Source organism: Strix uralensis, chromosome Z (assembly GCF_047716275.1).
Source record: "Strix uralensis isolate ZFMK-TIS-50842 chromosome Z, bStrUra1, whole genome shotgun sequence".
In the NCBI taxonomy this organism is placed as follows: domain Eukaryota; kingdom Metazoa; phylum Chordata; class Aves; order Strigiformes; family Strigidae; genus Strix; species Strix uralensis.
Genome location: NC_134012.1, coordinates 14589968 through 14734146, shown reverse-complemented (window position 1 = coordinate 14734146; position 144179 = coordinate 14589968). Strand labels below are relative to the sequence as shown.

Genomic DNA, 144179 nt, shown 5'->3' with positions numbered 1-144179 from the left:
ATATTATACAGCATAATTTTCACTCTATAATTCCATGTCCTTGTTCCTAATTAAACTATCATATATTATTCTAGTATACAGATATCAAAAATATATTGTTGGTAAAATATAAATTACACTTCTAGAAGTTCAGATTATTTGACAGTCCCACAAACCTCATGGTTTGTTTCAGTAAAGTCAGTCTGCAATGTAGTCTTAGTAAAGTCAGAGACACTTAAAAATCAGAATAAATTAGCTCACATCATAGGTGTTAACCTAGCCTCTTACTATCAACCAAATGAGCTAGTATGTTTTCCCAAGTATTAAAGTCCTAACACGCCAATAGAGCAAGGCAGTACTTTGAGCCAGCTAACCTCAAGAATTTAAGTTTCTCTCCTCTTTCACATGCATCACATGACTCGCATCTCTCACACAGCAGTCAACTAATTGTGATATTTTTATTGGTGAGTAGTCACTGTGCTCTTCCACAGTTATCCAATTAAAAGTTCTGATACAGACTGTGACCAGAAAATGCAAGCAACAATTTCCTGTCCCAGAAGCCTGCTCAAGTTTCTTCATGTATACTACTAGGCATAAGTTAAAGAAGATGTAATTCTTCTCTGTTAAGATTAAGCTGGTAGGACACATTCACTTAGTCAGTTACCTGTGTCAAAGTCAAGGTGTGGAAGTCACTCAACTGCCAAACTTACTAGTTTGGGCTCTGCATCATGGCTCACATCTGCTGTGAGGTTGGAACATACAGACCTGGGAATTGGACAGGTAAAATTGACTGGGAAGTTTGGAATATCCCTCAGCCCTACTCTCCTGACTCTATGGATGAAGGAACAAAGGTATCAGAAGTGGCAATGAAGGGGAAATATTCAGTGAAGCTGGTGTTTCAGGGAGTCTGGGTTGGGGGAAGACAAAATGGAAGAGGTAGCAGGGCCTTCCAAATAAAAGGCTATGTGTTGTACGGCACCCAGGAAAAGAAGGCAGGTCAGCCTGGTTCCTGTGTAACTAACTGTCTCCAAACTGTTAATGAAAAAATATCTGCAGCAAGATTTGCTACCTAACACAGCTACCCCTTCTCCTAGGACTTACACTCACGTTGCCTAGCTTAACATAAAACTTTTCTTCCTTCTTGCTGCTTACTCATCTCACTCAAATGCTCCTACCTCTCTCTTCAATACCATGCCCTCCCAGATCTGGCCAAAATTTAGCTCTCAGGGCCCTGAGGGTGCTAACAGGCATTAATGATCCTGAACAGCCTCACCTGGGACTTCCACACACACCCCTGCTGATGGGCCCACGAGCCCCATTTCAGGTCAGCTCAGGGCCTTCAGAACCTGTCTAAGCTGGATTGATTGTTGGTGTGCCTGTTTACAGCTCTGTCACAACTATATCCGTGCCTGGCCATGGACCTCATTGATCCAGACCCTGATCCGTGGACTACTTCCCAGCTTGCCCTCAGCCCAGTCTTGTCTCTATAGTCCTGCCTGTTGATCACTGGGCAGTATCTGACCCTGATTACCGTCACAAGACCTGTTCCTGACCTGTGGATCAACTTCTGGGCTTGGCCTTAGCTGCCTGTGCCTCATCCCCACAAGCTTGTCTGGAGATATGGACTGTGGGCTGAGCCCCAGCTGCTGGGCCTGGGCCTGCCCTGCTCCCTCCCTTGTGCCCTGTAGGACGGAGCCCTTCCTGGCTTGGCTTCTGCCCTGGCAGCCTTGTTACCACACTTGGCTCCCTGTCCTGTGGGGAGCAGCTGGCCCGTGCTGCTTGCTGACATTAAGTTGGGAATACTCATCTCTGGCATGGCCTAAAGCCAGGGTAATTACAAAAACTGAGTTGGGTTGTGCTGGCCTTGTACCATTCCCCCACACCAGGAGGCCTGTCAGTCTCTTATTTAATATTACAAACCAGCCTCAGGGTTTAACACCCATGTTTTTTAAAAATGCAAAGTTACAGAGGAAAACATTTTCTGTGGTGACTCACTTGACAATTGGTGACAGCCAGCTAAAGCAAGGGAGCAGGAAATCCAGGATCATGATAGAGAGATCTGATCAATTAAAAGCCCCCACCCAGTAAATACCCCAGTATCTGTTGCTCTGCAAAAAAGAAAGGCTTTTTCTTCTTAATGGCAACCTCACCACTTGGAGGAGACTCACTGACAGAACGCATGTTAAGTCAGTTAAATTGGCTCAGGGAAGATTGTGCAGTGTGTCATACAGTGAGTGATCCAAAACATCCTTTAAGGCTACTGAAACCTGATTTATGCTCCCTTACACCGCAAACAATCAAAAAATTCTAGTAAAGTTGAATTTCTAGCACATCTGCAAAGATTTCCTCCATTACACATGACAAATACAAGTATGGATTTAAGTGGAGGCTAACAATCTTTAAACTTCTTTTGATTTGGGCATTTCCATGTCACCTACAAACAAAACTATTTTAAGGCAGAATAATGACTCACAGAGGGGAAGGAAAGGTGAAGTAGCAGAAAATTCCATCTCTAGTATCATGCACTGTTTTCCTGCCAAAATTGCTTGGACTTAAAGAGATATTTGGAAAAGAAATAATGCTGCAGGGATACGGTCCTATTAAATTCACTATTTTGCTTACTCATTAAAACAGAATCTGTGGGAAAATATAGAGAGCAAGCATATTCAAGCTCCTCAAAGAAAATAAAAATGGTAGACTTAATTTTAGGTCTTTGAAACTTAACTTTGTTTCTTTCAAAATAATACTAAATTTCTTAGCCATTAAGTTTGCAGAAGTACATTACAAACACAGCTGATTTTAAATTGCTTTTGAATCAAAGGCAAATAGTTTAGGTTTGCTCAAAATCAAATCTTAAATATTGTACTAAAAAAATCACACATAACTGCTATTTAATTGCTTAGAATAACAACAGCTGACATTTACTAAATGAAAAATACTACAGTTTCTTTGTTTAAAGTTTTTGAAGCATGTGCAAAAGCTATTACAAACACAAAAATGGCAAAAAGAAGAATATGTTCTCTGAAACAAAATTCTAATTGGAAGCAGATGTCAAGCCCTACCACACATAGTAGCGATAAATGAAGGCATATATTATATCTCTAGGACATTTGTGAAGATTAAATTGTAGAGATTGCAAACATCTGATGCTGAAATATTTAGTGGTGGTATTACTTATCTGCTGAACTATGTAATCTGACTATCTCTTGTTTTTAAAAAAGAAAATCTTCCATCACTACATATATATAAATGGCTGTATATACAGTGGCTGCAAATGTGTGCTTATATACACACACACATATTGTATATATAAACTAAATTCACTATTTTTGCAAACTTTAATTAAACATTCCATTATAAATAGGCTGCAAATCACTTGATCGGACTCAGTATCTGTTAGTTCATGTCAGGGATTATTTATTAGGCATCTGCTTTCTTCCAAAATGGAAACCTCACATAAGGAACAGCTAAAGATTGGTTGAAACTAGTTTGTTCCAGTTCCACAGCAGATGTCAGTTGGGGGATGAGGGGGGAGAGAGAATGTAGAGAGCCTTCTGATATATTTTTCTCTGCTTGTAATGCAATATGAGCCTAAAATATGAACTCTGAATTATACCAGTCATAGTCTGTAGTGGAATGAGGCAAGGCTGAGAAGAAGAATGAATGTTAGCTGAAAGAACATTTATAAGAGATATGTGTTATACAGTATTGATTTCACATACTTAGCCAGAATATTAAACAATATGAGCTTCAAATGTTAATTTTGGCCGAACAGTTAACTACACAAGAGAATTAACTAAATATATTGTCGATTTAATACCTTATTAAATAAATAAAACTTAGGAAAATTTCACAATGGTGCATTCTAATTTTTGCAAATTAACTTTGAAAAGCATTTACTAGAAAACTCTGCCTAATGTCAATTTGATACATAAACCAAAGAAAGATAACTACACTACAAAAATATAAGTAAATTACTACATGTGTGATACTTTATCCATATGATGCAGAGCTAATAGTTAGTAATAATGAGTGGCTAGAAGTTTACGGCCTAAATAAGAAGTCTGATTGCCAAAAGAGCTGTCTTTCCATTACATAATCTTGGATCACTTCCAGACCACTGTATCCATACTGTGTAACAAATGACATATGGATCCTATTAGTAAAAAAGCTTATGATTTTGTAGCTGAATGCTGTCCCATAATTCATGCCTGAAAGCCATGAACTGACAGTCCAAAGGCAATCAAATATTGACGCCTATCATCTTCTAGACTTTGCTGTCTAAGAAAAATTCTTTTAATTTTGTTTCCCTGTTTGTGTGGTTGTTTTCTTTCTAAAAAGCACACTGAACTCTTCTAGTTGTCTTTCTCTCCAAAATGTCATGTGGCACTCATGAACATGCTTAGATCCTCAAGGTGAACTTTTTCAGATGCCTGGTATTTTAGCTAGGCTTATACTAATAGCTGGTGATCACCTATGTATGGGAGGCATAAGATAAGAAAGCACACTTTTCAATGATTTTCCCACTTAGTCTTTACTGAAAGCCTGGAATGATCTAACACAGGGCTGTCTACATCCCAGACACTGAAAAAAGGCCACCCAGAGAGGCCACTCCTCTCATGAGTTCAGCCCTTTTATCCCATTCCCTCCAAATTTCTTTCTATCCCAGTCTTTTCTGTTCCCCATCCCTGCTTGTCCCATACCTGCTCTTCTTTTCCACTGTCTCAAACTCTACTTTTCTTACTCATCCTTACATCCTTCTTCAGCTATTTTGTCTCTGTGTGCAATTCAGTCTTCCTTGCTTGTCAAATCCTGTCCCACCTGCCTTCACTTCCTTCCAATCTATGCCCATCTACCTCTCCCTTGCTACTCCACCAGTCTTTCATGCTCAGACAGCTCAGGCAGTCTCAGTTTTCCAGTCTCAGTTTCACACACCACCATTCCTCAAGTATACTTCCTAATCTTTTTGTCCAAAAAGCTCCAGCTCCAGTTTCCTTAACGAAACATGTAGATCCCTTTCCACTACCCCTCTCCATGATGACATTCCCACTGTTGTCATCCCCACAGTCCCTCCCAGTTTGAGCTTCCTTGTTCAGCAAGTCGTCTAGCACACAAGTGTTCCACTTGCTGCCCACTGCCCAACTACTAACCATCTCCAGGCACCTTTCCCAAGCATTTCACTCTCCCAGTCTACTGCCCTTCCAGTACAACTCACTCATAATTTCAGTTGTAAGCCATGGTTATTCTACCCACTAACAAGAAGAGACCCTGTCTCACTCAACTTCTTCATTTTTTCTGCTTTGCACTAGAAATAGATGATTTCTTCTTTTCCACTGCACAGATGTAGAAAGGAATTATAAAGACATACCCTTGCTCTCTCTCTGTTCACTTGTCCCATCTGAGCGAGAAAGTCATCTTGAGACATCATAGCTTCTTACTAAGCCTGATTATTCACTGAGATGGGATGTATGAAAGACTCTAAATGCCTTAGAAATGCAGACAGGATTCAGTTTGAGACAGAGTCTGAAAAAATTTCATCCAAATGGTAAATATTCAGCATGTTTTCAAACAACTGAAAACAGAAAGTCTTCTACTATGATGTAGAAGGCACGCTTCGCAATAGGAGGTGCCAACAGTTTCACCAATAATATATTTTTCTATAACTTGCATGAAGCAGCATAAAAATAAGTGAAGTTTAGATGAATACAGGTTTTTAGATGTATCCACTTGTTTAGAAAACAAACACAAATCCAAAGGACTCTTACCCGAAAGCTCTTTGAAGCACAAACATCAGTTTGGTTTCCCTAACACAATGAAGAATAAAAATTGCATACGTAAATACAAGCTCCTTTGAGTTAGGTAATTTTTATTACATGAAAAAATGTATTGTTAAGCCAAGTGCATGTTTAAAATACTACTCAAAGGGCAACAAAAATCTTCTGTTTCAAGGATATGCAGATAGAGTTAAATCTTAGAGAAAGATAATACCGAAACAGGTAGGGTTATCTTACTTGCTGCAAATCCTCAGTCTCTTTGAAAAACTAGTGAAGACATTTCTACTTCATTTGTACATTCCATCTCCATTCATAAGTAGCTTTCATAAGATTTTAGAGGACAATATGTACAGACAGTAGCTCTTCTACACAACGACCAGTAAAGGTCTCTTCTGCTACTAAAATCTAACAACACAGTCTGACTAGTAACTGCTGGAGACAAATCAGAAAGAAATAATTTTAATGCCTAGTCAAGGACAACTAACATAAGAGCTAAATTTTCACAATATTGTAAAGTAGTATGTGCAAAGTACATTTTACCACAAACCAAGTGAGTGTTCAAAAACGTGTATTACTTATTCCTGTAATACACACAATTCAGCACAGATGCTCCATGTCAGCTAGTTTGCAAATCTGAAGAGTATACAAATGCTTATGTTAAATCCTACCTGCAGTATTCACAATTCTGTTTGCTTGAATTAGTCCAAGTGGAGTTTCAACTTCCCATGTCCCATCCAATCGGGAGTTCAGATTAGTCACCTGGACAGGGTAATTTAACTGGGCACCATATTTTCTGGCTCCTGCAGCCAAGGCCATAGTGAGAGAATAGGGATCAATATGACCATCTCCAGGGTTATACAGGCCAGCTAAAACCTAAGTGAAGGTAAAATCCCAAAAAATGAAAGAAATTAAAATTTATCAAAATTAACTAATTTTTTGAATGCAATAAACACTAAGAAGTCAAATCAAAACAAATTTTTAAAACATATAGTAATATCAGGACTACAGCTATCCAACTTAACAATGGTCTAAGTGAAGTTTCTCAGTGCTCTCATGCAATAAAAGGTTGCAATGATTTAATATTATAATACTATACATATTAGAATTAATACTATGCACACTGGCATACAGTATGTACTAAAATGCATGTGAGTGATTTGAGTTTATAATGCTTTTTTTCCCACTGAAAACCAAGAATTTTTTGTACAATTTGTATAAAGAAAACAGATCTTATGTCTACATATCTGATAGACTGATATTTAATTGCAATGGAAGTTATTTTTCATAAAATTAGGTTCTTTACCATATCCATGTTCAATAAGGGAAATAGCTCTTGTACTTTCTCAGGCGTGATTAGGTACTGCTCTGTTGGGTGCCAACCAGCACGAGTCATTTGGTATTTGAATTCATCCACCCTAGTAGGGGTTGAAGCAATTCTGATGCTGCCAGGCTGGTGAAACCCCACAGCCTAAAACAAAGAGCAAAAGTGAATTACTGGAAGAACCTTTACTTATCTCCATAAATACATATTCCTATGCTATGGGAAGTCTAAAGGAAATATTCCACTAACATCACTGAAAAGAGATTCAAATAAGTTAGGTGCCCTTGAAGGAACAGGACTTAGATGTAAACTCCTAGAGAAAATAAATTTTTTTAAGAAGGTATCATATTAACTTCCTATCTTAATAGATACTATCTTCAAAACAGTTGTAAAAAGCTTTTATTGAATGTCATAATACTGTTATTTTTACTAAGATTTAATAAATATTTGGATTTATGCACTCATACACTTCCAAAAATAGAATCAGATACATCTCAAAAATAAATATATAATAGTTTATATTAAAGTCTATCACCTGCATAATTTTCTATCAAGATGCTGCAGAATGAATTTAACTGACTAAGCACCTTTATTGACACAATGAATAACCATCTGTCTTCCTTTGTCTTTTCAATAAAGTAGAAAACCTTATATAGCTGGACACTGAATGCTCACTTTCTGGTATACACTATTTATTTTGCCTTTTCTATGTTAATTCACAGGACTGAATAAGTCTTTTAGTGGAAGTCATAATGATAATCTGCTGTAGTATCTTATCTAGCTGAGCAGTAGAAAGAAGAAAAAGGCATTTTATTACAATTATCAAGTTTATAGACTACTACAGTGAGGATCATGCGATTTCTGCTGCAGTCTGAAGCAAGTGTGAGTTTAGTAAATGAAATCTGTATGGCTGAGTGATGCCAGATGAAAAAGATGACTCCTGTGTTTTTCTGCATACCCATTCCTTAAGTCACTAAATAAAAACACATCTCTGAAAGGGATGGGAAGAATTGCAGCAATCTTCTCAAGTACAGACAGCATCATATCATATGAATTTTTAAGTGGACATGTTTAAACCAGGAATGTATCATAATCAATCCATTCATTCCAGATCCTTGATACTATTTTAACTCCTATATCAAGCTAAAGTTGTAGACTCTCAGTCTGCTAAGCTTCTGACATGTTTTCTGAAAACCATTTTGTTAAACTTTAGAGGGATCTGGGAAACCATCTAAAACATGTAGTGACTAAGCCCAACTATAGCACATATATGCAGGCAGGAGAATATATTTCAGTAAAAAGGGAGCCTTATGGTAGTCAGGAAGACACACATATTCAACTTGCCAACTTCAAACTTTTTGGTAAGACTATTAGTAAAGTTAGTATCAATCTGAATTAAGACTTTTAAAAGTTAAGGAGATTACCTGTCCAGTCTCTTCTTCCAGCTTTTCATAGAGTTTGATACTATAAGAATGGATTTTCTTCAGGTTTATTCCAGGATGGAAATAAGTAGTTAAACCAGCCTCAAATAAGAAATAGGAACAACAACACAGAGATATGATTAGAAATGCAGTGTTTTCCTTCCGTCCTTCCAACTGTCATTCAAAAAAGAACTGTCAAGATACTGTAAAGAAAAGCAACACATGGATGGAGGCAACTGCTACAAAAATAAAAATAAAATCCTTTCCTTACTTATGGCATTCTTGTTCTCTGCACACATGTTTTTCCACCTGTCTTTCTGTCAACTCATGATACTGTTGCAGTTGTTCTCTCCTATGGTTTCCTTCTTCAAATTATTCAGTTGTCTGTTTCAAATCTTTTGGAAGAGACACACAACTGATTAAATGCGCTGTACTAGGATCTTCTCCTTCTTGCACATGGAGATGGGAGAGAAGCAAAACCTTCACAAAGGCCAGATCTTAACAAGAGTTATTACTTTCCTGGGGTGTGAACAGCAGTGCAGTGGAAGTCAATATTCTCAATGGTTGTCTCATGTGGCAGTTAAAGAGCAATTGCTGCATTTCAGAAGTAGTTTAAGAAATTACTATATGTATTTTGCACATCATTTTACCAGGTCTGACTTTAGAAAGCTGTCAAGCCCTTTTGGGCTGATGCAAAGGTAAAATCAAGAAGTTACTACAGCCTATTTATAATTAAGGAAATTGTTCACCTGCCTACAATAGAGACAGCTGCATCAATCTAATTACATTCATAACTGCAGAAATTTAGCACTTAAAAAAATACAGAAAATACAGAAATAAAGTGTTACTGAAGTTAAGCATATGTCTTTGTATCTCCCGAATTTGACATCTCACTAAAACCCTTTCAAGCAACACAACAGAAATGCAAAATTACCTTAGATTTTCAAGATAAATAACTACACTGATTTAAATACTTTATATATATATAATGCATATTTTGCTAACTAAAATAGAGCTTTTTCGTACATTAAGGTTGCTTCAGTTAAGGGAGCTAGACACCAGAGTCCACCTTTGAGTTCACTGCCAGTCTGAGAAAAAAAGAGCAGGAAATATAAAGGTGAAAAGTAACACATATAGTAGAGTTTTGATAGTTTTAAGTTTCCTAATATGCATATACATAAACTACTCTTGATTTTAACTTGTTAACTGTTCTGTGCTACATATTTTAGGGCTTTAACTTTTAAAGCCAGTGGAGTAACTGTATACATATGAATAACAAAAGCAAGATGTAGTGGTATTTAAAGATATATTTTAATTCAAACTAATTTAATTATGCTAAGCACCTATTAAATGTTACAGTTCTTTGCAATTAATATCAACAAATATTGCATGAATTAGATCACACACCTTTCTACTTTTAAACCATGGCCTCTTCTGACCCATCTTTCTTGGTGCAGCTTCAGATTTAAGGCTGGATATTTTTCTTCAGAAACAATTAGCTTCAAATTGCTCTTTGCAAATAGCTTACACTCAGACACCATTTCTGTCAAAAACCATAAATCATACTCACTGCCTGAGATGACAGGTACTCAGTATCTTCAGAGCAAGAGTATGATAACTGTCTGGCATTACTGATTGTATGTCTTTAGGCTAGCCACGGTGTTAAAAAGTTTTTCCTACCTTTCTTTGTGAAGGCTTTATCTTTCTGGTATCTTAAAAGTTTATATACAATATCATAGTCTACTATGTGACTGAAATGCCAAAATAAACCAATAAAGTGCAAAATTAATCATTTACAGGTAGTATATTTTTCAGTTGCATTTTATTAATAAATTTGGCTCTAGTTCCCTAAGTATGTTTAGCATTGTTCATTACCCCAACAATCTGAGTTTAAAAAGTGATCACACAAATCTGTAAGAGGGAAATAAATCTACTAAAGACCACATTAAACACAAAGCATGTTGGATTCAGAAAGTCCCTGGGCTAAATTAATAGTCTGGAAAAATATTGCTTGTCCTTTTCTTACTATCATATCAGATCATCATCATACTGAACACTGCTGGAGACCAGATATTTGACTAAATGCATTTTTTATCTCATTTGATACATGTGCTTTTATGTTGTTGTGAACACTGTTTTAATTACCTCAGACTAAAACCCAGGGCTGTTGCACTGCAGAACTTGTAATTAAAACTTGTTTATTAAAAAATAAGTCCTAAGGCCTTTTTTTTTCTGTGTATACAGAATAAAGAAATAAATTAGGCATTGAAATGTTTACATTTCTTTAGCCATGTACAATAACCTATGAATAATTAACTTGTACCTGCAAATGTTGTCATCTCATATTATTTTTACTGTCTTATTTATGTAAACATTTTCTAGTCTTCTGCTATTTTTTCCAAATGTAGTAATATATTTTCCAGATGTAGCGAAATTCCATTTTAGTGGTCACTGTTAGTAAAGTCATTTTGAACCAAATGAACCATAAATCACTTATGAGTTAGCTATAAAACCATATATATTCAAGAGCATTTAATTGCAGGAATTAAAACATCTCTCTGACATTTTTAACGGAAGAAAAGAATTTTAAACACATTTGATGGCTTTTGGCTTCAGATAACGAATGTTTCTGATTTCAGGAGAGCAGCTTGGAGACAACTATAACCTGACTGGACTTTATAAAAATTAAGATCATAGAATCACAAAATAATGATAATAAACAGATTGAACGGGACCTCAGGAGGTCTCTACCCAACCTCATACTGAAAGCAGGGTCAGCTGTAAGATCAGATCAGATCGCTCAAGATTTTCTCCAGCTTGGTCTTTAAAATCTCCAAGGACAGAGACTGCAGTACTTCCCAGCACAAGTATGGAACTTTGCATTTGTCTTTGTTAAATTTCATAAAGTTCCTGTCCTTCCATCCTTCCATCCTGTCTAGGTCCCTCAGCATGGCAACCCTGCCCTTGAGTGCACTGACTGGTCCTCCCAGTTTGGTGTTAACTGCAAACTTGATGAGCGTGTGCTTCATCACCTACTCCAGATCAGTGAAAAAGATATTAAACAGAACGGGTCCCAAGACAGGCCCATGCAATACTCCACTGCCAGGCTTTGGGTAGAGTATGACCCATTAACCACTACCTTCTGAGCCCCACCATCCAGTCTTTTAACTATCTAGTTGTGCAGCCATACAGACCATAAAATCTTCAGTTGAATACATTATGGGAGACAGTGTCTAAAGTCTTGCTAAAATCTAGGTAAGTGACATCAACTGCTCTCCCCTCATCTACAAGTTCAGTCATTTTATCACAGAATGAAATCAGGTTTGGTCAGACATGATTTACACTTGGTAAATCTATGCTGACTGTCCCCAATCACCTTTTTTCTCCTCTATGGGCCCAGACCTGAGACTCGCTCCATGACTTTCCCAAGAACCAAAGTATGGTTAGCTGGCCTTTAGCTCCTCTGCTCATCCCTCTGGCTTTTTTTTAAAGATGCATACATATGCCCTTCTCCAAATATTAGGCACCTCCACCAATCTCCACAGTCTCTCAAAGGTGATAAATCTGCAGCCTTGCAATGCCATCAGCAGCACTCTTGGATGCAGCCCGTCTGGTCCAATGTATGTGCATGAGTCAAGTTCTCCAGTAATCCCTGGCTTGGTCCTCATCCACTGTTGATAGTTCCTCTTCTCCTTGAACCCTGCTCAGAGCACAGAGGCCTGAGAAACCTTGCCAGTGAAAACTCAGGCAAAGAAGGCATTGAGTACTTCAGCCTTATTAGTGTACACTGTGACTAAATTACCCATCTCATTCTGCAACAGTCCCACATTTTCCTTGTTCAGCCTTTTACTACTAACGCAGCAGTAGAATGCCTTTAATGTTCCTTACAAGTCTTCACTCTAGTGGAGCTTTGGCTTTCCTAACATCCCCTTCACATGCCTAGGCAATTTTTCTAAATAGGCTCTTTGCAGCCTCTTCCTGCTTTTACCTCCTGTATACTGCATTTTTGTGCTGAAACTCAGTCATGAGCTCCCTATCTGGCCCAGTTGGTCTTCCAATGTGTGTCCTTGTTTTCCTGAGTTTCAGGGTGAACCATTCTTGAATTTGAAGATTTGCTCTAGGTTTTGCTCTGTTTTTGTAAGACAGAGATGTTAATGTAGGTGAACATGATCTGGGAAGATAACTTTAAGAATGGGCACTTTGCTATGAAAATTGACACAAGAAATTTTAAAGCATTTTTACAGCTGAAATTTTTATGTGTTGAAATGTTCATGTATCAGTTTTGTTCTGTTTCAGATTTTATAATAATGCCATTATTAAATTAGCATTCTGGAAGAAAATGTTATTAACACTGTTACACCTTATATTCTTGCTCTTGCAAGTTTGACCAAGTCATAACAAGTTTTTATTTGTCTTGTTCTGTTCTTTATTGTCAGCAGAAAAATCAATTGCATGTTGCAAGAAAAAGTATCACATAACAGAATGATATGCTAAACATTTTCTTAGGAAAGACCTTTTAAAAAAGTAACAACACAAAAAATCTATTTGCTGAATGAGTTATATATGCCTTGTTCAGTCCCTAGGGCTTCAGTGAGATTGCAAACGATCTAACCTGCAGAATAGTACAACTTAAAGAGTTCTTCAAGCCTAAGTCTTGACCTAATTTACACACATGTAACAACCACTACTTTGTCATGGTTATAAAAATGAGCAGCACTTGCTCTGTCATTTATATCTTCTTATTACTGGTAATATAAAAATGTGCACTCTTTCTGTGGTGTTTTAATAACACACATGAAAGTCAGCCAAATTTATCTCAGACCTGGGAAGTGGAAGAAAGTTTTGGCAGCAACACTAGCAGGAATATGATCTGTATGAAACATGACCCTGAGTTCTGGCAGGACTTACTGGATGGTGAAGGAGGGAAAGTGTGGTACAGTACAGCAACATCTGAACCAGACTTTCAACAAGAACAAAGGAAATATTTAGTAACAACCCTCTCCACTCACGATTTTGGCCTCTTATTCAATTAGGGGATTTTTATAATTTTTTACACACATACTGTTCTGTATATGCATTGGGTAAATAGAATTCAGTCTGTGCCTCACTCATGTACTTAAGTATTTCTTTGAGCATTTCATAGTTACGATTCAACACACAAGATGCATGATCTGACGCTATGCATGGTGTTGCTGTGTTTGCTGAACTGCATCGCTTGGTATGACTTTCTAAAAGAGACACAATTACCTTTTTCTTTTTTTTCCTAACCCTATACAATGCGTTTTCTTTTGCTTTGTTTGTTGAAAAGCAAGTACAATTAAGTATAAACCTACGTATACATTTCAGGCAGTGACTTTTTTACATTTAATTTTTTAGTATTGTTCTCTCATAACACCAAAACATCTGCACTAAGATGAAGCATTTCAAACTTCAGACTTCTCCCATGGGAGAAGTATGAGAATACAAATCAAATATAATCCACCTGAGTCATCCTCCTTAATTTGCTCCGGAAAGGCACTCAGATACTACAGTTGTAAGTATTGCATAAATGCTCTATGGCATTAACATAGTACTTCTAGAGACAACAAACTGTTGCGTTTTTACTCTTTTGTATTGCTACACACAGGAGTAACATTCTCCCAATTTCAGCTAGCATAGCTGGAAATGAATGGGAAAAGCATCTATTATTGTGGCAAGCTTTATTTCATTTAGTTACACTACCTACTCCAAACACTGCCATAGAAATTATGTAATTACATACATGCATGTTGTGCACCAGTATGTCCATGAGATTAGCATTATTACAGGAGGCATCCCCACCCTGTCATTATTACATGTATGTCTTTTCAGTTCTCTTCCTTAGAGTACAGGCAAACATTCCACCTTAAAAAACCCCACAGTGCACAGTTGTTAGCTTTGCTCCTCTCAAGATTTTGTGCAAAGTCAATGGTGGCAGGAAATAAAGCTCTTGTCTCTAGTAAGAATCAGTTTCTGGGACAGTGATATTCTCTGGACACTGATGCTGTTTCTTGATCACCTCTTTTTCAGGATGGCACATATATAAAAATAATTACACATACAATAATGCCAGATTTCACATTTCTGGTTTATGCATGCCAGTGCAACCACTTCCAATGATAAAGTCTGCAGTATAAAGCAGATTACCTTAGAAATAAAACCTTAAATTTTAAAAGTCCAAGTTAAAATAAAGTTTAATGTCTAAACCCAGTTAACGGCCAAAAATGTGTAATGAGACTAACAGTTACCTTCCAGTAATTTCAAAATACAGTATTTGTGCCAATTTTTACAAATGAGAAAAGCGTACTATGGATAGCTGAACCAACTTTTCAACACTCATACAGCCAATCTATAAAGAACTCAGTGCTAAAGTTTGTATCTATAAAATAACCAAGATAGTTAATCTCTGGAAAGTCAGGGATATTAGGTAATGAAACTTACACCACCATTAGATATACAAACTGTTGTTAATCTGAGAGATTAACAAAACACATCTTACTGCATGCCAAGTAGATCCTGCAGTGAGCTCAGATTTTTCTAGCAGAACAACATCCTTCAAGCCAGCCCTAGCCAAGTGATAGGCTAGACTCACACCAACACAGCCACCTCCGATGATCACTGTGTCTGCTCTGTCTTTCCCCAAGGAAGGAGATGGGGTTTCTTTCCTGGGGGAGAAAAAAATTACAGACAGTTAGAAAAAGACAATTACACTTTTGCTCATCTCTTTTGTTTACTGCTCATAATATAACTTGGTGCCTGATAGGGAGTCTAGACACACCTGACTTAAAAACCTATGCTGTTCACTCTTACCTTCTTCTAAAGTAAATGCTCTTAAAGAGTCATATACATAAACAGTAGTAATACAAAAAACAAAGCAAGTTTGCTCCCACTCACAATTTTAAATCTGTTATCTGTCCGATATACCCTTATGTGTAGATCCTGTTTCTAAATAAGAAACTGTACCCCTCAAATGACAGTGTCAAAACCTGACTTTTCAAAAGTGCTATAGTACATGCAACACAAAATCTTTAAAAAATGTCTACTTAGGCTCCTTATTAAATTTCTAAAGCCAGTGTCAGCAGACTACATAAGTGTATATGTTCATCAACGATGAAATTTAACATGTATTTTCAAGTTCTATTTTGACATGTTCTACTTTGCTGAAGTCAAAACATTATAGACAGGTTTTTGTCAATGGCTCACAGCTGCTACTATACCACACTGCATTTTCACAACCACTTTAAACCAGCATAAACCAGAACTGCTGCCATAGACAGCCCCGTTCTCCTCCATCTCATCTGATCCTCCTCTCTACTGCCCCATCCACAGACAGCCAAATAGCAAGTCTGATCAGGAAACTTATCCCAGTTACTAAAAAGCCAATTTTTTTGGATGTGAGACTGCTCTTAGTACAGCAGCAGTACAGACTACTCTGAAACGCCCAGGGAGGTGGTGGAGTCCCTATTCCTGGAGGTGCTTAAGAGTAGGTCAACATAGCGCTTAGGGATATGGTGTAGTTGGGAACTGTCAGTGTTGGGTCAATGGTTGGACTGGATGATCTTCAAGGTCTTTTCCAACCTAGACGATTCTGTGGTTCTGTGAAACCACAGTATCTCCCTGTTCAGGACAGTTAATCAATACTCAATTTTATCTCCCCCCTCCTTGTACATCTGCTTTTGCAACTTCTCTGGCATAAGGCTTTCTAATGTGTAACTAGTCTTCCACCCATCCTCCACTCAGAAATCACAGCTAGTAGTTGTATGTATTACAAATAGAGATCTTATAAAATAAGATGACATCTTAAACACAAATGCAGGAGGAATACGCACCATGCTTAGTCACTATGTGGCAATGAATGAGAAGTAAAATAAATGGGAGCACTGGACACCACATGTTTTCTGTATTTGGTGCACCACACACCTGCACGTGTTCTTGTTTGAGATTACATATTAATTTTTGCAAGTTAACAGTAAAGCGTTTAACAGCTAGATGTGAGAGACTTGGACCAGCTTCTCTACTGAACTTTGAGGTACGTGGCAAACAAGGTCAACCGTAGAGGCTTTTCTCATGCTTTTCTCATTCCACATAGTGAATTTGAGCTTCCCTCACCCCATTTTCAGCTCTTTACAAACCTTTTCTTTCAAACCCAGGAGCCTGGTAAGAATCCAGGGGGTACCTTCCCCCGGGTGAACTACAAGGTTCACCCCGACGTTTGCTCGTGCCAGTTAAAACAGGTCATTTTTGCTCATCGACGTGGCCTAAGGGACACCAGGAGGGATCTCTCCACACCAGGTCGGCGCCTCACCCCGCGCTGGGTCTGGGCTTTGATGCAGAAATGCGAGGCGCCGGGGGAAGAGGCACCTACTGCCCACGGGGAGAGGTCTCGGCGGCCCGGTGACCCCGACCGGCAGCTGCAGCACCGCGGGCGGGCAGAAGGAGCCCGTTCCCCGCACCACCGTCCCCTCACGGCCCTCGACAGGCGGCTTCGCCCTCGGGGGCCGCGCCCTGAGGCGGCGCGGAGGCCACGCGCTGACAGCCGCGACCGTACACGGCTCCTCTGTCCGCGCCGCCCTCCCGCTCACCCGCCCGCCCGCCCGGGCCACGGGCCCGCACTCACCGCCCCTGGGCGCCCGCGCTGCCACCGAGGGGCCGCAGGGCAGCTGCGGCGAGGGCGTCGGGCCGGCCGCCGCGGCGGGGGGGCCGCAGCCGCCGCAGGGTTTCCCGCAGCACCGCGCTCATCCCGCACGCAGCCCGCCGGCAGCAAGGATGGAGAGCGCTGGCTCCGCGCCTCTCCCGACGGCGGCCCGTCCCTGCCCGCGCCGAGGCCACCCCTCGCGGAGGAGGGGGCCGGCCCGCCCCTTGAGGGGGCAGCCCGGGGGGGAACAACCGGCCGCCTCCCGACCTCGAGCCGGGCGGGGGCGGCGGCAGCGGCGGCGGCAGCGGCAGGGCGCGAAGCAGCCCCGGGCCGTGCCAGGGCGCCCCGCGGGGTCGGGGGCCGGGCCGGGCCGTGCGGGGCGGGGCGGGGGTGTCGCCCGCAGCGCTGCCCACCGCGGACCGCCTCCTCCCGGGCTATAAAAGCGCGGCCTGAGCGCTTGGGGCATCTGGAGTTTCGTGCCGAGCTGCGGGGGTGGACTGTGGCAGCCAGCGTGTCCGGGCGAGGAAGATGCTGCCGATTGGGAAGACCACGAAACAGGGCAAAAGGGTAATTCCCCCACCTCTCTCCCCGGCTCAGCCCCGGCCCCCTGCTCCCCGTGGGCCCCGTCCCGCGCCGCGGTCTGGCGTGGGGCCTGCGACGGGCGCCGGGAGAGGTGCCCCCTTCGCCGTCCGCCGCGGAGCGGGCACTGCCCCGGTGAGGCCGGGTGGTACGGGAGAGGCAGCCCCTCACCGGTGCGGCGGGAAGCGGCGGCAGCCCCGCAGCGGCACCGGGCGGAGCTCGGCTCTGGGCCGGGCCGCGACCCCGCTGCGCCCGGCCGCCGCCTCTCCCGCCGCCTCGGGGTCCTGCCCGGAGGCTCTCCTGGGGACCCGCTGCGGAACTGACACAACCCGCCAACTGCGCGTTAACCTCCCAGTAAGGTAGGCGGTATTTCTGCAGGTAAGGTCCTATTGTGAAAAGCTAAAGTAAAACCTTAATAATAACTATATCTACTCAGCATCGAGCCATTAAAGATATTTGGACACCGTTATGAGGTAGATGATTAGGCTGGTCTTAATGCTGTAACAGCTCACAGAATTTTTATTTCTCTGAGCACACAGGCTGGAGCCACCAAAGTTCAAACCCATTTTGCTTAATATTTTTTGATGTGCAAACTAAGCTGTGCTCGCAACACACTAAAACTGTAAATATTTTAATCATAAACCATCAGTGGATGGGATTTCTGTCTCCAGCATCCTGCCAACTCTATTTAAAAGCCCCAAATTGCTCTTGTCTTGATTTATATGACTGAATACCAACAGTGTTTGTAATATGAGCACAGCCTCCAATATATGCATGCCCTTTGCACCCTCATTTAGCTAAAGAACTAAGCCAGTATAAAAAGTTACCCAGGCACCAGCCATTCTGACCATTAAGGCAAACATACAGGCAATGTCTAAATCAAACTCTCTTGACATATACCGGTACTGCTACCCTGCACTGCTACTTGGGATGGTCAGTGAAATCATGTATTCTCTCTACTGTTCAGGACACTGTTATCATTAATAGGATGCTTCTTACTCAGAACTGGTTTTACTTGTTTTATGTGTAGCATATAAGTCTAGAATAAGAGAACAGAAGGATATGGGAAGAAGTCTCTGAGCTCTAGACCTTTCAGGTAGATCGGTAATAAAGGAAACAGGTGGAAAGGTATTTGCTCTTTTTTGGCACATACTCATGCTGTGACTGTAAAAGCCAGCAGAGGAGCTCTCTAAGACTCATTTTGGAGTGTCAGAAAGCAGCATTCTTTATTGCAGCGCTGAGCACACATGTGAATGGCTTCACAAAGGTGAGCGACACCTGTCAGTGCTAGGTTAACGGTTGGACTAGATGATCTTCAAGGTTCTTTCCAACCTAGATGATTCTGTGATTCTGTGACACCCGGATCTATAAGCAGCATCTTATACAGTGAGATTATGCATATTCATAACTTGTCTGAGAAATGAGATACATATGCATTAGATTTCCTGGAACTAATTACAATATCTGCATCCTAATTACGCATGCACTTTCTTGCTGGGTGGTGGTCTCAAGGGGTCCCTGGGGGTCATTGGTAGTCTTCCTCACCGTGTCTGCTGGTTGACCTCCGTGCTCATGCATGCTCACAAAGGTCTGTTTAGGAGGTGTTGTGCAGCTGTATTGTGTCTGGAGCTGGTTTGTTTTAATTTGTCCCATCCTTGTTCCTGTCATCTTCAAGAATAGGCCCCAGCTGTCACAGAATCACAGAATTGTCTAGGTTGGAAAAGACCTTGAAGATCATCCAGTCCAACCATCAACCCAACATTAACAGTTCCCAACTACACCATATCCCTCAGTGCTGGGTCAACCCAACTCTTAAACACCTCCAGGGATGGGGACTCCACCACCTCCCTGGGCAGCCCATTCCAACACCTAATAACCTGTTCTGTAAAGAAATGCTTCCTAATATCCAGTCTAAACCTTCCCTGGTGCAACTTGAGGCCATTCCCTCTTGTCCTATCGCTTGTTACTTGGTTAAAGAGACTCATCCCCAGCTCTCTGCAACCTCCTTTCAGGTAGTTGTAGAGGGCGATGAGGTCTCCCCTCAGCCTCCTCTTCTCCAGACTAAACAACCCCAGTTCCCTCAGCTGCTCCTCATAAGACCTGTGCTCCAGACCCTTCACCAGCTTCGTTGCTCTTCTTTGGACACGTTCGAGTAATTCAATGTCCATTTTGTAGTGAGGGGCCCAAAACTGAACACAGTCATCGAGGTGCGGCCTCACCAGTGCCGAGTACAGGGGCAAGATCACTTCCCTGTCCCAGCTGGACACGCTATTTCTGACACAGGCCACAATGCCATTGGCCTTGGCCACCTGGGCACACTGCTGGCTCATGTTCAGCCGGCTGTCAATCAACACCCCCAGGTCCCTCTCTGACTGGCAGCTCTCCAGCCACTCCTCCCCAAGCCTGTAGCGCTGCTGGGGGTTGTTGTGGCCCAAGTGCAGCACCCGGCATTTGGCCTTATTGAAACTCCTACAGTTGGCCTCAGCCCATCGCTCCAGCCTGTCCAGGTCTCTCTGCAGAGCCTCCCTACCCTCGAGCAGATCAACACTCCCACCCAACTTGGTGTCGTCTGCAAACTTACTGAGGGTGCACTCGATCCCCTCGTCCAGATCATCAATAAAGATGTTAAACAGGAGTGGCCCCAAAACCGAGCCCTGGGGGACACCACTCGTGACCGGCCGCCAACTGGATTTAACTCCGTTCACCACAACTCTCTGGGCCCGGCCATCCAGCCAGTTTTTCACCCAGCAAAGCGTGTGCCCATCCAAGCCACGAGCAACCAGTTTCACCAGGAGAATGCTGTGGGAAATGGTGTCAAAGGCGTTACTAAAGTCAAGGTAAACAACACCCACAGCCTTTCCCTCATCCAATAAGCAGGTCACCCTGTCATAGAAGGAGATCAGGTTTGTCAAGCAGCACCTGCCTTTCATAAACCCATGCTGACTGGGCTTGATCATCTGGTTGTCCCGCATGTGTTGTGTAATGGTACTCAGGATGAGCTGCTCCATCAGCTTCCCAAGCACCGAAGTCAAGCTGACAGGCCTGTAATTTCCTGGATCATCCTTCCGACCCTTCTTATGTATGGGTGTCACATTGGCCAGTTTCCAATCTGTCGGGACCTCCCCGGTCAGCCAGGACTGCTGGTAAATGATGGAAAGTGGCTTGGCGAGCACCCCAGCCAGCTCCTTCAGCACCCTCAGGTGTATCCTGTCAGGTCCCATAGACTTATGTATTCAAACCATTTTCTTCTTCACAAAAGCACCAACCTTCAGCTTTGTCCGCACATTGCAGAAGCTACATTGACATTCATCTACTTTATTCTCAGTAAAAAAAAGTCTTTAGCAAGACGAAAAAGAAAAATGTTAGCAAAGTGTTTTGATTTACAATACCACCTAACTTCAGACACCTCGCAGAAGGCAATTGCCATAAGTTCCCCCTAGAGGGAAGGGACAGAGATAGGCTTTCTCTTGAGAGCTCACTTAAGATCTGAATAGTTGTTTTGAGATTTTCTTTTTTCTCTCCACTGATGGAAAGGTAGGATATAGGTAGACCAAGTAGGCTTTTCGCTTACATGGTTCAGTAACATTCCTAACAGTGGTTGAGGAAATATCTTCGTACAGATATCTGTGCTCTTTCCATGGATAGATGTATGGACTATCTGGTGCAACTTCATTCATGGTAGCAAAAGTAAAGCAGTGAAAATATGTCTCAAAAAAACCTTGGTTAGCTTTTTACAGGTACTATTTCTTGTTATTTAATACCAGATATGTGTATTACACGTCACCTGACAGTACAATTTTGATCTGGATTAGACATGAGCACACAGCTCTAGGTCTCTGGAGCAGAACAAAACAATGTTGATGCTGAACTTAGGATACCTATATGATGGTTGAACCAATGGTATTTTACCCAGTACAGATAAAGTAAAAATGGTTTGAAGGAATGATATCGGACTTCTAATAAAGTTTGCAAAAAAAGTTATTTCCATTTTAAGTCAATCTGACCTGAAAAGTAAGTTTATATTAAGCACTTTGTGCTTTATAGTTATGTCACCTGCTATTACATGCCCTGATGCTAGGTTTAATATATCATAATATATTAAGATGCTGTGGTCTATTCAGTCATGGCTTATGCTGCTTCTGTGTATCAAAAGTGAAGATTATTTTAAAATGCAGCTTAAAAAAGCTGGAACTGTGAAGGAAAACTGCTGTTAAATGCTAGAAATGACTTGTTAAAAGAAAAAAATCTTTGTTGGCTGTGGTGCATTTAAATATAATATCTGTAGATGATGTCAACATGTATCTATTACTTAATGTTCAGTTAATAAGCAATGACTGAGGCTGCTTATGTGTTAAAGATTTTTTTTCTTCTGTGCTCCTGTTCTCTGCATATTAAACTTCTGAAGCAGGCTCTGTCTTGTCACAGATGAGTGGAATGTACCCCACTCAAAAGAGAGAAGCAGGAATATATTTTATTGAGGTAAAATAATAATTTGACAGAGTTCAATAAATTCAATGGAATTTAACAAAGTTTAACAGTGGTTTACCAAGGTTCAGTAAGTTTGATGGCAAGGTTCACCTTATTCATTATTGCGTGGAAGAAAAATGCAAAAGAAAATTGAGTTAGAATCGAGTTAGAATGATTCACACAGAGACTGGAGATGCAAAGGGTAAGGAAGACCCACCTGTTGAGTCATGAAGTTCGGAGTGGACCTTCTTGCCTTCTAAACTACTTAGGGAGCCTAGGTGCAGCCAGGTCCGATCTTAGTCTCAGACTTGGAAAATGGCTTATGTCTAATGGAATTACCTATACAAAGTTTATAATAATTAATATTGAGTAACTACATGGATTAGTAATGTTTTGTTAGTATTACTTCAGCATGCTATCAGTCACGCTGAGGGTCTGTTGCAAGTAAGGGGTTTCTCCACCTTGTGCAAGGCTCTCTTAATGTCAGGTAAGGAATCTCAAACTTTGAGAGTCATCCCTCCTCAAGAGGGGAGAGTTATCTGGTGTGCAGTTCAGTTGCAGTTCAGGGAGGACTCAAACTGGGGTCATGCAAAGATCTGTCAGTAAAAGGTCTCTCTGCCTCGAGGACCAATTTAGAGAGGCGTCCCAGCCAAGGGGAGATCACTGCCATGCAGCCATGCTGCCTATCAGGGAGAGCTCAAAGGTGACTCACTTAGGCTGTCGTATTTATGGAATAAAGTGATTGGCTCAGTCAAATTGCATACAATGGGAAAAGTATGCACAAGAATCCTTATACTCAGTCCTTATCCGTTGTTCCTTGATAAATGAGTCTTGGGAAATCCACCTGCATTCATGCATTAATTGCATGATACATGTTCCAAACTCATATGCATGGATGCTCACTGTGTCACTCTGTTCTTTTGTGGGGGGCAGGCAGAGGAATCTGGGACTCAACTAGTGATCTCTTGGGTGCCTTTCCCTGGCCCTGTTTGAGGCATTCTGTTACAACTGCAAATTAGTTATTTGCAAACACAGTCTTTACAAAGCCTCTTGACATCTACACTTAGAACAGAATTGCTGTAATAGGCTTGACTAGTAAACTCACTGAAAATTCTGAGTGTATGAGATTGAGTATTGCTGATTGAGTTTTGTCCTCGTCCTGCCAAAATAAAGCAAAAAGCTTGCACACTTTATTAAAGTCATGAAGTTAATCGGGTCAATATTTTGGCAAGCTCACAATGTGCAATGGAATATGATGCAGGGATTTGCAAGCCAAAACTTGGCCAAGCTCATGTATGTGCACAGCAGCACTGTACAGAGGAGTCCTGCCACCTTGCTGCCATGTCAGTGCCTGAAGCCAAAAATGCCAACCCTCTCAGCCAGGCTTCATAGCCTCCAAGTAGCCTTACAGTGCTGTGCTTGGTACTAGAACTGGCATAGTTGGCACAGTGCTGCTTCTTGTTGGAAAGGCATACTCTCATCCCACCTAAAGGGCTGTGCTGAGACGTCACAAGTGTTTGCCTTTCCTGGATGTATGGTGTGAGATAATTGAATTAATGAAGGAGAAATTATCAAGAAAGATAGTCTACTAAAGGTTGGAGGTTAAAATCCCCTTCCTCTCTGCATGAAAACCACACTCAACTCTGTGTCCACACGGCTTTTGTTTTTCCTACTCCCTCAGATTTCATCTGCTGAAATGCTAGGGTGCCAGGAAGAAAAGATAACCCTGGAGGGAAATTTCAGTCTTGCCTTTGATTAATTCTTTTCCTGTACCCACTACCTTTGTTAATGTAGTGGGTCTGCATTCATCCACCTTTTAAAGTAAATGGAATTATGGTTGTAATCTAATTGCAGAAATTAGTCCTATTTAGTGTAGTATCAAGGTACTTTTTTGAAAATTTGAAGAAGCCAATGAAGCAATTAAAGGAATACAAAAAATAATATGTATTAGGTGCACCATTATATGTTGTTCTCATGTTTCTCAATTTTATTAAAAAAAAAAAAAGTTACCACATTCCTTGTATTAGCATGGAGTTCAAGACAGAAGCAAAGTTAATCACAGGGTGCTGTAAGGTTTGCAATTTGTCATCTTAAAACATTTCAGGGCTGTGCAAAACAAGCAGAATTTTCTTTCATTTTGTAAGTCTAGGTAAGCAAACCCAGGCCAGTAAAAAGTCTGTCAGAAAGTGGAGGCCAGCATGTTGAGATGTGTCTTACTTGGTAGGAAAATGTTACATGCTTACTTTTCTATGATGGCTGTTTTGCCATCTTGTGTCACAAGCTACGTGTGCTGAGGCTCTGTCAAGATGACATTTGTAGCTAGAGAGGAAATGAGCTAATACAGAGGTCAGTGATAATAGTGTTTCATTTTAAGAATTGATTTCTCATCTATTTCAGGGAATTTGAGACACTGTTTTACTTTCACAGGAATGGAATTGGACCATTGACTTCTAGTTCTGGGGACTATACCTCTGGAAGACAACAAAAATGACTAATGAAAAGTCTTACATAATATATATGCACATAATATATATGCACATATATAAGCCTTATGTTGCAAAACAGACCATGTACTATTCTTTAAAGAGAATTTCAAGAAGAAAATTTATTACTTTGTATTATTATGGCAAAGATGTTTCTGGTAGCCCACAAATATTAGTCCACTTTGCAAATACAGAAGATTGCAACAAAGGCAAAAGAAGCCCACAAAACTGAAGAACTGTAATTGTTAACCTTTCATCCTGTTTTTTTCAGGGTATTCTAGAGCGCTTAGATGCTGGAGAAATTGTGATTGGAGATGGAGGATTTGTCTTTGCTCTTGAAAAGAGGGGATATGTAAAAGCTGGGCCTTGGACTCCTGAAGCAACAGTAGAACACCCAGAAGCAGGTCAGTTTTACTGGGAAATGGTAATCCTGTAATGAATGTAAACATGGTTGGCTAAATAATAAATATATAGGAACTTGTAGTAGTTTTTTAAATAGAAGTGTTCCTTGACTCTTCAGAATGACGCCATTAAGAACAGTCTAAGGCCGTGCAGACCAAATGCTCATCTTACCCCTTCTTCTGGCTCTAATACTGGCCAAAAGCAGTTGGCTGGGTAAGAACATGAGTAGTGCATATAGTGACACCTCTCCAGAATGTGCTCTCAGTCTTTAGTTATTTGAGCACAGGGATTTTTTGACCCAGATATGGTATCTTTGTATTTAATAACAATCAGTGATGTCTCTCTCATGGATTTGTCAGTCTGTCCTTCAGCTGATATAAAGCTGATTATTTAAAACAATGTGAAAAAGAATTCTGCAGTTAACTATCTGTGTTGTTGTGTTCTAATCATTCTGTGACTTTTATATTGTTATAAATTAATATAGCTTGTTTATTAATTCTTTCAGGAAAATAGCTTTTAATAAACAATGGAATGGAAGAGGAGTATTTAACATATTTGGCTCCACTGTGAAATGGGGAATGATAAACCTCATAAGAGTCTAAGAATTGCAATAAACATTTAATGGAGTAATTCTCTTAAAGAGGACAGAGACAAAATGAGCAATCATTCCATGTCTTCCAGCATAAAGATTATAGTGTTTAGCATAAATAGTGCAAAAGCAGATGGTATTATCTATTCATGTATGCTTCATTACAAGAAAGCATTTGCCCTAGTAATATCATGCGCACTAATCCCACAAGCCAATTCAGAATATCCTTGGGAAAAAAAAAAATTCTTTGTTCTAAGTGTTTGCCTTCCAAATTAGTCGCTTTCCTCTATACAGGGGAAGAAGGAATAGGAGAGGGAGATCTTAGCCCTCTCTATTACATTGCTTTGTACATTTGCTCGCCTGTTTATTCACCCTAATCCTTCTCAGCCTTCAAGTGTCACTTCAAGTGTAGCATGCTAACTTAGGGTCATGGAGATCCTTGGATAATGCAGAGCTCCAGCAAAGGTTTAAAGGGTGATGACCTAATTTGTTGGCTCTTGTCTCCCAAAAAGACATCCCATCACCACTCTCCCTGTTTCTCTCCACCTCTACCTTTGTCTGCCCTACACATTCCATCTTACAAATCATAGCACTTATCCCTCGCTCTTTATTTCCCCTTTGCTTACTTATTTTGCACATCAGAAGCCCTTGACCACATGTCCTTTTGGGAAGTGCAGGTCTCAGTCCATGGAGAATGCAAGACATTGCCTTACATAGGGGTAATTGCAGATGGCTTAAATTGGCACACAGATTTGCTTTAAATAAGTGATCAGTGGTCATAGATTAGAATCCAGCTTTCTAAGAATTGCTACTGATTTGCTAGAACATATTGCTCATGGCCGTAACATAGAAAATTTTATAAGCTTATAGGCTATTTATAAATACAGACTTCACTGGAAATGTGTTAATTTCTTTTCATGCAGTGTGCTGCCTCCCCTCTATTACTGCTTTTTTCTTCTGCATGCTCAAGGGTCATGTTACTTTGAAAGCAGGTGTAAAGAACAGAAGGAGCAACTGGCTGAGCCAGCTGGTGTAAGAACCATACAACTACCAGACGTTCTTGTCTTTGTAAGGAAGGAGGGAAAAGGAAGGAGGTTCTGAGAATGCAGCAAGGACGGGAGAGGGGAAAGAGTGAGTTGAAGGCCGTTATCTCCATTACAAGAGAGGAGAAGTTTTGCCAGGCTGACAAGTTTAGAAATGAGATCTAAATATTTCTTCAGAGCCAGATCAGGTTTTGCTCTGTAGTGAGCAATATGCATAGGCACTTATTGCCCCTAGCTCCAGTTATCTTAAGTCTGTGTCTTTTGTGAAATATCCAACTCATGGCGGATTGAAATGAAAACTCGGTATTATATATCTGACTCCTAAAATGCATCGAACTGTTAGTAATTGTTTAGCCTCATATGTGGCTGTTATCCCCATTTCTCAAATGCTGAAGAAACCACAGCTTCAGTAACATACTGAAAGCTACACAAGAAGAAAATAACAGAGTGGTTTGCATTTTTGGTAGTGCAGACTGCTGTGGGCTTGATAATAGTAGCGGTTTATTCTACTGGTTAAAAACATTTTGCCTGGGATTGAATGAGATTCAGGATGATACTTACAACACTATTCTTTCCCTCAAAATGTAGACCCATTCAAGTCTCCTGTTCACATACCTGATAGCTTGGGATATAAAGTTCCTTATTCATATGTGTTAATGTTTCATTTGCCTACCTATGTCACCATCCTTATTCACATAAATCCCAGGCATTCTTCTAGGAATGCAAGAACCATATTTAAAGAGCACTAACCATGGGAGTAAACAAATCTGGTTTATTATGGAAATGTCATAGAGCATTTGTGAAAATATTTGTGGATTCTTTTTTCCCTTTCCCATTTCCTGACTAGTTTTCATCAATGATTTCTCACTGATGAAAACTAGTCAGGATGATTTCTCATTTCTTCCCACAGAACACTAGAAACATAGAGAGACAGCCCTTTTAGTTGGAATTAATAGACTATTTTAACGCTGTAGGGAAAAGAATACTCACTGTACTAGGAATGTTTAGACTCTGCATAAAGATGGTAAGACTGAAATTTGATCCTGGTAGTTCAGGCAGATTCCAGGGACTTTTAGAACTCGTAGCTACAGTTGTAATCTATGTTCCTGGATAGGTCTTAGTGACTGCTCAGAAAAGAAGCATTGTGTTAAATCACAGTGTGGTTACCCAAGGCTGTAATTAGAAATGAATTACTGTACTAGTAGAGAAAAACAAGGGACACTACACTGTTCCTTCAATGAAAGCAGACGTGCTTGCATGTATGCAGATTGACTCTTGCTACTCAAACTGCTGTTTGAGCTTCTCTGGCATAGAAGGCTGTGTTTGTTGCAGCTGAAGGGAGTAATCTTATTCTCATGACAGATTCACACATTTCAGTAATGACACAAGTCGCCTTGTAGACAATGAGGTATGATAAAGCAGGACTTCAGGAAAACTTTTCCAAACATCTGCCACAGAAACTGCAGTGTTCTTATGTCTGTGTACGGTATCTATTATAATAAATTCCTGTATTTGCTATAAGCTGTTGAGCATTTCAACACTGTTTAACATGACCGGTAGTGTTCTAGAAATTATTATAATTATTGTTCTGTGGGTAGACGTATAAAAGCAATTGACCACTCCTCTTCTGTTCCTGCTGTGATGATTACAGTGTACTGCTTACAGCGATGAAGGCAGAACTACCATTACAGAGCCTGCTCACAAAGTCTTAATGTAGGAAACCTGCCCATTAAAAGTAATGCCAACCTTTCCTTCAAAAGAAGTGTTGGCTCTGTAGTAAAACCATCATGTGCTGACTTATGAAAAGAATTAAGTGTGTGTTGAGTCACTTTTCCGGAGCAACAAATAATCTTTTAATTAAAGGTCTATTTAGCAAAGTAGAGCTTTGGTTTTGACTGACTAGACTCAGCTAGAGTTTTGTAGGGGGAGAAAACTAGAAAATACAAAATAGAGGTAATGGAACACCATATTCTTCCATACAAATATCATCTTGCCCCTTAATTTGTTACCACGATACTTTCTTCTGTCTTCTTTTTGTAGTCTAGAAGCTAAGAAAATATGGCTTTTTCATTTGCTGATTTTCTTGTCTGGTATTCCTTGTTATGCTTTCATGTTCTTTTGTCAGATGTCTTCTTTCCCTTCCTAAACCACTGTGCAGTTCTATAAAATGAAATTGGGAGGTCTGAAGGACTGCAGAAAGCAGAGGATAGGCAAGGTGGCATGCAAAACTGAATCTGCTGATAAATTCAATAGAAATCGTCAGTAATTCTTAGAAGATAATAACTAAGGAGAAAGTTTTCTACCTAATGTAGAAAAGAAAGAAATTCTATGCAGACTGGAGTACTGCTTCTACTCTCTTGTAATGGGTCTTCTAGTAAACACAGTATCACTTATTTTACAGTAACATTACTTCAATAAACATTTAATTTGGGGATAACAACAGTAGTAACTATACCAAACATCTCTTCTTTGTCTCTCTTAATTCTTTGCAGTTCGTCAGCTTCACCGGGAATTCCTCAGAGCTGGATCCAATGTTCTGCAGACATTCACCTTTTATGCCAGTGAGGACAAACTAGAGAACAGGGGCAATTATGTAGCTGAGAAAATAAGTGTAAGTAAAACTCTGTTTTGATGGAGATGTGAAATAAATGGATCAATTTCAGAAGGTTTAGTAGAGAGATTATTGAGTACTTTCACATTTTGTCATAATAGTTTTGGCTGTATTTGAGGACCAAAGAATGAGATGATGCCATTTCAGGGTTTGGAATAGCAAGAAAGACAAGGTTAAAGGACGCCCACATCATATTTTTCTCATCTGAAGAGATTAGTTTACTGGAGTTTTGATACAAAGAATATAGAGAGGACTAAATGCACAGAGAGCAAAATCAGTGAAAAAAAGGAAATGCTTTAACATCCAGAGAAACAGATCAACTGCAAAAATGATGAAGAATCCTAGGGAATAATGAGTGGCTAATGAGAATGGAGTGTTTTTTAGAACCATGTCTTCAATAAAATAACAACTAAAAAATCCAAGGTATACACTGTGGCCAATATTCCCCTTCTCATATGTAAAGGCAACTGTTACAGCAACAGAAGTACCGTGTTGGTGTTTTCTTACCTCTTACACAAAGGAGTTGTAGGATGTTGGGTGTGTTCACTAGATGCAGGCCCCAGCTCCACTGGGACTTCTGGCACAAACATTTTTACGTAGCTCCTTTGAGACTAGGAGGTTTGCCATTGAGTGTTTTTCTTTGATCCTTTTCCCTTTGGTCCTATTTCCTATTTCAACCTCTGCAAAATAGAGAAGATTCGATAGGGGGCAGGGAGGAAGGAATATCTGTGTGTCTGTGAGGATATTCCAAGTCAGAAATTTGAACGATCTGGACACTAGGGAAACACTGGAGTCTTAATTAAGAGGTCTTATCAAAATGTCATATGAACAAATTTATCTGAAATGCTGTATCTTTACATTCAGTAGATTCGACATTGAAATGTCTGAAGTGGTAGTCCCAGAAACACAGTGCCTCTGGAACAAGGCATGCTGCAACTCTTGCTGCTATGCAAAATTACAAGAAGGGCTGGGAGAGCACCTGGTATTGGGAATGCATTGCAGAAAAGCTTTCAAGATTTATTCGCTGCCAGTTCTAGAAGCAGGTTCCCCCAGGCTTAAAGTGGTTTATGGCTCCACCTCCCAGAGTTCCCAAACATCTACCTGAGTACAAGCGCTAATAGAAGACAATCTGTCAGCGATAGCCTTAAAAATCAGCTGGGTCTTTTGACGTAGCCGTGTAAAACTTCAGCTGAGAGAAACCTGTGCAGATTCTAAGTAGTCCATGGGCTGCAGAGAAACCTGCTCTAATCAGTACTTGTTATCTATCCCAAATAATGATTCTTTCAAAGTCTTTTTTTTCTAGCTTAACCTCTTTTTTCACAAGCTATTCTAGTCATCCTGATTTAGGTATAGAGGGAATGTGTCTTTCAGTCTAGGTGCTTAATTAATCATGTACAGTGATAAGTTTTTCTTTACTATTCTTAAATTGGTAACTTTAACATCAGATAATTAATGATATACTTTTAATGCCTTAAATAACTCTGTATGATTATTATATCTTAAATTTTGAAAATTATCAAAATACTAAAATATGTTTAAACATTTTTTAAAATTAAAATTACTACATATTTTGTTTTCCATGCTCAAAATGTCAGAATAAAAGCATACACCTAAGTGTAACTAACTCATTTCCTAATAGGCAAAGAAAACTACTTCACACCAAATACTTGCTTTTTATAGACTATTTGTGTAAGGTGTACTAAAGGTAATATGTTTTTGTAGTATTTGATAATACGATAACTTAGAGGTGGCAAGAAATTTTTTTCCTAATATTTGATATATTTTTGAAGAATACTGATCTTCCTAATGGATATTATTTAAAAAATCCATTTAAATTATAAAAGAATATGAAGAAGACATTATGGCTTTTGACTCTTTTTGTCCTTCTTGTGCTCTGAAATTATATGCATATCTCTGACCTCATAAAACTGACATAATCTATATTTGCATAGTGCCAGAAAGTGAATGAAGCAGCTTGTGACATTGCAAGAGAAGTGGCTAGTGAAGGTGATGCTTTAGTGGCTGGAGGAGTCAGTCAAACACCATCATACTTAAGCTGCAAGGATAAAGCAGAAGTTAAAGCAGCCTTTCGAAAGCAACTAGATGTCTTTATGAAGAAGAATGTGGACTTCCTAATTGCAGAGGTAAATCTGTAGAAAAAGTACATGCCTTCAGCTGGCACAGTGTTAACTTTAAGATGTTTAGTCTACTTTAGGGAGTACAAGTATATGTTGCTTCCTCCTTTAAGTTTTTCTGTTATGCTTTTATGCCAGTAGTATTGTGTATTTTTCTACATGCCCAGCAGCATCTGCAGGCATCCTAGAATAGGACCTTGAAACCTAAATTTCTACCTCAGTCAAATCAAATTCTTCACTGGTAGAAAGAAGGTAGATAAATGTGATCTTGACTGGTTCCTATTTCCTCCCACACACTGTAAGCAATCAACCTAAGATAACTTTTCTAGATTAAAATAGTTCTTTGGGGATAAATCCCCAATTAACATCCTGTATGGACATTCTTATTCTGAAACAAGAGTATCATTATTTTGTATTTAGTTTTACTTACTAACTTTTTAAAATCCTTTTTTAACTGTGCGGTCAGTGAACTCAATTGAATTCTGTTAGTGTAAATCAGAAAAGAATCAAGTCATTGTATTGCTGGTGAATTTGGGGTTTGGATCAATGTGTTTATGCTTCATCTCCAAGAAACAAAAGTGGTCTAGTTTTAATTTATTTCAGTATTTTGAACATGTTGAAGAGGCTGTCTGGGCAGTTGAAGTTCTGAAAGAATCTGGAAAGCCAGTTGCAGCTACAATGTGCATTGGTCCAGAAGGAGACATGCATGGTGTGCCCCCTGGACAGTGTGCTGTCCAACTGGTGAAGGCTGGTAAGAATCTGTTTTAATATGCCCTTTAAAAGTATGGAACAAAGTAAAGTCCTTAGGTATTGAGATAATCTCAAGTAGGCAGCTTCCCAGTTATATCTAATAAAAGTTTTGACCCTGTAGAAATTTTTTTTGTGTGCTTTACTAGAGAGGTCTTGTAAAAAACATATGAAAATGCAGCTATAAAATCCTTGTTTACCAGGATGGTATTGGGAGCAATAGCCACAGGCAGCTGATACTGAATAGAGCAAAATCCTAAATCTACTCAAATTTGGTTACAGAGCCAACCCCAAATTCTGAAAACATAAGCAGAATCCAATCCTTTGATTCTCTGCTCGTGTTCTTAGAAATGTATGGAGCACAGTTCAAACCCAGAATGAGAGAATAACAGGATGAAAAAATTAATCTTTTTGCCTATCAAAGGCTGTGTTTTCTGCAGGACAAGGGGAAGGACAGAAGAAATTAATCAGGGGCGTAATGAATGATGGTACAGGGGTTTATCTTACCTGTTCTGAACTACTCTTTTCCTTTGGAGTTAGAGTTGAAATCCAAACGCAGAATCTGTGTTAGGAATCTGCTAGCTATTTGCATATGTGGCTGTACATAATTAGTCTTCACTGATGAAGCACTGATAAGAAAAACAACTGTATGAAGGTGAGAGGTGTGATTCATCATCAGGAAGGTAAAGAGGAGTGCAACTGAGATGTAAATGGAATGATCAACCTCAGGAGAGTTGAGGCTGGCTTCAGCCCAACCATAATGCTGGTGTAAAGATGAACTGCTCTGCTTCTTGAGTGCTGTGGCTAAAAACTTGCACCTCCTGCTTCCTGGGGAGATGTGACTTAAAGTTATTTTCCTCCTCCTAGGTGCTTCTATTGTTGGAGTCAACTGCCATTTTGATCCAGATATTTCCCTGGAAACTGTGAAACTGATGAAAGAGGGCTTGCAGGCTGCTAAACTGAAAGCCCACCTGATGTCCCAGCCACTTGCTTTCCATACACCTGATTGTGGAAAGCAGGGTTTTATTGATCTTCCGGAATTTCCCTTTGGTAAGACAAGGATATCTCTGTTTATTTTTTTTTATAATTGTCTGTTCCTTTTTCCCCAGCTTTTAGTAAAGCTGAAGCTGCAATGTGTCCTTCTATACAATAGGATGGGTCCCAGTTATCCTGTCTGGAATTTTCCATTGGGGGATTGCAGTGTAATATTAGATTAAAAATCATCTACATAGAGTACTTCAGTAGTATCACAGCATGTGACAGAAAGTGAAATTATGATGAAAAGTGCCACAACCTAAACTTAGTTAAAAAACTTAGTTCTTCCTCATGCTATAGAACCGTGTGCAGGACAGATATAAACAGTCCAAAGAATTGAACAAGAGCAAATACACTAAAAAATCCCCAGTGTTTTGGGTTGACATCTATCCCACAAGCCCTATAATGTTTACCTGCATAGGGATTTAATGTACAATGCACATGCAGAACTGGATATAGGTGCATGATTATTGCACTAATAATGGTTCAGTCTTGCAAGTGTAACTGACTAATATAAGTGAGATTAGAGAGAAACCAGAAGAGGGAATATGTTCTTTGATGTTGCTAACAAATGGATTGGCAGTTTGGAGATGGATTCATCATATGTATGCTCAGGAGAAATTCTACAAAGACTGAAAGATTTATCCACTTTATGTGTATATAAGGCTTGTGTATTTAGGGCTTATTTCCACCTGGGATGTAGAAGATCACATCCCTTTAAAATAAGAGGACAAAATCAGCCTAAACATTTTAAAATTGATTAGAAAAATGCTTTCATTTTTGGGCATCATACACTCTTCTTTTCAAGATCAGATTATAAAATAAAGTATTAAAACATTTTAAACTTGACTTTTTAGCAAAAACTTTGAGAGATGTGATTTTCCGAAATATTTTTTTAATTCCTCTCTTTACATAAACGGATGGTAGAGAATAAAGCATGAGCCTGAGGCATTCATTAAATAATAATAACATGTCTGAGTTCTGAAGATATTCTGGGACATTTAAAAGTGTTAAGAACTCATTTATCCTATTCATTCCTTTGTATAACTCCTCTGATTGCAAGCAAAAAAAGATAGAATGGATGCAGTAAGTAATCAAGTGAATTGAAAGACTCGCTCTTTGGTTTGTTATGGTTCTTGGCTTGTATGTTATAAGCAATCTGTATGAGATTTCAGCTTTCAGAAATTTTATGAGTCAGTTGGAGCAGTCTGGTTCTGTGAATGTTTTCAATACTCAGGAGTGACTGATCACTTGATGGCAGATAAGCAGTTTGGTAAATCATTGTTAAACTGACCCAGTTAACTCTTTTCTTGTGGAAGGCAATATGCACAAAGAGGTTTTTAGGTATTTGAAGTGTACATAACCTCTGTACAGGCCAACAAGATCTCAGTTTCTAGGAAAGTGCTTATTTTTTATTGGCAAACTCCAGCATCTAGATGCCAGCAGTATTTATTTCTCTGTAGAACTTTTTCCAGTTTTCTGTGTTTTCCCTATGTGTTACTGCAACTGCTCTGAATTCTCATAAGTTAAGCAAGGACAATGTTTTAGAAAGAAATGTCCTGGTCAGTCAAAGCATACCTAATTATCTCAAGAGTAGATATATAGAGGGGCTAAATCTAGGAGCAGGTTACAATCTTCTCATCAAAAATTGATGAAAACTTCAATCTCTCATTTTATTGTAAGTGTTAACAAACTGTTAAGCTATAGATATTTCATTCTGAATAAAACCAAGAAAAGAAATGCATTGACAGGCATGGAAAATAGAATATTAATTAGTTTTGAGAAGGGGAAAATCCCACAAAACATGATCTATGTAGCAACTTATTTTCATAGAATACTTTTTCTTTTCAATCAAAATGTTTCACCACATTTGTGGCTGGTTCTTATGGCGGGGTCTATCCCTGTTTCTTTAGAGAGGTTATGTTGTTGCCTTCTTTAGACTCCTGAAGCACAAGGACTGATTCATAGACTCATAGAATGGTTTAGGTTGGAAAGGACCTTAAAGATCACCTACCAGCCCCCCTGCCATGGGCAGGGACACCTTCCACTAGACCAGGTTGCTCAAAGCTCCGTCCAACCTGGCCTTGAACACCTCCAGGGAGGGAGCATCCACAACTTCTCTGAGCAACCTCTTCCAGGGTCTCACCACCCTCACAGGAAAGAATTTATTCCTTACATCTAATCTAAATCTACCCTCTTTCAGTTTGGAACTGTTACCCCTCATCCTATCACTACACTCCCTGATAAAATAGTCCCTCCCTGTCTTTCCTGTAGGCCCCCCTTCAGTACTGGAAGGCCACTATAAGGTCTCCCCGGAGCCTTCTCTTTGCCAGGCTGACAACCCCAACTCTCTCAGGGGAGGTGCTCCAGCCCCCTGATCATCTTTGTGCTCTCCTCTGGACTCACTCCAACAAGGCCCATGTCTTTCTTATGCTGGGGGCCCCAGAGCTGGATGCAGTGCTCCAGGCAGGGTTTCATGAGAGTGGACTTGAGGGACAGAATCACACTTCTTTTGATGCAGCCCAGGATACAGTTGGCTTTCTGGGCTCTGAGTGTACGTCACTGACTCATATTCAGTTTTCCATCCACTAGTACCCCCAAGTCCTTCTCCGCAGGGCTGCTCTCAATCCACTCATCGACCAGCCTGTATTTGTGGTTGGGATTGCCTCAATGCACATGCAGGACCTTGCACTTGGCCTTGCTGAACTTCATGAGGTTTGCACAGGCCCACCTCCCAAGCCTGTCCAGGTCCCTCTGGATGCCATCCCTTCCCTCCAGCGTGTCGACTGCACCACACAGCTTGGTGTCATTGGCAAACTTGGTGAGGGTGCACTCAATCTCACTCTCGGTATCCCCAACAATGAAGTTAAATAATATTGTTCCCAGTATGGGCCCCTGAGGGATACCACTTGTCCACTGGTCTGCACCTGGACATCGAGCTGTTGACAGCAATTCTTGGTGACCATCAAACCAATTCCTTATCCACCAAGTGGTCCTCCCATCAAATTCATGTCTCTCCATTTTAGAAACAAGGATATTGTGCAGGACAGTGTCAAATGCTTTGCACAAGTCCAGGTAGATGATGTCAGTTGCTCTTCCCTTATCCACCAATGCTGTAATTGCATTGTAGAAGGCCACCAAATTTGTCAGGCACGATTTGTCCTTAGTGAAGCCGTGTTGGCTGTCACCAGTCACCTGGTTTTCCATGTGCCCTAGTGTAGTTTCCAGAGGATTTGCTCCATGATCTTGCTGGGAATAGAGGTGAGACTGACTGGCCTGTAGTTCCCTGGGTCTTCCTTTGTTCCCTTTTTAAAAATTAGGGTTATGTTTCCCCTTTTCCAGTCACTTGGAACTTCACCAGTTTGCCAAGACTTCAAATATGGTGGAGAGTAGCTTAGCAACTTCATCTGCCAGTTTCCTCAGGACCCTCGGATGCATCTCATCAGGTCCCATGGATTGTGACAGGGTGGGTGATGGAGAAGATGAGGAGACAGTCTATACTATTCCCCTGGAGTTTAGTTGCTTATACAATACAAGTTGCTTATACAAGTTGCTTCTACATGCTTATACATGCTGCATTCTTGCTGTTGCTCATTTTGTATCAATTTTGCATTAGCTTTTTAATGAAACATGAGAGACAGGGAAATAATGAATTTTGCTTCTGATGCGTTCTCTCACATCTGCAGGACTGTACACAAGCTTACTTTTATTTAAACAGCCTTCTAAGATAGCTTCATCTGGTTTTCCTTCTGATATTAGATCATCTACTTTTCCTTTTCCAGTCTTTCCCTCTGAGTCCAATAATTTTCTGTTTAAGAACATTTAATTTTTTTTCTTCTGCATTTTATTTCCTGAACCTGTCTCTTAACTGCCCATTGGATTTAGAGTAGATCTGCTTTGTATCACCTTCTTGCACATTAGGCATTTCTGGGTAAGGACATAGGGAGAAGAATCCTACCTTTCTGCTGTGTTGCTGGAGCCTTACCTACCTCACCACGACTGCTTTGCCCAGAGGAGTGTTCAGTGCACAGACATCATGCTGCACTCACCTGATAACCCTGCTGGTTCGTGTCCTGAAGATGTGCATAAAGAAGTGAGAGGATTTTTATTCCTTTATCCCTGTATTTTTATTGCTTAAAATTTCTTCTTCAGTCCCTGGTCTTTTCAGTTCTGCCACTCTTGTGCCTCCTTCCATTTGAGGTGTACTTTTCTTTGTTCTTTTCACTTCCTATTCCTTCCCTTCCACAAGTACTTCCTCTCAGCTCTGTTATCCCTTCACTCTGCTCACAACCTGTAACAGGGAGAAGGGTTCAGAATAAAGATTACATCCTAACTTATCTACACACAGAACTTTCCACAAGGAACCAATGGTTTGAGGCAGCAAACTGCTTATGGCTGGGATTCTAAGTAAGGGATGGGCTAAGAAATCACTACAGATCCCAGTTGTCAGTGAAACAACTGGCTGCCACTAGCTAATCATGGAAAAAAAAGTTTAGTAAGCATTTCTGAGGAATAATGAGCAGGCTTATTTCTGTTGCAGGTAGGCTGATACCTTCTCCTTTCACAGATTAGAGTACTGTAATCAGATTTCTGAGATACTGATTGTTTATTAGGAACTCTTTGGAAATGTGGACGTAACATGGAAAGTACCCCAATACTCCAGCTAAGAACTCTGGCAGAATGGCAAGCATGTGACTTACGGCTTGATCAGTCTCAGCAGATATTAGGTGCTGTTTTGCAAGGCCGAAAAAGCTTACAACAAGCATATCTCAGCAGAGCACAGCAGAATCTGAAAGCTAGACTTCTGAAAGTTTGCATCATTAATTCTAGCTCAGGCAGTTCAAACATGTACATGTACATCTACAACCAATTTTGCAAACAGTGTGCAAGTGTTTTCACTACGTGATTTCTTACTAAAAAATGTGCTGAATTTGAATATGGTGGAAGCTTAAAATATGAATGTCTTTGCAGGTCTGGAGCCAAGAATTGTAACCAGATGGGATATTCAAAAATATGCAAGAAAGGCCTATGATTTAGGAATTCGTTACATTGGAGGCTGCTGTGGATTTGAGCCATATCATATCCGAGCAATAGCTGAGGAGCTGGCTCCTGAAAGAGGATTTTTGCCAGAAGCTTCTGAGAAACATGGTAGCTGGGGCAATAGCCTGAGCATGCATACCAAACCCTGGGTCAGAGCAAGGTATGTATATCTGACCTGGAAGGCACACCAACATGCTCCTTGCAAAGGCTTCTTTGGTCACAGAATCATAGAATCACAGAATCATCTAGGTTGGAAAAGACCTTGGAGGTCATCTAGCCCAACCATTAACCTAACACTGACAGTTCCCAACTACACCATATCCCTCAGTGATGGGTCAACCCAACTCTTAAACACCTCCAGGGATGGGGACTCCACCACCTCCCTGGGCAGCCCATTCCAATGCCTAACGACCTGTTCTGTAAAGAAATGCTTCCTAATATCCAGTCTAAACCTTCCCTGGCACTACTTGAGGCCATTACCTCTTGTTCTGTCACTCATTACTTGGTTAAAGAGACTCATCCCCAGCTCTCTGCAACCTCCTTTCAGGTAGTTGTAGAGGGCGATGAGGTCTCCCCTCAGCCTCCTCTTCTCCAGACTAAACACCCCCAGTTCCCTCAGCTGCTCCTCATAAGACCTGTCCTTCAGACCCTTCACCAGCTTCGTTGCCCTTCTCTGGACACATTCGAGTAATTCAATGTCCATTTTGTAGTGAGGGGCCCAAAACTGAACACAGTCATTGAGGTGCGGCCTCACCAGTGCCGAGTACAGGGGCAAGATCACTTCCCTGTCCCAGCTGGCCACGCTATTTCTGATGCAAGCCAGGATGCCATTGGCCTTCTTGGCCACCTGGGCACACTGCTGGCTCATGTTCAGCCGGCTGTCAATCAACACCCCCAGGTCCCTCTCTGACTGGCAGCTCTCCAGCCACTCCTCCCCAAGCCTGTAGCGCTGCTGGGGGTTGTTGTGGCCCAAGTGCAGCACCCGGCATTTGGCCTTATTGAAACTCCTACAGTTGGCCTCAGCCCATCGCTCCAGCCTGTCCAGGTCTCTCTGCAGAGCCTCCCTACCCTCGAGCAGATCAACACTCCCACCCAACTTGGTGTCATCTGCAAATTTACTGAGGGTGCACTCGATCCCCTCGTCCAGATCATCAGTAAAGATGTTAAACAGGAGTGGCCCCAAAACCGAGCCCTGGGGGACACCACTCGTGACCGGCCGCCAACTGGATTTAACTCCGTTCACCACAACTCTTTGGGCCCGGCCATCCAGCCAGTTTTTCACCCAGCAAAGCGTGTGCCCATCCAAGCCACGAGCAACCAGTTTCACCAGGAGAATGCTGTGGGAAACGGTGTCAAAGGCGTTACTAAAGTCAAGGTAGACAACACCCACAGCCTTTCCCTCATCCAATAAGGAGGTCACCCTGTCATAGAAGGAGATCAGGTTTGTCAAGCAGCACCTGCCTTTCATAAACCCATGCTGACTGGGTCTGATCATCTGGTTGTCCCGCATGTGTTGTGTGATGGTACTCAGGATGAGCTGCTCCATCAGCTTCCTGGGCACCAATGTCAGGCTGACAGGCCTGTAATTTCCCAGATCATCCTTCCGACCCTTCTTATGTATGGGTGTTACATTGGCCAATTTCCAATCTGTCAGGACCTCCCCGGTCAGCCAGGACTGCTGGTAAATGATGGAAAGCAGCTTGGCAAGCACCCCAGCCAGCTCCTTCAGCACCCTCGGGTGTATCCCATCTGGTCCCATAGACTTGTGTGTGTCTATGTGATGCAGTAGGTCACTGACTGTCTCCTCCTGGAATGTGGGGGGGGTCGTTGTCCCAGGCTCTGTCTTCTGGCTGAGGAGGCTGGATTCCCTCAATACAACTAGTCTTGTTATTAAAGACTGAGGCAAAGAAGGCATTAAGCACCTCAGCCTTTTCCTCATCACTTGTTACCATGTTTCCCCCTGCGTCTAACAGGGGATGGAGACTCTCCCTGGTCTTTCTTTTGCTGTTGACATACTTACAGAAACATTTCTTGTTATCTTTGACTGCTGAAGCCTGATTAATTTCTAGCTGGGCTTTAGACCTCCTGATTTCCACCCTGCATAGCCTCACAGCATCTTTGTAATCACTGTGAGTGGCTAGCCCCTTCTTCCAGAGGCTATAAACTCTCCTTTTCTCCTTGAGTTGCAGCCAAAGCTCCCTGTTCAGTCAGGGTGTTCTTCTCTGTCGCCGGCTTCTCTTACAGCACCTGGGGACCACCTGCTCCTGAGCCATTAACACTTCCTTCTTAAAGAATGTCCAGCCTTCCTGGACCCCTATACCCTTCAGGACCATCTCCCAAGGGATTCTGTCAAGCAGTTGCCTAAACAAGTCAAAATCAGCCCTTTGGAAGTCCAGGATGTCAGTTCTTCTGCCCCCTCTCCTGGCCTCTCTAAGAATAGAGAACTCTATTATTTCATGATCGCTGTGCCCTAGTCGTCCTCCAACCGCCACATCATCCACCAGTCTTTCTCTGTTCACAAAGAGGAGATCCAGCAGGGCACCTTCTCTGGTTGGTTCTCTCACCAGCTGTGTCAGGAAGTTGTCTCCCACACATTCCAGGAATCTCCAGGACTGATCCCACTCTGCTGTGTTGTATTTCTAGCAGATGTCTGGGAAGTTAAAGTCTCCCACAAGAATAAGGGCAAGCAATCATGAAATTTCTCAGAAGTGCCTGTAGAATATTTCATCCACCTCTCTGTCCTGGTTGGGTGGCCTGTAATAGACTCCCACTACAACATCTGCCCTGTTGGCCTTCCCCCTGATTCAAGCGCAAAGACACTCCACCCTGTCTTCACTACAGTTGTACTCAAAGCAATCGTAACAGTCCCTAACATACAGCGCCACCCCACCACCTCTCCTTCCTTGTCTATCCCTCCTGAAGAGCTCGTAGCCATCAACGGGCGCACTCCAGTCATGGGAGACATCCCACCATGTTTCTGTGATAGCCACTACATCATAATTTTCCTGTTTCATCATGGCTTCGAGCTCCTCCTGTTTGTTACCTGTGCTGTGTGCATTGGTATACGTGCACTTCAGATGGGCTGATGTTCCCAGCACCTTTTTGCATTTAGAGGTCCTAAGTCCAGCCTGACCTTTCACAGGTGTTACCACAGTTACCAATCCTTCAATATCCCTTGCATCTTTGTTGTGCTGCATGTCTCCATCCCTTGCCTCTACCGAGACAGCAGGGTGAGGGTCGTCGCTGGCACAACAGCCCGCAAACTCTGGTAATCTACCCTGGGGCTTACATCTGGGAGTTCCAGTTTTGTCCCATTCCCCCTTCAAGTCTAGTTTAAAGCTCTGTCAATGAGCCCATATAACTCCTGCCCCAAGATCCTTTTCCCTCTCTGGGACAGGTGCATCCCATCTGATGCCAAAAGGTCTGGCGTCCTGTATACTAACCCGTGATTGAAAAATCCAAAGCCCTGCCAATAACACCAGTCTCAGAGCCACAAGTTCATCTGTTGAGTTATCCTGTAATCTTCCTCATCCATCCCTGCAACTGAAGGGATGGAGAACACTATTTGTGCCCCTGACCCCTTAACCAGTTTCCCCAAGGCCCTGAAATCTCTTTTCATTGATTTTGGGCTACTCCTGGTAATATTATTGCTACCTACCTGAAAAACCAAGAGAGGGTAGTAATCCTTAGGTCTCACTAGAAAGGGAAGTTTTATCGTGAGGTCCTTCACTTGGGCCCCAGGAGGGCAGCGGACTTCCCTATGAAGTGGGTCTGGTCTGCATATTGGGCCTTCGACACCCCTCAGAATGGAGTCACCCACTACAATGACCTTTCTGGGGTTCTTTTTAGAATTGGTTTTAATACATGGTCTAGAACAACCTGGCCTTGATGGATCTTCATCTTCCTCCTTACTTTACTTATTTTCTTCATCCTTCTCTGCTTCATTCATAAGTTCCAGAGCCCCATATCTGTTGTGAAGGGACATCATGGAAGATGAGGGAGGTCGGGAGAGGATTTTCCTGCCTCCCTGAGCAGGGACCTGTTTCCAGCCTCCCCCATCTCTTAGGTCCCTTCCTCTGCCTGGTAGCAAGAGGGTGAGGGATCACCTGCCTTGTTTTGCTCCTTTTGCTTCATGGGTGCCAAGGTGCTACTCCACCAATCAATTTCCCTTTCGCACTCACTAATACTTCTTAATCTTGTGACCTCTTCTTTGGAGTTCTGCCACCAGGCTGAGCAGGTCATCCAGCTGATCGCAGCGCACACAGGTGCTGTCACTGCTGCCCTCTGGCAGGATTGATGGGCTCAGGCACTCCCTGCAGCCCGGGACCTGGACCGCTGCGTGTTTGCGTGGCAGCTCCGTCTGGGTCACCACGTTCTTTCTGGTGGTGGTTTTGACCCGAGTGGAGACCGGGTAGCTCAGTCTACTTGTGGAGGATGATGAGATGGCAACTAACTAAGATAAGATCTAGAGCCAGGAGAGGGACTATGCCTTGTCCACACACCCTGCCTGCGCGAACTGCTGCGCCATGCCCTGTTTGCCCGCCCTGTTCCCCGGCTCCCTGGGGGCTGCTCTTGTACCTGAGGGGCGTGGGGCGTCGTCACTCTGGTCTCTGCCCGCCCTGAGTCCCGCTGCCCTCGTTTGCAGCTCACTCTTCCCACTCAGGGGGTGCGGCTTGAGGCTCTCCCCCTTCCCTGGGCTTCTGCCTTCTCGGTTTGCAGTTTTGCCGTGGGTTTTTTGACGCTTTCAGAAGGGTCCCCCGCCACTATCCTCTGCTTCGGAGCCCCTGTCCTCAACAACATGCAGCAGACTGGCTTAACTGATACAGAGGTCCAAATACCACTGTAAACATTCTATGTGTTAATAATTTTGAAGAATTAAATCTGATCTGGGAACAGGAGAAGGGGTGAGGTGGCAGTAAGAGAGCTCCAGAAATTTTCATCCCTATTTAAGATGAAGATTTGGCCTGAATTAATGTGAAAGTAATTCATGAAAGTTAAGACCAAAAATTGACTGCTGTAAAACCACCCTTAATGGTGAGTGGCTTACAGTGTTCCTTTCAAGGATGAAAAGATACTTTATAACCATGTAGCACTTCATTGCATGCTTTCATTCATATTTCTGTATGTAAATATAAAGTAAGTCGGTGCAAGCTAGATGACTCTTTGCAATGGTCATTTAAGCCACCTTTCCTTTCATATTGTGAGGTGCTGGAAAAAAACCCTGAATTTCCTTTTCCTTCTTTAGGGCAAGAAAAGAATACTGGGAGAATCTGAAGCCTGCTTCAGGCAGGCCATACTGTCCTTCAATGTCAAAGCCAGATGGCTGGGGAGTGACCAAAGGAGCCAGGGAGCTGATGCAACAGAGAGAAGCAACAAGTGAACAACAGCTGAAGGAGCTCTTCCAGAAACAGAAGTTCTAATCCACTGCATTTGTGTAAATTGGGTAGACATTACAATGTGTAATGATTTATCTGCAGACCATCTCATGCTTCACAAGAAAATCTGTGAAAATGAGTACCCTGTTGATTTACCCATTAACATATAATGAAAGAGACAAAATGCAGAAAGAATATGATTACAGATTAAATTTGTCAAACTTTGATAATAAAATTCTCTGGACAAATAGTTTAGAGAATACAGTCGGAGGTTTGGATTCTGATAATTGAGCTTCTGTTAGCTAGGTGCCATTGATTGGGTAGACACAGAAATACATGGAAAGTAATAATTGGCTCAACTCATCTGTGGAAAGAGAAAAAGCCATCTATAAATATGGTATCAGTGGATTTGCGTTCCTTAGTCTGTTTTCAGTTTGGGATTATGTAGGAGCTTTCTCAGACCTCCAGATTTCTTAAGGACTACTTCAGGGACATGCAAGCTGCTTATGCTTCACACACAGTTACCTATAGTTGCTTTCTTGACTTCAAGAAAATAAAAGTAAACTGGAAAATACATCTTATAATTAGAATCAAAGGATAAGGAGAATGAGATCTTGCAGAAATTTCTTATATGCAGGAGAAAGGTTCAGAGAACTTTTAGGAAAGAAAAATGACAGGTAAATAACTTGCTGGTTTTGTCTCAAGGTACGATGTATTTACTCCTAGGTACGATAATATTTACTCCTCTGAAGACTAAAAGGCTTAAGAAATTATTCTGAAATTTTAAAAAAATCAAATAAATGACAAGTAATATGATGGAATAGTATTATATTATCTTCACACTTTAAATCATAACAGCTCAAAGAGAATAACATATCTCCAGTAAAGAATTAATTTTCAGATGATCCAGCTAGTTTCTGGATATCTCATTGGAAACACTTGGTTATCTCAAAATAGCACTTCAAAACTGAAACTTCCTAAAATATAACTCCTGTTTATAAGAGTAGTAGATCATTTCATGATTTTTTTTTAAGCTGGCTGATTCACTCTAGAATCTTAGCTCTAAGTCGACATGAAGAACCTTCTTAAGAAATAGATCAATCCACCTAAGAAAACCCATGGACATTTCTACACTGAATTTATTAAGAAGGGTTTTCTTAGGAAGGGTATCACTATACTTGGAACCCATAAAGGACACATTTCCATAGTTTATTTTTGTGAAATACCACACAACTTGGATTTCTCTCTATAATCTCATTCCCACCCATCCTACATTAAAGCCACTACCTTTATGAAAATGTCATTCTTAAAGTTAGCTTTGAAAGCTTTTGTTGGACTACTTTTTATATATAAGCTTATTTCATTATTTCTATCCATGTTGATATTCTGCAGTTCAGGAAATATTAAAATATGCAACACTTTAATGGGAAACTTCAGGTATCCATTTCATCTGTTATTGGGAGACAGATTTTAGAAAGACCCATCTGCCTTCACCAAGATTATAACAGACTGAAATAGCTACTAGCTGGAAATTTTGCCTGAAAGCCAAAAGTAGACAAATCAAGAAAGGAGATATTTTACAATGTAGATTATTTGGAAAGCATCCATGTAAGTGTATCTGCACTACATTAAACTCCTTTCCTTCCTAAACCCTTCTGAACACTCCCCCTGCAGAAAGTGGAATAATGCAAAATCTGTAAAACGAAACGACCATGTCTTTGATCCAAAATGAACACAGCATTAAAGACGTATGCATGATAAAGTGGCTTAAAATGCAAGCTACAGTTGATAAGTGTTTTGAACAATCATTACCAGTTTAGGGACTTCCTGTGGCAAAGGATGCAGCTTGACCATCATACTCCACAGAAGCAGCTGGACTGATTTTTTTTTAAACTGTCCAAACATGCAAAAAGTTATATTGAAGTGAATGAGTTCACCACACAGAATATTGAAGAACCATGGTATTTAAGAAGATGATCAAATATGATTTTAAGCATTTATTTTTAGATACCCAGTTTAAAAAGGATGAATTTTAACAGACACTAACAATTACAAGAATTATTTAAAAGGCTATTTGAAGCCATTCAAAATGAGAACTGACCCAAGGGGGAAGCTATACGATCCCTGTTCGATTCATATCACAGGCTGGGCTTAGAAAAGAATTGACAGTGGGATGAGAACAAGTTGACAGGGTGCTTTACTGATCACTACAGAACCTCAAACTACCAAAAAAAAACCCCAACAAACCAACACCACCACCACCTTCAAAAAAAAAAACCCTAAAAATACCCCAAGCAGCAAAGCCAACAAAGCTTTATTTCCCATTTCTTTCTGTGTAACATCTTAGGGGTAAGGGAACTGTTAAGATTTGTGAAAGCTTTCTAATGGTTTAATACATGACTTGTTAAGGAAATAATACAGGCTGACAGCACAATCCTAGGAAATTTGTTTCATTAGAAAGCCTGTCTGAAAACTTAGATAGGAAGTGAAAGGAGCTTTAGAAGGTCAACTCCTGTATTTACTACCCTAAGGCAGGATCAGCTACTCATAGGGGAAGACATTTGTTTAACCTGTTTGGAAACACATCTAATGGTGGAGCTTCTGTGCCAACCTCAGGCAGTCTGGTTACTTCACTCTTCTTAACAATTTCTTCCTAATTTGAATATTCCTTGATGGAATTTAAATCCATTGTTTCCTTCCAGCTCATTACAGACATGAAGAGTGTATTCCTTTTATCTTCACTGAAGTCTTTTATATGTTTGTAGATGTACATACATTCATTGTTTCTCTCTCAACTGAACAGACCTTATTCTTTCATTCTTTCCCTATGGCCTTTGAGTCTGTGATTCATCATAAACCCAGATATCACCTCCATCAGATCTTTTTCCAGAGCCTTCTACCTCTATGGTTTTTTTACCTGCAACCAGAATTGAAGTGATCTGAACCTTGGAACTTCAGATCCAGAAGAGAAAATCCAAAGTCTTTGCTATCTAAAGAATAAACCTTTACTCATGAGGCTGAATGTCAGGACAAGAGGGATCTGAACAAACCATAGACTTCAGAAACTGCAAGCTCTCTGTGTTGCACATGAGAAGATAGCTACATTTTTAGTCAGCTCTGAAGTTTTCCAGAACCCCATGCAAAAACCCTGCTGTTAAACAGTCAGGTGTTGGTAATTTATCTGTAAACTGCATGAAAGCAAGGACAGTTTTTTCATAAAGAAGGAAATTTTGAAGTAAGGTACAAAATCACAGAAAACCTAGGGTTTTTCCCTGTTCTTTCGAAACGAGAGTTTTCTAGGAATCCTACCAAATCCAAAATCTCCATGTACCACAAATTTCTTCCTAAAGTGGTTTGTAGCTCATGCCTTCTTTTGCAACTCTATACACAAAGACAGTGGCAGATTCAGTGACATTTTTTAACCTGAGCATTAAAGGACCTAAGAATTTTAACCTAAGCATTCATATATCTGTCTTGTTCTACTCCATTGAATCTATAAAATATCGAACATAAACTAATCTCATTTCATCCTGCAGTGCATTAAATTATTTGAAGACAACATTGAAATAGGATGGGCACAATATTATCATAAAATATATTATCTCAGCATCTTGCTGAAATTCATTACTTTTTATGTTCCATTTTAGTGAGAGGCATAGTATCAGGCATAAGTTTTATATGATATATCAACCTCCACTACATACAATTTCATGGAATTATGATACTAAATTTGGTCAATGGTGTACGCCTCTGTATATACACAACCCCCGAGACAAATAGCAATCAATTACTTCCCAACTTTGGGAATCTGAAGATGGACTTTCCATATATTTTGGTCAACTTCACCTCAGAGCTCCTGTGTCCAGTAAAGCTGTAAATCGGAAAAGAAAAGCAAATTTGAGTAACAGGACTTGATGCAATCAGAGCGGAGAGCAGTTCCTAAGAAATTCATTTCAAAGCAGATTGAAGAAACGCATGTTTGGAATAGCAAGAAGCAGCATGATTATATCTTACCATTAACAACGCAACAGCAAACATCCATCAATCAAAAAAAAGCTTTACAAGCATTATCGGTTATAGATGGGTGGTTCAAGAGTGTTTTGTAGCATACATTTACAAACATTTGCATGCCATTGTTTCAGTGCAACTGAAGAAAGAGATCAAGTGACAACTGAAACACGGGAGGGAAATGGTCAAAAGCAAATAAGCCCTGCTTTGCAATTTACCTGTTTGTAAATCAAAAGAGCGCTAGAAAGTGACCAAACCTGTTCAGCCCAGTAGGCTAGTCTTTGCCTTTTGGCATACAGGGTAGCAAGCTTTATAGTAGGTGTTATGCAAAATCACTTGACCAATTTTTATTTCTAATAAAAAAAAAGTAGGGTAGTTCCACCCCCACCCCCCCCACCCCCCAAAAAAAAGATTAACAAAAATAAAAGGACTCTACTATTCTTTGAGTCAAGCAGCAGTGTTCTTCTGCCACATTTGGAAGGGAAGTCTTTTCTTGTAAAAGGAATGGCTTGTATGCAAGAAAGTTTGCATATTCTTTTGAATTACGTCAGCTGGCCTGCTGAAAGATCCTGCGGGCTCTTCCTGCAAAACTTTCTGTAAAAAGGCATTTCTCAGTAGTGTCACAGTACTACAGCTTCATAGAAAATCAAAGGTGTGTCCTATTAAGGCAAAAGCTTTTTAAAAATCTTGTTTCTTACTATATAATTTCTGCTCAGACTTTTTCTGTATGATGAAATCCATAAAACTGTACTTTAAAAACACAGGCTTGTAACAATCTGTGCAAATACTGCCTCCTGGCGACTCTTTGTATGGCTACAGGACGGGGGAAGGTCTCAGCTTCTCGGGTTTGTACACACAGACGGAAATCAGAAGAGCAATCAATTTCTACTTAATTTCAGAACAATTACACCTATTTTTGTTACTTAACAAGCAAGTGTTTACAACAACTGTCAACGCTAATTAAGTCTCCAATTGTGCAACGTTTCAGTCTTATTTTACTGCCAGAATAAAAGGGCTGCACTGAAGTTTTTCTTTGAACATGGCCAGGTCAGCTGTTATTTTAAAAAAACATATGGCATACAATGTAGACAAACATTTTAAATTATAATGAGCAGGACAGTGGAGAAAAAAGTTTGAAGATAGTTAACAAATGTAAAAAAATTATATCTAAACACTACCTTCTCCTTGCCTCCCTTCTAACACCACCCCAAAGACCCTACATCACTAGAATGCAGAATTTCCAACGTTTAATTCTTAGTAGTTAAGAAACGTAGCCAGACATCCTGAAATCTGTCTACTTGTGTGTTTGTCCCACACAGTGAGTAATACAGAGGCAAAGAGACACTGTGTGTAATACTAATTGCTGCACAATACTGTATCTACCACACAATAGGGCAGAATTTAGCTGATCTGACAGGCATGCAGTGCTGCATCCACTGTAGCCACTGCTTTCTGCAGGGTTAGATCTTGCCAGGTTTCTGTTTGCTATCCTGACAAGACTGCCCCGAAACAGAACAGCAAGTTGAGGCTATATTATTTAAACCTGCTACTGCCTTTCCTGATGCTTTTACTCATATGAGAATTCTCGTCTGAGACAAATCATTGTTATTCCACCCTACTTTCATATTGCTACACCTATGTTTAATGTGACTCATTCTGCTGGTTCTGCAAGGCAGACAGGACTCTTGAAGATAATTAGTATTTGCACCATTGACCTGAAAGACAATTTCCTTTTTTTTTTTTTGGACCTGAAGCTGTATGTGCTCCATTCTGTTCACACTCATACAGCAGCACAAAGGAATAGAAACTGGATTAGCTGCATCTTCCTGGAATTGAAGCAATCCTTGGGTGACATACAGATGATACGCCTGACTCTTACCCACCATCTTCTTCCCACACATGGGAATATAGAACACTGCAAAGGTGTGAGACCATGGCCAGGACAGTTCACACTCCAGTTGCCTTTGGCTAGAAAATATAGTTCACCAGTTTTGTCATGTAAGCCTGCGGAAGGAAGGCTGCATAGGAGTACAAAAGTAAAGAATTATGGTCTGTTCCTGTTTTACATTTATGCTGGACAGAATTGTTATGAACTGCCCAAGGTGTAACAGCATAGCAACTCAGACCTTTGATTTTTACTTGTAGTTTTTACCAGAATATTTATCTTAGAGTACCATGAGATGTTGTTACTGAAAAGCTGTGTCAGGAAGTTGTCTTCAGCTGACCATAGAAAGGAGATAGGAGTATGATCAAATGATAACTGCCAACACTTTTCAAACTGTATGCAGAAAATTGTTTCGCCGAACAAGGATTTGGCCTTTAGTTCAAAGCTTCAACATAAGCCATGCAGAAATCCTCTGCAAACTTGACTAGCTATTCTGTCATCACTACTATACACAGAAAATCAGATCTAAATCAGTATTCCTTTGGGTTATTAACAGTTGGGCATATCACATAGGTGAGCATTCAATGCTGACAAACCAAAGTGCTTCACTCCAGGACTCTGGGCTGGTGTGCTTCCCTGTGGCTTAGCTGAGTAGCCGGGATCAAGGCAAATAGGCAGTCACACAGGGCAGCTAACTACAGCAGAGGCACCACAAGTAAGGATGGACTGCGTTCACTGTTAGTATGTCTTTACTGTTCATGGCTCGGTTTGGCCAGATGTCTGGCTAGAACAGGAACTGTTTTAATAGGGTGTCTGGTTAACAAACAGTTATTTATCTGAAGCATTAAAAGACTTCTGAGTAACATAGCCTATTCCATTACTCAGCTAGCTAGCTAATAAATAAAAGTTCTCATTCTTTTGTCCAAATATCCTGGCCTCATTTCTAAAAGTAGTGCCTAAATATGTGTTGTGCGTGTTATAGACTTACTTATGAATCCAATCCTATGGGCACCCTACAGCTATAAAAGGTGCTTTGCAGACATATCTGGTAGGACATTCTCCAGGTTTTTTTCTACTCATAGAGGACATACACATCAAGCTTCCATAAAGCAACAAAAATCACATTCATTTACAGAAGCACACAGTGACATTTTTGTTATAATCTTCAGTGACCTGATGCATGGAATGCATTTAACAAAAGGTGTGATACTCACAGCTCAAGATTTCCTTACACATGAAAGACAGTAATATTTTCCAGGTGAAAACCTGCTGCCCCTCAATGGTTTCTGAAGGAAACAACTGAACAATGCCATCAATCACTCAGCATAAGGACCTGCTTAGAATCCGGTGCTTTTGGTTAATAACTAAATTAACAGTTAATTATATGGTTAATTATTTGGTTAATTGCTAAATAACATAATGATGTCAAGGAATAGTTTGTAAACAGTGAACTGATGATGATGCCAAGCTGGTCTACTTATTTCCTGAGCCTACTACATGTACCTCCTTCCATCCAAATAGTGTTTGTTGTCATTTCCCATTGGGTGACAACAAACTTAGAGTTAGATGGTAGCTATAGGTTACAATGGATCCTGGAAACGTCAAGGAGCGAGATGCTATAGTAAAGAAATACTGGAATTCTTCAGAAAACTGTCCCTGATGTTTAAAAGCATTCAGTGTTTGCAGCTACAGATGGAGCCAATGTGACCTGCAAGCAGTTTGCACGACCAGAACAAAATTCTTCGCTGAGTAAAGAAAATAAGACTGGGATTCCTCATCTGAAATAACATCTAGTCTCTGCAACCACTAATAGCATGAATAAACAACAAGGATGTAGCAGAAGTTTATGGTAATGAAAGTGCAATTCATCTGAAGAAGCTTATATAATTGGATTACATTTATATAACCTCCCTTTTTGCAGTATCTCAGTGCTTCATAGTCTTTTAAAGTGTTTAATTTTACAGGAACCCAGTGAGATAAATAACTACTGACCATCTATTTTACAGCTGGGAAGCCAAAGCAAAAGAATAAACAGGGAGTACATTCAGACTGGTTCATGTGTTAACTTCACTGTAATAAATACCTCCTCCACTGATGCCACTGGAAGCTGGGTCTTCCAGTCTTATATAAACAGTGCTCTGAATTGCTGAACAGCACACTCTTAAACCTAGATGCCACAGAAGTTGTGAAACCAAAGGTTTGTACTGATAACAAATGGTCTGAATATGGTCGTGCTGAGTTTGAAGTAGAACAGAAAGTTGACGTTGGATGCTTCCCAAGTCCCACAGGTCAGGCAGTAAAAATTTGGGGAAATCAGGATTTCTGAAAGTAATCCTTTAATGTAATAGCTGTTTTAGGTGAGTCAGAGTACAGTCCCCTTACCTACCTTCATAAGGACCTGTAAGAACCTCTGGCAAACCCACTTTGCCCTAGGATTCCTTTCTTCCCAACAGCCAGTTAGCTCCCTCTGCTCTCCTTTACTTTTTTTTCCATTGAAGAGACCAAGAGCCTCATTTTCAATTCAACTGAAGATGATATAATTGATGTGAATTATGCAAAGCCTTTTGTCACATTTTCCATTCTGGCTCGTTCAAAGCCCTGGATCTGAAACCCCACGCCACATTGCTGTTCCAGGTTTGAATCTGTAGAGCAAGCCCATTTTTAGTTTCAGAAATCTTTGTCTGGTTGATCATATTAGTAATTATGAATTGTATTAATATAAGTCACTACATTTAAATTTGAGTCAGTGGATGAATACCATCAGATGAAACTGTCCTTTAGTAAGTCCTTTGCAATCCATAAATAACTCTGCTGAGAGCATAACAAAGTCTCTTTGTGTTATTGCACAGTGGAGCCAAAAATGTTCTTGAAGCAAAGTTTGTTTTCAATATAATTACATACAGCTCATACAGAAAACAGCTTGTCGTGCCAAAGCCAAAGATGTAATCCTCCAGATTCTATGAAAAATCTTCATCTATCTGTATTAACGATAGAAACAAATGTATGGTAAGACCATTTACATTTCACTGGTTCCTTTCTTTTATTCTATTTGTTATACTACTTCTTGTCTAAGCACACAGTCCTGCAAGAATCTTACTGCTGGCACAAATGTCTGCCTGTACAAATGGCCTTGCAGCATTGGGAGTTCAGTCAGTGAATTCAGGACTGTTTTGATATCTTTTGGATAAGTGCCTGTTACTGATCCTGCCTAGAGACTTAAAAATCTGCAGAAAATGTAGCAAATATATTTTCAAATACTGCAGAGAAGGCTGAAAATGAAGGCTTAGAATTATTTTTCTATATTGCGTGTGCTAAGAACAGGAGGATGTATTCAAACCTTTCAGTGAAAACTTAGATGCCTAACATTTTATTCTAGGAAACTGAGTATGTCCTCAGCCATCTCTATCAACTGAAGCATCCTGTCAGGATGATCCATTTGGAGACTTCTCAACAATTAAATAATCATTCTGCACTTGAAATGATGGAAACAGTTTTGGATCACTCAATGTCTGTGGGAGAACCAGACAATACTCCCTACAAGAAAGTACCATGACTCAGCTAGGAAATTTTGTTCCTTAAGTCATTTGTCCTCACATCCTGGCATCCTTCCATTCCATGGTATAATGACTGTAGAACCAGATGCTGATAATATTCTATTTCTCCATTGTGTTCTCTCTTGTATTTCAGCATTTAATATCTTTCATTTGAGAGCACTAGTAGGAAAGCAAATGATAATCCAGTGTTATCTCATTCCTCAGTAGCATATGTTTCTCTGCCACTACAACATCTGGGTTAATATGGTTCCAGGAAAAATCACTTTTTATAGAAATAATTTTCCCTGTATAGAAATCTATAGTCAGTAAAGGGCTGCTACAGTGACCCCTCTCATCCTCATCATTACTCCTAGTGAAAGGACAGAAGGGATGCGATGGCTATGCCACAGTGAGAGGTGGAACAGACCAAGGGACAGTGGTAGCTGAAATGCTTCAGAAATATATAAATGCTGCCCTTTTCTGCTAGGGACAGGTCAAATCCCTGCAGGGCTCAGATCAAAGTACCCAAGATTTGTGCAGAGCACAGTTCACTTTGCCAAGAAAGGATGAACCAGAAGCCAACATTGGAAAATGTCTTCTACTGTTGTGAAAAGTCCCTTTCCATATCAGTTTCTGGATTATTTTTTCTAAGAAGCAAAAGACAGTCCTGACCCTGACATGACCTACACAGTTGGAGAAGTATGTAGCTATTATTTCCACCAACAGAATGATAGTCCTCTGATTCTTCCCTTTCACTTCCTTGCACTACACTGGAAAAGAAAAAGTATTCTTGCAAGTATGTCACTTTACTGCTACATAGTCTGGCACCTAACCAGGGTAGAGCTAATGCTCGAACACCACCTGGCCCACCTCTGTCAGAAGAGTAGCTTGTAATAAAAAGCAGTGACTACACAGGAGCTCTTCAGTACATTATACTAATAGCTTTTGCCCCTCTGCTACTATCACCTGCATCTGCTTATGCTTCATGCTCTATTCACTCTACTGCTACCAACAACTGGGAGCAAGGAAGGCATCCAAAACCCTTTTGCTTTTCCCACACATGTAAGTAGGCCAGACCAGTCTTGTCCTAAATCACATCCTAGGTAAACACAGCCTGGAAATCATAGAATGATTTAGGTTGGAAAAGACCCCTAAGATCAACACGTTCAACTGTAAATCTAACACTGCCAATCTCACCGCTAGACCATGTCCCTAAGCACCTTATCTACACATCTTTTAAATACTTCCTTTTTAAATACTCAACCACTTCCCTGACAACCGTTTTGGTGAAGAAATTTTTCATAATATCCAATCTAAACTTCATATTTTCATGTTGTCATATTAATAATGACAACATAAAATTGTGACACGGGGTATGAAACAAATCCCTCACTGACCCAGAGGCTTCTGGCTTTGATAGCAATAAGCTATAAAAGAATATATGTTACAAAGGCACATCCAACTTAAAATCTAAAAATTGCCTGTTCATTAATTTGCAGAAAGCTAAAAGGTAAATTTTATAAAAATAAGTGAAAAAGTACATAAAATACAAGGTCCCTAACCACAGATACATAATATCATTGCATGGAAAGTGTAATTTTGCCTGTTTCATGGTAAGGAACACCACAAGGGAACAGATGATTTTACTGGTATAAATTAATCACAGTTCTTTATCAAAAAGAAGTAAGACTTTCTCCAAGAATCAGTTGTTGGGGAAGGCAGCTGGTCTGCTGACAACCTGATGGAAGAAGAGTTTGACCTTGACAAGATTCCGCTGTACCCTTGAGATAAGGAAGCTATGCTTAAATCAAATAACTTTCAAGGAGCTGCTGACTACATAGCAGGATGAAGCAAGCAGGGAGGAAACTGATAAAAGTTATCCAATGAGAATGTTAGAAACAACTTTTTGACCAATTATATTGTAACACTCTGGCACCTGAAATATATAAAAATGCATGCTTTTAGTAATAAAAAAACTAGCCACTTGTTCACCCATGTGAGTGTGTGTGTGTCGCTTTGTCCGTCTCTACAGCGACAATCAATATGTATTTTATATTTATTGCTAAATCTCTGGAAATAAAATAGTTTAAATGGCTGCTTGTCTAAGCAGTTTCAAGCTAGCTGAGAAGTTGCACTGACAAAAATATTTCATCTGAGAGCCAGAGGAAAATATAAACCCAGCCATGAGGAGTGTTCTGTGCTAGGGAACAAAAACCTCCTATATATATTTCAAATGGGTGTCACAAATAAAAGCTGACAGATACAAGATCCAACAGAGAAGAACCCACAAGACATCCCTTTTAAAATTAAAATTGCAGCAGAAAAGAAAATTTAAAAAATTAACAAAGGAATTTTGGACTCTTGAAACTTTAAATAAGGGGAAGAGCTTGCCAAAGCAGGACTACCTGCAGCAAACTTCAAGGTAATACTCCACTTCAGTCTCAACACACCATAACTATCTGTGTATCTCTGGAAACTAATAACACAATGGCAGTCCGGGCCCTGAATTCTATCTTTAGGCATTATCTGCCTGCACTTCAGTAAAAACTTCAGACTTAAATAATGAAAATAATGATAAAATTCACTAGACAGCCAATGGGAAAAGAAAATCTAGAAAAGCTGACCCAAAATTTTCACTGAAAAATGTCATTAAAATATGTGGTATTTAGACAACCCTCACTGAAGAGCAGTCCCAGAAGTAGAATTCAACCCCTGTGTTTTCCTCAGTTTCCTACAATAGAGCCATAAAGAATATTCTGTAGTTCTCCATCACCTAAATTCCCAGTCAATGAGTCTTTGATCTGTGGGCAATTGCAGCACTTCACTGAAGTTGTTGGCATAATTATCTTCCACACAGCCTATTCCAGGAAACAATTTAGAGGGATCCCTTTGTTCAGCAATGGCTAAAATTGCAGAAAATCAGTCACACAAGGACTGAGCCATGCTGAGGGTGGGGCAACAGCTGAGCTGTAGGGTCCAGTGGGTTCTCCCCAAGTGTGGGAAATAGCGCAGAGGTATAGGATTGACTTGAATGCAGAACAGTGCCAGTGTGTGTGCATGTGCGCATGTGTGCGTGTGTCTGTAGGTAGGTATTCATATGTATACATGTTTTTAACAAACAGACTGGTGAAGAGAAGCTCTGCAGATGTAAACAAGTCACCAAAGAAAGCAAGACACAACCAGCAAAACAGTGGCAGGAACATGACCAATTAAAGCAGCTTTTGGGCTGTCTATGCTGAAAAAGGCTTGGAACTGAGAACAGAGAAACTTGCTTCTGTTACTTGAGTTCGAATAGGGCCAAAGAAATATGCTCAGCCTCTCTAAAAGCCCTGGATTGCATCGTAAAATACCTAGCTGCATCTTCATTTTCCTATTTTACTGGAAATACTCTGCGATTCCTTCCAAACTGATGCATTATTCATGCCAAAATGGAGAAACGGTATTAACATAGAAAATTTGGGAAGCTGTAAAGAAACTGGAACTAAAATCTAAAATCAGAATATTATCTGGCATGTTGAAATAAGGAACGTCTTCAACTACTTGATTTAAGAAAGCTGCACATGCTATGTTTGTACTTTATATAAAAGCATTGAATAAAAAAAACAAACTAGGTTGCAATTCAGTGCTGATGCAAACGGCCCTCCATAGTGCCTTCTCTAGCAGCCAAACTGCTACCTCCAGAATACGGACTGCTGTCTTGGTCCTGCCTGCTCCGTCTTTGTCTCACCTGTCTTTCAGGAAGCAGACTGAATGCACATACCAACAATGCTAGGGAGAACCATAGAAGTTGTTACCAACTGAAATCACTATATTGGAAAAGAAAATATACCACATATATATTACAAATTAATTACACAATTTGCTTGAATTCCTTCACCAAAAAAAAAAAAAAAAAAGTTAAAATGAAGAAAATGCAGTGATTTAACCAGATCCATATATTACATTGTATTTCAGGGTATCTGTCCTGCTCCACACACTGTTTTGATTGAGGTAGAAATCTATGTACTTGCTGAACACTGGAATATACTCAGAATATTATTTTCCTCCCTGTTGTTATTGCAAGAGATTACAAGAGGTTGTAAATGTTTTCACAGAGATGACTCCACACCGAAATCAAAGGCTAAAAAATGTCTTACAGAGACTGGGAATTGTAGCTAGAAATCAGAAATAACCTCTGCAATTGGCAGTGCAAATTGCAAAAGTAAAAAAATGGAAGTAAAAAGTATGCAGAGAAGAGCTGATCAAAGATGAGGTCACAAAGACTATTTCTTTGATTTAAATTTTAGTGATTTTTTGAAGGAAGAAGATAAGAATATAAAATATCTTTTTAGCGTATAAGGAAGGCAGAACACAACTTGGAACTTTTAAAAATATTACAGGGTCAAATTTTCAATTCAATTTTGTCATACACCAAAATCATTTTAAGTCAAATTACATTGTCTAAGGAAATTTTTTAATACAACAGTGTAGTTAGATTTTAACTGGGGCACTCAAAGGAGGCCAAGCAACAAGAATACAAGTGATGGAATTAGAGAGAAAAGAGGAAAACAATAACCAAGTTGTTAGGAAGAAAACAAAAGCAGAGAAAGTAAAACAGGAGGAAAGAGCGAAACAAACTGCTTACCTCTTGCTGCAGTTCTCTGAAAGCTTTTCCATTTCACTTCTCTTTCACACTCACTGTGTCCTCCTCAAGGGTCTCAGTGTTTCACAACTGTAGAGATACATCTTCATGAAAATGCATTTGCACCACAGTTTATCCTACATTTTTTCAGCCTTCCTTTTTCTTGCCTTGCTTCACACCTCCATCATGGACTACAGTCCATTAAAATTATTTAGAGTGCATTTCTGAGCCATCAGTCTGTCTCCAACAAACTCAGCACTGCAGATTCCCACCCAGCAGTTTCCTGCCCCTCTATAGCCACACATTCCATTTCCCTCCAGGCTGCAGCTGTTCTCATTGATAGAGATCATAGATGGTAGAATGTATTCATGTGGCTAAATTGGAGAAACTGCTTTTATCAGGACAGTGAAAGATCTAATTACAAAGCAGTCCTTAGCCCTTATTCAGGCACCAATTAATTCCTTCTGGGCCCCAAAACCCTTTTGCTTGTAGGTCGAAGGCACAGTAGTTCCCATTGCTTCTTTGCCCTTTACAAGCCACAGTATTCCAGCAAAATAAGCTTGAAACTGCTCAGTATTTCACAAGGAAAATGTTTATATTATTTAAAAGATTCCCCAAATCTCATTTTCATATTGAAATAAGGACCTTTGAGAAAGAAAACAAAAAATGAAACGATTTTCTTTGCATTTCTATTTAATGTCGCTGAACCATTTTTTTATTTCCCGTCAGAGTGAAGAAGAAATTTGAACAAAATTGAAAAAAGTGTTTGGTTTTCTTCAAATCCTTTAATACAAAATCAGCTTGTTTTGCCTACAAGCCCAAGGGAGCGAAGGGTCTTGGCCTCCTGCCAAGACTTTGGCCTGAGGGGCAGAAACACACATCCCAAGTTGTCCAAAGTACAAGTCCAGCTCAGACAGTGTGAAGAAGATATGCAGTTAATCCGAAATTGTGTGGTAAAAATGGGAACTACTAAGTAGGCTGTAGGATGGGAAATATCATTAAATGTAGGTTAAGAAAACATTTGCTGCTGGCTGAAGAGAAATACAGAGCTTGGGCTCCTGTGTGGAAGCCCAGCCAGCCAAAGTGTTTTGAAGACCATGGAACAAAGAAAGGTAGAGAGGTCATTCGGTCCTAAAAGAGATGCACCAAATAAACATGAAATAAACTTTCATGAAATTTTTTATGATGAGGGTGGTGAGACACTGGAACAGGTTACCCAGAGAAGTTTTGGAAACCCCATCACTGAAAGTGTTCAAAGTCAGGTTGGACAGGGCTTTGAGCAACCTGATCCACTGAAAGCTGTCCCTGCCATGGGGTTGAACTAGATGATTTTTAGAGGTCCCTTCCAACCCAAACCATTCTACAATTGTCTTATAAAATTAGGGTTTCCTCCCAAGGTAAGGAAGAAAATGGTTAATGAGTGCAAGTTGATGTTTACTGTGTATCCATTCCAGCTCAAATAAAAGTGTAATGGTTCTTTAAAGAAAACACAGTAGCATGGCAAATCGGGGTATTTGAAGAGTTACGCATGACTTTCAAACTATAATAAGAACAGCAGCTCAGATTATCTGATTATGTCATATTCAAAGGCACATGATCTGAGAGAAGCTCAGACAGGGAAAAGACAGCTAGGAAACATCAGCACTGAGCTGAGGTAGCAGGCTGTAAAACAGTATTATCTATACAAGTCAGAGGAGATTAAAGCTAGAAAGGTCTCCAGGTGCCCATCCAAGGACCATGAAAAGATTGCGTGGCAAAAAAGTAGATCCACTGTGACTCCTCTGGGTCTTCTTTCCCCAGTCCTGAGGAACACCCTGACCAGAGCAGTGTCTAGTGGGGTGTGTGTATGACACTGCCTTTTCCTGTAGCTTCAGCAAATGCAGCTGCTGGAGACAACTTGCATTCCTGCCATCACGTCTCTTTACTTGTGCCCTTTTACTTCCCCAAGATCTTCTTTCTTCTCCTTTTCCTATGCCTTCAGTTTATGTCTTAACTGGCGAGATCATTCTTTTTGGCAGCACCGATACAAGTCTAAAACAGGAAGGCAGAGTAAAGCAATGCCTTTAAACAGCTGAATGCTCATAAAAGCCAAATCTTGGGAGTCACCATGTGCTATGCTCAGTCTCCTCTAGCAACAATGCTGTAAATTAAAGTCAGGAGCAGAAACAGAAGGTGTATTTTCTAACTTGGCTCTTTTTCTTCCTTTCCCCTTTTGTGTGTGCTTCTTTTAATTTATCAGTGAGGAGGCAGATTCAGGCTTTTACCACAAGAGTAATAACAGCAGCTCTGGCTCATCATCTTAACTTCTTCTTCATCCAAAAAGAACAGTTATTACCATCTTTAATACCACCTAAAAGGCTGCCAAACAGTTTCCCTTATTGTAAGAAACAAAGCAAAACTAACAGCACTACTGCTATGGAGAAAGAGAGTAAGAGAGGTGGTTAAAAACTCCCTCAACCACCCTCCCTGTTTTTTTCTTTTCTTTGTAGCTATTAAAGGTTTAAACTTCTTTTTTTTTTCTTTTTTTTTTTTTAGATGTAGGTGTTTGTTGAAGAGTATTTGTGTGTCTCTAAATGGCCAGGCTTTAACTATTTGATATTGCACAGTGGGTCATATAAATAAATACCTTTAACCGTCCTGACTCATTTGTTTCAGTAAAAAAAGCTTAAAGCTTCTAATTAATACAGGATGCCACTAGCATCTCTCCATCCCCCACAGATGACTCTATAAACACTGTGCCATTGTTTCTTCATTATTTGCTTCTTCCTAGTGCTCTTCCTCTCACTACTTAGCTGCCATTCCTTGGGTTATCTCCTCATTCTTACTGACTTAGGAGTTCCAACCATCTCTGCTTTCATCAGGAAAGAGCTGCTCTTACCCTGATATTCTTTACTGCAGTGAAAGGCAGTCCTTTATGCAAAATCTCAGTCCCTTTACTTTTGGTTACATAAACCTGAGAAAACACAGTTCTTCCAATAACGATGAGATGAGACCCGAGTGCCTTTTTATAGTTCAGATCATTCATATTCTTACCTTCAAGATTCTGGCCTACAACTGTGGTACAATTTGTTACCCCTTTGCAGTTTACCCCTTCCTTCTGGCCTCAGCAGCCACTCAGCATCTCCACTTTTTCCCACAGCATCACTCCACACTGTCTTCTGTGTAGCTACTTTCCTTGGACAGACTCTCTGTGCATGTCAGATTCCCAGGCATCCATCCTCTCCCAATTTATTATTCTCTGATCATATCACAGATTCTAGCCAAAACAGAGCCAAAGAACTTCACCCAGTGCTGAAACTGCAGAAGGTAAGTAAGTTAGACACAAGAAAATATCTTCCCATCATGAAGAAAAATAGTCCACCTAACAAGACTGAGGAATCTGTGCTGTTGGACACATCAGAAAAGAGTCGGTAGGGACATCTGACAGGAACAAGTTACCTGCAGTGGGTTATGTTCTGGCAGAATGGATGTTCTGCCTGATCTATTGAGGTCCTTCCCAGACATAGTTCCTGATTCTGTAATAAAAGTAGCAATATCTGACTTCACCTAAGTCAGATAAGCCTACCTTGAGTTCTGTTCAAGCAGCTCTGGTCAAGTTACACTGAAGCTGGGCTCTTGGTAATTGTTTAACAAAAGAAGTATGTTGCCACCACCTATGGCCCCATTGCAGGTTGCCGTTTTCATACCAGACTTTTCCCAGATCTTTTCCCCTACTTCTTAGTGCCTGTTCTGACTGCAAACATGTCAAGAGAAATAACTTATGTGGAATATTTGCCATGCTACTTGGAATGGAAGGTGTTTCTTTCAAGCCAGTGAGACAATTCAGGGTAGTAAAGTTAAACACATATATGTCTGTAAAATATTAGTGTAATAACAATGCAGATGTGAGGGACTGGAGACTCATATTCAGATAGCTGTAATAAGGAATTAAGATCAACTACATTGAAGTTAAACTTTTGATGACTGAAATGGCATTGGAAATTCTGCAGTTCCACAAATTAAAATAGGGTCCTGCAGTAAAAAATAATTTTCATTGCCATATAAAATACATTTGGTATCACACAGAATCCTCAGGAAAATTCCAAATGCAATTTGTGAAATTAAAATGAAGGGATGCTAAATAAAGGCACCAGATTGGGAGTCTCCTGTTATTAACAAGGTCACCAATGAAACATCCATTCCCAGAAGAAAATGATGAGTATCTCACTGGAGCAAAGATAAACAAGACATGAGGTGATAGAAATTTTTGATTCAAGATGTTGCACTCCTCTGACATATCCAGTAAAATCAGAATACATTGCAGCTGACTTGAATTAGTTGCAACAGGTGAAGATCTTCAGTAGATCCATTTCTATCAGCAGACATATTCAAAACTTTGACTGAAAATGATCAAACAATAGAATAGGTTAAAGTCCATCAAGTCTTATAGAAGCCATTAAAAAGAATGCAGCTGTTAATTACAGAAGAACCAGTGATATTTTAAGTAAGCAGAAATGAGTGATTAATGAATAAATGAGTTTTCTGTGTTGGTAAACAAACACATTTCCAAGCAAAAGAAAGAGGGCCACCTTTCAGTGTTCAACAAATAGAAAATAACATAATCGTTAAGAAAACAAACCTTATACTACAAAAAAGGATCCTGTAAACAGTGTAAAGGAAAAATAATAGAATCTAACAGCTACTGATAGTATCAATTAACAATATTTAAGGAAGAGCACATTTTTACCCCAACTATATTTGTATAATAAAAGACATCTCTCCCTAATTTTAAACATTGTTAGTCTTATATTTTTTTATATCTATGGTTATGACAACCTGAAAATCTCCAAAAGGACTAAGCATACATATAGCTTTGGTAAAATTAAACAGAGAGGATTCGCCACAGTATGATGACAAGAAATTACCAACAGGAACTAGAATAACAACTCAGAATTCTTTAGATGTTGCATCAACAGCAAAGGATGTTAAGGTGTGTTTGTCATATTATGCAATTCTAGGAATAAAGATTGACTGGAAAAGGTGTCAGCTGGTAATTAATGACAAGCACATGAGAAATCATTAATAAAAACTATGGATGACCAGCTTCTTTGCAAAAGAAAACAAGACCATACCAAAGATACAATACCATAATAAAAATTGGTTTATCTTATGTATGTTTTATTATGTTAAAACCAAACAGGTGATTATTAAAATATATGATAATAACTTCCAGTGTCATTAGGTTTCATTTCAGCAATGTCAGGTATGGAGCAAATTTGTTGGAACAGATGCTGAAAGTAAACCTTGGTAATACGAGAAGCAGAGCCTAGCTAGCAATGCTGAAGTGCCAGTCTCAGAGCACACTGCTATGTATGCTACGCTAGCCTGATCTTCTGAGAAACAAGGCTTACACAATTGCCACCCATCAGTCTATGTTCCTGCCACTCCACACCTAATAATATTTGAGTGTGCTGGCCATTTTTTGCACTGAATTGCAAAGTAATTCAGGTTGGATGAGTCCAACTGCTGAAGTATCCAAAGGTAAATTAACTTTAACAATGTTGAATCACAAAATGATTCAGACTGGATGAGAACTCAAGAGGTCATCTGGTTAAACTGGTGAAGTGTCAATGGGTAAATGCGTTTTTTACAAGTTTTTAAAAAATCTGCCATTATACATAACTTATGCTTTGTATCAGCTGACCAACCAAGACACTCATACCTGTACTAACATAGCTTTAGGTGAGTCATAGCACATACTGATGCTTAACCAGATGGGGTGGTGCCTTGAGGGGGTGCAGGGTGAGTTAGGACATTGAATTGAGGATACAGAACATAAATCTGTAAGAAAACAGTTTTGAATATTCTGTTGCTCATAGAATAAATTGTTTGCCTGAGGCATAGCTGTAAGAACTGAAAGCAGTAAGACTCATTAAATGGGCTACAGAATAGTAGCATAAAATCTGACACAGGTAACCTTCTAATTTCCGTTAAAAAGGCCATGTTTCATCTCCGCCTACAAACATCTTTATAAAGTAATGATATGGACATTGTTTCTATTCTGAAGGGCCCGCAATCAGAAGGTGAATTTTTGTGCAGACAGTTTGAGATACTGCTTGAGATAAAAAATATTTATTTCTAAAAATAAAAGCTGCTGTTCTTTTCTACAAGCCCAATTTTCTTTCAACCCAGCTATTCATCAGCAATCACGTGACAGTAATAAAGAATCAGAGAAACAACCACTTTCTACAAATGCTGAACATTATTTGGATACAGAAACATGTATTATTTCTAATACTATGCCCTCTTCCATCCCACATCCTTGAACTTGGCTGCTTCACTGCAGAATGCCTACTTACAGGCTTGTCAAACAAAAATGCCCAGTGACATTACAAAAAGAAACAAAAATCATCTCCCCTTCATCACTCTTGTTTAAACTACAAATTATAGCTCCGTGTGATCACTCTCAGACTTTGCTACTCTTCAAAATCTGATAATCTGGATTTAAGGAGGGATTTTATCCATCCACTGGCAAGCATGGAGGCACCTCAACAGAAGGTTTGTACTTCATTTTACCAGGACTGTTTCCCTTCCTAGTGCTGGCAGTGGTGTCACATGGCAATTCAGCTGAAGATGGAACCAGATGAAGACACCATCTGCTTCTGCTGTACTGAGTAACTGGATCAGACTCAAGCATGTAGCAGCTTCGGATGTAGCTATGTCTACAGACAGCAGCTGATGCTATCCAGTATTTCTCCAGAACAGTTTAATCAGGATGAGAACTTCTTTCGTAAGTGAAGCTAAATATCAGGCCTTCTACTGATGTCTAGAGGAGAACACCTCAGATCTCCTACATGTAGGGGGTCTCATCCTGACATGCTTTGATATGAACACTCAGGATGAAGTCTTGCCCATACCGTCAGCAGCATTATTGTGACATCTCCCTCAAGCTGAGTTTGTGCTGTTGCGCGGAGTGTTCCCATGGCGCTCTGGAGAATTTTGTTGCAAGAATTTCTTGCTAGTGTGAATTTCTTTACCCAGCAGGCTGCCCTCTGTCTTGAACTGTCTTCAATCTCATTGGATCCCAAAATGCTGGAACACGTATCTGCCAAACTATTGCTGCTATCAGTAGTTATTTCTGCTCAAAAGCTGGTAAGGCTTTAAACTTCACTCCAGCCTGCTGACTTGCACTTTACTAGAAGACAGAATTTCAAAATGCTTAGGAAACTACTCTGTGCTTAGTAAACATCATACAAGTCTAGTAATTTTTATTTTCTGAAGTCTGTTAATACTGGCGTTAATCTACCTTGTGTTTTAGCTTCTTCCTCAACTCTGCCGCTACCTTAGTATACTCTGTTGCTGTTCTGCCAACCAAAAACTAATTTTCCAAGATGTTGCTTTCCAAAGGCTTTAACTATGTCTACACTGTAGCCAGAGCTGTGACTGAATCCTGCACAAATGTACACAGGGCAGCTTTAACACAAACACGTTGGGTATGTAGAAGAGCATAGCTGAAATAATACCAGGGAAATTACATAGAGTCTGGAGATACACTAGTTTCTGTGGTAGTTTCTGTGGTGAGGCTAGCAAGTGACTCAAAACGCACTGGGCATCCATGAGACAGTGAGTGAATAATAAAATCAGTAAGTATTCATGGGCTTCCCTGACCTATATGAAAGAGGGCCAGAATGATAAACACAATAATATTTTGGTATAAAGAAGAATTATGACAGTGTTCTTGTGATTATAGATCACAGATACTTAATTTGATAATGGATTATGTTTAGAATCTTAAGCAATACAGAGAAAGCAATGAGGATTAACTGGACAGCAAAAGACAGATTTCCTGACACCCCCTGAAGGTGTTGTCTTGATTGGAGATCAAATTCCTTGTCTGGTTAAGACAGCTTTGAAAGTCACAAACAATGCAAACAAATTCTGATGCTTTCTTGGCTGAGTGCAGATTTTTGTCACCTTAATAGATTAAATTTATCAGATTTGAGCTAAGACCTCTTGAGTATTGGCTAGAAAAGGTAAATTTACCCCTTAATCATGTAATTGAGTAATTAAGGTCCATTACTCAATCTATTCTTAGCCTTTCAGGGAATGTATTTAGAAATTTTGCCATCCACACTGTGACCCAAGGACAGCATTGGCTGTGCTTACAACAGTCTGTTAGGCTCATCTCAGCTGGTGTATAATGCAATGACATAAGCCCTGCAGAATCTTGCAGGGGTCAAATGGCCTGGAAACATACTGGAAATATGAGTGACTCATCCAGAGTTCAAAGCTTTCCTCCCTCAGACCAAAGGAACAACAGCATACATGTTTATGGGAAATGCCAAGATCACACATTAAAAAGGTAAGTGGTTGCAGTGTGCTGACCTTGGCTGTCAGGTGCCCACCAAGCCACTCTATCACTCCCCCTCTTCAGCTGAACAAGGGGGGAAGAAAATACGACAAAAGGACAGCAATTACCATCACAGGCAAACCGATTCATCTTTGGGAAATGAATTTAATTTATTGCCAATCAAATCAGAGTAGGATAATGAGAAATAAGAACAAAACTAAAGGCACTTTCCCCCCACCTCTCCCTTCTTACCAGGCTCAACTTCACACCCGATTGCTTTACCTCCTCCCCGCAAGTGGTGCAGGGATACGGGGAAGGGGGGTTGTGGTCAGTTCATCGCACGTTTTCTTTGCCACTCCCTCCTCCACACACTCTTTCCCTGCTCCAGCCTAGGGTCCCTCCCATGGGAGACAGTTCTCCACAAACTTCTCCAATGTGGGTCCTTCCCACAGGTTCTTCATGAACTGCTCCAGCACAGGTCCCCTCCACGGGGCGCAGTCCTTCAGGAACAGACTGCTCCTGGTCACAAGTCCTGTCAGCAAACCTGCTCCAGCATGGGCTCCCGTCTTCATGAGGCCACAGGTCCTGCCAGGAGCCTGCTCCAGCATGGACTTCCCACGTGGTCACAGCCTCCTTCAGGTATCCACCTGCTCTGGCGTGGGGTCCTCCACAGGCTGCAGGTGAAGATCTGCTCCACCATGGATCTCCACGGGCTACAGGGGCACAGCCTGCCTCACCGTGGTCTTCACCACGGGCTGCAGGGAAATCTCTGCTCTGGCAGTTGGAGCACCTCCTCTTCTTCCTTCTTCACTGACCTTGGTGTTTGCAGAGTTGTTTCTCTCCCATATTCTCACTCCTCTCTTCCAGCTGCTGTTGTACAGCAGTTTTTATCCTTTCTTAAATATGTTATCCCAGAGGCACTGCCACTGCCACTGATGGGCTCAGCCTTGGACAGCAGTAGGTCCATCTTGGAGCCAGCTGGCATCGGCTCCGTTGAACATGGGGGACGCTTCTGGCATCTTCTCACGGAGTCCACCCCTGTAGCCTTGCTACTAACGAAAGCCACATAAACGAAATACAGTATTTGAAAGCTAAGTGGTATTCAACCCACTCTTTTCACCTAAAAAGTAATCCAGATTTCTTCAGATAAATCTTGTTCCATACAAATTATTTTAGTGTAGGCCTGGTATGATCTTGCAGACATACCAGGACTGTCAGGCTATCGATCTCTCCATCAGAGTATCAGGGATGGAGAGGATGAAACCTCTAAGACTATTTAAAAACATCTGAACTGTTTTCTTGTCATATGTTCCACTCATTAATCAGAAGGCAGAGTGTATTCACTGTCACAGGAACTATAATTTCCTTTTTTAAGATATTTCGTCTGTTATAACTTGATGCTTCTTCTGTGGTTTGTGGCTTTCCTGCCTAGTTACAAATGTTCTTGATTGAGTTGAACTGTAGATGTGGCTAAACATATTGCTTCCTCTTTCCTTGAATAATATCTTCCAATGCTCCACTAGAGTCTTGATATTGTTGTACAGCTCAGTACACTGTATTCAGAGCCAAATAGGCATTTACTTTATAGATCAATATTTTGAGGAATCTCAAAACATTATGACTGGACTTTTTCACTCTTATCCTCAAAGAAAATATGATTTTTGGGGATCTGTTTGATAGAATTATCTTTGTTTAATTATGAGATATTAAACATGACAAAAAGTGGGGGTTTTTATGTTAGAAATATTTATTGCACTTTTGCACTTAAGACAAAAATCAAATATGTTTAAAAAATGTTCTATTTCTCAAAGCTACAAATTGTTCTGTTATCAGATTCATTTTCCCTATCCCCATGTGTGTGGGTGGAGCACATAAGAATATGATTTCTGTAAACAAACAAGTTGACAAATTGCTTTGTAAAACACTTTGTAAAGAAAGCTGCAAGCACCAACACTCCCAAATCATCCAGTCTGCAAAACAGGACTGCTCCAATCGCCTCTCTTGTTGCACTGTTTTCTATCTACCACAGAGAGTACTGATAACTTTCATGCAATTTAGTAAAATTCTTGTTAGTTAAACTTAAAATTTTCCCACTACAATGACAAATTTAGATTGGAAACTTAGAGTTTTGTATCATCTGAGCTTTCAAAGAAGGATTTTCAAGTATTACCAACATAATTTTTACTCCATTAAGCTCATTCTGCCTTTCACTTGAACAGACAAAATAACTCTGCCAGTGTACTTGTTTGGCTAAAAGAGAGATTAATTTTATGAATGATCCCTTTCAAGTAAAGATTGATTTATATTTAAACTACTAGGTCCTCTCAGCAGTAAACTAGAGATTACACCACATGTTCAGTTTATCACACATTTGTAAATCTTACCACACAGTAATAACTCCCTATTTTTTACAACTGCAATAATATTTGGTTGCAGAAAATTCTTCAGTTTAAAGCCAGCATAAATATCCAAACGATACAGTTTCCTCCATAAAATGGATGGACTATCACATGCACTGCAGCTATACTGGTTCTGCTGTACAATGCAATTCCTTGACCTTGGAAACTACCCCAAATCTCTTATATCAAAGCTTCCAGAATTTCAAGTGCAGATACAACTATTATTAGAAAGTATGGTTTCGGGTGGATGTTTCATTGCTACTAAGCCATCACAAAGTCAACAGTGCATTCATGCAGCCAGCTTCTTGTCTCACTTCACACAGACTCTCAAAATCACTCTTAAAACTTTTGCCAGAAAAAAGATTCCCACTAACAACAAACAGACTTTGCTATTTGGCTTTCTCACAATAAAATTTTAATCATACTGAATATGCATATTAAAAGTGCTTGTCCAGCATTGCTGTGTTAAGCACGATACTTAACAGCAATTTCAGGACACCTAAAAATACTCCCAATGCTACGGTACTTTGAAGCATGCTACTGAATATTCTTCCCCCTTCATCTCAACTACTGTGAGAAATTGCACATCTGGTTAACTGAGAATACAATAGTCTTGTATTTGGACAGAAATCATCTTGCAACAACAGTCATCTGCAATTAATCAAACTTTAAATCAGCTTTCCCAGATGAGAACTGGTTTTCTCAAAACTGCTTTGTACTAAAGCTACTTCATCAAAGGTGTTCAAAGATTCAGATCCAGAAGGGTATAATTTCAGTTCAGCCTGCAGCATGCTGTAGGAGTCACACACTAGGTGCAGGAATGTCTGTACAAACACAGACTACTTCTGTTCTTGTTCACAAAATCAGCATGCAGAAGACAACTTAGGCAGCATTGGGTGAGATCACTTTGCAGTGGTTTGGGTTATTCAATCCATGTAGGACCTAACATTTTATGCCTGGCAATTATTAATCCACCTCACACGTGCGAGTAAGTATGTATGTGCAGTTCCATAGGGTTTCATCCCACCACCAGCCCAGTTCTGCATTTATTATATACAGATCTGCCTAGGCAGGCTGCCTTTTGTGCTGAATTTGGATTCTGTGGTTTCCTTGTTCTCCCAACACCAGCCTGAACTGAGATCATGTCTGAAAACTAGCAGATACAGGCTCAGGAAAATGATACTGCAAGGCAGAAAAAGCACAGAGTTACTCCTGGAAGTCCGAAAATCTACTCTTCACTGGCTTGCTAATTCAAGATCTTATTAAATATCACTGCTTGGAGACTGCCCAGGGATAGCAAAAACTCAAAGTACTCCTTGACTTAAAAGTGCTGGTGCTTGACCCAATTCTTAAAAAAAGAAGATAGGACATCAATTGAATTCCTAACCTTACATTTCAGCTCACTAGCAACAGGATGCTTGTGGCTCTCAGAAAACCTTGGCTCTATAAAATGTAATAATCCAGCTTGTCAGCTGTAACTGCTACTTCCAACAGCTCTGTTGGTAAGGTTAACTAGGCCTCTCCTGTGTGCAGTTTGCACGATAGCGAAGGGATCCTCATGTGCTGAAGTGCCATGTCCTCAGCAGCAGCAAGGCAGCAGTTCCCTGGGTTTTCTTCAGAGACACTCCCCAGTAGTTCTTTCAGTTGCTGCAAACTTGTCACCTTTTTAAGGTGTGGGAATCAACCACAGGTCAGCCTGATTGGGTGCTACCTAACCCACTTCTGTTTAGTGATGAAGAGTACACCCTACCACAAGTCCTATTCAGAAGGCAATTTAGGTCTTTAAGAATGTCATTTTAATTATTTGCTGGTTTATTCAGTAGGAATCAGTGATGTACTTCCTCTAACCACCCTTAAGAACAATTCACCAACATCTGAAAAGCCTGCCCTTTTTATTTTTATGAATAAAAATTTATGCATGTCCCCCAGTACAGAAATCACTGTGAAGGCTACTCAGTGCTCCTTGATAATGTGATTTTGAAAAATTGCTATCTCCTTGCAGGTTTTTCTGTAAGGGTACTATTTTGGCAAAATGTAATAGCTATTCAGAGCTGATGGCACAGCTTTTCTGCTGCATGAAAAGGGGGATGTCAGAAACTTGATTGCAGCTGAACGATTTTCAGACTAGTTTTCAGCCAGCTCCAAAATGTGGCTTGCCCCTCTGCTATCTGAGAACAGCCAGGCTAATACTGCTTCAAAGGCCTCAGCCTCTACTGTAATGTACCTGAAATACCAAGACTCTGATCCTTTGGCTGATGAGAAATTGTGAGTCCATGCTTAATTCTCTTAAGCCTGGAGAAAGAGAGAGAGAGATACCTATATATATGTGTTTGTGTGTATATATATATATAGTTCAAGATTCATTGTTTTAATTTTCCTTTCATGCGTTACTAAAGACAAAATTGAATTGCTTCTTACACACAACTCCGGAAAATAGTTTCTGAATACTTAACAGAAGGAAACTATTTCATAGAATCATAGAATGGTTTGGGTTGGAAGGGACTTTAAAGATCATCTAGCTCCAAGCCCCCTGCCATGGGCAGGGACACCTTCCACTAGATCAGGTCACTCAAAGCCCTGTCCAACCTGGCCTTGAACACTTCCAAGGAGGGGGCATCTACAACTTCTCTGGACAACCTGTTTCAGTGTTTTGCCACCCTCACAGTGAGTAATTTCTTCCTTACATCTAATCTAAATCTACTCTCTTTCAGTTTAAAGACATTACCCCTCATACTATCACCACACTCCCTGATAAACAGTCCCTCCCTATCTTTTATGTAGGCCGCCTTTCAGTACTGGAAGGCCACTATAAGGTCTCCCCGGAGCCTTCTCTTCTCCAGGCTGAACAAGCCCAACTCTCTCTGTCCTCATAAGGGAGGTGCCCCAGTCCCATGATCATCTTCATTGCCTCCTCTGGACCAGCTTGAGCAGGTCCATGTCCTTCTTATGCTGGGGGCCCCAGAGCGGGACACAGCTGGAGGTGGGATCTCATGAGAGCAGAGTAGAGGGGCAGAACCACCTTCCTCGACCTGCTGGCCATGTTTCTCTTGGTGCAGCGAAGGATGCTGACTCATATTCAGTTTTTCATTCACCAATATCCCCAAGCTGTTCTCTGCAGGGCTGCTCTCAATGCATTTATTGCCCAACCTGTACCCATGTTTGGGATTGCCCTGACCCATGTGCAGGACCTTGCACCTGGCCTTGTTGAACTTCATGAGGTTTGCACAGGCCCACCTCTCCAGCCTGCCCAGGTCCCTCTGGACGCCATCCCTTACCTCCAGCGTGTCAACCGCATCACACAGCTTGATGTCATTGGCAAACTTATTGAGGGTGCACTCAATCCCACTGTCGATGTTGCTGACAAAGATGTCAAATATATTTTCTCTACCAATGTATTCTTTGCTTGCTTGCTTGGCCATGTCTACATGGGGTATAATCAAATGTTCCAGATCATTTCACAGGTGCTTTGATCTGATGCCTAAATTTACGGTAAAAGAATGCTTCTCTCCAAGATGTACAGCACAGATCACCCTTAGCTTTAGAACACAGATATGGTCCTTCCTCTGGCTGCTGAGCCGTAACTTCCTCCTAACAGCTGTGACTTCGGGCATTCCAGACATAACCCTGATTCTCCTGCATATACAAGGTGGCTTTGTTAATGACCAGAGAATGTTTGGATTGCCAGAGGCCCTTCTTAAATACTTCAGCCTCCATGGACAGGATGTTAGTCAATACAGTAACTTTAAAAAAAAGCTGTGACTCACTCTTGCTTCTCGGGCAAATGCAAATGAAAATACTTTTGTTTCCCCTGTGTCCTTTAATTTGGAACAGGACAGTACCACAGATGGGCCAACGCATATTGTCTACTGATCTTATTTTTGATGCAAGTATTTTGGGATTGTTATAGCAAGAAGTTTTTTTTTTTTATTTATACAAGAGGAGAAATGGAGTATCCCAAAGGGCACCAGGAAACCAGTCCTTGGCCTTGAAATTGCAGATGATTAACCATTCAGACATACTTCAGAGAGTTGTCTGTCCTGGCTTACTGTAACCTACGTGTTCTGCAATACACTTGTAAGCCTTGGAAAGCACTGCAGTCACTAGCAATTCTCAAGTGGGCCTGGCCAAGATGAGCATAAAAAGCCATGTCTCAGTGCAGTTAACTTCACTTACCAAACTACACAATTGCCCAAGACAGCTATTTCAGAGCATGCCCTTGTCTCCAGGTTTTGTCACAGATGCTGTCACAGAACGTTCTACCTCTAGCCAGAATTAAGTCAAACGACTAAACGAGCTTCCGAAGCACCACATCCTCCCCTGCAGAAAATCATAGAAACAAATCCCCTCTAGGTATCATTCCCCTGTGAGATGACTTGTTGCCTGGATGGACCTCCATACCTAAAAGCCTTCTGCCAGCTTGGGGGCAGAGGCCCTGCAAAGCTGCACTTACTGCAGGCCCCTGGAGAGCAGGCAGGGGAGCTGCAGTGCAGGACCGCTGAGGCCAGCGTGCCCCACGGGGCTCACCGGGAGTTACCTGCAAGGCCAAAGCCGCGGCAGGCAAAGCCGCGCCGCCTCAGAAGCTGCCCGGAGCAGCGCTCGTTGGCCCCCAACTGTCCCCGGGAGCCGCGGTGCAGGCACAGCAGACGCGGCAGCCTTCCCCCGGCCCCGCTCCTCTTAGCTCCCGCGCGTCCACCCAGCCCGGCCCCACCCCCTCACGGCCGCGGCCCGGCACGTGCCTTTCCCAGCATGCGGCGCGGGGCGCCCGAGCGGCCGCGTCGTACGTCCGAGGGAAGGGGCGGGGACGGGCATCACCCTCCCCCCGCCCACCACAGTCGCGCGGGGGGAGGGGGCGGGGGGGGGGCCGGGAGACCGCGAGCGTGGCCGGCGGCGAGGAGGCGCGCGCGAGACGTCAAGCGTCACCCATCATCCTCCGTCGGAGAAACCCGGGCGGCAGCCAATGGGGAAGGTGTCCTGCGGGGCGGGGGGCGGAGCCTCGGGAGGCCGCGGGGCGGGGCCGGCGCTGAGTTGCCGCAGCGCCACCGCCGCTTGTAAACAGATCCTGCCCCACGTGACGCGCGTGAAGTACCTGTGCGGGGCACCGAGCATTGTCCGCCGCGGCGGCAGGTTGATGACCACCGGCGGCGGCGGGATTCCTCGGCCGCGGGCTCCGAGCAGAGAGGAGGTGATTCCTCTCCGCCCTCCCACCTCACCCCCCCTCGCCGCCCCGGCGGGGATTCGGCGCATCCTCCCCGCTCGGCGCCTGCCCCGGCCCCCCGCCGCTAAGATGGCTGATGGTGGGCAGTGAGGCGGCGCGCGGGGTTGCGGGAGCCGTTGCCGGCCGGCGAGCGGCGGGGCAGGCGGCGGCGGCTGACGGGACGGGAGCGGGGAGGGTGGGGGGAGCGTGTGGGAAGCCGCGCAGCGCCATGTCCGCCTTCGCCCTGGAGGAGACGCTGGAGGCCGACTGGGTGGCCGTCAGGCCGCACGCCTTCCAGGAGCGGGAGAAGCACAAGTTCGTCTTCATCGTGGCCTGGAACGAGATCGAGGGCAAGTTCGCCATCACCTGCCACAACCGCACGGCGCAGCGCCAGCGCAGCGGCTCCCGTGAGCTTCGCCGCGGCGGCCCCGCCGGCCCCGAGGCCAGAGCCGCCGCCAAGGCCGGCAGCCCCGCGGCGCGTGGGGACGCCGGCCTGCCGCGGGGCTCCTCGCGTCCCCGCGCCGAGCCGTGGCTGCGGGGCTCCGAGCGGGGCGCGGCGGCCGAGGCGCTGCCGAAGAGTCCGCTGCGCGCCAAGAGCAGCCCGGCCCGGAGGCCGCAACGGGGCCCGGAGGCGGCAGGTGCCGCCGAAGAGATCGAAGTGCTGGAGCTGAGGAAGGAGGAGGCGGCCGCCGCGCTGTCTCTGCCGCCCTCACCGCTGCAGGCAGCCGAGCCGGCCGCTCCCGATGCGGAGCCCGCGGGGGAGGAGTGCAGCTGGGCCGGCCTCTTCTCCTTCCAAGACTTGCGGGCCGTGCACCAGCAGCTGTGCTCGGTGAACTCGGAGCTGGAGCCCTACCTGCCTGCCTTCCCCGAGGAGCCCTCGGGCATGTGGACGGTGCTCTTCGGAGCCCCGGAGCTGTCTGAGCAGGAGATGGACGCTCTCTGCTCCAGACTGCAAGTTTACTTGGTCCACAGCTTGGACACCTGCGGCTGGAAGATCCTTTCGCAGGTACTCTTTACCGAGACTGATGACCCCGAAGAGTATTACGAGAGCCTGAGTGAGCTGCGACAGAAGGGGTACGAGGAGGTGCTGCAGCGGGCCCGCAGGCGAATCCAGGAGGTGAGGCTACTGCATGGTCCAGATAACTCCACGTTAGCGTTACCTTTGCCTTACACTGTGACATCTTCTTTAGTTTTTATCTCGAGCTGCTCCCCTCTACTTCTGCAGAATTGATCGAACCATGGGACAAAAAAAATAAGCACAGGAAAACTGTCTAGTTTAAAAAAACAAAAAAAAAAAGCTTTGAGAATCTCAGTAAGAAAATGAGGCTTAACGTTTCCAGGATCTCTGGGCCTGGATTTAAGAAGGTGCAGATTTCCCTGGTTGTGTGAGTACTCAGTACTTTATTATGTGCAGTCAAATGTGGAAGTTTGTGAACAAGTATCTGATGGATTTGGCAAGGTCTCACAGATTTTTGGTTTTGCATTGCTTTGCAGCAGGACGTGTTGGCATCTGAATTTTTCTGTTTAACGGGAGCAGTAACATGGTGTTTATTTTGACAGTACAGTTTAGACACTTGAGGCCAAAAAATTCTAGGTTCCTACAAGCTCTGGGCGCTGAATTTGGTATTTCAAGTGAGATGATGTTTTCTAGTGTAATTAGAGTAACTACAGTTTTTGTTCAGCTGGTAAGTTCTTAGAGTTGGCGTTTTGAAAACCAAGCTGTCAGGTCCTAGCAAGTATTTCCTGCGTCGACGTTGCTAGTGTCTGGCAAGACCTGAATGTTTCAGGACACACCCTCTCTCGTACCATACACTGTTTAGACGAAAGTAGTTGAGGAGGTTCTGCTATTTATCTTCTAGCATCGGTGTGTGAGAATTTTTTTCACATCTTTGTGGGCTGAGGTATATGAGGACCTGGATTTCCCCAGTGTAAAAGGAGAATTTTACACTTGTTCTTATGTTTCAGTCACCTCTGTCCAGAACGTACCAGGGTCTGTCTAGTTGTGGCTATGTGTATGAATCAGGTTATGGAGTTGTTTATTTTTGCAAATGCCATCTAAATTCTGTTGTATGCTTATAGGTCAAGTTTGGCTGCTTTGGCTGCCAGTGTATATCCTACCAGTGTTGTGTGTTCAAAAATGAGTGGTGGTCAACGTTTTTCCCTTGATGGAGTATGAGCGTGTCTGCTTGTTGTCTGTCTTGATGGCATAGTTTTGAGTCTTTGTAGGATTCAGGCCGAGCTTTTCCTTAGTGACTGGAGTTACAGAGTGTGAGAAAATTGTTTTATCAATGATGAGATCATGGTAAGAGCATCCAAGTGTAGCATTGTCAAGTAAAAGTTTATTTCCAAATGGTTATGTTAGGGTATATCATTGTGATTTTTCTTTTTTTCATGGCTATTTAAAGGACTGGATTAATCCTTGCTAATTTTGGTATACAACTGGTAATTAGTCTAATAGTCCTCTGCAGTAGTTTTAGTCCAGAGAATATGAAAACATACTGTCTTTTGCTTCTTTGTTTGACTGCGTGACTGCTTGAGAGTGTGTGCTTAGATTGACTTAGGCTTCAGCTCAGCAGTTTTTATAAGGACCTGAGCAGGGCAAGAGAAGTTCCTGTTAAACATACGGAGTTTGGGAACCAGATACCTGACTCAAAGCACATGATGTTTTTGATGAAACACTAATTCAGAATTACTGAGCAAGAACTGTTTGTTTCTTGGAGAATCTCAACTTCTATTTTGTTAGTGCTGGTACTATTGGCAAAAAATAGATCACTAATGAGTAGGCAATGCAAGCTTTATCCGTCAAGATCTCTAAAACTACAACATCTTACTCTGTTAATGTTCCAAACATGGTGCAGACAAAATAGCAGAGACGATGTTTGTATTTGACTACAGTACAACCTTCCTTTCCCATGGTGACCAATCCAGTAGTGTACCTAAAGTCAGTACAACTGTACTTCTGTCAGTTGTGTAAATCGATCCTTCTTTAATTAAAGGTAGTTCATGTTTAAGAAAAGAAACCAATAGAATGACCTGCTCTTTCCCTCTTGGCTCTCAGGTTTCTCTTTTCCTTACCTTGTAGTGGTTTACTTTGGCCACAGGAAATGTCTTTCTTTTAAGCAAATACTGATACTGTTTGTCATTGCAATTCTAAGCAAATGAAGCAATGGATGATGGGTAGTGTTAGGTACTTATGAAGTAAAGGTTTTTTGTACTTTAAAGAAAACCCACTGAATCTATTTTTCATCTCTCACTTAAATTTACTTTTCCATCTGTGCTTGAAGTCTGCGTGTTAGCTGTTTGCAGGAATGTTGGATTCCTGCAATTTTAAATGATTTTACTTCTTACCAAGAACTTTTGGGGTAAAGGGGCAGTGATTGAGCAGCATTGGTAACCAAAACATATAGGAGAATAATGAATGCGTCTTCATTAATATAAAATTGCGCAAAATACAAATTTACAACTCCAAGACCTTGGCGTAACATCTTAAAATATGCCTCTGCCATTTCACTTTTTTCCAGGACAGATTCCTCTGTGCAGTTAGAGTACTACTTGAGAAATGCTTGCAGTTTCTGCTGATTATATTCTTTGGGGTGGAGAAGCAAAGTGGGCAACAAAACCTCTCATGTACATTGTTTCAGCATCCCCTGTTTGGCCATCTGTTGCTTTCCATAAGTTACACACAAGCCCATTTATTTTCACAGCAGTTAATAATTGTTATTTTTTCTAATAGATGTTTGTCTCAATTATCAACCTTTAATAAGTCAGAAAGGTGTTGCAAGTAGAAACAGATCCAAGATGAGGAAGAAAAGTAGTTGTAGAGGAACTGCGTGATCTGGAATTATTTTCTTCTGTATAATTTGCAGTTTTGCACATCTTTTATTTTTTTCAAATAAAACTATTAATTCTGGAATAGTTTAGGAATTTAATTTATGTTAAAGTAAAAACTTGTATTTAAAGGAGCAAATATTGTTCTACCTCATTTTTGAAAAATAGTAAACACTTGTTTGGAGCCCTTCTTTAGTAAGTTTATACCTGTCTAAAAAATTCCTTGGGTGCTCAGCTAGAGATCTAAGCTCCCAAATGGGAACATGATACAGAATCAGTTAGTAACCAGATAAAAAGATGTTATTATTTCAACAGAGAGGATGCCATTGAATCCTTGTTTGGGATTCCAGCTTCTTGGCCGGTATTTCCAAATCTTGAACTTTTCATCTAGAAGGCAGATAAAGTTCGACTCTGTACTCCTGCTCCTGCCAGTTTGCTGTCTGTGTTCCTTCTATAACAGGGGAGTTTTTCTAGGATAAGTGTACATGCTTGTAAATTCTTGTGAGTATAGTAATATCAAAGATGATGTCATATCTCTTTGTCAGTGCTGTGTTGGCAAAAGGTTGCATGTAGTCTGTTTTCCTGAATAAAAAGTGGTGTTAGTATAAACTCTGGTTAAGAGGGTTTGGTGATGTAGCCATGCCACAACCATACTCCATTGTATGCTTATCCTTTTACTTGGTCTTGCATAGTGGGTTGTGAGTTTGGGAAGCCTGTCTTTACATTACATGCCTACTTCAGCATCTTTGAGTTAATGACTCCTGTGAATCTCCCTGTTCCCTATAGCTCTTAATTGCCATGGCAGTCTAAAATTTGGTAGACCATAGTCTGTAGGATTTTGAATGCCAGTTATAAAATGCTCTTGGTTTCTTGTTGCTCTGTAAAACCTATGAATTCTAGTGTCTGCAGGCAGACTGTTTTAAGACCATTTTGCACCTCTGTTCTGTGTATGTTGTTTTGAATTGCTTTAATAGGACAGTTCAGAAACACTTTTTAGTGCATGATTGAATTCTGAAGAAATTCTAAGAGCATCTTATTTTCTGTGGCTAACTTAAGACTGCCTTGAGAGTGAGGATTTACGGCTGTTTTAAATCTCCTTCCTCTGTATAGTGGAATATTTTACTAAGCATGAGGATATCCCTGAAAACTTTTATCTTATGTTGGTTAACTTAATTTTGTTTTGATTCAAGGGGCTAGAAAGGCTAAGGAAAAATAAATAAGGAAATTTAAATTTTAAAAAATTAAAAAGAAAATGAGGTAAAATAAAGGCTTGTCATTTTAGGTGTTGGAAGTTCACACCTGACTCATTCTGCAAGCATCAAACTCAATAGTGAGGGCACTGTGACACATTTTCAGATAAGCAGAATTAAATGTGGAGTAGTTCCCCCCCGTCCCTTTGCTGCAAATTATAAAAATCTTAAATCACATGGATATTTTGTTTTCAGTGTTTCAGTGAGTTTCTGAATTGTGTTCTGTATAGGTAAATCCATGTTTAAAGTTAAACACTTGCTGATGATGTGATATTACTGGAAGATGTGGTAGTAAGGTAGAGAGGGCTATAGCACTTGAGATTCTTGGACCCTTATAGCAGCAAGGATAATTAAATATGGCACAGCTTAATCATATGGTGGACTCACAGTTGCTGAAAATCTAAGATGTGATGACATACCATTTTAAAATATGTGCTTTAAAATGAGTTCTAGGAATCCAGTATTTAAAGGACATTAGACCACATTACCATAGTATTTGGTTCTCTCTTTAGTCTCTGTATTAAAACCTTTTAAGTCCTAAGCAAAGTAACTATTTACCTTTTAATTGCAAATATTTTATCTTTTATCCTTCTTCCATTTGATATCATCTTGAGTAAGAGTTTAACTTTTTCTGCTGCCCTTCCCTTTTATTTCTGTTTTATAGGTAGCAGCAGATTGTTTCAGAGATTTATAGGCTTGTGATTATAGGTTAATTAGATTTTTTTTGTTTGTTTTTGTTAGCCTTTTTGTGAGATCTGTTGATACTTGTTTCAGATTTGAAGTAATTTGTTTCTTTTTTTTTTTTCTCCCCCTTCTACAGTGCACTTATGGCATATATGTATAGACTTCATGTATTGCTTTATTAATGTCTTCAGTTTGACAAGAGCTGGCTGAAATCATGAATACTAGAGCTGTATTTGAAAGCAGCAGAATGCTTAAAATAATGTATGTTTCTTTAAAACATGGACAAGTTATATATGTATACAAAGAAAAGGACATCTGCTTGAAAAATTAGGTCTTCCTTGACAGAACTTAAGTCTTAATGAACGGTATCACTATATTCTACACAATGTACTCTTATTCTCCATGTGTGACCCTTAGGTAGTAAGCTTAGACTTAATTTTTAGAAACTGAAGACAGCAGCTAGCCAGTCTCATAGTTCATGTCTTTATCTAAATACCTGGGAGCTAAAAGAGGAAATAAAATGCAATATATGCTCTGCCTAACTGCTTAAACTGGGATTGGGGATCCATTTATGTCTTGTAGTTGGGGGACTATTCTGCTGATTGTTTTATTTGATATTCCCCTTCAAAATCTGAATTGTTTAGTTTCCCTAGATGCAGAAGTAGACTTTCCTCTGGGTTTTGTTTTAGCTGATATGCAGTTGCAGCATTTTCATATGCCAGCATATATTGAAGAGGTGTAAACAACCTATATAATAAACACTCTGTAACCCACTGTGCTCCTTGGGTTTCACAGCTCACTTAATTTCTTACCTTTTAGAGACGGTGTTGGGTTGTCTTTTCTTCATGTTTACCTTTGTTTTCTTGCATATTTTTTCTCAGATTTTCCAGCATAATTTTCTTTCTCTTCAACTGAATGTCCTACCTTCAAATCAGTGCCTTTTAATACCGCTTTCTTAATCCAGTAACAACTTTTTTCCTCTGTGTTTCTGGCTGACATAGTATTACCCAAGCACATTTAGAATTTGAAAGCAGATTCATTCTAATCACTTCATCTTTTTACATTTCTTTCTATAATATGATAAGACACTGCTTACAGAGGATCAGTGAGGTTTATGTTCTTTATATGTGTAAATATTGCTACTGCAGAGCTGAAGAAGGGACTGAAAAGCAGAGATTTTCAGAAATGCTGCACATACATTTTTTTTCTCTTTGAGGAGGTGCTTTTAACAGTGCTTGAAAAATTAGGTCTTCCTTGACAGAACTTAAGTCTTAATGAACGGTATCACTATATTCTACACAATGTTATTTTTTTAATATTAGTAGAAACATATCATTGCAGTCTACCAGGTTATTGCTGTTAGTGGAGAAAACTTCAGTCGAAATGAGGACTCAGTCCAACTAAAGATACATCTAGCAAAACTTTTTGACCTTTTCAAGAGATGAAAACTTAGCCCTAAGGAATATGGTAGAGAGAGAAGATAGGACAGGTGAAGAGGGAAGAATAATGATATTCTTAAGATTCATATTGACTAACGCAGGGATGTTATGTATCTGTATCTGAAGACTGCTATCTTCAGTCAGTAGAATAGGCAGTAGAATAAGGTGGGATGTTGAACCTGTTCCTTCAGCGGTTGAGAGTATCTTCTGAATAGGCTTAAACCTCTTCTTCCTTTATTTTCTCCAGAGGGGAATCAACTATTAGCATTTGGTGATACTTTTACTCTGGGTGATTCTGTAATGCCACACTGTATTTTTTTAATATCATACAAAAGCAAGAGAAGCAAATGAGCATGTATTGAACTCTGTAGAGGAACCTGCACCTAGAACCTGTTTTGTGATTTTTGGTTTTTTGAGCGACTGGAGTACTCAGGAGTTCTCAGTAATATCATAGAATCATAGAATGGTTTGGGTTGGAAGGGGCCTTTTAAAGATCATCTAGTTCCAACCCCCCTGCCATGGACAGGGACACCTTCCACTAGATCGGGTCACTCAAAGCCCTGTCCAGCCTGGCCTTGAACACTTCCAGGGAGGGGACATCCACAGCCTCTCTGGGCAACCTCTTCCAGGGTCTCACCACCCTCACAGGAAAGAATTTATTCCTAATATCTAATCAATCTGTCACTTTAAAACCGTTACTCTTCATCCTATCACTGCACTCCCTGATAAAGAGTCCCTCCACATCCTTCCTGTAGGCCCCCCTTCAGTACGGGAAGGCCACTATAAGATCTCCCCAGAGCCTTCTTTCCTCCAGGCTGAACAACCCCAACTCTCTCGGCCTGTCCTCATAAAGGAGGTGCTCCAGCCCCCTGACCATCTTCATGGCCTCCTCTGGACCCTCTTGAGCAGGTCCATGTCCTTCTTATGCTTGGGGCTCCAGAGCTGAACGGAGTCCTCCAGGTGGGGTCTCATGAGAGCAGAGTAGAGGGACAGAATCACCTTCCTCGACCTGCTGGCCATGTTCCTCTTGGTGCAGGCAAGGATGCAATTGGCTTTCTGGGCTGTGAATGCACATTGTTGGTTCATAGTCAGTTTTATATCCACTGATACCCCCAAGTCCTTCTCTGCAGGGCTGCTCTCAATCCACTCATTGCCCAGCCTGTATGGGTACCAGGGTTTGCCCTGACCCACGTGCAGGACCTTGCACTTGGCTTTGTGGAACTTCATGAGGTTTGCATTGGCCCACCTCTCAAGCCTTTCAAGTTTATGTAACATGCAACAGTTACATTGTTTCTCCTCTCTTTTCAAACAAAAAACCCCTAGTTAAAATCAATTGTCTTTATTTTTAAAATATTTCACAAGTTATTGTTTATGTGCTATGTAGCAAAAGCTTGTAAATAAGATATTCTGCTGATGTCAACATTTTACTGGGTTAAAAATTGAGCGTCCGGAAGTTTTGTCCTGCTACTGGTATTCAGCGTGATAGTGCTGTAGGGAAGGGGTGTATGAGGCTGACGGCAAGTGTAGGTTTAACCAGGTAATGTATACTGATCTATTGAGAGTTTTTGAGGAAGGGAGCCAAATTTAATATATATTGGAACCATTTATTTGAATTACTCATACATCTTATGTAGTACTAACATCACTGTAACCATTCAGAACAAAGATTTGAGGTAGTTCACTGAAAACCCCTGCTCTTAAGTGCAGTGCTGTTTAATAGCAAGTATGCAGGGATGTTTTAAGAATGCTGAGGAAAGAATTGTTGTGTCCTTACAGGAAGTAATAGTATGGTCTCATGAGAAACCTGGTGGTGATAATTACTAGAATATGGGTTAGTCTTTAAGAATAGTTGTGGAAGACCTTGCATAACCTGAAACAGGATTATAAAAATAAAGAAAATAGTCCAAATTCGGGCAGAAGATGGGATGTTTTCATAGTATCTTCCAGTCATAAGCTCTATAAATTAATAAGGGAAATGTGATTTGTTTTAATTAGTTTGTTGTTGAAACTTGCCCAGTTTCCATTTTCTGAAGAATTTGGGCCTGACATGTAAACCAAACCATTATTAGTTTGTCTGCAAAATTAATGAAGAATTTTAACACATGGTAGTAGATGTTAATTCAAAAAGTTTCCACAAATGTCTCCTTGTTCACTAGCTCTTGCTTGTCAACTGCGTCCATTATTATTAGTAACCTCTTATTAGAGACTCATTTGGATTTTACTTTTAGAGTAACTCTTACAGTCGTAGGCAGAAAGGTGTTTTGATGTGAAGACAGCTTCCCTGGCAAGCTAGTTTTTGAAAATCATCTTTTAGAGCTATTCAGAGTAGATGTAAATAGAACACTGGTGATGTATCTGCCTATGACTCTGCCCACCAGTTGCAAATGTTTTGGCTGAGGTTGTTTTCAGTTAAAAACCTTACACTGGTAAAACCCTATCTCTGCGTTTCCTTTCTATCCTTTTCTGTTTGTGGTATTTATGTAATAGAAGTTCTCAGATGTATGGAATTTTTTTTGTTACATATGGGCCAGACAAACATTACCCATTCAGAAAAATTTGAATGCTTAGTGGACTTTTTTTCGTCAATAAATTGCTGCTGGAAAGGTGTTAAAAACTACTTCCAGTCATTCAGTAACCTTTTTTATTTTTTCAGAAACCTGTGCTTTCTTAAGTGCATAAAAGAAACAAAAATTTACATTACCTACTGTTACAGTACTTCTCAAAGTTCATTTGTAGACAAATGTTTATATGACCTTCTTTTGGAAAAAACACTATGATATTGGTGTGAGGGAACTGGATGGTTTTTTTTTTTGTTTGAAAAATATTTAAATAACCGGTTAGCATTTGTTTGTGATGACTTGCAGACAGTTTATGTGGGACATCTAAAATTAGTAGTATCATAACTTTGCATATAAGTGTTGCATCATGACTTGTTCTGAGCTACCTTAGGGAGAGAGTATTGTAAAAGATTTTTCAGTAGCTTAGAATCATAGATTATTATGTTACAAGAAACCTCTCCGGCTTTTCTAGTTGAATCCCATGCTTAAAATAGAACTAGTTTTGGTTATGGCTTTTTTGTTTAAAAAAAAAAAACAACCCAAACTTTAAATAACATTCTGTGCTTTACATCTGTGGCTTCAGAGCCCAAATTCTTCAGCCTTCAGTAATGTAATATTTGTTTATAATCATCAGATGCCAGAATTTCAAATTGTACCATTTTGTCAGTTCAGAGTAGTATAATTCAGCAAAACCATGTGTGGGAGGAGTTTAAAAAAATCCCAAACTACTTGCAATATTGGAGCTGTTCTGGGAGAGTTGAATTAATAGGTAAATGATATGTATTATTTCAACTATGTTTTATCATGCTGTTTTATCGTGCATGGATTTTATTTCTCCATAACATTTAGACTGTGTATCCTTTCCTTTAATTTCTCCATGAAAACAGGAACAAAACAAAACCAAACAGGGAACACCACAAAATTTAAGTCTGTGTTCACCTGATACTAATATAAATTGCTTTTGTCTGAAATGTGCTGTTATGAAAGTGGTTTAGTAGTTTGTTATTACATGACATTTGCTGTTAGAGTAAGAGGAAAAATAGTGTGTGTGATACAGGATTTCAGTAGTTTCTTGATATCTTGTTTAGTCTTTTGTTAGCAATAGGGGGCTGTAAATGTGTTCTTTCTATTGGGCTTTTTCGGATGATGTATTCAATTTTTAAATAAAAACCCCCATTATTTTAGCTTAGAAACTTTAAAAATTGCATTTAGTCATGCAAAATGCTGTTTCCTTCTTAGACCTGCCTTTCCGTGATTTCACCATTGTATGAGGTGTTGTAGAGGTTGAAACAGTGTTGAACCAAATCAGCCTTGAGAAATCAGAGGGCTGTTTGAGTTACCTATCAGCTGTCTGTCGTCCAAGGTTTAAAGATGGTTCATAGCCACGTTGTTGAAGGGAGCTGAACTGCGTCATCAGCTTGCAAGTGCTGAAAGGGGGAGGATCTTGTCGCTCTCTGTTTTCCCCCCTTCAGCTTTGTGTTCCTTCCTGTTATGCTTCTCTGGCCTTGCGGTGTGCTGATTCAACTTAGTAAACCTCAGTAAATGAATCCAAGAGAAACTATAGAAATAGCTTTCTGCTGGATGCTCTCAGTTAATTTGTTGAAGGATCTGAGAAATACCAAAGCCAGTGCAGTAGAGGAAGAGGGCACATGAGAGCAGAAGGAGCAAGGGACTGGTGTGTAGTTGGAAAAAGAGAAGGAAGAGGAATTGGGATCTCCTTTTGTTAGGAGCAAGCCATTAGCTCAGCTGAGCTTTAGAAGTAAATTTACATGTATCAGTGCTTTGAATCTGGTTTTGTCACAATGCTTTTTAGATTTTTAAAAGTCTAACATTAGATTTATCAGACATTTGAGAGTATCTGCTACCATGCCAAATGCATTGTAAACTGGTAAGAGTACTAATTCAGTGCTGCTGATATGATTCCCATGAGCTGACATCAGAGTTAAATTGATTATGCCTCTTAAATCTTTTTTTCTTTCCACCAAATGTTCACCTTTTTTTTCCATAATGTTCGCTCTTTAGTGGAGTGGGTATTTGGCTAGGCCTGTGTCCTGATGTTGCAAACCTTACACAAAGAAGGATTTTAAGAGTAGCATTGCAATGCCTGCTAAGTAAATGTATTCATTGTATGCAAATATTAATTTGTTTAGACAGTTGTCAGTTTTGAGGCTCTTGAATATGTTTTCCTGACTAATAGCATAGTTCAGAAACACAGAAGAAGAGGATCTGTGGACCAAAAGTTTTTTTTTATGGCACAGCATGAACACTTATGTATGTTCTTAATCTCTGGCTTTGGGGTGTTTTTTTGATCGGACTCCTGCAGAAAAAAATTACATAGTACTCATTAGGACGTGTAAAATAAGCTCTTTGCCAAGCCTTCAGGGTGAGGTGTTGCCTAGAAGTCTTTTTGATCAGCGTTACTGTGTTCCAACTGATCAGTGAATCATTAGTGACTTTATCGTTTAGTTATTTTGCCCCTTTCCAAAGGGAAGGAGTCGTAGAGTGCCGTAGAGTAACTTTGAAATACATTATACAGATTTATTTTATTCCTCAAAGTACATTACAATGTAAATGCTTATTACTGTGTTACAAACAGCAGAAAAAAGCCTAGCACTCCTGTACAATAAGTGCTCCTATGCAATTAGCCCTTGTTTGCTATGATTTCTGTAGCTTATTTGTGGCTATGCTATTCTAAGCAATATACTAAATACTAACAAATACGTGGTTTCTAGGGGCACTCATTTGGCATGACGGTCTTAACTCAGGAGTGCCACAGCCACATCACACAGTACGGTATGGTGATCAGACAAGTACCATCTTAAAGTAAAAGCAACTTTACTGTGATGTTACACATGTTTGTCTTGTTTACAGAAAAGGAGATGTATAGTTTTTAATTGTTGTCATCTCCCTCTTGATCTTTCAGAAGAGATCTGGTGTGCCATACATTGTTGTCAGTTGGCAGCTTTAAGCCTGAGCCTTGTGATATTCCAGTGTTATATATATATATATACATACAGTTCTGCTGAGATTTCTATTTAGAATTTTGTGTGGGAGGAGATGAGTTGCATTGTTCAGTAATGATGCATACATGGAAATAATGTTTTGGCTCACTTAGCTGCATTAAAATGCTACTTCAAATTTTCTTAGCCAGTTCAGTTTTTTTCCTTTTCTAAGGACTTGTATTACAGGTAGGGTATTGAAATGAGGTGCATTTTGGTAGGCAGTGTAAATGAACTTGACAAAAGTCATTGTAACTGTCCTAGGAGCTGTTAACCCAAGTATAAATGAAGGTAACTGATACGAGTGAGAAGAGACCAGGCAATTTGCAGTGTGCTGGTTTTAGTCTTCTGGTGTGCTGTCTTGTAGTGGGTTGACCTTGGCCACCAGGTGCCCACCAAGTCACTCTATCACTCCCCATCCTCAGCTGGACAGGGTGAGAAAATAGGATGAAAGGCTTGTGGGTCGAGATAAGGACAGGGAGATCACTCAGCAATTACCATCACAGGCAAAACAGATTTGATTTGGAGAAATTAATTTATTGCCAATCAAATCAGAGAAGGATAATGAGAAATAAGAACAAATCTTAAAAACACCTTTTGTCCACTCAGTAGGTGGTTGATTGCTTTATGTACCAATTATAAACTGTGGTTTTCAAGTAAGTTCAATGTGGAATTCACTTGTTTGAATCTTCTTTTAATCTTAAGAGGTTAGACAGATGTAGTGCTAGTTCCAGCATGTCTCATGCTGGGCAGCATTACCTTATTTGTTTATGCTATCCCAACTCTGTATCCTTCTTTTGTATTCTCTTAGATGATTTCAGTGCCAACAGTAAAATACATCTTAGATCTGTATTGGAGAGTCAGGCTTCGGTCCCTTGCTGGGGCATTCACCTGCAACAATAATGCAAATGGTCTTTTTGTACTATGAAGGTGAGGATTGTTGATGGCAATGCAATCATGCAAACAGAAAGCTGAATGCCCTATCAAGGCTTGATGTTTTAAGCACAACAGGTGACAATTAAATACAGGACCATGCGTGTAAGAGAGACAAAAGCACTCTGCCTATAGTGCAGATTTTCATGTAGTTGAGACTCCTCTCATTACCAAGATGTGGGAGTGTGTTTGCTTTTAGCAAGATTTTTTTTTTTGGTCTGTTTAAAGATAACTTAAAAAGAGCGAGAATAGAAACATTAAGCACATTCCGGTATAAGAAATAAGTTCAGTTGCTAAAAATTTGCATGTACAAATTTTATGTACTCTGGAGCTTTACTTCTTTGGAACTCATTGTCTGGAGCTCATTGCAAACTATTGCAAGTGTATCAGTGGAAGGGTTTGGTATTTTACCCTTGGAACTGCTGTTCAATGGAAAGGATGGAATATCTAAAAACTACTCTATCTGTAGTACTGTACTTCTCTGAAAACAGCAATCCTTAGTTTTACCTGTGCAATTAAATATGCTCCTTCAATTAAAAATCTGTAGAATTCTTCCTGAAAATGGCAAGTAATACTGTCAGGCTTCAGAAAATGTAAATCCATAGGAAAATAGGGTATTCTGTAATTACTACTATTCCAAAAATACAAAGAAGCTCAGGAAGAGACTGAAAAATATCTTTATGGCCTGTTTTCACTAAAAATGTGTCGTATTGCAATGTTTCTATAAAACACACAAAATAAAATAGGAATAACGGAAAGTTTTGGGAGTAATAGCCAGGGAAATGTAAGACTTGCCTCTTCAGTGATTAAATCAAGCTTTGGATTACACTCACAACTGAGGTCAACCTACACATAATTATACTGTCTGCTGTAACACTTTTAAAGCTTTATGGACAAAATATTTTTTTACAAAATACTGAAGACAGAAATAATCTTTGTTATACAGTTCAAATATATGTGCTGTTAAATGGAAAAAAATGTGTTTCCTGCTTGTTAGGGTCTATCTGCATAATAGTTGCCTGAAATATATGGATTCATTTAGTTGTGAACAATGTAACATCTGTGAAACATGATTCTTAAAATAAATCCAGTATTCAATGGGTATAGCACTAGTCAGGCCTGTACAGGATGTTACTCTACCCTCCTCCACCCAATTCTTTAAATAGTATAATTAAAAAATTGTGAAAGTCAAAAATTTATACCAAGACTGTTGAAGTTAATGTCTGTGCTGAGAATTAATCACGAGTGGGGCATAAAATGTGCCACAAAAAATTTTCATGTATTTTATGTTAACAGCTTGAAAACTGCATGGTTTTAAGGTACCAGGTTGGTTTAGGCATTTGGCCAGCTTAACCAGTGTCTCCATCTTACTAAAAGGTTTTAGCTGAATTTTAATGTTTCTGATAGAGTGTATTGTATAGGCATTGCTTGTGTGGAAGTAGGAACATACACAGTTAAACTACCTGTGAGTCTGTGGAGTGCCTGGTTTGCTTTATGACATTATTAATTCAGTGGATTCTGTGCTAGACCCAGTGTTATTGTTATCTGATAGTCTGAATACTGTCTGGATGGCAGCCAGCTAAAAAAATGCTTCAGCTGACTTTGATCCAGGACAGGAGAGCTTCCACTGGACTGCTTTATAGAGCGAAGTGGGAGAGGTCCTCTATGCAGCCAGCTTAGCACCATCTGTCTTCCATATCAATGCCCCTTTAGGACTGGTGGCAATGAATCAGCCTGGACTCTTCGTCAGGCTTACAAGGCTCTGTCCAGAAGCAGAATCAAAGCTATCAGTCTTCTATTCATACCACACTGTATTGGTGAGGACTTGGTGATTGGTTCAAAAAAGTTCAGTTCAAAAAAGGTTCAAAAAAGTGATGAGTTCCAAAAAGTGCGAGAGAATAGTCTGACCCTTCTGTATTATTTTAAACTGTGTGCATAGAATCATAGAATCGTTTAGGTTGGAAAAGACCCTTAAGATCATCAAGTCCAACGTTTACCCAGCACTGCCAAGTGCACCACTAAACCATGTCCCTAAGCACCACATCTAAGCATATTTTAAATACCTCCAGGCATGGTGACTCAACCACTTTCCTGGTCAGCTCGTTCCAATGCGTGACAACCCTTTTGGTGAAAAAATTTTTCCTAATATCCAATCTGAACCTCCCCTGGCACAACTTGAGGGTGTTTCCTCTCATGCTATCACTTGTTACTTGGGAAAAGAAACTGACACCCACCTTGCTACAACCTCCTTTCATGTACCTTTCAGGTAGTTGTAGAGAGCAATAAGGTCTCCCCTGATCCTCCGTTTCTCCAGACTAAACAACCCCAGTTCCCTCAGCCGCTTCTCATAGGACTTGTTCTCTAGACTCCTCACAAGCTTCATTGCTCCTCTTTGGGTACGCTCCAGCATCTCAATGTCTTTCTTGTAGGGGGGGCTGAAAACTGAACACGGTATTCAAGGTGTGACCTCACCAGTGCTGAGGTGGTCACTTCCCTAGTCCTGCTGGCCACGCTATTTCTGATACAAGTCAGGATGCTATTGGCCTTCCTGGCCACCTGGGCACTTATCATAACTATAATTTCAAATGCATGTCATAATTTCTCTGTGGTTTTCTTTTTCAAAACTGGATATTTTCACACTTCTTTTAGTTTCTTCTTTCTCTCATGTAACTTTTAACTTAAGTGAAATCTGAGGCAGCAATTTTATGGTGTTGATCTGACAGGACAAAATAATTTCAATGTTCTTTTGTGCTGGTTTGCAACCTTTGTAGAAAAGATTAATGTTCAGATGTTTTTCACCAAAACACTGTCTGAATGACCCTGTAGAAGAACGTGTTGATGGATGGATGTAATGAGGCTGTATGTAACCAGTGCCGCAGGTTGGTAACATTCCAGCTTGTTTTGAGGAATATTCCTATTCAATAATTCTTTGGCCTTTGCACCAAACTGAATAAGGTGATACTCTCTGGTTTCCAAATCAGTTTTCATGTTTTGTTATGTTTTGTTATGGCAACCATAGTTAAAATGAAATTTCATCACCATTTTCATTCAGAAAGGTCTTCCATTAGGCACGGGAAATGAATTCTGTGTGCATCATTGCCTTAGGAAGGAAGAATGGTTGTTTACCTTGTGTTAATAATTGAAGAATATATATATTCAGTATGAATAAACTGCCCTCACTTGTATTTTCTTATTGGGGGTTTGGTATTTCTGAAGAAGTTGAGAATTAGGTTTAGGATTGGGGTAACCCCAGCAGCAGACCAAACAGAACTGGATGTGGACAAGACCTTGAAATGATGCCCATTTACTTATCCTCTGTATCCCAATATGTAATGATAATTCATTACTTTATCCATACCGTTTCCAGTGACGGATATGATTTCCACTGAAAAAACAGAAGTAAGTACTTGCTTATAGTATCCTTAAGATGTCTTTGTACTACACTGATGGCCATAACATTCAAATGGTCCTTCATTTCCTCGCACTTTCCTCCAACTTCTGCAAAGTGTTGACTGTCTTCCAGAATATCAGAACTATTAAATAGGCCTTAAGAATAGTCTGTAAAGGAAAAAAAGCCCTGCATTGTATTGTTCTGTTCTTGGCATGAGATTACTTAACATTCTCCTTTGAATGGTAATAAATATTCTCTGATTTTTGTAATTTTTTTGTTGCCCTTCGGAATTTGCATTCTAGTAGAATAGTAGTGTTTCATGATGAAACAAAGGTGTACATTTATTTAATGAGAAGATACTAATAGTCTCAGAACTAAAGAGAAATTAATATTATAGTGTGCTGTAGAGCTGCTGCTGATAATAGAGACCCTTCTTACAATGGGTGTCTTGAGAAGAAAGGTTTGGTTTTTCAGTACCTTGACAGAAGGATAATTACAGTTTTGGGATTGCAGGAGGGTTTTCTGATAGTATCAGGGAGAAGTAGGAGAAGGCTTAGTATGGCAACTCTCTTTTTAGGCACTAGAAAAAAGAAAGAGGAGCTGAGGAAGAAGGTGGCTTTATAGACTAGATGATTAAAACAGCTAGTGGGCTGGAATAATACATGAAATCTGTAGGGAGTTAGGGCTCAAACCCAAGAGCATCTGGGATGACTTCTGTCCCTATAAATGCAGTTTATGTTATGTCTGTTTAACCCCAGAAGTTCATAAAATGTCACGTTTTACAGACTGCAAGCTGCAAACCACTACCCAGTACTTTCAGTGAGAACTCAAATGCCACAGAATATTATGTGTGGCTGGAAGAGAGTAGAAGGGCGTAGCAAAGGACCTTGCAATAGGAACAGTTTCCTAGGTGAAATTGTTTAGGTAATGCAACAGATTGCCTCTTGCCGCTGAAGAATGTCACATCTGTTCTACACCATCTCTCCCAGTCCTTCTATCTCTGCTAAGCCTTGCTGAGGGAAAGCTCTTTTTGGCTTGTCATCTGACCATTTTTTTTAATGCTGAACATGTAAATAAAGCTACTGTGAGCCTCTCTGCATTCTGCCCTGCATCCTCTCTCTATCTTGGCCAATCTTTAGTACTTCAAAGGAAGCCCAGGTGGGGTTATGGGGATCTTCAGAAGCTTCACATTTACATGGGGATCTTCACAGAAGCTTCAGAAACTTCACATTATGAAGGAAGAGAAAATTTTTCTTGTCAGGTCAGGTAACTGAAACACAGCATAGTAGACAGTATGGTCATCAAGACTTTTCTTGACTGTCCTAGGATATACATGAATCAGACACGAAAGGGCTGTTGACCAAAAAGCTTCAATTTCTAATCTGCAGTTCCCTCTATTTTGTCTTCCAGTTACAATACTTGATGCAGTTGAGTATACTGAGAATATTTCATGCAGGTTTGGCATCCAATTTGAATGAACAGATAGAAGATACAATGTGCTTATTCCATAGTGTTCCTAATCCCTGTTAACTTTATTTAAACTTTGACTGTGAATATATGCTTTTGAGGTGATAGTATAAAGGACAAGCGACTTTGACTTTGAAAGCTATATGAGAGGGGAATTAATTTCAGATAATCTTGTCTTTGTAAATACATCAAGTACTCCACATGTCTGAATGAGATTAGTTTTTGTTAAACAGTTGAATTTTTTTCAGAAATGGTAAAAGCTTTCCAGCACCATGTGAGGTCTGCCCAGGCAAATGCCCAAAATAGATGCAAAACAAGTGTATAAATTAAAAACATACATTGTAGCAAATTGTTAGAAAAGATGAATTTTTGGCTTCATAAGAACTAAAAGAAGGAATGGACAGACTTTGATGTTGTGTTTTCTTATATGAATTAAAACATAAATTATTTTACTCTTAAGTATTTTTTTTAAAGCTTATAACACTTAGATATTTTTATTTTTTAAGAAAAATCTAATGGAACCTTTGTGCATTTGAATTTCATGCTTAAACTATTTAGGCTAAAATCATAAACTGGAAGGCAAAATTACCAGAAATGCAGATCACTGCTTTGTTTCATATAGATTCTTCTCTGTGTCTGGAGCTGCACTGATACAACGGGGCTATGTTGGTTTAAAGTACAGACAGGCCAAAAAACCCCCAAACCCAAACACCAAAAAACCTAGAAAGAACAAAATGTGACTTCTCCTCTTTTGTCTTCTTTCCTATCACTCCTTCCCCCATTCCACCCCAGCCCCTGACACCTGAAAGTGGGAAATGTGTGAAGTAGCATGTCTATTACTACATTATAGATTGTTGTACTAGGTTGGTTTTTGTGCTGTCTTTGTGCTCATATTCATTGCCTTCCATAGATTTTTGGAAAGAAAAAATCAGTAAGAGTGCTGCACATTTTGAGTTAAGGTTGTCAGAGACATGCTCATACTTGATTGGCTAAATTCAAGATTTAGGTGGGGATTAAGATTTTTTTGTTTTGTTTTGTTTGATCGTCTGAGTGATGATTTTGTGGCAGAGGAAAGGTAACACAAGAGGATGGGCTAAAAAGTGTTTTTTAAATGACTATCGCTTTTATCAGGAATGTTTGAATACATTCACTAAAATTCTACTCCTTCTGCAGCTTCTGGAAAAACATAAGAACACTGAAAGCATGGTAGAACTGCTTGAACTGTATCAAATGGAAGATGAAGCCTACAGCAGTCTTGCAGAAGCTACTACAGAGCTCTACCAGTACTTACTGCAGCCATTCCGAGATATGAGGGAACTTGCGATGCTTAGAAGACAGCAGATAAAGGTATGGTAAAGGTAACTGCACTTTTCATTAATGGGGAAATCATGCTTTTTAGTTACTACTTACTACTTCTATTATGCAGTATATGCAGTGATGGTTTCTCCACTAGATGTTCACCCTATTTTTCTGGTTTCTCCACTCAGAGGAGTGCTTTTGAAGACTCAGAACATCTCTGACATGTGTAGCTAACCATCACCTGTTTATCCTACTTTGTTTGACTGTTCAAATTCATTGCTGTGTTTAGTAAGTCAAACTTACAATTTTGTGATAACTGGGAATACCGACTAATATATAAAACAGATATATGTATGGTATCTATACTACTGTTAATACTTTTAAAATTACACAGGAGGTTACTTTTCATCTTAGTTTTGAGATAATCTGATAAACCATGAGAAGTCAGTAGCTTTTCATCAAATGTTGTGAAACACTTAAACATTGAAGTATATTAGAAGTATATAAATTATTGTAACACTTTAACAGTATATTTTCCTAAGAGTTAAAAAAGTATAGCCAGCTGAGGAATACTACATTTTGGTAAAACTGTTTTATAATGTGTATATTTGTTTTATTTAAAAATAATTCTAATTTTAAATACTAAATCAAAAATAACAAATGTAATCTTTATTGCATCTCAAAAGTACTTTTGATACAATCATTAATTCCTGTGCAGATTATTAAGGCTATAGCCTTCTGATTCTTCTAATATATGTGTTATAACATAGAAGTTAAAATGGGTTTGTTTCATTTAATCTGTATTGGAAATGTCAATTTATCCCAGTTTGGCACGTTGTTCAATTAGCCAACATTGTTTTTACTGGTTTCAATTTAAGAATATAGTATTTTTCTCTGATTTTGAGTATAGAATGAGGGAGGGAGGCAAGAGGATTTAACAATTCCAAAACTAGTTTTATTTTTGAACTATTTTAAACTATGTCCATAAAGTAATTTTTCAGAAAGTTCATCGATCTGAAACTAACTTGGTGAAATAATGTGATGATATTTGAGCTAAAAGTGCTTTTGTTTTCCCCGAGTGATAAAATGTTGCTGCATAGAGAATTGGGGTGAGTATTTTTTTCAGATGTATTATGGTTGAAGATTATAAACACCACATTTATTAAAAAACCTTCTTCAAAGCGTGATGAAATAGTTCATATTTTATTTGAATTTTTATCAGAGGAAAATATGATTTTGTGCTTTTGTCAAATGAGAAAAGGTAAATACATTGAATAGGAAATACGAATTCAGAGTTGTGTTTTGGTTTTTGCTGTTTTAAATCTCCATGACCTCTTGAATATACCTCCTTTTCTGAGGAATTCCTGAAAGAATAACCTTGGTAAATTTCAGAGACATGTTCTGTGCTTGATTATTTCAGTCGTACATAGTTGCATCTAATGTACATTAGGTTCTCTTCCTGACTCGGCAATTTTTGAGTTATAAAACGTCATCTGTATTATGTGGTAGTGAAGATGCCATCTCTTGTTTTTCATTTCACTGAGAGAAAGCAGTACTTGTATCTATGATGACTATGTATTATGCTGGGTAGCTAGAGTAGAAGAATTGCTTCATAAATAGAACTTGTGTGTGAAATGGTTTGTGTTAACTTGTATATGTTTTTCTGGCAGGATTAATAATGGAACAAAGATCCTTAGGTTTCAATAAATCCTTATGGCTGGGATTAGCTCTGTTTTCATGCATAACAGAAGTATTTCTGATGCTTACTACCTCAGTGAAATCGGAGCTGTGAATATATAATACTGTTCACATATAAAGAGTGATGACGACAAGGATATAAGTTTGAATGTAGGGTGTGCTGGTTTTGGGTGGGATAGGATTAATTTTCTTCATAGTAGCTAGTATGTTGCTATGTTTTTTGATTTGTGCTGAAAACAGTGTTGATAATATAGGGATGTTTCAGTTATTGCTGAGCAGTGCTTACACAGAGGCAAAGCCTTTTCTGCCTCTCAGTGAGTAGGCTGGGGATGCACCAGAAGTTGAGAGGGGACACAGCCATCACAGCTGACCCCAACTGACCAAGGGATATTCCATACCATACGGCATCATGCTCAGCAGATAAAGCTGAGGAAGAAAAATGAAGGGGGATGTTCGGAGTGATGGAATTTTGTCTTCCCAAGTAACCGTTAGGTGTGATGGAGCCCTGCTTTCCTGGAGATGCCTGAACACCTGCCTGCCAGTGGGATGCGGTGAATGAATTCCTTGTTTTGTTTTGCTTGCTCGTGTGGCCTTTGCTTTACTGATTAAACTGTCTTTTATCTCAACTCATGAGTTTTCTCACTTTTACCCTTCTAATTTTCTCTCCCATCCCACCAGGGGGGAGTGAGCAAGCAGCTGGGTGGGGCTTAGGTGCCAGCTGAGGTTAAACCTGGACATAGTGCAGGGTAAGGAAGGAAGAACCTGCAGAATGTGTTAATAAAATGAAAAAATAAGTTACAAAGATATTTAAGCTTGAAAACAAATATTAGTATTTAGTCAAGACTGTATATACCTTTTGTAATTATTTAGTATTTTCTCTGTTAGCTATCTTTTTGGTTTGTGGGGAAGTTGTTTTAGTTTGGTTTTTAAGAATTTGTGTTTTTTAATAAGTATTTTAATCAGTTTCATTTTGTCAGTTTTCAGAATGAGTTTAGGAGGAGATAAATTGCTTTGCATATAGACTTTGAGAAGAGTGATTTGTGTCTTTTCCTTTTAGATCAAGACATACAAATTGGAAGATGTATCATCTGGGTGTTAAATTTCTGCTGTTGCTCTGACACTTTTCACAAGAGGCAAGCATACTGGAGGGAAGGGAGAAACAAGAAATTTTGTCTGCTCAGCAGAGGCTTATTAGAGTAGGACAGCTGCATTTTCTGCAAATTACTTCTTTGGAAAAAAAAAAAACAAACAACCCAGAAGGAAAGTTCATAGCAAAGCGAAAACATTTAGAAGCTTGAAAATGCAGATTACTGTTGTCCATGATATATGGGATAGATGTATTTTCTTTTTTCTTTCTTTTTTTTTATATTTTAATTATATGCTAGTTTTTCAGGTGTATTTTGCCTCATTTAGTGTGAAGGATGGATTATTTAGTATGGGTGAAGAGTCAAAGCTGTATCATGAAGCACTTAAATATTGCTGAATTTGGAAAACAATGAAAAAGGTCGAAGATTATAGAAGGAGATAAGGATAGCTTGTTATGAAATGAAATGTCACTCTGGAAAACTGACTTCTGCCCAAATTTCTACTTAATTATGGACCAGTTATCTGACCCTAGAACAATGCATTCAGTGGTGATGTTTCTCATTTTTTGGGCTCCTAGTTTCAGAAACTTCATTTTGTTTGTGTAAATGTTTAATATTTGTAAGTGCTGCTCAAATACATGGGGACCTCCCTCTGCATGCAGAGTGCTTACCAGATACCATGAATTCTTGAAAAAATTGGACACTGCAAGCACAGCAGTGTTTGGAACTTACATATAGCTATATATCTCTATGTATCTATGTATCTATATTTATATCATATAGGGATAATCTTGCTTGCCCCAGGACCTTTATGGGGGACACATAAATAAAAACCAATTTGAATGATATGAATGGTATTATCAAATTGAGAAATGGTTATCAAAGAAGTCTGTACTCATTTTAAGATTAAAATATAAGATATACTTACTAGACATATTCTGTGTGTCTAGTATGAATATATTTTGTAACGTAAATGTGAAGTTGTGTTTATAAGCCAGCCAAACAGTCAGAACTATAATTATACTCACTGAATGCTGGAGAAGGTACAATAAAGGAATTGAAAACAGTATTAGAATTTATCTACACATAAAAGCTGTGCTGAGTATGTATAGGCAGTTAAACTTTTATTATTTCTGGACTGTTGCTGATTTAGATGTAATAATTTGTGAAGACATTCAGTCAGTGAGTTTTAGCATGTTAATTTCACTGTTTGGGTTATTGGTCCATTTCTTCTGATTTCAGACTCTGGGAAATAATGTAGGCATCAGGCAAGTGAAGCTTGATACTTGAAGTGCTAAGGCTTGGACAGCAGGCCCAAGCCAGAGTTGACCTATAGATGAATCCTGTGTATTTTATAACTGATAACCATTGTGCTAGTAGGTATTGTACTAGGTTATAACAAACCACCTATACTGATGTAAAAAGTCCTAAAGCACTGAAATACTGAAGCCTGAACAACAGGCCCCAAGTCGAAGCTGCTAACTTAGTATGTTATCATTAACAAAGTATGTAAGCTCACTAGTGAAAGATGCAGCTTAGAATATAATCAGTAGTGAGGACGAAATGCTGAGAGAATGTATCCAACTTCCTGTTTGGCCTTGTTCAAGGCTGAGAACCCACATATTTGGCCTTGTTAGAAACTCCCTTGGTCTCCCCCCACCGAGCCCTGGCCAGGCTTTGGGTGGAATCCAACAGGAGAATGAAACCAGAAATTTTCCACTCAAAACAAAGGTGCCAGCTATTCTGGCTTGCCGATCTCTAGTATATAAGTCTGGACCCGCTCACAGCGACTTTGGAAGCCTCACCTATGGGTGGACACACCACACAGGATTTCCCACTTGCCGGGACTGGCTCTCCAAATCCTCACTGTAACCGGGGCTGCCCAGTGACTGCAGATCTGGATGATGGTAACATATGCAAGTGGTGAGGTATCTTTCTTAATTGCTATTCTCTCTCTCATGTAGTAATGATTTGATGCATTACTCTGTATTTTCCTATTTGTTGCTTTAGGTGCATTATTCTGCCTTTTTTTACTGCGTGTTTTCTGTATTACTCTGTTACATTATTTGGTTATCACTAGTAAAATACGCCTACTCTTTTCACTCTGGTGTCCAAGTTTAATTGGTATTCTTAATCAGCAAAACAATACTCAAATGCTATTATATGTTTTGGGCTCTTTATATATTTTTCCAAAAATCTGGAAGACAAGTATGACTTAAAATCACAGGGCAAACAATAATTATAGATTATCTAACATTAATTTTGAATTCTAAATGGATTTTAAGATGCTCTTTTTGCTAGAAAACAGACTTCTGAGGAACTAAAAAAATCTGTAATATTTTTCGTCCTAAAAATGTTTCACATACCCACAAATTTTTCATTTATCAAAATGGGTCATTTTCCTGTGAAAAATTTAGCAAAATTTTTGTATGTTAACAATACATATTACCACAGAAGAAAAGTGGGAAGTTGTAGGCATCAGTAGCTGGAAACCTGAAGGTGAAACACTTCCGAAATTTGGAAGAAGTAGAATAGATGCCTGTGCTCCGGTGCTTTTGATTTCAGATCGTTAAATCTTAATTTTGTCAGATCCTCCACTTATAGTAAAGTCTTCTTCTGATGTATCGAGGGGAGGGACCAGTTAGTGATTGATACTTGGCTGTAGAACTTACTGACAGGTTAATATGATCAAGCTTTAAGCCCTTTAAGACTAAGATATGAAGTGTTCTTTGATACAGGATACAAAATATAGTTATTTAAAAAAGAAAAAAAAAATCTTTCAGAAGAAAAACTTCATGGGCAAAACCCCAAAACCTTTTAGTTGTGTTCACCAGCCTTCATAGAGAGGAAGAAACTACCTTGCTACTTTTGAATTTTTATGGTCTTGTAATTGTAGATAGTATTTCACAGTCATGTTGAGTAGGCACTGTGTTTGATCAAACCCCCAGGTGAAATCAGTGAGAGGCTTTCTTTTATCATGCTTTTTTTCTTTTTTATTGTGCTTAGTATTAGACTAAAGATAAAATGTAAGAAAAATTGTTTCTTAACCTACATGTAGATGCCAGCAAAACTTTGACACAAGCATTCTTGAAGGTCTGAGTTGGACTGGATTTGCTTAACTGAGAACTGATAATATCTTGAAACAGGTGAGAGACTACAATCATTATTACTTCTCAGTCAATCTCCAGGAAGTGAGAACATTAAAATGTTATTATGTATTAAATATATTTAAAAGCACTCTTAGCTTCATTGCATACATACTCATTATTTTAGCTGACATGTTAATTCACTTGAATGTAAGGGGTTTTTAAGGATTTTAAATACACTAATGTTGAGGTTGAGCACTAGAAATAGATTAGAGCAGTTTATAGTTTGATAATTCATCAAATTAATTTTTTTAAAATTGTAGAACGCTTTATTAGTCTTGTGCTTGCCTTTCAAACTCCTTTAAGCAGATACTGGTACAGTTGAAAATACAACTCTGGCTCAACTCTGTGCAGATTTATTTGTTGGTTTAATACTTGGTGGTGAATTGCAGTAGTGACCCTTATAACTAATTTGATTTGTTTTAAATGAAATACTTAGAAATAAATTATGTTGCATTGAACATTTATACTTCTGGTTAAAAAAAATATTTCACAAAGTATGAAACAAGTTCAAAGGAGAAGATAAATTTAGTGATGAGAATAGCTAGTAAAATATAATTACTTAATACTTAACGAGAATACTTTTTAAAAAGTCTCAAAATCAACTTAAGATGTTTTGGGGAAGGGAGTGGATGTCAGTTCTTCATACTCTTAATTTGTAGTGTTGCTCCCATACATCAAATGGATGAGTTGTGTATTACTAACAACATGTTTTTATCATTTACTCTTGAATGACTGATGTCTTAGTGAGGTGGTTTTTGAACATTTTTTATTTTTTTTTTAAGCCTCATACAATATTTTTGAGTGCATGGTGGTCTTGAAGTGAAAAGCATGAAAACAGCTACACAAGGCACATTGGAGGACACTAAAGCAAGAGATTAAAATGTATAGATTACTTGCATGGCAATCGGCTCAATTTCATTCCTCTCACTTTTAAGAATCACACCCTCCAGTAGATATAGACTAAGGACTTGCTGACAACAAGGTGATGAAAAACATCTGGTAAAAAATCCTAAGGCAGTACTCAGTGGAGAGACTGTAATGCTTCAAAGAATTCTTAATTCTTTTTTTTCCTGTATCTGTAGTGGAAGATGTGTCCTCACATCCTCAGAAATCATAGTTAAATAAACTTGGCTTTTGAAAAACCTGTAGAGTAGGGAAGAAATGGTAATTAAGTTTATGCAGAATGGCTGGATTTGCAAATTAAGGTCAAACTCTGTTGAAAAGATTGCTTTCTTGTTTGAGAAACTGGTGTAATATGCTGAATTATGCTGTGATAGTCTTTATAGTCTCAAAATCTGTTTCAGAAGGGTTGTATGCCAGTCTCTGATTACATTCTGAACTATAAATCCTCTAGACTATTGTATGAACTCATAGCAAAATATTTTGCTGATTTAAAATTAGGGTTTTATGGACTTTCTGAAGAAAGTAATGCTCTAAACAGGCGATCTGATAGAAGGCAGGCTGATAGTCTGAATCAGTGAGGAAACTGAACTCTGGTATGAGGTTGCTGACTGCAAAACTCTTGCATGTATCTGATCACTTAAATCTGCCTGTCTGCAAAGTGAATGGAGTACAAAACTGCTCTTGATGTTCAACTGTAAAACTGGTTAATAAGACTGATTGTGTTGAATACCAAAAGGTTTCGGTTGTTTTCTGGTTTTTTATGTTTTTTTTAAAGTTTCTTTGCAAAAGGCTGGGCTGGATAATAAAATGGTAGGTGAAATTGTCAATAAAAAGTAACATGTGTGTGGAAAGGTGATGACAACCTCCAGAAGTATGCATGCACATTTGTATGCACTATTACTCCTGAGGAAAAAGGTATGAGAATTATCTTGTGCAGTTCTCTGAAAATAGCTTTCCATTCAGCATTTTGAAAGAGGAAAGAAAGGTTTTGAATTGTAAGGGGGGAAAAAAAAACCCCACAACATCACATCTTTGTATATATCCCTCGTATACTTGCATCTTGAATGCTGCAGTTTCAGTTTCTCCCTCTCAAAAACATACTGTAGGATCAGAATAGTTACAGGATGGCAGTGAGAATAGTAAGGGTATTTCCCTGCAAACAGCTTCACTGCAAGGACAGAGTAAATAAATCAGATTGCCTTAGTTTGGAAAGCACGAGATTCATGTAAGATATGGAAGAAATCTATAAATCATGAATGATAAGGGAAATAAAATATTGAATGAATTTTTTTCAGTCTTTCTCATAGGAAAAAAATTAGGGGCCCCCCCAATGAACTCATGGTGCTTTAAAACAGCCTGCAAATAAAGGAAGAACACTTAAACCCTTATTAAACATGTCTTACATGCTCTGTGGCAGTAATTTCCACAGTTTAGCTATGGACACTTAAGTATATATGTGTTCCAGAAAGAGACACATCAGTGGCTGTTAACAAATGATTCAGATTAGCCATCAGCTCAGGAAACCACTTAGTAACAGAAGTTGGGAGTTATCAATATATCCATACCTCAAGTCTTGGAAGCAAGGGCCAGGACAGCTGTAGATCTGACCAAAGATTAGGGTACAGAGGGAAATGGTGCGGAAAGATGCAGAATCAGTGTCCATTCAAAAAACACATCTTGCTGAAACTCTGAAAGGATGTTAAGCATGCGGAAAATACTAAATTGTGTGTGCCTGCAAGGATTAGAGTGAAGGAGAGTGAAATCTGGAGATGTATTTTTTTCTTTTGCAGTGTTGGAGATAGGGAAGGAGAAAGAAAGAAGAGACTCTGTAATGTTATGCAGGCAGTGGAGGGCAAGGAAAGGGGCTTAAGGTCTTCAAAGACAGAAGAACGATCATAAGAGTGTAAATTTTGCAAGTCCATGTTTACCTAAATCTGTAAATAGCTTGAAATCTAGTACTTCTTTTCAGTAGTGCTCTGAAAAAACAATTTTTGAAAGCTTTCATGATATTTGCTGACTTTATACTGGATTTTGTAGGGCTTTATTTGCAGTTGTTACGGTTACTTTCAGTATACCTGTTCATGGGTATTACGTGTTTAATCTGATTTCTTCTTATCTAATACTTGTGTCATTATTTTTTTTTCAGTATATAAAAATTATCAACCATTTTTGATGAATTCTTGATGGACGTGCTTAACATTGTGTCTATTGTATATATTGAGGTTTTTTTAAGTGAAGATTTAAAAATCCATCCAATCCTTTTCATCCACAAACAGAATCTAGAACGTCTGGAAACACTCAAGCCCACTTGCTTTAATACTTGAGCTCACTTGCTTAGACAAAGTTTTCAGATAACTAGTAGAATATATCTTATTAAAAATATATTTCCTTTTAAAAAAATAAAGCTTTCTTTTCAAGGTGAACTTTTTTTTTAGCATGGAGCTCAGTCAATGGAGCTGAAATGTAAATAAAGGTTTTGTGATATATACATGAATAAATAAGGAGGGCGTAACACAGGGTGCACAATTCGGCCTTAAATCTGTCAGTTACCAAAATAAAATACTTTTAACTTAGTGATTTTAATACTCCTTTATATACACTTTTATGTGTCTAGGGAAAAAAAACCATTTGAAAAATCCCAGTCATTCCTCTTACTCTTGACATAACCTTAATCTTCCATGATTTTTCTCTTCCGAATACTTCTTAATATTTTAGCATTCTCCATAATTCAAGGAAAAAACATTCACCACTGCCTTTTGTAGTACAATGACATTATTGTTCAGTTTTCTTTATGTATGTCCTAACATCTTGTTTGCTTTTTAGTTTGTTACTTCCTTTACAGTCTTTATCTTTATTGAATTGTGTATGTCATTCTCCTATATCTTGATTAAGATAATCAAGATCCCTGTAGTTTGTATTGTTAGTCCCAGGCTCCAGATATTTTTAGGAATCTAGACCATCTAATCCAAGTTAGTTTGCATGTATTAACATTAAATTCCACATCAGTATTCCTTAGGATAAAACTAGTAAAACTGTAAAGCCCTTTTTAGAGCTGAGTGCTTTCACTTAATATAGTTGGGGCTGTACATACAGAATTATAACATATTTTGGGAAATAGTGCTGGGTTTGTGTTACCAGCTGGGAGCATAGCTGAATTAAAACCTGTAAGACTAACTTTGCAAGTCCCTGAATGGATAATGAAGCTGCAGTGCATGCTTTCTGGCTACTATATCCAGCAGGCTGTGGTTGGAATTGGTTGTCTGGCCTCCTGGAATGTGTTGAAGGAACATAGCTGAGTATCTGAGCTGAAACACTCCTTTATGTATGAAGCTGTTTCCTTTTTTGTATATTGCCTCTGTAGTGTTCCCTCAATTTTTTTCATTCTTATAACTAACTGCTTTTGTTACATCTTGTGTTTTTCTACTTTTCTGCCTATTACAAGTCCACCTAGGAGAAGGGATAACAAAGGGAGCTGTAGAGATATGATAGATCCCTGCCTAAGCTTTAATGTGACGTGGCAGTCTGTTTCTGTCAGTCTTGTCCCAGCTGTCTTCAGAAAGAACCTGGAAAGTATTAAAGACCCTTGAGGACTATTTCTTTATTTAGGAGATGTATACTGTATAAAACTTAACAAAATCCTGTAGTCGCAGGCCTGTTTTTCATACCTTCTCACAATAAACTTAGTTTACTCTCTTTAAAACTCAACAACAATCTGTGAACTTTTCCAGAGAAGAATGTTACGGCTAGAGGAGTCTTGCCTTTGTGATTCATTCTCACTTGCTCACAGGCTAGATTATGGACCTCCTTTCAGTTTGTTTCCTCTGAAGAACTAATTTGTTTTCCTTCAGAAACATAATCCATACGGTGTAGAAATGTGTTCTTTTATGTTCTGTTACTCTGAAGCAATAGCTGATGAAAATAGATGTTTACACGATGTGTTGAAGTTAATGGCTTCTGCTGTTTGTTCCTCTTGTGTGCTTTCCAACAACCACTTTTGTGAAAACTGTCATAATTTTCTTAGTTTCAAAGCATTATCTGAGGCAAAGCTTGCAAAACATGAAAGTCTTCAAAAGTGAGCTTCATCATCGGGGGGGGGGGGAAATTAAAATCTTAGCCAATTTTACCACGATTCTTGGATTCTTCTCAAAGAGAATATAGAGGTTTATTAGGAAGAATAGCTGGAATTATTTTTTTTTTTTTTTGAAAAAGTCATTACTAGAAGAGAAACTGTAGATTTGGCTATGTGATTTGGTTGTGAGATGAGAGGTTTTTCTGTTAGACCTTACTTTCTCAAGAACTTTGAGTCCAAATGAGGAACTTCCAGACCAAAAAGTGAGTTTGAGAAAATGTTAGGGAACTGAAAAGCCTTTTAGGTTAGAAAAAACTAACCTAAAACTTTGACTAAAGTTTTACTGAATCAAAAATAGGTACATATGCTTAAAAGAAGAGTCAGTTAGATGACAGCACTTAGTTTTTCGTTCCTCACTCTGTCCATTTCAATTCTTTGGTGCCTTCTCTTAGTCGTATCTAGCATGGACAATAGTAATATAAAAAATGTGTTTCTATTTAGTCTCTATAATGACCTGTGCTCTTTTATGGACTATAAAAAGAAAAGATGTTGACATCATAAAGGTGTGCAGTGAGCAAAATGAAGCATAAACATGTTATGTACGCATTGCAAACAGTAATGGAATGCAGAAAGCATGTAAGGCCTTCCTTTAATACCATAATGAGAGTTATTGTCTTACATCAAGGTGATTAATTATTGAAGAGGATATAGAAAGCAACCTTCAAAACTCATCAGCCTGTTCATGTTACTGTTTAATGGTCCACATGTGTTTCCCTTTTTCTTTCTAATTTTTTAGTAGGATAAACAAAGGATGGTCACTTCCACCATGAAGGTGTTGTAGGTGGGGAGGAAAGCTGCTGTCTGTTCTTCATAAGCTGCAGCCTCCAGAGGCAGATTCCCTGTCTTTCTTCCACAACTTTTCTCCCTATTACAGCTATTATGAACGACAGTAATTATCTTTGGAAAAGTTGCTAGCAGTATTTTCTTTTACACTGGTATTTTATTTTAAAAAACTCTTTGTTACATTTCTTGATGGAGAAATTGAATCAGGTAGAATGCACTGGCTGGATGGGAAGAGATTGCTTTTCTCACGGGGAGCACTGGAGCATGTTCAGGTCAATGGAGAGGCTCTCAGAGGCCACAGGGATGTGTATGTCAGGTGAGACCAGAAAACTAAGCTTCAGCAGGAGCACTGCAAGCCTGCTAGGAGAAGCAGGAAGCAGCAGACAGCTAGACCCCAGAGACAGCAACTTCCAAGAACCAAAGGGGAGTCTTAAAGTGTGCTGCCACCCAGAAAGTCATTGATCTAATAGAAACAAAGCTGGGAAGCAAGGACCTGTCTTCAAGGACACAGTGCAGACTGTGTTCATTGAATACCTTTCTGAAGTCTCCTTCTGACAAGTCTGCTTTTCCCAAAATTACATCCGCTCATGAAGTATTAAAGTGACTAGAATGCTTTCCTTCCCCTTTGCATGAGAATATCTCTGGCTGCTCTAGGTAAAAGAGTACCTGTGTTTGTAATACGCACTGCTAAGCTCCTGGCTTGCTGATAGACAGTTAACTTGCCTGAATTTTTCTTGGCTCATTTGACTCCTACTGCCCCATGAATGGTCTGAGATGCCTTCTGCTGGCAGCAGGTTGCCGTGTGTGTTATCCTGAACTTAACTAGACTCTCCAAAGAGTAACGAAGATCTCTGGCTGAGGACTGTTACTCCAGGAGCATGGATCTTCTGAGCATTTGCAGCTCTTGTGTATTCTTGAAATTTCTCATTCTGAATTTGTCACCTTGAACCTCAGTTGCTTCTGGCTGACATAGCTTGGAACAAACAGTGTACTCTGATCCAGCAGTTTTGGATGTGAATAGAGCAAGCTTTTCAGTTTAAGGTTCATCCTCAGCTCCTAGCTAGCCCCCTGTTTTACAGAGGCAGCTGGAGTTTTTCACCTGTCAAAAACTGTTCTCCACGGGCACCTAGATTCCATCTTCAACTGTTGAATAGACATTCCCTTTGAAACAATGAGAATGTCCTCCCTTAGTTGGCACCTAAGCCCCACCCAGCTGCTTGCTCACTCCCCCCTGGTGGGATGGGAGAGAAAATTAGAAGGGTAAAAGTGAGAAAACTCATGAGTTGAGATAAAAGACAGTTTAATCAGTAAAGCAAAGGCCACACGAGCAAGCAAAACAAAACAAGGAATTCATTCACCGCATCCCACTGGCAGGCAGGTGTTCAGGCATCTCCAGGAAAGCAGGGCTCCATCACACCTAACGGTTACTTGGGAAGACAAAACACCATCACTCCGAACATCCCCCTTCATTTTTCTTCCTCAGCTTTATCTGCTGAGCATGATGCCGTATGGTATGGAATATCCCTTGGTCAGTTGGGGTCAGCTGTGATGGCTGTGTCCCCTCTCAACTTCTGGTGCATCCCCAGCCTACTCACTGAGAGGCAGAAAAGGCTTTGCCTCTGTGTAAACACTGTTTTCAGCACAAATCAAAAAACATAGCAACATACTAGCTACTATGAAGAAAACTAATCCTATCCCAGCCAAAATTGCCTGATTCCTCCTCCATCATTTCATAGCTTCAGAAATGTAACATTGTGTGTCCCTTATCCAGGTTGCAGAATGCAAAGTCCAAACATGAACATTAGCTGTACCTTGGTGTTTTGATTGTACTACAAGACACTTCAAGAAGAATCTTCATCTATTCATGTTCATGCTCAATAATTCTAAGAGTTCGACTGTCTTGCCAGATAACAAGCTGTGTAGGTTTAGGCTATAAGACTGCTGAGCATCAGGGCAGATCAGCTCAAGCAGCATTAGGGAAATGCTTCTGTCCTGTGTATCTTTCAGGGACTCCTTTCAGACTTTCATTAAGCATGCCACTGTTGCTGCAGGCTTAAGGCATGATGTTGGTCTATTCTTGTTTATGCAACTACTTGGGCACCTCCTTCCAGACCATAGTAATTTGTGGAGTGTGTTGGTTGGTGTCTTTTAACTATGAATGTATATATGAACGGATGCATAAAGGGAAGATACCTGTTGGTAGCAGTACCAAGTTGAACTGGTCCATCCTTACAAACATTTACAACCCCGTCTTCTTCCTTGTTCCCCCAGTTTCTAGAGCTTTGTAGGATTGTGACCATCTGCCTGTGGCTGCATGTAAATATGCATACTTGTATGGGTATTACAAAAGCAAAGGCTTCTTAGGTTATCTGTGCCTTGCTGTGGCTTCTTACTCTTAGAAATAATGCCTAACAAGAACATTACTCACATTACTCATTGATCCTATATCAATTCCAGTATCAAATTACCTCATCTTTACCAAGGAATAGAAAAGGAAGACTTAACTGTATTGGTTTTTATCCCATTTCTCAAAGGAATTTGTTGTTTCATAGTTCTGCGTAAATGGAAAGCATTAACTTCAGTCATCACTCACTGGTATATACATACAGTTTGACATTTATTCGGAAACTCTTGTCTGTCCACTCATAAGCATTCCCTGTGGGTATCATGATAATATGTGCTACATCAAATTACATGTTACAACCTATCTATTAAATGTTTATTTACTTATCATTAGTCCACATTTTTATTTTGCCTGTTACCTTTCAAACGGTTTTGGAAATATATAAGTAGCAGATTGTAATACATTATTAAACTACTTTAAACATTTTTAAGAAATGAACAATTACTTAGAAGGCATTTACATATTTTTACTTATAAAAGTCATCCCTGTAAGAGATGGGATAAGGGGATATGCAGAGGTAGATCCTGAACAGTCGCTTAAAAACCCGTCATTTGCTGTTCAACTATAGAGTGGAATGGCTCTTTGAGACCAGACTGAAGCTTTGTGAAATCAAAATCAGTATTTGAGACGTTAGAACTTCAAGTTAAAATATCTGGGGACATATAAGATTATGAGCACTTTTCGGTTTGCGCTTTTTTGTCTATACTAGTGAGGTGTCTTCTTAACTGATATAAATGAAAAATATTCAAAATTAAGGCTTTGGTGTTGCAGGAGAAGGCTTAAATATTTAATTACTTAGAAATATAGCCTGTTGTCTGTAGTGGGACTCCTTGATAACTTTTTAAAAGTGTGTAAAAATTTCCAGTTTGGGGAGAAAGCTACATTTTTATTAATTTTTAAAAGAAACTCCAAATCTTTTACTGGTTTCAGATAGTTGTCACTTCAGGATGAAATTGGCTTGATCTTGGCACTGGAAAGATATTTGAACTCTGAGGCACTAGGAAAATATGTTTTAAAAAGTCACCTATAATAAAGGAAAACTTCTAAAATGTTGATGATTACTTACCACTACCCCAACACATCCCCTGTTTCCGGCTTTGTTCTGTCTGAAGAGCATTCATTCACTTCAGAATGAAATATTCCAGGCTGGAAGAAAGCCTGAGTGAAGCATGCTTGTTATCTGAAGGTATTAAGATGTTTAACAAAAAGATACTGACAAATCAGACTTACATTTGAGGTTTTTTTGCTTCCAGTACGAATAGTAATGAAACCGTGGATGAACTTTTTCAACAGAAAGTAGCACTTCTAAGAGGGTTTTTTTGTTGAATAGAAGCTGTTTTGATTTGCTGGTAGTTTTCTCTCTTTTTTTGTTTTTCTTTCTTTCTTAGCCACCCTGAAACTGGTTCCTGTAACAATAACAACAATAACAAAAATTGTGTTGTTAATTATGGACTGATTTATTTTTCAGATCTCGATAGAGAATGACTACCTGGGCCCCAGAAGAATTGAGAGTCTGCAAAAAGAAGATGCTGATTGGCAGAGAAAAGCCCACATGGCCGTGCTTTCTATTCAAGATCTTACAGTTAAATACTTTGAAATAACAGCTAAAACACAAAAAGGTAGTTATTTTCTACTATCCTACCCGTCAGATAAAAGATCTTTAAAAATTTGTTTAATGTTTACCATGTTCTGTATTGTACTGTGATTTATTTTTTTCATCAATCTTCCCATGAGGAAGATGCAGCTGTCATTCCCAGTTGTTTCTTCTTCTATGTCTATTCAAATCTTTCACCAATAAGCCTTTTCCAGAACATCATCAGTAGTGAGCAAAATAGAGATTTTCAATAAAAGTTTCACAACCACTTTCTCAGTGTGATTGTATTAGCTGCACTGTACACTTGCGAAGGATTTGGGAGCATAGAGTCCCTGATGGATTCTGTCTTCTGTACTGGATATGGCAGACAACCATAGTAAGTGTTTATTACCTTTCAATTAATTTCCTTTTCGTGTCTCCCCTGCCTTTCAGTAATTCTTTCCATAGCTCTAAATATTAAGCAACAGCTCAGTTTAACTGCTTGGTGAAAGCTGCTCGGTTCAGAAATCCTCATGGTATTTCTATGCTTGAAGAATGCAGCAGTTTTACTGAAGAGTTGGTGCAGTAAAACTGGGTCATATGAGTTGCCGTGTACATCTGCGCTCTCATCCTTGTACCATTTTAACTTACATAATGAGTTTGTTAGGGCAAACACACCTGAGGATGGGGTTTCATGTCACCTCTTTTAGTTTGACTGTGGGCTACCACTGACAGAGTTTATGTCCCTGCCTGACTGTGGGTTCCTGTTTCTTTCTTTGCCTCGGTGACAGTGGTCGTACAACCAGATAAATGAGCTGTACCCTGGGCAGAAAATATTTTTTAAGGGATAGGTTTTCTGTCATCCGTCTACATGACCACTAGATCTGCCTCAAGCAAAGCAGTCACTACAAAATGATTCCTTTCGGTGACAACCCAAGTTGATGATAACATGAAACTCCACCTCATTTTGAAAAAGTGACTAAACCAGTTCAAGCATGTTGGAATGAATTTAATTAGAGAAAATTCTAAATGTATTTAATCATTTTGGTTCCTTTTCTAGTGTGACAAAGGCAGCAAATAAAATACCCCATTAGTTGAAAAAGAACATATGTTTACAGTTACTTACTTTTTGTTTCGTTCACATGCTTTTTTTACTTACAGCAGTCAGGATTGTGGGGAAAAACACTGGGAAATGAAATGCCTGGAGACTGTTTACAACCATAGACCTTTGGTATACAGGTTGCTTGCCTGTTTTGTAATGTTTTGGGGTTTTTTGGCCTCCTGCTGATCACAGGGTGGTCTTACATACCAAAATACTAAAAGATGGCAGAGGAAAACCACATGAGAACATAAAGGTATTTTTTATTACCTATCAGCAGCATGTAATATCTTCTAGCATCTGGGGACTGAATGCTACCCCCTTTGATTGTGTGACTTTGTGGCTTTTGCTTTGCAAAGCTAAGTGTACAGTATCATGTGATTGTTCTATATATTAAAAATGTTGAAAATCTCATGTGTGTCAGCCTAGATGTTGTCTGGGGTTCAAGAATAGAAAATCTGAATCAAGCAAGGGACTCCTGCTACTCTGAAGTCTTCCTGAAAAGATTCTTATTTGTGTCTGCATATTAAGATCAGATTATAACTTGTTTAGTTAATTTGAAGTAATTTTGTGAAGCAACCTGCATTTTGTGTTAAAAGATAGATGTTATTTAAATTTAATTTAGTATTCTTACAAAATTACACTTAAGGTCAAGCTGAAATTTTTGTTTTAAATTGTAATTTTTTTTTCACTTCACAGATTTGTTTAAATTTATGACTGCACTATAGAAGTTATTAAGGGAAACTGGAGACTTTAGTAGCTGATAATTGGTGCTTTCAGAAGGGAGGAAAATTTGGGATGCAGTTTAAGACCACGTGGTAGCATTAATGAAAGATTTTTAAGTCAGGAATTCTGAACCAGTGGTTCAAGTGTTCAGGTACTGTATATTCAGAATGGTCCCTCTGTGGATACAAAAATTGGAATTATAATGATAAAATGATCAACAAATAGCTAAATTGCATATTTACGTGAATCGTAAGAGTACTTATGTCCTGGATTTGAATGTAAGTACTCTGTAGAATGACTACTCCCTGCTAGGAGAACTCTGTATGCTTTTGGATACAAATGTGTGCATTGTCTCTTCAGTAGAATCACTAGTGATCTGAAGAGTAGACTGGTAAGTTGTCTGCCTTTTCTTGCTTTCTGTAGCTGTGTACGACCGAATGCGAGCAGACCAGAAAAAGTTTGGTAAGGCAGCATGGGCAGCAGCAGTGGAACGTATGGAAAAGCTTCAGTATGCGGTTTCTAAGGAGACTTTGCAGTTGATGCGTGCTAAAGAAATCTGTTTGGAGCAGAAGAAACATGCACTGAAAGAGGAGGTAATTTTTCATACCAATAAATAGAAAAATAAAATATGAAGAAAAAAACTATACCTTGAAGAGTGTTGATGTACTTAAAACAAAACAAACCCAGACTTGAAAGTCATTATTTTTCAGCTTTTACTAATAAAAGTCAGTATTTAAACTTTTACTACACTCTACCATGTTAGACAAATGAGGTTTGCAATGTAGGTGTGGTGGGTTTTACGCCACTTTACATATGTTTTCTTCTCACCTTTTTCTGGTTAGTCAGGAAGAGAGTTTTTACTGTTAACTATTTAGAGCTATCCACTGAGATGAATAAAATGAAGAGAAGGGATAGAACAGAAATCTGCTGCTATGTAATCTCCACACTTTAGCTGTCAGAGGCATGACCACCTTTTTTGAATAGTTCTGACATTCCAGATGGAAGGTGTCTGAATATTAGTAAATAGACAGATGACTAGCCTGTTGTACTGCATTCTCTTTGTCCTGATTATCCTAATTATTAAGGCAGTCTTCCAGAAGGGGTTTGTGCCAGCTACAGCTTTCATGAGGAAAGAGTGCATGCATTAAACTGTGTTTAAATGTCTTAGCAGAAAAAAACCCACATTCATTGGGTTTTATGAGATGTCCTCAAAAGCAAAAATGCTACAAATTCTCTTCTAAAATTTGCTATCATATGGATATTTGGTGCTAAGTACTTTCTGTCATCCTAATATAAATTTACATTCTATTCAATCAGTTGCCTTTTTTTAGAGCACTTTTCAAATGTTTCAGCAAAATCTAACTAAACCGGTGGCTCTGTTATGAAAAGGTTATCCAGAGAACTCATGACTTTAGCACTGTATAGATTGGTAGCTTTGTAAGCCTGATCGACTGCCTGTTTTAGGAGCTTCTGTAGAAGACAGCCTGATCTGCAAGGAAGAGGGAGTACATGCAAGACCCAGAGCATGAAAATAAAAAGTTTGCTCTATTTCAACACTCTTTAGATTTAGAAAGCCAAGAGTTGCCTGGAAACATGAGTTTATCAGGCTGTTGCCATCCTTAGCTAAGAGTTTATGAGAGAATCCAGCAGTACTAATTGGAAGTATTATATTGATTATGTTTACATATTTAGAGCAGCCATGCATCATCTTTTCCATATCATATCTTGTTTTTCTCCCAGTGGAGGCCACCTCTGGGTTTCTGTTGAATGAGATCTCAGTCTGGCAAATGAGCGGTTGTTTGTTTTGATGTGCAAAAGCGTTAGGGGCTGCATGGCATTGCAGTATATAGGTGGGTGAAAGTCTCTGAACTGAGAGTTTGGGGCTTTGGGGGATGGAGAAATGAGGAACATCTGATGGCCATGCAAGGGCATGGTGCTTTGGGATGGTGTATTATAAGGTATAGAGAGCTCTGGGGCAAAACATGGTGGTGGGAAGATATGAGGACCAGCTTCTGTTCTGAAACATCTTTTATTTTGCTTTGAGAATGTAAAAACCCTAAGTTCACAAAGTTGGGTGTGACAAATGTGACTGGGAATACCATATTGCAGAAGAAGGGTTGTGATCTTACCATCAAGAAAATATTTGCAGAATTGAAATACCTTCTGTGTCAAACCATTTAGCTACATTAGGGACAGCAGATAAAACCAGGATATTCTTTTAAAAGGACTAAAATAACAAACTAATTTGTCAGGTTTGAGTTGAGGATTAAAAAAGAAAGAATGATAGTTCAGAGCAAAGACCAGATGTAACTGTTTATGAGGACACTGTTGGTGTTCAGCAGGTTGTCTATGAATTTTTGAACATTAAGCCTTAGAAAAGAAAAAAAATTATAAAACCAGTGGCACACACTTTTGAAGGGGAAAAGATGTTTCTTTCAGTGTCTGAATTTTTTCTGATTGCCCAGGATACTAACTGTGAGTGATCATCTTAACCTCATTTTTTGTAATATTGTATCCTGTAGTATCATGGCCTGACTATAGTTGACTCTTTAATTGGTTGGAGGAATACTTTTGTTCCAAGAAGTTGCTAGGTATGAGTAAGAGTCTGCCTTTTATGAGTGGTCAGAGTGCTCTTGTGTTTCCCTTAAAATAATTTAGAAATTCTTTAAAATTATTTTCTGTTGATTTTGAGGATGAGCTTCCATATTCACACTGAAAGACTTGAGGGTTTTTTTTCTGAATTTTACTCCCTTCTTCTGAATTTTCTCAGACAGCAACAGTGATGAATTAAAATGAATACCTGACCTAGAGAACAGTCAGGGTTCACGTGGGGTAGATTGAAACATGACTTCTGTTCGAACAGTAACCAATTACTTAAAAGGCTGGATAATAGAAAATTTAGTAATAGCTATTAATATATATATATATATATTCATTTTTACCATGAACTGCCAGTTAATTACTTTGTAAATGACAGCAGATGAGAATGATAACGATCTTATAAACTGGTAGCAATGAGATTGAGCCACCAATGCAACAGAGTGGTACAGCAGCAGATGTTCTTTATCTGTCATATCAGGTATTTCCAGCAAAGGGAGAAGTATTTAGTGTCACTGCACATGGACTTGTCAGATTTCTTTTCTACCTTTCTTCCACACATTTATGATCACCCAAGAAAGATTAGTTCTAACTGGAGCAGTTACGGGGAGGGCTACCACAGGGATGCCAGGAACAGCGAGTCTGTTTTGCAAGAGAAGTTGAAGTTGTTTTGACAAATAAAATGAAGGCTGAGATGATACAAAATTGCTCTCCACAAAAATGCTAACAGGAATAAATATTAGTCAAGAGCAACGCGTGTTGCTGTTCGGTACTGGCACAAGAACAAATGGTATTACTTGATTATGAGTACATTGGAAATGTGGAAGAAGTTTCCTGGCAGTTAGGAGAGAGTATGTGGAATGGGCTTCTAGTGGGAGTAACAGAGTTTTGTGGAAGCTTTTTGTTTTGTTTTTGTTTTTACAAAAGCAGAATAAGAACAACAATAACAATATGGAAATTATTTTAAGAACTCAGTTTATTGAAAGCAGTTAATTTTAGATTTGTCTGAAAGCTGGATTTGATGGCCCTCATGTCTGTATTCCATGTTTGGCTGTTTTCTGAATTTTGTCACCTACCCCTTTAGTGCGTGTGTTCATAGTTCTTGTCAGAGGCTTTCTGTTTTAACCTGTTATATCTTTATTAACAATATGTGGGTTTACAGATGATGTATTTCTGCCTTAGAACTATTAAGAAACCTAAGTGCCCGCTTAAGTTATTCACTTAGTATGAATGAGACAGCAAAGACTATAAGGGTCAGAGAGATTAAATTATATAAATATCACAGAATCGCCTAGGTTGGAAAAGACCTTGAAGATCATCTAGTCCAACCATTAACCTAACAGTGACAGATCCCAACTACACCATATCCCCCAGTGCTATGTCGACCCTACCCTTAAACACCTCCAGGGATGGGGACTCCACCACCTCCCTGGGCAGCCCATTCCAACGCCTAACGACCCGTTCTGTAAAGAAATGCTTCCTAATATCTAGTCTAAACCTTCCCTGGCGCAGCTTGAGGCCATTACGAGTTAATGCAGGAAGTTGGGGCATAGCAGGAAATTGAACACAGATCGCCTCAGTTCTAGTTCTTTGTCCAACTGCAAAATGTTTTTTTTCCTGTAACATTCTCATGTTGAAGTTCTTCATGTTTCGTTCACCATGTTGATCAGTCTGAGACCTACCAAGGATGCAGGAAATTACTGGTACAGCTTAGAGAGGAACTTGTAACATTAAGAATTGAACCACTCTTAAATTTTTAACAAAAAATGGTGACATTTTTCCAGGAGTAATGACACTGATTTGAATTATCACACATATATAGTATCTCACATAAAGTTTTTAACAGAAATGGTTGAAATTAAAGGTCCCCGTTTTTCTTTCACGAGGGGGTATTATGTAGCTAGGATATCTGCCTGAGAACCATATGACAGCGTTAACTTCCCATTGCTGTTGCACTTAAACACTGAATATAGTGATGTTGTACTCCTAAAACAGACCAGGTAGCTGGCAGCATCTGTAATGTGTGCTTGTAGGGCTAAGATTTGGTTGTCAGACAGGTCCTTTGTCAGGCAGACACCAGTGCAGCTGAATGAAATCCTGAGCTGCTATAACTTGATAAGCTGATACTTCTGAAGATGGCCTGTTTATGTCTCTTTGCAGTCTTTATACAAAGTCTGTGGGCTTAAATTTGGGAACATCTTTTTTTTAAAGAAAAAAAAAGCATAAGTTTGAGTGAATTTCACAGTTCACTGACAAAGTTTTTGGTTGTTGTATAAGTTTGAATGATGTTGCCTTAATTAAATAAAAATTAAAAACCAAACACCATCCAGCACCAGTCACACTGGACTGAAACATGTAAATTACACATTATTGATTGTAAGATTTATGTTACTCAAGGACATAATGAGCCTTTCTGGCTTAATAGTTGATACACAAAAACTGCATTCAGTAAATATACAATATAGTAGAAGAAATTTTTAAAATAGACATTACAAGAATTGATTCACAGGTCTTATGTCTATCAGTCTTAAATGGAAAGAAGCATAATATACAGAACTCTTTCTTTAGTGTTTAATTCAGCTGTGAAAATCCCTGTCAACAGATAATGATGCAGGTGCTAAAAGCATACATGCTATAAAAGAAGGGATAGGACAGATTTATGAAGTAAAATCCAGTAAGTCTATTTTGTATAAAAGGCAGCACTGTGGCTTAAGCTGTGCTGCAAGCTGTACTAGACACTGGTGAAACAGTTTAGGGAGGGTTCACTGCACTGCCTACTACGTTTCGTCTTCCTGTATATTTGTGGTTAACCTTTGTCTGAAAGAGGGTATTGAGTAAGGTGGATCTTTGACTTAATTCAGTACAGATATCTTTCTGGTTTAGTATAGGTATATTTAAACATGTGTGATTAATAAAGCCCAAGGAAACTCATTTCTGGCTATTAATTACAGATACAGTTTTACACATTGAAGAAACCACCATAATGTAAAAAGATACTAGCAAATACTTTTTAAAATGTATACTTTGCTAGGTCGTGTATTTTTGCTTGGTAGACATCCCTTTCTAATGATTGAATGTCTGTAATACAGAAATTGGACTGCATTTCATCAGAGTGGTAAGGTAGATAGGTCACAAATCCCAGTAATACTTATAATTACTTTCATCCATTATCTGAGAGAAACTATCAGAGATACATTTTTCTGAGCAGGCACTTGGATGTGGCCCTAACTCTTCTGCATGCAGGCTGTAGAGTCGCATGACTTTGAATTCCCTCCAAAGTGAGACAGTAGATAAGATCCTCTTACATGTTGGCATTTCTTAAATATGATCTGAATGGCTAACTGTATTGAGCAGTGAAATCTTGTTTGGCAGAGTAAAAGAGGATGGTTTTTGTCCAGTTTCTTTGTGTCTTGTGTCACTTTTCTGTGTCAAACACATGACACAAATAAACGCTAAAATATATATAGATACTTTAGATCTTTCATTCTCCTGTGAAGGCCTTCAGAAACAGTGAAACTCTTTTAGTTAAATTGTAATTAGAAGAGGATCAGTGCATGTAATTATCCCTGTTTCCATCACCTTTCACTTTTTTTTTCCTCAGTTCAGCTTCAATGAGAGTTTTAACTGTAGCTTTCTAGATGCAGTTAGCAAAACAACTTTTAGACTCTTTGGACTGAAGATAAGAAAATACTAATATTATTATGTATCTTCAGAGAATCAAGTAGTAGAGTTAAAAGAGTGGTAGGGATGTTTCACGCTATGCACTGTATGACTTGTCACTTGGACAGTGAGAAAGTGTGATCCAATGCCATGGATTTTTTTATTGCCATATAGAAAAAATATCAGATATTAAAGATGTCTGAAAGTGTGTAGCTGATCAAAACCTATCTTATCCTCTTGATGTGTTAAATTTTAACATGTTACATTTAGTGTACCAGACTGTATCTAGCTGTAATTGTAAAGTCTGTGGTTTTGTTCTCCTCAGTATCCTGTGTTTGTTTTGGTTTTTTTTCTCTTTTCATTTAGATGCAGAGCCTGAAAGGTGGTACAGAAGCCATTGCTCATTTGGACCAGTTAGAAGCTGATTATTATGATCTACAGCTTCAATTATATGAAGTGCAGTTTGAGATCTTGAAATGTGAAGAGCTGCTGCTGACAGCACAACTTGAAAGCATCAGAAGACTGATGTCAGGTGCTTTATGCATTTTAATTAAGACATAATCTATAAAAGATAATTCTCTTCCTAAGAGTCTAATAAAGCCTGTGGGAATAAAATGAGAACAGATTCTTTATCATGTGGAGAACTGGAGCTTCTAACATAAGTACTGGTAAATTAAAATTTATGCCTGTTCATAAGGTGTATCCATACACGTACAGAAGTTTGGGGCTGTGTTTGGAAATAAACATGTAAGATACTGCTTAAGTTTTGAAAAACTAAATTCAGGGAAGAAGAAATGTCTTCATTACTGGACTTGTCTCATTAAAAATTTGTATTAGTATTATTAATTTCTTTGAAGTGATTGGTTTTCAAAAGGTATTCCTGCAAATCAGAGTCCTTCAGCTAAACTTTGAAGCTTGCCATTGCCTTCATTGCTGTCTCACTGATTTAGAGCAGTGATGCAAACCCCAAGTTTCCAGAACCTCCTATACCTTGTGTACTTACAAACTGTGGAAATGGTACAGATAAATCATACAGCATTTTTGAATCCAGTTCTGTCCTTTGGACCTTTCTATAGTTATGCTTTTATTCACACCAGCTCTGTTTTACTGTTTAGTGCATAGGGCTTACATAGCAAATTTTGTTATGGCTAGAAAAGTCATTTAAGAAGAGAGATTTCAAGCTGGATTGTATTGTGAGTTACCCCTGGAAAAAGAAAACAGGTATTATGGATTCTTAGTGCTGTCATGTGAATCTCCTTCTTTTAGGCTTGTAATGGCAACAACTGCATGTATGGAAGATGAGGTTTGAAAACTCTGTAAATGACTTAAAGAAATGTGTCAGCTTTGAGTGGGTGCCTCTGTGGAGAGCTAGTTAGTGCTTTAGAGATAGTTTCTGTACTTGGGAAATCAGACATCAAATTTTGGTACTGAAGACATGGTATGGTTTACTTACCTGTGGACCAAAGGAAATCCCTTGAACAGGAGGCTGAGAAAGAATGTGTATCAAAATCCTTTCTCTTTGATGTAGTAGTGAGAGTAAAACCTAAGGGCCCTCAAGAGTTTAGTCCTGCTGTAAAAACATCATAGGTCATTATGACTTGTCACTAATGTTTTTGCCAGAACTCTCAAAAAAAACTCCCAACCCCATGACCTGACCCAAAATAAAATCCCCAGTCAGCTAAACAACCAACCTTCTCCTTCCCCCCAGCAACAAAGTAGTTCACTATTCTAGTTTCCTTTGCTATTTTAAATTTGTATTCTTTAATAATAAATCCAAAAGGGTTGTTTGTTTTGTTTTGTTTTTTCTGTTAAAGACAGCTGTCTATGTTAGAAGTAATTACTGTTTTTTAATAATGGCTAATATCCCATGGGACAGAAAATTAAAAATACAGTTCTTAAATGTGTGGGAATTTTGTTCAAAGGATGAAATTACCTCTTCGGACTTTACTTAGGTGGAGAGGATAGAACACTTAAAGTGAAGAATGTGATACTGAAGTGGCTACATCTCTTCAAGACTGTTCAGCACCAAATCTGAATGAAAGCATTTAAAACATATAGTGGTCTTTTAATATGTGTTGTTTCCTATGCTGTCAAAGAGAAAAGTGGTCTGTTGCATCTTCTCTTATGCTTCCTTTTTAAAGTGTACTTATAGTCAGTAAAGGAATAGCCTTTTAAGTGTGCACATCTATATGATTTGTCTTAGTGACTTGTAGAGGCTGTTGCTATTCTCTGCAGAGCCAATACAGTCAAAGAGTAGAGATACTTCAGAGTTTTGCATTCTGTTTTGATGCAAGGGATATCAGCAGTACTACTAGTGAAGTCCCAACAGAATTTTTTGAGAGTGAGTGTGATTTGATTTGACTGCCAGTTGGTTGTAAGCTAGAAGAAAAACATTTTATTGTACAAACTCAGCACATTGGATCTGAAAAGTACCAAATGATAATAGATTGTCATATTATAAAAAACAGTAGTAGTTTTTTACTGTCATTAAGTAAATACCTGCACTGAAATTCACAAAATGTGAATTTATTATGTTAGAATTTTAAAGAGTCTTATCCTGTCCATACAAACTATTTATACATCCTTGTAAGATGGTTTTGGCGTGGATGCACTTGTAAATTCCTTCCTTTAACTCTACATGGAAGTGTTCTAAAATTAAATTTGCATGTAAATTCTCCCCATTTTATAAGTGCATGGCAAAATGCAATTGTTAGCTGTGAATCTTATTTTTATCCACTGATGTCTCAAAGTGGGTTCTAGTGACTTGGCAGTGCTACATGTGGATGAAACTTTATGGATTTTCTTTTTTAAACTGAGCACTGAAGTAAAAATCTAGTTGGTCTGGTTTAATTAGTTTTTATTTTAAAATTAATATAGTGTTGTGCTTTCTTTTCTGGTCCTGCCGTGTTTTCTGCTGAGCTGAAATTAGCACAATAATCAGAATTTTGATTGCAGCAGAAACTGTACACACAAATAACATGAAGTGACAACAGCTTTTAAAATGGACAGTGTACCAAAGAAAACCTTGCCCCTCTCCCCAAATAATCTAGTAGCAGAAGGAGGAGGTTACGGTCTTGCTGAAAGTAGTTGATGAAGTTGAAATGAGAAGGTTTGGTGGTGCTGCAGAGTAGATACTTGACAGTCATGCCAGCTGTATCTGCCTGTTCCAGCCAGCAGTAATGCATATCCCTCTTGGTGTATTACAAAAAAATCCTACTTAGTATGCCAGTGAAATAGGGAACAAGAGGCCTTTGCTGCTTCTTCATCCCAACATTGTGCAAGGATTTATAATCATCACTCTTTCCTTCTTGGCAAGAGATGAGAAAGCAGCATTAAGAAATGAGCTCAATGTTATACTAAATACTCAGGAGACTAAAAATCATGAGTGTTGATAAAACTCTTAGTAATGACCTCCTTTTCAGGCCTGTAATGCTCTGAAGGATTGCCTTGAAGTTACCCTCCCTCTGCTGCCTTTGAGCAGAAGCAGTGACTGAGAGGTCAGAAACCTCCTGAGAGAGACTTTTTGGTGTTTTGTTGTCCAATTCCCCTTTCATGAAATTAATAGTCAGTAGTGGCAGAAGAATCTCATGCCAAAGAGTTCAGAAAGAGTCTGTATATCCTCAACTTTGTAGTAAAGACCAGAGGATATTACTGCACATCGTGGGTCCCTTGTATCAGACCCAAAACCATGTGTGGACATTGTGATCAAGTTAGGCTACAGACACAAGTGTACACTTAAGAGTTGCATTTGTTTTTCAGTGCTCCAAGCTTACCTGAATACCAGGCTGTGCTTCATTGGTATTAATTTCTGTTCTTCCTATAAACTTTAAAGCCCTACAGTGCTTTGCTGTTCAGTGCTTTTCCTCTGACATTTTTGATAGTCCTCTGAAAGGACGATAGCATTCTTCTACATTAAATCTTCCAACTCAGTGGGAGGGTTGTTGAACAAAACAAAAGCTTAATGAAATACAAACTATTGATTTTACTTTTTCATTGCTGACATTTTCAAAACAGAGAAGAGAGATGAAGTGGTATATTATGACACTTACGAAAGTATGGAAGCCATGCTTGAAAAAGAGGATGTGGGAACACCTATATACTTGCAAAAAGAGGAGCTGCAAAAGTTACAACAAAAAATCCGCCAGCTGGAAGCAAGGCGTGGACGTATTTCAGCCAAGAAAGCATACCTCAGAAATAAAAAGGTATTATTAAATTGAAAATTTCTAGCATAATTAGCAAATTTAATAAAACTTCAAAAGGTTTAACTTCAGATACAACTTCCAAGCCTCCCAGAATTTTCATGGGTTATATTTACTACTTATTAAAAGTTGTTTTACAGAGTATCAAATACAATAGCGTGTATTACTAAATTGATATATTTAAGATTGTTTACCTTTTACTTTAGGAACCTTTAATTACTTTGAAGCCAGCAAATAAACTTGTTTCTGTTAACTAATCAGAATACTTTAATATGGAAAGTACATGCTAGAATACATGTTTTTAGAGAGAGTAGTTTTATATATTTGCAGAAGAGAATTTTCAAGGGTGTTTTCTCACTAATGAGTTCTATTTTCATTCTCTTACCTCATCCTTTTAAACTTATGTAATGTGTCATTGATACTCTGTATTCAGCAGATACATATGAAATCCAGTATATATTCTTAATTTGTATAACTAGGTGTGCTATTTAGGGCTACTTTGCTTTTTTGTGCATTACATGATCAGGATGTTGTGCAGAAAAGTAATATAGCTATTGTCTTGAAATTGTGTATCAAGTGTATATAAATATGCTCATTCATTTTTTCCAGAATCACTTGTTTATTGTTCCCTAGCAGTCTGTGGTTGCATCAATATGCATTATTAATGAACGATATAGCTTAATGAGTAGAATATATCAAAGTTTTGAGAGAGTATCGTAATACTATAAAAAAGGTTTGCACCCCATACTATATAGTATAAGTCTGTGCAGAAGTCTCAGTTAAGACCTCATTCTAGATTGGGATCAGCAGTTGGTGTGGTTGTATGTTCCCAGTCATGTCCTTTAAGGTTGGAACATGACCCCTTTATGTAAACAGCTCTAGTAGTTTGAGGGTAAAGCCTTCAAGTCTTGTCTCCCTTTCATAACTAATATATCTATTTCTGTACCTGAATCTGAAGCAGATCAAACAAAACAGCAGTTGATACATTTTGTATTTTGGGTTTTTTATTTCTTCCTTCAGTAATGGTCCTGTCTCTGTTTAACACAATATGGAGAAGACTGCAAATAAATTATTATAAAAGAAAAGTCTTTTGATGGCCAGTTGTGGAAAGTAGTTTGCTCAGAGTCATTGAATTTGTTTATGTGAGTTTGTAAAAACAAAAAGTATCAAGAACTTGGGCTTTTTAGTATTTCAAGGAATAGATCCTGTCATGTTATGCTAAATAACGTAGGCCACATTATATTAGTTAGGCTATTTTCTCTTGAATATGAAAAGACATTGCTGGCACCTTACAGAGTAGACAAACCTGTTTAAAAGCGACAGCCTGATTGCTGTTCCTTACTTACAACTTACGGGATTTAACAAATCAAGAAGCAACCCTGAAGCAGGAGTAGAGATTTTTTTAGCGTGCCTTCTTATCTGTATAATGAACTAATCACCTTCAATTGGCTCATTTGTTTCAAGGTTATGCTGTGATAAAATACCTTGTTTAAACTGAAGGAATTAGTTCTAGGATGCAACACTAGTTGTAACACTAGTTGTAGCATGCCTACCTGTGTACTGAGAAATGGTGCAGAGTTATTTACGGTAGTATTGCTTGTCTGGGTCTGTGTGCAGGAGTAATACAGTGATGTCTACTCAACAGTGTGCTGGAAGAATGTTGCTATACTGCTTTCAGGACCTGAGGTAATGGCTCCATGTCGAATTTCACTGCTGGATGTCACAGCATGGACATCACAGTGCTCTCAGAACTAGTTCCAGCTCTTCACTGATTTCATTGCCCAGCGTAGCATTATCTGCAGTTGAGCGCTGCAATGACATACATAGCTTTCAGCTTCTAAAGAAATCGCAGATTAGAATAATGTGTATTTAAACTTGCAGGGAGAGATAAAATATTTTTATTTGAAGAAAAAGAGTAGGCAGAAGCTGTTGTTGTGTGCCATTTTGTGACACTCATTGGGCAGAAAAGAACATAGCCATTTTGATGGATATTTATGGTAGAGGTATTTACTGTAGCTGCTCTTATTATTGCTGACTAATGCAGAGCCCTACTAAGTTTACTAGTAATTACCTGAAAATCAAGGCTCCTGTGGCTTTGATTCAAACATAAAGAAGCTTTGTATCTTGAGTGACCATTCTAGTGATATCACAAAACATTGTTAATGAGCACTATTCATAGTGCCTGATTTGGGCAGCTGTACGTTACAAAACTGGGAGGAAAGAAGGGTTCTTGCCCTGAAGAATTTGCAGTTTAAGTTAAACATGCAGAACAAAGATACAGATGGGATACAGGAGCAGATTCTAGATGGTGAGAACGAGCACAGTGATGACTGAATGCTAAGTGGAGAAAAGAATGAGTTTTTGAGGGTTCCTTTGGAAAGTACTTACTATGTGGTCTCTTTCTCAAAGTGTGTCTGTCTCTCTCAATTAAGCAATATTTATTGTTGAACTGAGATGAGAGTCTACTTAATGTTTTTCAGATTGTGTTTCTGACCATGCTTGTTTCAGCAAAGTATCTTAAAACAGACCTGTAAACAAGTGTTCTGTTCTGGATTGGGTTGTTGAGGTTTTGGTCTTTTTGTTTCTTTTGCATTTTTTTTTCCTTGTCAGTAAGGAAGCTGTGCATTAAGTGGTGTATTCCACAGTCTTGTGATATATTTAGAAATTACAGTCCTTGTTTATTATTAGGTTATTGGCAAATGAAGATTCCCTTAGGAGAATGCCTCCTTTCTAGCAGCAGATATCATAATTAAGAAAACAATAGGAAATTATTCTCCATCATCAGTTTTTTATTTTTTGGAGGAGGTTGTTTCATCAACTGGATATTTGAAAATATTTTCTGTTGAGGAGATAATGTAGTGAAAAGGAATCAATTACTTTGTATAGAATAAGACTATATGTAATACAAATATAAATTTCTGTGACTATAGTCTCTATTAATTTTGTTTTTCAGAAATTCCTTTTGCTGTTTTTGCAGTTGATCCTCTTATTTGTTAATGATGTTGTCAAATAATTGTGCCAAACCTTTATTTAGAAACTTTTGCTAAAGGTTTGTTATAAACCTCATTTATCTTCGATTCTGAATAACTGAGCCAGCATTTTTTAAATTTAGTTTTAGAGATGTTGATGTTCTTTCACTGTACTACCATGAGTATAAACTCTTTATTCTCATATTTTTTTATACACACCTATTTGCATTTTTTAAGCAATCATTTCCTGATGTTCCTTTGTGCTGCTGACAGTTATTAAAAAATAAGATTTATTATAAAAAAAATAAGATTTAATAGTCTCACTTTTTTTTCATATTTCTTGAAAGCTAGTTAATGGATTTTTTATGAAGGATATCGCTATTATTATCCCAGTCTACCCCCTGCTGGCTGCACAGTAGTATTAATTAGGTTATCATATGGAACAAGGAGCTGTTTTATTAGGGAGGTAGATTTATAGCAAAGAGTCGAGTTAAAAAAGATGGTGTAGGAGGCATCTAGAAAAATACTTTTGGAAAAATAGTTGTGCAGAAATTGAATTATTTTACATCCAGGAAGAGTATTCTTTATCATGAGCAGACTGGGAGAAGCAATTTGTTGGTGAAGCTGTTTGGGGTATGTTTGTAATGTGTGCTTTGATCTAGAAAGCTTCTTCACACGCTGTCATGTCCATTTGATAAGACACCTTGACTACTATGCAGGACCACAGTTTAAAGCATAGCCCATGCCAAAACAGGTGGCATAGGGTTACTTGGTATGCTTTCATATTATTATTGTTGTTGTTATTACTACTACAACATAAGGGTGTAACAACACAGAAAACTTAAAATATGGTTTCTTCACATACTGAGCTTACTAAATGAGAAACTAACCTTTTACTTGGGATGCTTTTCAATCTGAAAGCAAGGCTCTCCAGAACTAGTTAAATATAATACTAATGTGGATCTCTTTTTATGTATATTACACGTTACTAGTCTTAAATGTGGTAGTTTATCCAGTGATTAGAATTGATGTGGTTCCTCAGCTCTCCCTTTTTATCTCTTTAGTAGAAATACAGTTTGATACTGTGAAGTCAGGTGATTAAAAGAGAAATGAATGTTGCTTCTTGATGCTCTCTCAGTTCCATACAGTTGGTCAACATCTTTCTTAAAGTGTGGCTCTTACTGGATGTAATGCTCCTGCTTTCCCAGTGCTGAGAAGGAAGGACTGCTTCACATGTGCAGCGGGCTGTATTCCTGCTCATACGCCCAATTATGATGTTTTCTTTTTTTGATGGAGTTTGTTGGTTCATGTTCAACTTGTCATCTGCCATAATCATCCAGATAATTTTCTTTAATGCTGCCACCTGGCTGTTTTTTTTCTTCATTCTTTGTTTGCAGTCACTTAATCTTGTCTACAAGTAGAACTTAGCATTTGTCCCTACGAAACTGCAGAAATTGCAACCTTTTTTTTTTTTGACCACTTCTCTAATTATTTAAGATGATTCAGATTTCTAATCCCGTGCTGCAACATGTTTTCAGCCCCTCCTAGTCTTTTGTTATTTCAAGTCATACAGATCTAATTACATTAAAGAAGGTTGTTCGTTACTACAAAGTCAGCACCAAATATGTTTTGGTCTGGTTTATCCTCTTTACCTGCTTAAAATATCTTTCATTATTGCTCTTAATCAGAAAGACTTAAATACTGATGATAAAGAGAAAATGTTTCATAACAGTGTGGCCCCCAAGTGACATGTCAAAAAAACCAAACCTAACATACATTTTCTGATTATTTTATAATACTTTTTTTTGTATCTCATAACATACATTCCTTGTTATTTTATAAGACTTTTAATTGAACTTAGCACATAAATAGAGAATAAACTCTAAAGGTAAATAAGTAGTAGTATTACAAAAAGTCAGATTCTCTAGTAATATTCTGAAGCTATTGCTGTGTCTTTGAAATGCAGAAGTTAGGTAGTTTGTACTTTGACAGTTACAAATTAAATGGATTAACTTTTCCAGCTGTATTAATTAAACTCTTTTCATCAGAGAAAAAAACTCCACAAACAAACACAAAGCCCAGCAGTGTTTAGATATATATATATATATATATATATATATATATATATATATTCCTCTGATGAATCTAGGATGGTATTTCCACAGAAACTTATGCTCTTGTTGATTACCTGTATATGGTAGCAACATTGATGGTCTTACTGTTTAGAAACATTCGAGACGGCATAGTACTTCTGTGCTATACAGGAACACTGGCTACCTTTCTATGTGATCGTAGTATGTCCATAGGCAGCTTGTCCATAGGAGCTGTCCAAGTGTCCAAAATGATGGGTTTTTTTTTTTACCCCTCCCCTCCTTGTTTTTGTGTCTTTCTGCCACTACTGTAGTATCTTGCTTGATGTCTGATAACTCCATCAGCTCCCCCAAGCAGTGCTTTCAATGGCAAAGCTCCTGTCTGGCTCCACCCAGTAAGTCAAACTGACTGATGCCTGGGAAGCCCATCTCTTTGGTGTTCTAGCTGCAGTCACACTCCAGACTGCTTCCTAACACTGCCCTCTCTTACACAGCCATGAGATGTATTTCTGACTACACATAAAAGTTTATCATAGTTCTGTGTGGTGCTTGTACCAGGCCTGATTTCACTGTACGTACTGTCTAATTTCCTGGCTGTCAGTATTGTCCTATGAACATGTCTTGTCACTATTCTAAATTCCTGCACGTGCTCTGGGTTTTTTTTTAACCTGTTCTTATTTGCAGGCAATGTAATAAATGCTTGTTTTTAAACCAGATGTTACACACATGAACATAAGTGAACCTGTTTGTGCATGTGTAAAATTGTTACAACTTTATTAATGTTTGTGCTTGCAGAGTGTGCATGCAAAAGATGAACTGACACTTGTAAATGAGAAGCTCTTTAGTTGCATAAATGCATATATGTAGTATATTTTGAGAGTTATTATCCATGTATATAAATACATGGAGTTACACAACGGGTTTATGAAGTATTTGACAAATTGGTGTTTGGTGTGACTTTCGTACTGGTATCATAGAAACAAACTTTTTAAGCAACTGTTACTTGTGTATATTCTTTTGACAGTTAAAAGTAACAGGTTTGGGTTTGTCTGTCTTGGTTTTGTTTCCATTTTATGGTTTTACTCTAAGATTAGATAGGCTTTGTAATTTTTACTTTTCTAATTCCTAGTGTTATTGGTGAAATATGACATTATACCCTGTGAATTGATATTTTAAAATCATATTCTATAGATAACATTTTCTGTCTCTACAGGAGATCTGTATCGCAAAGCATAATGAAAAGATCCAGCAGCGTCACCAGAGTGAGGAGGAATACAAAATGCACCATGCTGTTCAGCTAGTAAGTTTGAGTTTTCTGCTATTGAGTTTAGCCTTTAGTTGATAGCTTGCATTCCTCATTATACATTCATTAGGTGAGTATTCAGAGTGATAGCTGGTTTTAAAAGATGGTGTGTATCCCTGACCTTTGCACCATGGATTTCTGTATCATATTATGCTGGTAAGGGGGACATAGAACCCAAGCAAATAAAACAGTTCTTTCATGCTAGTTTCACAGTCTTAAATGATTACTGCTAGGGTTAGTCTGCATGTAGTTTGTTACCATGTGCACATAGATGATTACGGACATCTCTCAGTGTGGCGTCAGATATGTTGAGATGAGTAAGAAAACCATACACATTTGTTCTTGAATCTTAATAAGTTTGTTCATTATTTTTCTTCTTTCTACAAAAGAATTAACTTGTATAAAGATGTAGTTGCAGCTGTATGCTCCACAATTCTCTGCACAGTCTCATCACAGAGAACAGGCTAGCCAGTCTAAGTCTTGTGCTGAACATCATAGAATATTCAAATTCTGGGCTAGGTCTTGGGAGCTGATATAGTATCAATATTTAATAAAGATCACTGACAAAGATGCATTGAAATCCAAGTCTCTTTAATTCAGGCTTCAATTAGATTAGCAGAAGTGATTCTGTTTCATCCTTATACATTTTTAACATTGATACATTTGTGCAGGAAATCAGCTGCATAATTTATTTTATGAAAAGGCTACTTGTGAAAGACAGTATGCATTGGCATACTCTTTCAGGAACTTAGAAAAAAATTCTTACAATAAGGCAAAGGAGTTTGCTGTGTGGATTGTAGTCCATTTATCACTCTTAAAAATAAGACTTGACAAAACTGAAGGATTTTCTTGTCTATCAAACACTACACAGCTTTTTTGTTACTTATTTTGTGGAATTGCCCGCTTGCACTATATAAAGAACCTTAAGCTAATTTTTTTGGTCTTTTTTTCTGTTAATAGTGTGACTGAAAATTTCTACTATTATTGTAAAATAGGTTTTCAGCCGGGGGTTTTCATGAAGAATTTTTAAAAGATAACCTCAAGGCTGTCCAAACCTGAAACCAAATAAGAATTGCAATTTCACTATTATTCAAAAAAAACCCAGAAAAACCCAAACCAAAACAAAGAACCCCGTTGAGTTTGAGACTGCTTCAGAAGTTTGATCTGATTGCGTATGTAACATGCAGGTGTGGTGGTAGACCTATCCTTTCTTCCTGCTATAATATTTTCTTTATGCTTCTGTTTTAATGTCTTTGCCCCATTGCTCTGTTATTTTCACTACATGTTTCTATTCCTCTTCACCTTTTCCTGTTTCCTGTCCTTACTATTTTTCAGACCTGTTCTCCTCTTCCTCTTCCTAATGCATCTATACTTACTTCCTTACAAATCACAGGAGTTGGCTCTTTATGAAGGACACCAGGCCACTAGGTGACTTCTGAAAATGGCAGGCAGGCAGACACTGCTTTTGTGTTCACTGAATGACAATAAAAGTTCACAAAAATGATCAGAATTTTTAATTGTGATGGTGAAGATGAGCTTTTAAAAGTAATACTAAATGCTGTGAGTCATTTAAAAAGTAAAGCTGTTGTTTCTGCTCAGGGTTTTTTCTTTATAGTCACTTGTTCTATCACTTTTCCTGATAACATACAATGACTTTTGCAACCTGATAACTAGCATCCACTTTCAGTAAATTTGAAGAGTAATGTTTTGTTTCAAAGATGTAGTAACTTTGAAGTTTTGTGAAAATGGATGACTAGTTAGAGGAGGTGGATCCAAATGTGCGTTTTCACTGAGGTAAGATCCCCAAACAAGAAAAAAATACAGCTGTCTTAGCTGCAAGGAAGAGCGAAACCTTTATTTATTTATTCTGTAAGATTACAGAAAATCAAGGCGGATTAAATAATGACAGCTTAAGTTAATTAAATAAAAAACTTTCATTTACTGTTGTAAATTATAATGAAAATGTTAATTTGCTCAGTATTGGATTCAGAACTTTGTGGCAGTGAGTTCTGTGATTTCTTGCACTGCGAAAATACTAATATGACTTGTTTTAAATGGGCAACGTTGCAATTTGGACTGTCATTTTGTCCTTGGAATGAGAGAAAATGGATACTGGTTTGCTGTCTGGCTAATTTAAACCATTTTTAATTTAAGGGGGCTGTTTTCAGTTCAATATTCTGTTACGGCTCTAGATTTTCTCATCTTTCAAGGTAACAAGTCTTCAAGTGTTCCAGTTCCAGACTGAAATCTTTCTTTACTGAGCTTTGCATTTCTTTGAGATTATAAAACAGGAATTATGTACTGTGTTTTAAGGGGAACACAAAGGCCAAGTTTTGAAGTTCAGAAATGTGTTTATTTGAGAAGTAGATTCTTAGGTAATTCTTAACAATCAGTAGAAGAGTAATTTTAATTGATTTTTTTAAAATTATGCTAAACATAGCATTGGATGTAATATTTACGTGTTTTCCATGTATTTTCTCAGAAGCAAGATCAATTACAAGATGAAGAGGAAAGGAAGAGCTCCTGGGTTAGTCAGGAACGACAGAAAACACTGGACAGACTTCGCACATTCAAACAGGTAACAGAAGAATAGTTGTTCTTTTCCACCAGTTTCTTTTGCAAAAGACATTTTCACTCATGCTAGGACTATACTATCCTGTTAGCTTTTCTCTTTCATTGTGCAATTAACTGTTCTTTGGAAGATCTACAACAAAATATGGCATTGGTGGTAACGAATTCTTCTGGTTGTTGCATTCCCAGTGATGTAATAAGCTTCTGTTCAGTCTTACATCTGTATCTTGTGACAAGACACTTAGCAAATATTCCTTAAAGAAGTATAATCTAAATGGTATTTCCTCAAAGAGCATTACTGTCTGACATACCAACACTACTACTGATTGCTAGAACACCTGCCAATAACTGCCCCCTCCTATTACAATATAAGTATCAGAAAATGGATAGAAGATGGAATGAAGGGGAAAGAATAAGCAAAGGGGTGGAAGTGGAAGAAAATAGAGACAGTATTAATTGGGAAAGACTTTGTTTTGATGAATACATTAAAAAATACAGGTATGAGAAGTTTCTTTACTGGAAATCTGTCTTGTTCAGCAGTACACTTTTCATATCCCTATTGTTTGCAAGGCTTGAATTGCATAGCTTCAGTAAATTAAAGCAAATTTACTTATTTTAATCAGCAACCATTAGTGAACTGACTTTATGTATGAGCATGTTTATATTGTTATGATCTCTACTGCTTTAGACCTACCAAAATTGTGTAAAATGTATTAGACCTCTCTTTCAGAAGCAGTTTAAATTTTTGCAGAAAAATGCCAATGATGAAACTAATAGGAAAAGACACATATTGAGGCAGCAAATTTAAGAACTAGATTAAAAATACTTTGGAAAGTCTCAAAATGTTTGATGTTTTCAAGAGATTCCTTTTTAAGCAGTATGATTCACATCTAAGGCCAGTATATTAGGTCAGAAAGGACTTTGTTGCAGAGGGAGCCATTGACCAGTTTTAGAAAAGGAAAGCAAGCGGGAATTTTGTATTTAAGTTTCCATAAAAAACAGTTTTGAATGTACAGTCTGGTTCTTAGTGAAATCCTAATTCTAACACATGTATATCCCTGACTAGACCAATCACGTGTACATTGTGACTTAACCAAGAATAAAAATTAAGAAAATGGATCTTTTTTTTTGCATAAAGGTGAGGATATATTTGCTTTGGTTTTACATCCAGAGCAAAATGAATGAAAAGAGCAGATGAATTCTACTTGTCAAAGGCAAACCCTAACAATGGGTACTTAGAATCTGGAATAGTGCGTTGCATGTACTTATCTAACTGTCAATAACTTACTCACTTTAGCGGTACCCTGGGCAAGTAATACTTAAATCAACCAGACTACGGCTGGCTCATGCAAGAAGAAAATGTGCGGCCAGCTCAGTGTCCTGTGTCAATCAACCTCAGTCTTTGCCAGCGACTATACAAATCCAAGAGAAAAGTGAAGAGGTGGAATTGGAGAATGCAGTTCAGCCTTTGCAAGTGCAGGAGTCCACAAGCTTAGAACAACTTCAGGATATTTCGTTACCTCCCAATGGTGTTACCTCTGAACTGCCTCATGTTAGTACTTCTCCACTCACCATTAATGAGCTTCAACCAGAGACTGTTACTGTAGTACAGCTTCCACCCATTTTGCCTCCACCACCTCCACCTCCGCCTCCACCTTTACCCTCCAAGGAAGATGCCACCAAATCCTTAGAGAAAAGTGACAGCTTTGTTAAACGTCAGAGTGAGGAGAAGGGAGTCCAGCACTCTTCTGGTGTCCCACCAGCACATCTCTTTGACAGCAGTCAGCTAGTCAGTGCCAAGAAGAAGCTTAAGAAGACTGGTGATCTGGAGGGTTTACAGAGGAGGAGAGGTAATGTTTTAATTTCTGTGTAATTGTAATGCATATCAGTTCCTCTTTTGAATTACTCTATAGAAAAGTGTATTAATGGGAAAGTTGTTAAATCTTTTCCAGTTGACAAATGTTGGCAACACAAACAGATGTTAGGATCTTTATGACAGTGTGTGGTGTACTTGTTCAGTTACACAGAAAACACTTGCGCAACTGAGTCTATGATATATCATGTTAGACTAGCCAAAAAAGGCAGCTAAATGTTGTCTAGAAGAATATTTTCCTGTCTAGTTTACAGCCAGCACTGCAAATATATGCTTCACCTTGAGTGTGAGGTTTTTTTAATAACAGAATTTTACATAATTCATGACCTAGTAAAATGAATATTTGTCTTGGGACATAGGAAACCTTGAGAATGCTTTTTTCAAGGTTTCTTCAAATTTTCATACAAAAATCCACAGACCCTCAAGTACCCTTGAGAGCTGAATAAGGATATATACATTTAACTACAGTTGGAAATTAAATCTGTAATCATTCAGCAAAGCATGTTAATAAATAGTTAAAAGATCAAAAACTTCTTTGGAAACTGAGGAGAATGAATAGAGCACAGGGCTGAGCTGGGAGATGTGTTACAACTTGTTGAGTCTGTGCTACTTACTTTTAACTGTTTATCCCATATATAAAATGGGGAGAATGACAGCCATGCTTGAACAAAATAATCCTGGTGTTTCGGTGAAACATGCTATATTGGAGCAAAGTTTTTATTCAAAAATCAGAGATGAGTTTTTCAAAAGCACTCGGCTGAACTGTTTTACTGGAAGTCACTGAGAAAAAGTACATCAAGTGGGCCTTGATTCACACTGCTGTAATATGACAGTAATAACATTTTATTAAAAATTCTATCTGGCTCTGTCAGCTACTGCTACAGAAAACATCCCTCTATTGACATTTTCCCTCATCCAGATAAAATCAAAATTAGAACTGTCTTCATCAATCAGACAGAAACAAGAGTGTTTCCTCTAGATTTGTCCTTAAATAACTGAAAACCCTTGAAGCAACAGCATAGTTACAGAATTTTTAAGCTCTTAAGAATCTTGCAGGTTGCAGGTACAGTGTCTTAAGTTCATTGTCAATTTTGATGCTGCTGTGCTCCCTTCTTTTTCTGTAGTCCTATTGTTTATTTTTCTGATACCCCTTTTATCTTGTAATTTTATATAGAGCACATATTGTGTGTGCAATTTGATATACATCATAAAATGACAAATATAAAATCAAATTATATCCTCCCTCTTAAGAGTATTGTTGATGTCTGCAGCAGCACTCTACCTGCTGCTCTGCGTTTCCAGAGATGTTCCAAGTATGGGCTTCAGAAACTTGTCTCTGTATGACAGACGAGTGTTTTACAATCCTTCCTTCCTCCATTAAATGTGCAGTCCTGTATTATTATTCTATTTTTCTCTTTTCCTTGTGTCTGTTCCAACTGTCTGGGCCATTAGTCAGATGAACAAAGCACACTCATAGATGCAAAATGAATTTTAAAAATACACAAAAAAGAACTGGAGATGTGTATTAATCTATTGGTTGCTATGTGCTGGATGGTATATGTGCTAGTGCATGTGAGCTATTTCAAACTGTTGTACTTTATTATAATGCATTCACTTGTAGTTTTTCAACGAGCCAAAGCCTGATTTTTATTTCTGCAGAGAACTAGTTTCGTATTGGTGATAAAGGATTTGTGATAAAAGTATTAACTTTTCTCTGTTTTCATTAACTGTAAAGGAAGGGAATTTATACAGGCACACTGTGACTAGGTGCTAATATATACATTAATCCAGAGAAGCAGGAAAATGCATGCTGTTGCTGCTGCGTCTCTCACTGCCGTGTGGTAATAATCATACAATATGTAAAATTAGCCACAAAATGCAAGTGCTGAGAATAGACTACACAGTCTAATACTTAAGATACATACTCACTACCTAAGTTTTGAAGTCAAAAAAGATAATTTAGTAAACACTTTCATTGTGTTGGATTCATTGCAGCTATTTTGATTTTTCTGACTGCAAAGAGGAAGCCATCTTGTGCAAAAAGGTTTACTACCTGCCTGATAGGAGGTTAAATGGTTTCAGAAATTGTAATTGCCTGTGTAAACCAGTTTTGACCTGGTAACAGGGAAGATAAACTTGTAGACTAAACGAATATTGGAGCTACCATTATACTTATGGTATAGACTATCAGATTAATAGTATGCGGCTACTTTTTGGTCTGTAGGAAATATAAATGAAGACTAATAAAATTTAGTAAAAATAATACTGAATTTGATTTACTGCAGTGAGTTCCCCGATGGATGAAGTGCTGGCTTCCTTGAAGCGTGGCAGCTTTCACTTAAGAAAAGTTGAGCAGAGAAGTCTCCCTCCTTTTCCTGATGAAGATGATAGCAATAATATCTTGGCACAGATCAGGAAAGGGGTGAAACTGAAGAAAGTGCAGAAAGATGTTTTGAGAGAATCCTTTACAATTCTGCCTGATACTGACCCTCTGACAAGGAGCATCCATGAAGCATTGCGACGAATTAAGGAAGCATCACCTGAATCGGAGGATGAAGAGGAGAGTTTGCCTTGCACAGACTGGGAAAATTAACCTGTAATTAACCTACATTTAAAAAGAAAAATTTCTTCAACACTTTTTGTATAACAATAACGGCTAAGCCTCAGGTTGTGCATTCTAGGAAACTTAGTATGAATGTGACTAAACTGATATCCAATGTGTTAAAACATGCACATATGAATTTAGTATCACTGACTTTTCAAAGAATTTAAGGTTTATAGTAAGGAAAACTTTTTATTAGGCAACATCTTAGCCTTTTATTGTTTGAATACTTTTGCTGAATATTGACAGGACTGATCCTTTAAAAACCTCTTACTTTGTTTAGTAAGTTTGAAGTGACCGTTTGCAGCTTACCAAAAAGCTGTAAAAAGTTTTTAAGTAACAAAGCAGCACAATGACTCTTGGACACACCTTGTACTTATTTTCTAATTACTTCTAGCCTTGTAAAAATTTAGCATGTTTATTACTTTGGACTGAATAGCTCCAAGTGAAGGACAGTTAGATTTGACTGCTGAACACATTGAAATCTCATTGGTTACCCTATGTGACTGACACTTTAATAGTTTCGTTTCAATCTGTAAACTCTCTGACTTAACGGAATTTCCAGACTATAAATAGTAAATATACAAATATAATTTATACTTCTGCTATTCATACAAATCCCATGAACTTTCCTTATACTAAGCTACAGTGCCTGAAAGTACAGATACTGGACTTCAGCAAATGAAGTTAATGATATCAGAACAAACCAGAAATTGCCAAGACATTAGTTTTTAAAATTATGGCTGCATCAGTAGCACAAAGAGGTTCTTGATTACAGTAACAGCATATAGTGCTGTTCTTCTGTGGTGGTTTTTTTCTGCTACTGGCATGTGGATGAACTTGAGTCTTAATGAAAGTTCCCACTAAACATAAAATTTGGAGAAAAGAAAGGTATGACAATCTAAAGAATTAAAAATCTATTTAGAAATCAAAGCTATTTCAAGAGTATGGAAGATAAATATTTGTAATCCTTGCAACACAGCTACCAGTAGGAAAAAGATAACCTCTCTGGATGTTTACAATCAGGTATTTCTGCCCTGGTTAGTTATTACCATAACTGGGGAATGATTGGTAAAGCATTATAGCTGTTTAAAAAGTGGTGGTGACTTAGCACATCCTCTGCTGAATGTTGTTGTGATTATGAAATACTATGTCTCAAACTGTTCCATGGTGTGCTATTTTCAAGTAATAATATTTAAAATTTTTGAAAAGGAAAATAAATGTTGCCTTTATTTCCTCATGAACTAGCCATTGGCCACACTAATGATTTAATACTGTTTAATTATGGCATGCTCCTTCTATTCCACACCAAAGGTATTGCTAGTTCTGGAGTTGAAAATCCAGGAGTAGAGTTGTACTTAACTCTTGCTGAAACTCAAAGTGAAAATAATTTTGCTTGGATGTAACTTTATTCTATACTTGCATACTGAAAACTCACTACCACAGCTCTTCAGAAATCAAGTGACAGCTATAAGAAAAGACATGCCTCGGAATTGACTGGGCTTTCTCAATGCAATTATTCTCTTTTCATTTCCTAGATAACTGAGAAAATTTAAACTTTGATTTGACTTTATGATTTTAGTAAAGCTTAATTTACTCTTTGAGATTGTCTTTTTTTAGCAAGAATATGCTTTAATACTATGGGTCATTTAAAAAAAAAAAAAAAAAAAAAGGAATTTTCCAAGAGCGACTTTGAATTTTTTTAATCTAGTTGGTGGACATCCTAAACATTTTCCATTGGAAGTGTATCCTCTTAGAAGTCTTACGTGTACATTGCCATACAACATAAATACATGTTTTCCTCTGCTGTCTTTTGCAGCCCTATAGAAGCAGTTCAGAGTGCAGGCTGAAAATCACTGCTGTGCAGTACCTGTAGTGCACTGGTTGTTGTCTTCTTTTTCCCAGTCTACAGTTGTGGTATCTTCCCCTTTTAAGGATGCCCTCCTGTCAAACTCTGGTCCCGTGAAATCACTTGGACCTAGAGCAGGATGCAGTATCAGAGTTCTGAGTGTGTGCCCTTTGGAGTTCTTCACACATCTGAGACCTGCTTTCTCTTACCAATGTCCTATTTTATTATAAAAGCACTCCCGTTTTCATGAGACGAGACTATTTAACAGATAGTACAGATCTGATTGAAAAGCGGTTGTTCAAAATAGCTAACAGCTCAGAAGGGAAAAATGGGCCCCTGCTATGGAAGTGTGTGAAATAATCTCGGAGAACAGAGATTGAGACAAACACCTAGTGAAATTCAGCTGAAATAAATACTTTTCACATAGATGAGTGTGCTTGCTTGAACATATAGACTGGTTACCCAGAATTTATTACACGAGTAAAATCTAATGAAAGTCTGTTGTAGAAACTGCAGAATAGTACTTTTTACTATAAGGTTATCCATTTAATACCATGCTTTAGTATTGACCTACAGATTTTTAACTGGAAGCCATGCACATGCAAAAACCAGTTGCCTAGAGATGTTGGGTTGAAAACAGTTATACAAAAGTATATTGGCACGTACGTTATGAACTATGCTTAATACATATATATCCTTACAGGCTAAATGTAATGCAGTTATTTGCCTTAGGAATGAAGGCTAAATCTGATATGATGATGTATGTTGTATCAAGTGCCAAAAAGTGTCTTAATGTATGTGTAAGGAGTATTAACATTGCCCACTGAAGTAGTTTCATTAATTACTGAAGTTTGAAGGTAAACTAATAGCAGTCCCTGAAAGAGATCTAGTCATCTCTTGTATTACCTGCTTTATGAGATAACTTCTACATAAAGTTATGACTAACTTTTTTAAGAGCAGTTCCTTTCTTACAGACAGTCTAAACCACGTACAAAAATGTTGAGGCATTCTGTGTATTGGAAGTACAGCTGAAAAAGCAGTATAAAGATGCAGTAGCTTCTGTATGAAAAAATCAGAAGATTACTGGTTAGCAAAAGTATTCCAAGCCTATCTGTCTGTGAATGTATGTAATGGTACACATAAATCACTACAGTACATTAAGAGTACTAGAAGTACTGTGAAATCTGGGTTCCAGGGTGTGATGGACACAGTAACAGATAAGAAGTGAGCTTTGTTCTCCATAGTCTTCTAATCCAGTATTTTGGGCCTCTTCAAACTCTAATCTGTGTTCACTGCCACTAATGCCAGAAGGCAAAAAAAGACCTGGTCATATTCTGTGTGTCCTGGCTCCAGAGTTAGTGTGTCATTACCCTGGGAGCAAAGCGAATCAAGGTTTTTGAAGATGCTGCTCAGTGTTACATGTTGGAATTGCCTAATACATTGATCAGAGAGTATTTGTACAGCTGTTTAGCTTTTCAGATGTTCCTTTTTCTTTTTTCCCAAACAGGTGATTCAGAGCCACTGATGTGAGAAAAGAAGCCTCAGTTGAAGATTACTTTTCTTCTTCATTTCTGAAAATTCAGAGCCAGCAGTTGTGACCATCAATTCCACAGGAGGCTTTCTTTGGCAGAGAAATAGTCTTACTTTGGCAAATGATTCGGTATATGGAAAAAATGGCCTGAAATGTTAATTTTTGAGTCACTTTTTTCCTTAATTTGTTCAACAAATTCTGGTGGGGGCAGAATTGTTTAATGTGCATTTTATATAATCAAGAATGCCCTATTCTTAAGCACTTTTTCTATTTGCGTTAGTAATGTGTGGCCAGTTAAGTGCGGGGGGCATTCTGAGTTGGGAGAATACTTGCTGTTAGAGTAACTTTGGGATTCAGCCAAGACATCAAACCAGCTATAAAATGTCCCTTCACTGCACTGAATATATCATCTGCTTGAAAATCCAACTAAATAGCTCCTTGCAGAGAAGCTTGCTCTGTAGCAGTGTGGTATTCCAGAAAGAGCAGAATTCCTAGTTGCACTACAGTAGCTGAAATTCAGTAACATGAAACTAAGATTTTTTTTGTCTTCTTAGTTTGAAGAAGTGTGTGTCAGTATGAAAAGTAACAAGTGACCACAGCACAATGAGAATAAGAGTTGAATTCAGTACATATTCAAGAATGTGTTTGTTTCCAACACGGTACATTTAGCAAGACATACTGCAGCACTTTTTAGAAGGTCATTTGTGGTCTGACACCTTTTTAAAGTAGACATTTTCATGCTTTTTTAAAATAATATTTAGCTATGCTGAACCAAGTTATACTTTTATCATTTGTTATAAGAAGCAGTATTTTGTAATTTCATACTTAAAATTATTTTTCTCTTTTGGTTTAAAATGGCTTTTGATTACTCTAAGCAGCCTTCTTTAAAAAAGATCAAAGCACTTAAACATACTGATAATACTGATAATTCAGCTGTGAAAATCATGCTTCTCTTGCTGGTTTTCATTATTGCCGTTAGTGGCTGCAAAAAATGTTTGTATTTCATACCCAAAAGCCTACTAGCTGAAAAAAAAAGTTCCCTTTTGATCCTGACTCTTTTCTTTTTAAAGAAGAGTTACAGCTTCCTCTGTGGTGAATACTTAGAAGTAATCCTAAACTTTATGACTAATGGCTGCAGGCAGCTACTCTTACAATACCACAGTACTGAGAGGTAGGTCAGTATGGAGATCCAAGTAGCCTCATGCCATCTAGAAACTCCATGTGATATTAAAGTCAGCCAATTACAATTCTAAGAAAACTGAATTTTCACTAGCATTTTATTTTTACTAGCATGATACTCACTGTGTTTGAGAAATACACAGTCCCTGTCCTTTATGTAGTGTGGTCCGTTCACTGTTCCTCTTGCGACAGACAAACTACTATCTGGATTTGTTTGGGGTTTTTTAAGTGGAGTCATGCATTGCTGCTGTCATGTAATGGAACACATACTGTGTTGACATTTATAACAGGAGATTTCATGTCTTGCCATTTACTTATCTAAAGAGTAACATGAGAACTTACATTAGCAATAGGCCGTGTAACCTAAAGGAACCTCAGCTCTTGGACCCTTCAGTTGTTTTGCTGTGGCTGTCCTGAAATTAAAGCTCTGTCAAACATCTCGAAAGGATGTCACTTTACTCTTGCTATCAACAGGCATTTTCTTAGCCTTGTTGCCTTATTTATAAAGTTAGTTAACATTCATTTTCAAAGCACCTGTGAGCAGTGTTACTGTAGAGTTGTATCAATTTTGCTGTATTAGTCATCAGGTCTGTGTTTTTCTGAGATCAGCTCTATGAAACACTTGATACTGGCTTTCCAAGGACCTAAAACAACATGGTATTTTTTTCTCACACTGTTTCTCTGAACCCTGAGTTACTTTCTGTAGTTGCAAGCTGTCTAATACTGTGTTCATGCAGCAATAACAGCCATTTCAAAGTTCATCATAATCATTTGACATTGCCTATACTGTAAGCTGCGGTGTATTTTTGCTCTCCATCTGTCTGTATTTCCAGTCACACCACATGTTAAAACCAAGGTAATCAAATTTTTGGCTGTAGCACAAAGCAGAACTATGATGTAGAATGGCATTCAGATCATCAGTTCATCTAAAACTTAGTGCTAAATTAACAGTGGTGGTTGAGCAACTTTTATGTCCATTTTTTCCTGTTTTCCAGCCTGCAGTTTTATTCCTTATAGTATGCATATGAGACACTAGCAAAATTCCAAGCCAAGGAAAATAGTGTAATTTTAAGGTATAGGTGCAATGGTCCCCTTGCACAACATTTGTGTCTACAATTTACCACTGTGTTGTGATTTATCTAAATAGCTCCATGCTGTACTGTAATACAGTCTTCAGATTTGTTTGCCACGTGATCTGTCATGTTTGCGTTGGAAAAATGTGTGCATGATTGAGGAAAAATTACCATCCTTAATCTGTTTTATATTTAGCTGAAATCTTAGATTCCTGTAATAGCTTACAGAAATGGAGTTCTCATATGAACATGTATTTTATGCGCACACAAATAGTTATGCTGAGCATAGCAGTTTATATGAGTTCAAAATGGCCATCTTCAGTGTGGAAAGTAAATGGGGTTTTTTCCACATACTGCTAAAAAGAAATAAACCTGGATTTTAATCCTCCATGAGTCACTAGATGTCACAATTTCACATAATTCTCCACTTTGATACAAAAATCGTGCATATGTAGTATACAGGCATAAAACCTTCCATCCTCTGTAATGTGAAATTTTGCAGGGGGATGGCTATAGCAGCAAATGGGGAAAGTTTTAAGTATATTCACAAGAAGCTTACAGAAATTAGGACAGTCCTATATTGAGATCAGTTTCTCCATAGCTGAGAAAAACACTAATAATTGTGTTGGTCCTTGAGAAATCTTAGCAAGCATCACTACAGAAAAAACATATAAAGATATGCAAGGAAAGAGAGCCTCCATAAAAAGACCTTTCCACCTATTACTGGTAATTTGTGGCTGGACTTCATTGCTGTGGCTATGTTCTGCTGCTAGTCATTTATCTTAAGCAGTTTGTCAGCTTTCAGGCTTCTTCCATTTTTAGAAACTTCTTTCCTTGTTCAAATTAAAACTGTTTTTACCTCACTGGATCAGTTATACTAAGAGTTGCATAATGTTTATTGTACAAATGCATATGTGAGGACTGAAGAATTTTTTGAGTGGGAACAAGAAATTAAATACTCAGCTTCTACTAAAATAACCAAAATATAAGGTAAACAGCAATAGTCTTTTGATCAGAAATTCAATTTGTATCAACATGAATTGCATGTTGTCATTCACAGAGGTTCCAGATCCTTTACAAATGACCAATAATCTTATTTCATTCACTTTACTATATTTTCATATGTTAGTTAAGCTACCTGTCTAGGTTAGGTGAAGGCTTTGTAATTTTTGTTAAACATTACTTTTAAGGATTTTTTTTTTTTTAATCTGACAGTCTGCATCCTATACCAGGCACCTGTAAAATAAATTAATATGATTATATATCGTGTTCTTTTGTGGCTGCATCGGGGATAGAACTCAACATACTTCACTACATTATTTGTAAAGAATCATTTTGAGTATAGGCACTATATTCTGTAATGTTTAATACTAAAGTAATGATAGGTGCATTGTTGAAGAAACTTATTAAGAGAAGACAGAAACTTAATGTTACCCTTATTCTGTTTGTTGCACTGAATTTCAAAAGTGTAATTTGTAAATCAGGTTTGCTCACGTGTAATCAGATTTTCTTTCCATTGTAATGCTTATGTAATTAAATTACCTGGATATATTTCTGGTAATGATTCATAAGCATGCACAATATGTTGTTATGTCTAGCACTACAGAATTGATGTTAAGATCAAGCAAAGCTTCTTGCAAAGAAAAGGAGTAAACAAGAGCACCTTACTGGGAGAGTGCGTTGCATGACTTCAGTGCTACTGGAGCTGACAGACATCCTAGGTCATCCTAAACTTGATTGCAAATTGCTCTTCGGTGTAATAAGCACATTGACATACTGCTATCAGTGCTGTAAAAAGTACAGCAATGGCTATTTTTAACGTATTAATATACTGTAATTTAAATTTTTCCTACAAAATGAATTTATATTTAATTGCTGCCTAATACATAAATACTTATAAGAATTTTTAGGAGGGTCAAAGGTGGGTGGGCATGCCCATATATTTTTGGGAGGGGCTGTTGTATATAGGTTCTTCGCACTTCCCGTTCAGTTTGACTATTAATCCAAAACTTCCAGCTCTGATTGTAGTGAATCTGCAACCTGACATTTATGTATTTTTATTGTGATTCAGGTCTTCTATATTCTGTGGCCGAGGGCTTCAGAATTTGACAGAAAAGGTCATCTTTCCATTCTCAAATGTGAATACTCTAGCGTACCTCTAATATGGAAAATGACCAAGCAATGAATTTACTCTGCTGAGTTTCTAATATTAATGTAGAGTATTATTTAAAGCTGGTATCTAAGGCTACTAACCAGTAGCGTGTCCATTTGGAACAAGGAAAAAGGACAATGGCCATTTTGGTGAGTATAGTCCAAACTCTGCAGAGATTTTATTCCCGAGACTGTCACCTCTTTGGTGATTAGTTTGCTGTAGACTTGCTTGATTTTCAGATTTAGAAACATTTTTGATTTCTGAATTGGGAAATAGGTATTGGGGATTAGGGATACTCATTTAAGATCTCCCAGTATGTTACTGTGGTTGCTATATGTTTTGAATTTCATCTTAAATACAAACAAATACATCAGCGTAAGATGAAAGCTTAAGAAATACAGATGGCTGCAGGTTGTCTTGCATGAGTGAAGCCAGTGAAGTTTAATGAAACCCACTTTGTAGTTAAGCCTGTTGAGTAAGTAAGAAATAATCAAAAAGAAAACCAATTTGCCATTCACTAGCTTTGTGCAATATTATCAGTAGACTTAAACACTACTAGCACATTGTGCTTGGCTTTAAGAAAGTTCTTTAACTCCATTATATTCAAAAGGACATATTAAATGCATATTTTATTGTAAACGACTCTGCAAATTTACTATGCCTAAAAATGCTTAATGTTATGAATTATTAAGCAACAACTATGTTAAAAAAAAGTAAAAAACTAAAACATTTCTAGCAATACCTAAAAACTAAAAAAGTTTTATCTGCTTTTTACTCTTTTTTCTTTAGTGCAGCTTTTCTGCAATGCGAGTTTATTGCTGTGTATTTCATGTTTTTTATTATGATGACTCAGAAATTTAAACCTGTACACAAAGTACTGCACTCACCTTCTTGTACATGCAATGTAACATCATACTCACAGTTTTGGTGCTTTAAAATGATTCCTTTTTTCTTTATTAAAGGGTATTTATTTGACCACTGTCTGGTTTTAACTTTGAATATGTATCAATGTTAAAAAAAAATATTTTTAATACAGTTTGGTTCCCACAAGAAGAAATCCGTATATGGTTCATTTAGGTTTCCATTGCCATTCTTTTAACTCCTCAAGCTGCCTGTCATTGTTCAGTGGCAGATGGTTGTGCCTAAGCTGTGTTGCAGCAGGGGATAATTATATTTAGGTAACATCTTTGTAAACTATGTCACATAAACTGTTTAGGTATTATAGAAGAATCTCGCTCTTAAATAATGCAGGATAGTTGTGCTTAAATACAAATCATACACACTTTCCATCTCTTAATCAAAAGACAAAAATATTCTATGAAAAAGGGTAAAAATTTAAACCCTAAAATACTAAGAGCTTAGCTCCCTTATTGGACTATTCTACCAGTTTAGAGCTAGCTAGTGGCAATGCCATTACATGGAGATTCCACCTGCAATTACTTGAAAAGGCAAATAATGATAATGGAAAAGTTCAAATCAAAAACGTGACTTCTCCACTATTTGCTTTTTT

The 144179-nt window shown here is 38.9% G+C and overlaps 3 protein-coding genes across 5 annotated transcripts in view; 2 read left to right on the top strand and 1 right to left on the bottom strand.

Moving 5' to 3' along the window:
• The window catches only part of DMGDH (dimethylglycine dehydrogenase), a 44202-nt gene extending 26874 nt beyond the window's left edge, over positions 1-17328 (bottom strand). Inside the window, exons 1-5 of the mRNA XM_074855418.1 lie at positions 17131-17328; positions 15013-15178; positions 8499-8597; positions 7057-7221; positions 6422-6626 (exon numbers count right to left, since the gene is read on the bottom strand). Of these exons, the coding sequence (XP_074711519.1) occupies positions 6422-6626; positions 7057-7221; positions 8499-8597; positions 15013-15178; positions 17131-17252 (757 nt within the window). The 5' untranslated portion in view covers positions 17253-17328. The remainder of the gene's footprint in view (positions 1-6421; positions 6627-7056; positions 7222-8498; positions 8598-15012; positions 15179-17130) is intronic.
• Positions 17329-17625: 297 nt separating this feature from the next.
• LOC141938099 (betaine--homocysteine S-methyltransferase 1) lies at positions 17626-44470 on the top strand. Its single transcript, XM_074856600.1, has 8 exons — positions 17626-17715; positions 24949-25081; positions 29204-29322; positions 31275-31466; positions 32061-32208; positions 33072-33254; positions 38211-38439; positions 43525-44470. Exons 1-8 carry the CDS (start codon positions 17677-17679, stop codon positions 43697-43699), a joined length of 1218 nt encoding a protein of 405 aa, XP_074712701.1. The 5' UTR covers positions 17626-17676; the 3' UTR covers positions 43700-44470.
• Positions 44471-73469: 28999 nt separating this feature from the next.
• Positions 73470-143644, top strand: JMY (junction mediating and regulatory protein, p53 cofactor). 3 transcript variants are annotated; one of them, XR_012627179.1, is made up of 11 exons: positions 73470-74740; positions 93346-93519; positions 109091-109241; positions 111444-111613; positions 117645-117810; positions 121293-121480; positions 127750-127836; positions 130322-130417; positions 131708-132260; positions 134569-134950; positions 138242-143644. XR_012627179.1 is itself a non-coding variant. In XM_074856697.1 (11 exons), the coding sequence occupies exons 1-10, from the start codon at positions 73721-73723 to the stop codon at positions 134874-134876; spliced, it is 2913 nt and encodes a 970-aa protein (XP_074712798.1). In that variant the 5' UTR covers positions 73470-73720; the 3' UTR covers positions 134877-134879; positions 138242-143644. The 3 variants fall into 3 exon arrangements, 2 of the variants coding, with proteins under 2 accessions (XP_074712798.1, XP_074712797.1); XM_074856697.1 differs by having other exon boundaries at positions 134569-134879; XM_074856696.1 differs by lacking the exon at positions 138242-143644 and having other exon boundaries at positions 134569-136486.
• Positions 143645-144179: the final 535 nt, after the last annotated feature.

Excerpts from the sequence above, each read along its gene's own strand:
- JMY (XM_074856697.1), top strand. The coding sequence starts at position 73,721 with ATGGTGGGCAGTGAGGCGGCGCGCGGGGTTGCGGGAGCCGTTGCCGGC. Across the intron at positions 117,811-121,292 it reads CATCAGAAGACTGATGTCAG|AGAAGAGAGATGAAGTGGTA; the intron begins GTGCTTTATGCA and ends TTTTCAAAACAG. Across the intron at positions 130,418-131,707 it reads GACTTCGCACATTCAAACAG|CGGTACCCTGGGCAAGTAAT; the intron begins GTAACAGAAGAA and ends TACTCACTTTAG.
- LOC141938099 (XM_074856600.1), top strand. The coding sequence starts at position 17,677 with ATGCTGCCGATTGGGAAGACCACGAAACAGGGCAAAAGG. Across the intron at positions 32,209-33,071 it reads TGTCCAACTGGTGAAGGCTG|GTGCTTCTATTGTTGGAGTC; the intron begins GTAAGAATCTGT and ends TCCTCCTCCTAG. Across the intron at positions 38,440-43,524 it reads AAACCCTGGGTCAGAGCAAG|GGCAAGAAAAGAATACTGGG; the intron begins GTATGTATATCT and ends TTCCTTCTTTAG.